Raw genomic sequence first — 144,179 nt, forward strand, 5'->3', positions numbered from 1 at the left:
ACTTAACTATTTGCATTTTCACTCTTAATCAAATTCACTTTGAGTTTCCCATGTATGTCTGTATCAAGTTCACTGTTTTAATTTCTCCACTGTAAGGTACTTCCCTCAGGAATTCAATTGCTGGAATACAGAGCATGTGCAACACGCTGTTTGCATTTCCCCAAGAGATTTCTAGACTCTTTTTCCCCCCACAGAAATAACACTTGAAAACAGTAAATTTATCCTGTCAGCTCAGAAACGAAAAACAACCTCTGTAGCAGGCAGCCAGGAACATAACCCTCTAACCAGTTCCACAAAAACAAACATACAGAACTTCTCAGAAACAAATTTATCTCAGGGAGTTTAAGCAGCTAAAACTTATTCCTCTCAGACTGCAATTTTACAGTGACTACAGCGATACTTCCAAGGGGCTGCCCAAATGCACATGTGGAAAAGTATCCCACAAGCTGTAGTGTTGGTTCTTGGGAGGAGAAAAACCTTCTGTCAGGCTTCCCTGGGCTGTGGGAAACCACCCCTGTGGTTCTTCAACATCAGCTGACTGGGAGAGGGAGCATTTAAACTCAACTCACTTTTCTAAGATACCAACCTAGACCCAAGTCTAAAACTTGCACAACTTGTGAGATAATCCTCCTCTGGAGGGAACTGTTTCTTTCTGTTGGATGTAATAGGAGGCTTTGCTGCGTAGCTCTAAATCACAGACATCCAGTTTGGGTGACATAAAAAAAGTTAGAATCAGTGTGAGAAACTCAATTTTGGGCTCCTTATACAGCTTTGTGAAAGGAATGAATGAATAATTTTGCAGAATTTAGTAAATAAGCCCACCAAATGTAAATGCTAGACATTTGCATGTATGCATGTAAAAGGAAGAGAATAAAAGATTTTGAAGAAATAAGGCTGTCTTGTAAATCTTTATTTCTTTTTGACACATTTTCACTGTTGCTATTTATATCCTAGCCCCTAGACTAAAGTGGGATGGAAACTTGCTGTGTTACTGCAAGGTTTTGTTGCATGTTTTGCCACCACTGCTAGAGCCACCACTGCTGTTTGATGTAGATTCCTTCACTGTTTTTAAAAAACAGAAGTTTCTTCAGGATACTTAATGATTTGGTTGCTTTATAGAAAAAAAGTAAAAGGAAGAGAAGATGCTGAATAATATAAAACAAATTACTTCTGTGATTACCTTTTGGGTCAATTTCTTGACTGGTCGCAGTATTTGCTTGCAACACTGAATACAACAAAATGTTCTTAGAAAGAAAGGATGGGAAAATCAGGGTCAGAAACTTTGCAAAGGGGTAATACAAGTGTATTTCTTTGGAAGGATGTCAGGTACTATCAGCAAGGCCAGCAAAGACTGCCACCAAAATGTCTAGTCTACAAAAGGCAGCAGTTTCCAGCCCTGTCTCCTGAGGGATTTGACCCTTTCATCAGTAGCACATTGTTGGTTGAGAATGGTGTCTCTGGCTCCCACCAACTTCCTACTAGGATTGCTTAACCTCTAACTTAGGCAGGAAAATACTGACTGGAAAAATACCCTTGAAAGGGCGCCAGTCCCTGATTTCAGTCTACCTTCTGCCAAGGTCAAATTCCTCTCAATTTCCAAACTCTTTTCATTTAGTATTATTCCCTGTGGTTGAGAAGAATTTCCCATGGACACCTTTGGAACCACTTCATCATTCTTTATACTAATCTAACTCTCATTAAATGTTAAGGTATAAGAAGCTAAAACTACAGTATTACAAGCTTTGGCCCTTGAACTTGCCCAGTAGTGTCATAGACATCTTCTATGAAAAATCCTTTCTTTAGGATTTTTCCTCCTGAGAAGCTGAGGGACCTCAGGAACAAAGATTAACAATGTAATGTTAACCTTTGTTAATGTAACAATGGTTATCTGCTGCTGTGGAATGCAACAGGTAGATTGGCGATTCGTCTCATAGTGTTGTTTCTAGTTAATGGCCAATCACAGTCAGCTGGCTTAGACTCTCTGTCCGAGACAGAAGCTTTTGTTATCATTCTTTCTTTTTCTATTCTTAGCTACCCTTCTGATTAAATCCCTTCTTCTATTCTTTTAGTATAGTTTTAATATAATATATATAATAATAAATCAAGCCTTCTGAAACATGGAGTCAGATCCTCATCTCTTCCCTCATCCTAAGACCCCTGTGAACACAGTCACACAGTAGGATGATGACAAATGACTCTCTTCAGTGACCCTGGTTGGAGTGCTGAAGGAATGCAAGTCAGTCTGTGCTCAGCCAGGTGGCAATGCTGCTGCCATCAAGGGAAGTGTCCTGCCAGCAGTCCTGCCTTGAGCAGATTTGCATAGCAGAAGTAAACTAACCCTGATATGCACTTCTCTATGCAGACAGTTTATTAAACACAGTAGAAATAGTTTTTTACACAGGCATTCTATGAAATAAAGTATGCATGTCTTTTCACATAAATGTTTTACACTTTCTTGATTTGGTGGTTTTTTTCTCCTTTCAGTTTTATTTGCATGATGGGCTTATGTGGTGGTTTGGTTTTGTTTTTAATTATACTGCAGCGTGTTTCCTTTTTTTTATTAAGTACAGCATCCTCTTGTACTCTGCTGGACAATTCTCCCCTTATACTTTAAGCTTTTGTCCTTGCCCCCACATGAATCTGCTTTGCCAAGTTTTCAGCTGACATAACATTGTTCATATCCAGGAAGTTACTGAGCTCCTACTGCTTTCCCACTTCTGTTTAGCTATGGATTAAACAGACAGCCTCCCTTCAGCTGCCTGCAAGGTCTCACTCTTTTGCTAGTTGGGACCACATTTTTCAGAAGTGACACTTTTGGGAGCGTTTTGGGAGAAAGGCTTCACTGGTACACATCAGGACTCTTGATTGCTGCCTGCTTGCCAGTCAGTATGGAACAAAATCTGTGTCTCATTATCACCATGCATAAAAGAAACAGAATAATTTAAAACAATACCCAAAATAAGTGCCAATAGCAAGTTGTGGAACTATCTGAAAACATGCTAGAGCAATTCAGATGTTAGAGAACCGCCAGTATAATCTGTAACCAGTGCTGGCTGCAGGCAGTACAGATTCAAAACACTGAAAAAGAGCCACAAGGAAAGCACTACTCCTCAGAGTAACTGTGGTCTAGTAAATCTGGTTATTTCCTTGTCTCTTGCCCATTCTCCTTTAACCTCACAAATTTCTCCAGAAACCTGACACAGAAGTGGTATCACATACCAGAATATTTTCATCCTGCATCTTGGGGAAGTGTCTACACCCCCAGATATTTCTGTTGAACTGAGTAATTTTCTGTTTCCAAAAAAATATGAGTTCACCTCTTTGATGCTCCACATGTGGACCCAAAGAACCAGGAAACGTGCCTGACTTGTCTCTCCCATCTGGTAAGTGGATCAATGCCTCAGCACTGCATGGAGGACATGTCAAGACGTTGTTCAGTGCTTGTTGCTGCTTTTCCCACATGTTGTTTCTCAGTTGTTGCAATGAGTTAGCTGTTGTTCTGACAGAAATTAGTCACAATATCCAGAGGTTATTTATGCAATACCACTGATCCCTGATGCCAGTCTGGGAAGGCATTAGCTTCTGGAATTTCATCATCTGCACATATTGTACAATAGCTCTGGAAATTGTATTGAGACCCCAGGGGTAAATAAGTGAGGAGAAACTTAGATCAAACTGTCCTCCAAGTAGCTCTCACTGCATGCAAAGGCTTGAACAACAGTGATGTTCACAAGTTTCAGGACTGCTGAGAGCATAACTTCTGTGGGTAATCAACCCAGTTAAAGATCTCTTTTACTCTTCACTAAGTCAAGAACTAAATGCAACGTGACATCTGAATATAAGTTGTTGGGGGTTTTTTGCCCTCCAAGATAGATATAGTTTTTCCTGCCAATAAAAAAAGCATTTCCCTTTCTCATTAAAAAAAAAAAGAGTATTCTGTTTAGTCAGTGGTAGGTTGTTTCTGGGTACCGTATACCTGGAACATTTAAGTCAGACTGATTTGGCATAAAGGAAATAAGATTCATTCAAAATATTTTGTACAAAAAAAAGAATAAAATTCAACACCTTGTTGTCTCTAATATTTATTCCAAAATCCTACTTTTGGAGATTGTGCTATATCTCAGATTTTATTTTTGGGGGGGAATTTTTATAAAACATTGGTTCTGGTGATCGTAGTGAATAAAAACTTGCAAACATGGATGTTTATCATGCAAAAGACAAAAAAGATGGACATAGATCATCCAGAACTTTCTTTTACTTTATGATTATTGCCTTTACACCTCCCATGATTTTCCAGAAGCTGCCTCATAAATGGGTCACTCACACATCACATGGGAACTATTTCTGCATTATGCAGAACAGAGGCTGAAGGAATCTGCTGCAGGGTCTCTCAGTCTGCATTTGGTCCTTCACAGGATGCACAGTATGCCTGCAGATGGGAGTGCAAAATAGACTTGCTGGTACAGATTTGCAGGTTTGCCAGAGCTGCCAAACCAGAAATGGCTTTCCAGGTGTAAGAATTCTATCTAAGTGTTAAAAATTGAATTTGGTCCTTTCTATATAAAAAACTATATGATACATGAGTCTTTAGCAATGCAGAGCAGAAGAGAAAAATGAATTTAGTACTTCAACTTTGAATGAGGAAGTAAAACACTTGTTAGGCTGGAAAGTCTAACTGATTTTTTATTGAGTTCCCTTTGTGTACCATCAAGGTATCTTTCAGGTTAAGGCATCACCATATCAAAGCAGGTACTGAGCATTTCTCAGATGAAACACATTCTTATATCTGATTAATAAGTCATAAATCAAATCTTTTTAGGGAAATTGATAACAGTAATAGTTGTAGAGCTGTTCCTGTTAAAAAGAGCATGCTTTTACTCCTAGAATTTACTAAAGTTTAACATGATCTGTTTCACTTAATCACTTACTACCTCTTCCTGCTTTTCCCTTTGAATATTTTTCGTCTCATCTCTCTTTAATAATTCAGTTTTCATTGGCAGCTTGCTACATATTCAAATTATTGACTACAAGATCTTTACCAGACAAAGAAAAATCCGTAGTAGCAAAGAGCACCTCTGATATTGCTTTGTCAAGAATAAATCAGGAGGCCAAGCTAAATCAAACATAATACAAGTATAGCCCATCTTGCCTGCATTATAATTAATTTTGAATTCCTCCTGTTGCCATGACACCATGCATGAAAAGAAATAAGGCAGGCATTGTGCAGTACTCAAGGCTTGTTGAAATTTTGGGGTTTGCTTCTTATGTTTAAAATAGGAAGAAAATAGTGAAACAGCCAGCAGTAACACAAGAGATGTTTTCCTCTCTGTAAGGTGGGAGAGGGGTACATGCCAGATATATTTTGAAATTTTGCTTGTTGAAGGAAATAATAATGAATTTGAGATATTTGCTTAAATTTCCTGATTCTGCTCCTGACAAATCAAGTGATTATCACATTTTCTAATCTTTGTGGACTACCTTCATTTACTATTCCTCTGTGGCCACCCCCTCCCAGCTGCTTCAGGGGCAGCAATTAGCCTGAGCACTGCACACAACCCACACACTCTTCACACAAACCTTATGTTGAGCCTTCAGTAGCTCTTCAGAGAAGCCCGGAGAGAATGAGTTCTTCAGGTGGAAAAACCTATTGAACACAAAGGACACAGAGGATACTCTAGAGAGGAATGAAGTTTTTTCTGAACCTCATGTTGTCACTGCTTTTATGGCTTTTAAAGAGATTATGATACTTTCTTGTTAACAGAAAAAGGTTTTCTTCTCCCTACCGACATGTTGAGTGCTCCTCGTATCCAGGAGCTTTGTTTGCAGTGCTTTACATGTGGTTGTTGAACACTCAGATACATAAAGCTCTACAAAACCCTTCCATTGGAGCATTGTTAGTTGTTTTATTGGAAAATCCCACCTGACACAGCCTCCTGAGCAGGACCTTGAAGAAGCACCACAATCATTTCTGTGGGGCTGCTGCCCATGCCTGTTTGGAGATCTCTGAGCAGAGACAATCATGCCCATTGCCAGGGAGTGCCCCATGGTGCTATGTGCTGCATGGAAAGGGCAGGCAGGTAGCTCTCAGCTGCTTTGCTGGCACTGCATGGCAGCTAGAGCTCCTCTGCAAGCTTCATATTTGAGTTGGAGTAAGGAAAGTCATAGTCTATCCAGCTGAGAGCAGTGTTACAACCTTACTGAGCCGTGCTGACAGGCTGCACATCTGAGGTTGCTGTCAAAAATTTTAAAGTCCTAAAGTACTGAGTGTCCTGAAGGGTCATTAAGGTATCCTGTGATTCAAAACAAACGTTGCTGCAACCTCAAGCATTTCTCAGTTTCCTTTCCCTCACAGCCACAGCTTTTCCCTGCAGCTTCTGGCCAGACGCTGGGGCTCAGAAGGCATTTTCTCAGGCTTAATGTTAAAAGCTATGAAAGAGAGATGGTTGTACCCAACAGAATTCTTTCAGTTTAAGGAGCCCTAGGTTTAAGGGATGTCTCTAGAAAGAAAAAGGATGTTGCTTGCAGGTGCTGTAGCTTTTCACATTCAGTTTATTTTCATAGCACAATGGCAGAGAAAATACCTGGGTAATTCTCTCAGTCTTAGGGCACAGGAGAAGCTGAGTCAGAGGGTCAGCTCTCACATAAGGCACTCGTATTTTAACTGAGTCACAACCTTCCTCTGCCTCCCTTACCAAGCCTTAGTTGTAAGGAAATGCGAGTACTTGACTGCAGAACCTGCAATGCAGCACTTCCTGAGATCACAAGTAAGGAAAGGATAAAAATTGCTGGTAAGGATGATTGCACTGAGCACCAATGTACATTTTAGTCACAGCATAGGTAGAGGTGACATAGGTAAAGGTGCAATTTCTCTTCTGCTGTTCCGGATGTCTCTGCTTTCTGATTCCAGTTGTGGGAAACAGCAAGATAGCGATAGCAAACACCCCCTTTCCCCCAGTTTGCATTTTTCAAGGGCTGTTCTTCAATACTCTGCACCTAGAAACACTACCCTGCTCCTGGGAAGGCAGGAAAAACTGCAAGGAACACTGAAGGGCTGGAGGCATCCTGCACTCTGAAGATTTTCTGTCTGTAGCCCCCTAATTGATGTTGAAGGCTGGGAAAATTTGCTGAACAAAATCCATGGATATGGTGGAAGGAAAGTGTCAGTGGTTTGGTAAGAGACACTGTGTTACCCCAATCCTCTAACTGCTCTGCTTCACCTGAGAAAACTTCAAGGATCTGAAAAGGAAAAACAGATTCAGCTCAAAAACCTGCTCCAAACACATCCCTAAGAGGGTGTAATTGGCATGAATTCCAGGAGTCCCTGGAATTCTGTCAGGGAGACGGTGGCAACCAGGACCGCACATTTTATCTTTTTTTTTTTAAAGTTAGAGTTTGTGTTAGTATTGGCAGGATCCTGAAACAAACCTCTAGTCCACAAAAAATATGAGAAACCAACTTCTCACTTTGCTCTACTCAGATGTACTTGGTGGCTGGGCAGGGGTAGGAAGGCGCATGAACTTTGGAATGTATATAAATAGAGACGTAAAGGCAGAAGGACTCACAACTTCCCTGTTGCATCTAGCCTCCCCTGCCAAACATATTGACTGCTGAATGGATGGCTGGAGTTATTGTTTGGGCACTTGCATTGTTTCTGCTGAACATCTGTATTAAAGGACACAGATACAACAGCAGGTGTGGGTAGGAAGAGAGAAAATAATTTGGCTGAGCTACAATATCCGTCCGTTATAAAATATAGAGAAGATGCAGTGTTATTAGCCAAATCTTACTCTGTTTGTAACCAACTGATTTTAGTGTTCCCCCCCCTCCTCCCAGTGAAATCAATGTTTTTGAATTTGGCATTTTGAAGGAGATCTCTGGTTTGCACTTCTCATTTTACATTTGTAGACTGCAACATCTCTATATCTGCTTTTGAAAGTTCAACACTCGGTGTTTTTCCCTGTCAGAAAAGGTTTATACACCCTCAGAGAACAGGAGCAATAATGTATGTTAATATCAGAGACTAGAACAGCCCCAGCAGTGTCAGCAGGCCCATCATAACATCGTTATTTTTAGCCCTATCTTTACAATTAGCTCTGCGGAGGCTTTGAGACACAGACTTTACAGGCTCGAGGTGGAAATCTGGCTGCCAGGGATTTCTCCTGGAGGCAGCCCACGCTGAGCTGCGCTGATCGGCGGCTGCTCCCTGCTGGCCGGCGCCAGCACCGCTCTCTGCCGGGAACGTCCCTTCAAGGGACTTTGCTTAATGCACTGGAGGAGTTTATCCCTGCTCCAGCTCAGGAATCCCTCAGTCGACCTGTGCCCCTCGTAGCAGTTTCAACAAAATAAGTCCAGGCGTGAAAACAAAGAAACGCCGCGCTCTGCCCACCTGCCGAGGCAATTTTCAATGCAATTTTGCACAAGCTCATGCATTTCTGCTGTGGCTAACCCCTAAAATGACAGTGGCATTCTCAAAATACAGTAAGACATCAGGATTTTGTGGCAGCCCAAGTATTTCTGCCACCCACCAAAACATCATTTTGAGGGAGCAAAGAGGAAAAATTAAGTGCGTGGTTGTTTGTAATTGTTCTCAAGAATAACATACTGCAGTGAGATCTCAGGAATGGCTGAGCCAACATCTTTAATTTAGACTGGTATAAGGAGGTCAGGCCTAGAGAACCTCCTAAATTATTGCATTTCCTACAAAATTATGCAATAGAATTTCTTCTTCCTGCAGTCATATATGAGTACACAGACTAGAAGACACATTCGACATTAAAGGAGACGCTGGGTATAAAAATAAAGCACCTATCAGCTAGACACACATATATAGATCTAGATTTTAGAATACTGCACTGAATTAGGACACCTACAATTTGCTTCCAGGGGCTCTCTTTATTTGGCTTACAGTGTTTTTTTTCATTTTTGGCTTAAAACTCAAACAAAAAAATCAAGGAACAGGGGGATAAATTCACAGATAGCACACAGAACTTGACATTGTTCTGTCACACACCACAAAAGAACAGGACTCTAATATTTTAAGTGAATTTCCATTGCTTGCATGTGTGAGTTGGTTTGTATGATTTACAGCTTCTAAATATTTTGTATGTGGCACACGTGTTGAGTTATGGTCATCACACACAGAGCCACCTGGAAATACAAAGTGACCTGGTTCTGATTCGCACCACCAAGTTCTGCTCCGGAGTCTGAAAGTAGTTATATGCCTGGACAGTTTAGACTTCTGTCATCAAAGCATATGGGGAAAAAAACCCCCCACACCTGAGAAGTAGCTTGAGAGGCTAAAAAAAGCTAATTTGTCTAGACAACAACCTTAGTAAAAACAGTATAGGATGGGAAAGGAGATGTCCCAAAAACTGAGGAGACGTGTCTTTGCATCAACTACCCTCAGCTGAGGCTAGACACATATATGTCAAAACACCTCATACTTAAGTGATATCAGATACTAGAGGCTGAATCTTGGTTCCCAGAGCACAGAATTTGGGTAGCAAAGGCTTCCTTGTACCAAACAGCCTTACCTGTCATTCTCAAAATCAATGAAAGTTTCATTGGTTTCAATATATCCCACATAAAATAACTCTTGATATAGATGCAGTGCTGACAGGTCAAGTACCCACGGCACAAAATCTCTTATGAGGAACTTTCCAGGTGATCTTCAATTAAAAAAAAAAAAAGAAGAAGAAAGGTGCTTTGTGGATGCTGTAGATGCACTGTGCTCACAATTTGGTAGTGGCAATTTCTAGCACTATCCCCCATGCATGTGTGCATACACAATACCAATTCCATTAGAACCACTATAACTAGCAGAATGCTAGAATTAGCACAAGAGTTTTGTCTCAATCTTTCAGTTCTTATAGGACAGTTAATGACATGATTTTGAGCAGAACTCTTCCATCCAATGCCCAAATACACTTCAGGAATTATTCTGGGGCTGTGGTCCCTCCTAACAGAACTTACTAGTATGGATGTGGTTCAGCTCTGGCAACTGAATGGTCCTGGACACTGTTTACTAGAACATGCATGTGCTATAATTTTGCCACTCAAATTTTCTAATTTTAGACAGATGACTGTTGCTCCACCTAATTTCTGCAGTGCTTGTCATTCTCTGATGACAGACTTGCTGTGCAGAAACCCAGTCACACAGCTGAAAGGCACAGGTTAGAAAATCCTTCTACAGCAAGGGAGGCTGAAACTGGTAGAGAAATAGAGGGACTGCCCAGAACCTAAAGGTCACTAATCTACACAGTTATTGCACATGACTGAGAAATAATCCTACTCTCCAGGAGAAAACTGCAACACCAAACATCCATTCATTGGAAGCAACACAATGTGGGAGCAGCAGAAGCAAGTAGAAAGATCATTATTAACAATACCTGCTCCTAGAAGTCAAAACACCTTGTGGCTTTTAGACACAATTTTCTGCCCAATTAATTGAACAAAATATCTAACTAGCTCTTACCTTTATGGAGAAAAATCATTATGCTCCATGAAAATGAAAGAAATTAGTTAGTAGCAGCCATTACATGGCTTTTTCTAAAGTAGTCAGGTAGAAAGCACATACATGCATATTCTTTATGTACACCATTTTCTTGAAGAAATTATGTCTGTTCATTCTTTACAGATATAGACAAATTGTATCCTAACAAATGAGAAATAAACTGTGGGAACTAAAGGAAAGTCTGCATCCTCAACTACCGTTTAGGCAAAATGCAAAGTGCTTGTTGATGGAGTCAAGAACATGAGAACTCATGTTCTTGACTCCACTTTAAGAGAGTTAAATATGCTCATTTATTCAGGAGATTGGGCTTTACTTTGTGGAAACCCAGGGCACTGGGAATATGTCCCTCTCTGCTCTGGGGTGCCCTGACCCCCAGGGAACAATGATTTTGACCTTCATTCATGGAGAAAGTTTCCTAAACTTCAGAATGGACTAGAATCCACTAGAGTATGAAGTAGACTATAGAGAGTAGTGTAGATGTATCACTTGGGAAATTTAGGTTTTAGGATTTTTAGTATGTACTGGATGGAAGCAAGATGCAGGGCACAGGGCGTGATCCTGGGCTTCTTCCTCATGCCTCTTCTTCCTCCTTCTTCAGGGGTTTGGGTGGCATTTTGTAATTGGGTAGGAAAGTCCACATTGTGGGCTATCGGGGATCAGTTATTGGGTTAAAAGGGAAAATAATCTAGGTGTTAGCTCTAAATTGGATAGTTTAGCTTTAAAAGACCTTGTAATGATAGATTGTTTGCCATTTTTGTGGTGCTTTTCCAGTGCGCTGAGCCTGGCGTGAACAGCGTGCAGAACTCTAGATAAGATAACAATAAACAAGAACCTGAAGATGAAAAGATCCAGTGCGTCTCTCTTTCCTGACACAAGACCACTCCAGGAGGGTCTCCCCAGACAGGGAAGCCCCCTGGAGAGCCCAGGCAGAGTCCCAGAAGTCAGGGAATTGGCAACAGGTACCCCAACATTACTTTTTCTCTTCCACACCAGCAGGTGGGAGTACAAGCTGCTCGCAGTCACCTGCACCAGACCTAAACCCATAGTGCAAGGACATACAAATGCCTCAGAGTGATCCTTGGGGCAGCACGTCCACCTGCCCAGAGCATCCATGGACTACAATGGGAGCTGGATCAAGGACTCACTTAAAAGATGGTCAAATTGAGATAAAAGGCAGTAAGTGACTTGGTCAATGTCATAAGGGAAAATCCAACACTATCACCATTGAAGATGAAGTGGGCTGTGCTCCTGATCTCACTCAGGACTGGCTTCAGCCCATCAAAGATCCAGCTGTGCATCAAATTAGTCCTAGAGATATATCTGAATAGAGATATTCAGATTCCCTCTTCCAGCTAAGCTGGGAGATGGTGAGTCAGAAACCACAATTATGTCCAGAATTGTGGCAGGAGGTCTCCAGGCCACAGGCTGTGCTTTCTCCAAAAGCCTGAGAGGCAGAGAAGCACAGGGAAAAGTCACTATGAAGAATCACAGGAAACACATTCATTTAAAATATCTATTGGAATTACAAATTAAACTCTCCAATATGATTCAAAGTACAAAACACCACATTAAAAGGCATTCAACAGCTCCTTTATACATCACAGTGTTAGTGGCACAAAATGCACTTACATTTCAAATACATCAACAGAACTATTTTTACACTGGTCAAATACATTATTTATACATATGCATGACTCCTTCATGCTTATCCCTATACAAGTTTTAAAATACATCATAATAAAATGATCAAGAAAGGTTCAGTTATGTACCATGTACCTGTACCTAATGTTCCTGGATTTCTTGTAAGATATACACAAATCAAAGCAATAATGAAGACCATGGGGCTCTAAACACAAACAGCATGCCTTACTTAGTACAAGTGCATTAGCAATTAAGGGCTGATGCAGGCTTTTTTGATGTCCTTAGTATCACTGTCATCAACAACTGTAATTTACTTGTTTTCCTCAGGCTTTTAGATTATGTACATGAAATGTACAAACTTTGGTCTTAAAAAAGCAAACCTGCACAAAGGTCTATGCATGCTGCACCTCACTGGAATGATAATGGCCTGCATTAAAAATATTTATTCCTATACAGTAAAAGGCCTACAGATGAAATGCACAGAACTTCATTCTAATCTTCCTGCCCATAACAATATTTTTTTAAAAAAACACTTAGTATTTTTCTCACCTATGGATATTTTATCCTGTCAGCTCCATAAATGAGAGCTATTCCCTAATTTTGATTGTTTTCTGCATGTCAGGAGCTCAGCTGTAAACTGAGAGTTGATTCAGTCTGCTGTTATTTGGGATTTTGCCTGATTTATGCACCAGAGTATCTGAGGAAAGATCATGCTTCTTAGTATGTTGGGGAAAGTATCCTAAATTCTTGACATGCTAAAGTCAGTAGTAGGAGGCCTTAGGATGAACGCCAACACGAATAAAACTAAAATATTAACATAAAACTACAGTAATCTTTTATATATAATTGTTCATCATTCACAAACTTTTGAAGAGTCTCAAAACCAATGAATTTGTCCTCACAGCACTCCTGAGGTAAACACTGGTCCATTCACTTTAAAGATGGTCAGGCTGAGATAAAAGGCAGTAAGTGACTTGGCCGATGTCACAGGGGAAAAGCCAACACTACCAGCATTGAAGATGAAGTGGGCTGTGCTCCTGATCTCTCTCAGGACTGGCTTCAGCCCAACTAATGGCAAGGCTCGGGAGATGCAGAGCCTCTGGAGTGGGACTCCACACTCCCTAGATGTGACACCACATGACACCCCAGATGAACATGCAGATGATGTACGAGTACAAACTCCATCAAACAGCATTTACGAACACACCATTTACTCAAGAGCTGGACTTGATCCTTGTGGGTCCTTTCAAATCAGAATATTCTATGATTCTGTGTGAATAAAAACACCCTAAATAATAGCATAACCATAAAAATGCAGCAGGAATCATGCTGTGATACTTATTTTTCTGGTGCAAATCCAAAAAGCCATAGTTGTTGCAACAGATTTTCATTTGAAAGACAAAGAAACAAACATTACCGTGGCAGGGGATTTAAATGTCAGAGTTTAAAATTATGTATTTACAATTGAATTTTGGGGTATTAAATGTCACAGTATCAACATAAGCTGTAACATAAAAGCACCCTGAACTTAATACATCACCACCAAAAGTTGCTACTTTGGAACCAAATCAGCATTAAAAAAATAATAATAATTATATTAACAACCATAAAAACAAGCAAAAAAGTCCCCGAGAATACAGATGGAATGACATTTAACAAACCTGAAAAGACTGGGTAGTTATTTGGTAAATATATGTAGGCATATAGTCTATTCCAACAGCTAGGATGTGAAACAAGAGCTGTGTCATAAAAATCACCAGTAGCAATTCAAGTATGTTGAGATCAGAGATACAATGACAGAGTTTTCTGATTGCATATAATGTTACCTGTGAGTATCAATTATAAACTATAATTTTAAAAGTTCTGTATTTGCAAATAGCTTATTTATCTTTCTTTTTTCTTTTAAATCTGGAAATGCATTAATTCTGACATTGGTTATTAATTGGTCGCACAGCACTTGGGAAAAGTCAAGTTCTGCTGTATTTTGACATAAATTCTCTAAGAAAGGCACAGAGAAAATAAACTTCCTCATACCAGGACACTCAATACTGTTCACAGGCCAGTGAATATTTCCTGTTTACTATGATCCCAGTAGGAGAATTGGTCACCAGTCACAGCCACAATACAGCAAAACCCCTCAGTGCCCCAGCTAGAAAATTCATAACCCATTAAGTCTTTACATCCTATTGTCCAGGGTTTTTTTCTCCAGTCAAACAGGAGTACAGGGCCAGGGAGGAAAGGCCATAGTTCAAGATAACTTTCAGGAAGCTGTCCTTTGCAGAAGGGTTTCCACTAATTCTGCCCAGTGAAGCCATGACTCAGGACAACTTAGGTGCATGGCTTGGGATCCCTCTGGGAAATGGACTGAGCTGATGCCAGAGGGAGAGAAGCAGCTCCCTGCCTGCTGAACTCAGCAGGGCTCCACACACCCCTTGAAGCTGACAAACAGGGATCAAACGCACTACCACACTTCCCTACAGGTATTTTTGAACAATTAAGCAATTTTTAATAACCAAGATAGCCAAAATACTAAAGATACTCAAATAACAAAAGATCTGAACTGCGCATTGCCATAAACAATCTGAAGATATCATGACTTCAGATTTGCTGGAAACAACCTATCCTTTTTATTCACATTACAGAGGCCAAATTCATTAAAATCAAACCAAGTAAGTGAATTGCAATCTCCAGCTCCTGGAGTTAAAATCTATGGTTAGATACAATTTGAACAGCACTAAACTTGGAGGATAAGGGAGGAGAATAGTTTTATAAAAAGAAATTGGCCTTTTCAAAACTGTGCCCTACAATATTTTTATTTAACAGATACACAGTGTAAACCAAAAGCCAATAAAGAGTAATTTTTTGATGGTTGAGCTATAAAAACAATTCCCAGCTTGTGACAACAGCCAGAAGCAGATGCAGTCAAAGATCCTAAAGACATTTTCAGTATAAAGTTATCCTGGCTTCAAGATATTCATCCATGTCAGTACATTGCTAATGGCAGAAATAAATGATGACCAAGAAATGCAGTAAAACTTCAGTCCACAAGCCATTCAAAAGAATGTTTTCCTTCGTATTACATACACATTGCTTCAGGTGCTTCACATTTCATGGCAAGAAGTTATTAGTCAAATTCTTGTTGGCTTTAAAATAGAGCAAAATGGTTTTCAAAAAATATTTCTAAAGAGAAACCTCTATGATGTAGTATGTTGAATAGCACACTTTACTACCCTGAAAACAGAGTACTGAATCTTGCAAAACTATCAAGTGATTAGTTTTCAAATAAAAACTTATTTTGTCACAGTATTGTTATTAGCACAATACACCACATATCATACAATACTATCTCTGAAAATGGGCTAAGTAGTTTAAATGCAAAGCACAACTTCCACAAATATCCCAGGCATTTTCATATTAACTACAGGGATAACCATGATGTATTTTTATATTTAAAAGGAAAGACTCATTAATAACCCAAAAGTCTGCTAAACAGTAAAGTTAGTCCTGTATTTTTTATTAATTGTCCTAAAGACAGAAGCAAGCTATTCTGAATTTCCAAAATAATTCAATAGCACAGCTATTTACACATTTGGTTTAAATAGGATTTAATATATATATATATCTATGTATCTATAAAAAGATTAAGATACCTGGATTAGAAGTTACATAGCCCTATAAGTGTAGCAGAACCCTAAACAAGAGCAAAAAATAACAATTCAGAAAAACACTAGTGGTCCAGGGGTAAGCAATACCATCAATGTATTTTTAAAAGAAACTTGATTAAATAGCAGGTTTGTGTCTCCACTCAACCTTACAGCTTCATCAATTAATTTTAAAATGTAGCTTTTAATCAAACAAATTTCTTATAAGACTTTATAAAATTATTGGAAGGCAGCAGGACTAACTTTGTCCCTCTGATCCTCCCCAAATTTCAAGAAAGGCATAAGATGGCCTATATGCACCTTACTAATTTTGTTACACTTGGAAAAAATAGGTACTAAAAAGGACATTGTGATGGCTTTAACAAAATCAGATGTGTAATAAAGTCACATGAAGTTGACTATCAGATTCAAATGATAGTCAACTCAAACATATGCAGGAATAAGACAGCAAATTTGGAAGCAAACAGATATGCAGAAGTTTGTAGGCTTTTTCAGCTTGGTTTGCTGATGTCATTCAGTACAGTCCCACCAGCAGGGCAGCACCAACCTTTTGCATTATTTTTAGCAGTATCACCTCTTAATTTCAGATAGCTGCCCAGGTCTGTGGTCTCCCTTTAGCACCAAACTTGCCTTCTCTTACCCTCCTTGTCTGTTATCAAGTGATCTGTACAACAGTAGTAACAACAGTTCCTGGAATCAAGACTGTGTCAACAAAAAGCAGAATGGGGCAAGTAAGGCTACAGCAATGTAAGTGCAAGAGGGAAACATAACAGCAACAGTAAAATCAAAACATGTTGTGATGAGTCCAATCTTCTCTCAGTCTAGGTAGGTAGAGGGTCATCATCTCCTTTATTACATTTGCACTTGCAGCAGAGAACAAATGGTGTAGCAAGTAGAAGGAAAGGGGAGGCCACCAAAAGTAGAAGACCAAATCCTGCAAAAATGCCTACCACCTGTAAGAGAAAGGGATAGCATTGTGTCAGGGACAGCATTGCCTAGATTCTGTGTCTGCTACACCACTGCATCCTCTGTGCCCATCAGAAAGACCTCAGCAAATGCCACTGACCTTATCAGAACCAGAACTCCCCATGTGTATACTACAGTCAGCTCCTGTGACCAGAAAATGTGAGTGAAAGTAGTGTGAATGTTCATGTCTTAATGGCTCCTGTCAGAACTGTGCCACAGAACTGCTTTATCACACAAGGTGATGCAGATGGCTATTTGACTTTTTGAGTTTTCTTATATCTCAAACAACAAATGAAGCAAATCACTACTAGTTTTCTTGACCAATCTTAAATGCTGAATATATAAATCAAGGCTACAAAAAGGACTTCCACTTTCAGGTGCTCCCTTTTTTTCTGGGGAAAGCTTCAAGAAGAATGAGTCAAGGTGTTGGTGGTATAATCTGGGAAGAATCCCACAATGTACCACCAGCATGCAGTCAAGCTTGGGAATTTCAATCACAGATTACTAACACCATGGATTATAGGAGGACTTTGCATATGCAGTGGCTTTTTGCAGTCAGACCTGAGCTCATGCTGCTGCTTCAGGGCACATGATCTAAGTGCATCTTTTTCACTTACATTTATTGACCGCCTCCTTCCCAGCATGAGCAGAGGACCATAGACTTACATAACCAGTCAGTGTGACAAAGCAGTCAATTTCTACAAAGCTTAAATTTGGAAAATTATTTAAGAAACATTCAAGTTGAGCTTCATCACCTGAGAAAGTTTCTCATTTGCCACAGGCAACCGTAAGAGTGATGCTGCAAGGATATGCTCATAAATTATTTAAGTGAATAATTTAGATTTATTCACATGACAGTGTCTGTGAATAATTTTGAATAATGATGGCAAGAGTGGAATGCTAATGCAATAGCAAAACCTCACAGCAGAAGGCAAAATAAAATTAGAGTGCAGCACTCATTACAGATTCTTCTAGTCAGGGCTAGATACACCACTTCAATTAGCTGGCAAATATTAAATTAGCCATGGTATAGATGGGACGATGCAGTAGCTCTTTGGCTGGGCATGGAGAATCGGGTGCGGATGATCTCGCACAGGGTTGTGGGGCTGTGCTGTCGCGGAGCGCCCGCACCCGCGGGAGATGGCGCTGTGCGACAGCGCTCCGGGCGCGCACCCACGCACCGAGCGGGACCGGACCGCGGCTGCTGCTGCCCAGCATGGGGAGCCCCGCACCCACGCACCGAGCGGGACCGGACCGCGGCTGCTGCTGCCCGCCATGGGGAGCCCCGCACCCACACACCGAGCGGGACCGGACCGCGGCTGCTGCTGCCCGCCATGGGGAGCCCCGCACCCACACACCGAGCGGGACCGGACCGCGGCTGCTGCTGCCCGGCATGGGGAGCCCCGCACCCACGCACCGAGCGGGACCGGCACCGCGGCTGCTGCTGCCCGGCATGGGGAGCCCCGCACCCACACACCGAGCGGGACCGGACCGCGGCTGCTGCTGCCCGGCATGGGGAGCCCCGCACTCACCGAGCGGGACCGGCACCGCAGCTGCTGCTGCCCGGCATGGGGAGCCCCGCACCCACACACCGAGCGGGACCGGACCGCGGCTGCTGCTGCCCCGGCCACCGGGAGCCCCCGCTGCCTCGCCCTACCATCTTATTTCCTCCCGGCAGCAATTCCTTTTTCAGCTTCAGAGGTGGGCACGTTTCATAACCCATTCTTTTTCTTCTGGTGGTGCTGACAATGCGATGCAACTTCTAATCTTTGCATTTATTTCCCAGAAACTAAAGTTAAATTCTTATCCTTAAAAAACATGAGCTGCAACTACTGCCATGCTGCTCTTTGCAACCCAGGGTGAGTGCACTGGTCAGACAGAGCCAAGCTAGAAGCTGGCAATTCAGTGGAACAGACTGACTACTGGTAATTAATATAAAACATCTATTTACACTATCCTTTCAACCTCAATATGCCATCAAAGAAATCATCAAGTTTCAGTTTTTTGGTTCTGCTGTTTTTGTTTTTTTGGTGTGGTTTTGCATGTGTGTGGTGGGGGGCGTTTATTTTTAAGTAAAACTGCCTGTTGAGTATTACTTACTTACTTTTCCTTGGTTCTTTCTCTTCTGAAGAAATTGCTGCCCTACTAGGCATCAAGCCATTTTCTCTGGCCAAAACAAATATTTTTTTAAACTCACAAACAACAAACCAAAGACTCACCTCAATTTGCTTTGGATAAATCTAAGAAGAACCTTAACAACTTACTCAAAGTTAACATAAGGAAACAATTGCAGTGTTGATTTGGCTTTAGCAGGTTTAGCAGAATTACATCCTGACTAGTAGTGAATTATCACCTTCTTTCTCAACAATAAACAGATCAAACATTCCATATATCAAACATATTTGCACAAGCTGCAGTGGCTTAGAAGAGATTCCAAATATCAGATTAATCACCTCATACTACAGATTTATCAAGTAAACTTCACATACCCACACACCTCCTAAGCTACCATTGGCTAATCCAAGCAAAAGCCAGTCCTCAGCTCAGATAGTCAGTGGTGTGAGTGAAAGAAGGGTGAGTGAGATCCTTCTCCTTTTATTTCAGTTTAGCTGTTTATCCAGACTTGATGATTATTCTGTAGACTTGGGGTTTATGCTCACATGGAAAAAAATCTTCTTACTTCAAGAAAAGTACCTCATCTCAAAGGTAGCTTTTTCCAGGCACACAGTTAATTTAGGAAGAGATGACTCAGATACGCAGATGTCCCCCTATCTCTGAAGTGAATGTAGAGAAAGTAGATTGGACCAAGTCACACATTAGCATTTATACTGCATGCATCACAGTGCTGCAGAGAGCTCTTTTATTACTAGCACTCTTGCTGAGTCTAGCAACACTGAATCTAGACTACAAGAGGTATTCCCACACTCTCTGCAACTGTCAGTTTGAATCTGTGTTTGAAACTACTGATGAACCTTCAGGGTTATTTCTATCCAACCAACAGGAAAGAGTCAGAGACCATAGCAAGATAATGTCTGTGTTCAGGTTAATTCCACTCCAGGTCTGGATCCAGAGCAAAAACTGCCTTGCAGAAAGAGCTTCCTTGTAAATAATACTGACAGCGGCAACCTAGTTCATCCTCCATGTTCAGTGAGAACAATCTGGACTGGCACTGAACTGGCTCTGCAAACATACCTTTTCTGGTTCTCAGGGGCATTTTGCCAAGGAGGGCCTTCTCTAGGAGAGATAATTGTTCCACTCCAAGCTATTGCCCTCTTTTTATCTGCTACAAAAATCAGTTACCATTTGGCACAGAATTTATCCTAAGGAGTTAAAATGAGGGACTATGACAGCAGTAGAATTGTAGAGAGCTTTAAATGATCTGAGCTTTACCTGTGTCCTGTGCCAAATAACAGATGCCCTGGAGTGCCCCAGCTTGTTTCGACAAGGTCCTTTGTCATAATGTATAAGGAGAAAATCATCCTGCAAATATTAAATGAGAAGGTAGGCAATAAACAGAAGTTCTTCAAGTTACAAAACACTATAACCAGACAACTTAAACACAAGAATCACACAGGAAGATAAAAGCAAGTGGATATGGCCATGTCTAACCTTTCCAAAGTGCTTTGTTTACAGTTAGGTGTCTTCACAAGCAGGTTTATTTGGCATGTGTTATAGATATATAATAAATTCTTCTCCCAAAGGCTCTTAAGCTGCATATTTAAATGCTAGCATGAAGTTTAGCAAGAGAATCCAAGAAGCTAAGCTGATCACTGCAGGCATTTTACAAACATATAGCAAGAGCAAAGGAAAAATCAGTACTTGTGCTGCAGACCTCCCAAAGCTGGCTCCTTTATCTAGCTGAAGAACAGAATGACAAAACAGATTTCTGAGATATTACATCCCTATCAATTCTGTCAGCTCCTCACAAACCAGAAAAGATAGTAGGCCTAGTTCTAAGGCAAAACTGCTTTTTTTATCTGTGAGAGCATGTGAGAAGCCTGTGATTTCAGGATTGTTAGTAAAGTATTCAAATGGAACAACCACAAGATTTGAATAGTTGGGAGTAGCTCTCAGGAACCTAATTTCCTTTGCTATTGTTAAAGTTATAAAGTAAAATGATGACATGGAAACAGATGTTGTGTATTGTATATATTCTGATCTGTGGGCATGATAACAGGCTGATTTAAAAAAAATATAAACATATGACAGTAGCAGCTTATAGAACAATAAATTCCTGCTGTTGAGGGAACACAGTATTCTTTCTCCTATGGCAGATCTATTTCTTGTCCCACAGAATACAATGAATGGTAAACAAATTAGACTGCTAATAACCTACCACATCTAGTTTGTTAAACATCCTCAGACTAAGAGCATTGCTAGTCTTATACTGTAATGCCTTCAAGAAAGGCAACATTGAAAAGTCAGCACTGAAAAAAAAAGCAACACCCTTCCCCATGTTAGGTGCCATGTAAAGATTGTAAACAAATTACTGTCATAAGACTTTTTACTTTTTAATAATTATTTACTGACTCAGGCCAAATGCTAAATTCACACAGGTCAGACAAGTGAAACAGAGGATACAAATCCTATCAAATTCCCAGCACCAGCTCTGATGAGTTGTGGCCAGAAGCTAGAGCGCTATTTATTTAATTGATTAAAGAGACAGCTGGATGGCAAAGCAATGAACTTCTAAGCTTCTGAGAGCCAAGAGTGCACAGCATGTACTCACATCAAGAGATTCCAGACAGTACCAGCAAAAGGCATGTTTGCAATTCTTACACATCATTTGGGCACAGCCTTCATCTCGTTCAATATAAACTTTACACTTTGGACAGCGTTTGATCGGAGCATCATCTCCCATTTTGAAAACTGAACTGTGGGAGAGAGTGAGAAATTAGTAAAATGCATGACCATGTCAGTTTAGAAAATAATGGCTAAGAACTGTGTATGAAGGCAAGCCTGCTTTTTTTGCTTAAAAAAAGAGAAATTACTAGATATTCAGGAATTCAAGTGGTTTTATTATTCAGATATTATGCTGTGCATTACTTTTCAACTATATCTTTAGGAATATGCTTAATGACTACAGTGTCTACATAAAGTTAGGATATTTTCTTTATCATGTAAAAAACAGCTTTTTTATGTACATATTAATAAATATTAAACAGTTTTATCCTGTAACATACCAGCTGAGCAGCAGGTAGCTCACATCTAAATATTTTGTACATCTAGATTATTTTCCTTTTCTCTCCTTTCTTTCCCAGATGAAGAAACAATCCCTTGATTGCACAATAACCCCAGACCACATTCCTTTGGACTGGGGCACCAGGGACAGAGAACTTGTCTGTGCCCTCCTTGAGGACCCTGTCTAAGAGTTTCCCTCCACATCAAGAACAATAAGGTTTTGGTGCATGTTGCTCTTTCAGTTAAACTTTGTCTCTGTTGACAGACTCCTAACAAGTCACTGTTCATGAGTTAGGGTCGCCACTGACTGTTCTTGCACAAGTGTGCAAAACCACAGATATCCCCTGATATAATGGGCACAACACAGAGGAATGTTGAAATAGTGGAACAATTTTTATTTCCCTTGTGTAGCTTTCTACTGTATGCAGGTTTTATGCTCACTAACAACTAAAATGTACCTTAAATGACAAATCCTGCAGCTACTGCCATTGTAAGATGCAAGAATTACTGATGGAGAATCAACAATTTGCTGCAAAACTGGACTGATGATTGATTTGCCCAATAGCAGGATAAAAGGACACACACTAATATTAACACTAGGGGTGACTGTACTAGAAAAAAATGCTTTGTATACATAAAATGTATGTGAAACTCCTAATGCTCCTAACAGGCACATTATGCTCCAAAACAATGAAAAAACAATTTTTACTTTTACTTGGTGGAGTAAAAAAATTAAGCATGGAATAAAAACTAAAAGCAACCAAAACACTAAGCAAAAATACATAAAGTTTGTTATCTTGCCATGAAATTTAGCAACCTTCAGTTCTTGTCATGCACACAAAAAAGCATGTGCCAAAGTTAGTGTATTTGATCAGGAACTCATCATGACAGCATCCTAGCTAGTCATCTGTTACAGCAAAGCTTGAAAGAAGACAAGGTATGAGTAACTAAGTCCAAAGCTGGACAGGGCTTTAATGATGCCTTGGAGTGCAACACAGTCTTTGAAAAAGCCCAGACACAATGGTCTTTCTTATTCAATGGCTGCAGTTTGCCACCAGAGACCACTTGAAACAGAGCTTAAGATCATATGGCAAATGTGCAGCAGAAAAGATGATTGACAGGGTATCCTAAAAATCACTGTCTGGCATGATGTTAGCGACTCCCACACTGTCCAGGAGAGCAGCAGTAACAAGATCATCCCTCAAGTGAAGCTGATGAGCTGCCTGGATGTCATATTTTTCCCACTGAGGCAAAAGGCCAAAGGCTTAAGCAGCTCTTTTGTGCTTTTCTGGGAATGCTGGCAAAGAGCGAGCCTGCCAAGAGCTGTTCAGTTTTAGAAAGAGCATTAAAAGAACAGGAACAACTAAGTGAAGGAAACAGCTTTAGAACAAAACATCAGGAAAATGCCTCTTAGAGTTTTTGGCTTCTAAATACTTAATCTTTCTCAATATCTTACCTTGTTTCTCCTGGAAGAAAAGAGATTGGCATGCTCTCTTGACAGCCTTGACCTGGATGCCAATTAGATTTGCAAGCAGAGCAGAACTCAATGTCACACACTTTGCACTGGACCAGCTGAGGGTCCTGTGGGCTTGATTCCTGGAGCTGGCAAACTGCCTGGCACGTAGAGGATGGACACCAAGTCCGGCAGGGATCCAAAAGCACTTCTGCAAAGGGACATAAAAGAACCAAATTCAAAGGCAGATACAAGATCAGCCTTCCATAACAATGCATTTCAGCTGAGGTTGACTGGCAGGGCATTTGAAGACACAAATTTTCAAAAGGAGCTTTTTAATTTATGTGACCCACATTGACACAAACCTGGCCTGCTTTGCAAACAGGCACCAAACCAAAGTGAGTTTCATGAATCTCAATTAATTGCACACTTTCATTCACTGAACTAAACTTGTTCTGAGAATGAGACGTATTTTTTTCAGTTGTACTTGAAGTTAAATACAGCGTATACTATGCAGTTAAAACCACCAGAAAGTGTTTTTACAATGCCTTGCCCAGTAGGAACCTATTTCAAGTTGACCTCTATCCTAATGCAACCACATGATTAACAAGAGCATAAGATACAGTTTCATCTCTTTCTTGGGTGCTCCTTACAGGTAACTCATTTCATGTTTCAAAGCCCAGTGAAGGCAGTAAAAATCTACCAATGATTGGAGTGGTTTCTAGGCTGGGTCCCAGCAAAACTTTACTGACAGTTCTCTATGGTCCTGCCATTCCACATCTCCATAAACATACAGTCAATTTATGTTCTTAATGTGTTTGTATTGTTACACACATGCTCATTAATTCTGTACTAAATGCTAACCCAGCAGATAATCTTGCCTCTGTGAAAGAGGTCAGTGTTCTTCTCCAGCCCCTACAATACCAGTAGTCAACTTAAACAGCAAAGCTCAAAATAGAAGTCACTCCCTCCCTTAGCTATTTAGGAATATTATACATAGCAATTTTCTTTCCTTAGTTTATTCCCAGAGTGCTGCAGTTCTGGGAATCATGCAGGCAAGAACAGAAGCAATTACTTTTTAGGTTTTGGGGTTTTTCTTTCTGATGACCAAGCAATTAACACACAATGATGCTGCAAGAACATATGCAGAGATTCTGATTTATAGGATTGCTCTGGAAAAAACTCATTCTCACAGTCTTCAATGGATAGTGTTATATGTGTTACCTCTTTCAAACTGTAGCTTCTTATACCTTTGCATGATTTCTGATGCAACCATGCACTCAATCTGTTGAAAAAAGGAAAAGAAGAAAAAAATCCAATTAGAAACAGTAATAATCTGTTAAATAAACAGAGTATTTGACCTTTGAAGAATTAATAAAAACATATGTTGTCAACAATGAAGCTGTAACATAAAAAGCAAGACAGATTTAAACATCCTGTGAGGAAAACACCCTCTTTGCAGGAAGAGCGTACCTCATTTTCTTGCAGATGACCTCGCTTTGGGCAGGCAGCATCAGGGCAGCTGATTGCTGTTTCTAGACCTTCTTTGATTAGAAGTTCCACATACTGTTTTAGGCACTGTAAGAGAGCCAAACACTGAGTTAACTATTCTGCCATGGTTAAATCCCTCAGTATTTTAACAGCTTTAGTCTGAAAATCTGAAGAACTCAAACTTTGAAAAAACAGGTACTACTGTGTCTGTTTTACAGCCATGAGCCACACTGTTAGCTTTTGCCACATTTATACCTTTAAGTAGAAAACAGAAAGTTTATTTCCCCATCAAAATTATAGAATCATTTAGGTTGAAAAAAACTTCTAAGACCACTTAAACCAAAATTAACCAAATAGCTCTTCATCAATTTAAAATATGCAGCAAATTACAAAATAATAATGGGGGAAAGAACAAATCAAAGAGGACACAGAGGCGGAAAAAACAATAAAACACCTCCATGATACAATTAGATTAACCACATTCCAAAGAAATTTGTGTGACTGGAAGCCACAACGTATCTTAGTAAGCAGTAATTCCCCATAGACAGGCATCTGTCAAGCATGCTAGAACACAAAGGAAGTTGAGTATCTTGACATTTATTCTTGGAAAACAACTATCTGAACTTCATGGTTAAAGAAGTAACTTTTCCACAGAGAGGAAAAATGTGAAAATTAGGACTCCCTGAAGAACTATAGTTTCCATGGGGACCAAATAATAAATATTGGTAATACTAATACTTTTCTCCCCTGGCAACCACAGCATTTTACCCAGCTCATAACTGTAAATGTAGCCTCTGGCACAGCAGTGCACAGCACGGCTGTCAACAAAGCAGAGAAGTGTATATTTTTGACCAAGGGCAAATTAAGATTAAACCTTGTCATTCTTGATGAGCAACAACTCCCCTCCACCTCCATTTTTCCTACATCAAGCTGAGAGCTAATGCTTAGGTGTCTACTGGGAAGACAGGGCAGTGATGAAGAGATGCCCTCTGCTGCTATTGTGCAGCTTCTACCAGCCCAGCACTACACAGAAAGAGCAGACAAGGCTCTGCTGCCCAGTGGATGGGGCACCCTGTGATGGTCTCACCCTGCCTGTGTGCTCAGCTGCCATAAGCAAACTGGAGACAATTAAAGAACTCTGTCCCTAACTCTGTTTGCAGATGTATGAATAAAGAGTGAGGCTAGACCAACAGCAGAGTGAAATGAAGATATAACACCAGCTCAGCATACAGCTGTGTGGGAGGCAAGAAGGATTACACACTCTGCAGCAAACTGGCAAAACAAGGATTTCAGTTACCATTTCCAGACATTTGCTAAAGGTATGCAGCTGCTGACTAACCACCAGCCTAGGAAGGTGAAGGGCTGCATTGACGGTGCCAAGGCTGGTGTGCCGAACTTCAGGTCAGAGCACAAAACTGCTTCTTCCTTCACCCTGTGCAATCAAATGGCCCATCTACAAGCACCTTTCAGCCTAACCCTCAGGCATTGGCTTGTAGCTGGTAAAGTTCACACTTCAAACCTCTTCTCTCCTGCCTCTCCATTTGTCTACTCAGCTCCTTTCAGATACCTCTATTAACAAATTATTCTAGATTTTACCTCTTGCAGCTTGATTGTGGCAAAGATTGTACTTCCTGCCACACAATCTCTGCTGCTCTGATCCACAGCATTTCTGGTGGCAAGTTGCCACCACCTTGATAACATGACAAATCATTTCTGTTAGAGCTCCCTTTCTGTGTCTCCCACACATTAGAAAAAGCAGGTCATTTTTTTTTTGAGAAGAAAAACAGAGATCAGATAATTGATATTTATAAAATTTTTAATTGTGCAAAGAAATCCATGTGTGACAGCCTACACATAGTCTTTGTCTTCCTCAGTAGGGGTTTAATGAGGACAACTGTTCATTTAGTAGATGTTGACTCACAGAAGGTTTTCAAGCCTTCACTCAGAGCTCTGCAGGGCAGGTAGTGGAACACTTTAGGAGAACCCGTATCACTAAGCACAACAGGCTGAGCTCTGCAACACCCAGACCCTAGGCTGTGTGCCTTGGCAAGCTGTGATTTCAGCTGTAGTGAGGTATTAGTGCTGCTATAATGACACTGCTGGCTCTTCTCTTTCCTCTCCATTTGCAGATGTCAAGTGTGGATTAAAACGAAAATGCATACATTTTTAATGCCAGCACTAAGCACTTATAGCAAGTACTTTTCAAGCTGAATAAGCTTTGCTATCATTAATCATTAATGTGGTTAATTCTCCTCCTCAACCTGTTTAGGACTATTGCCAAAGCCTACTCAAATTGCTTCCCTTTCCTCTCATTTTCCAAGAAACTACACAGTTCATTCCTGTCATGAGCAGTGTCCCTGGCCTTTCCCTTCCCCTTGATGGGGCATTGGCTGCTGCCTTCTCAAAAACAGCACAGCCAAGTGCACTTCTCATGCTTCACCTTCTGAGAAATGCCTCAAGGCTACAAAACATTGCTGGAAAATAGGTAGAGGATAAAACATGCTATCCACTCAAGACTCCCCTGAGACTTCTTGGGTAGAGAGAGAGGAACCCAAATCAGTTGCAAGAGAATTTGATGCACAGGGTAGCTGTGGCTTCTCTTGAGAGCAGACACAAGACATTCAACTTGTATAGAATTGGCTACAGTACCAGAAATGCAGCAGCATGCAAGCAACACAACAAAGCAGGATTAGGTATTCAATCATATACTATGAAAAATTCATTGTAAAACAATTACAAAAAAATGACAAATTTTTGCAAATTTTCTATGCAACTTGACTCAATGCTGGAAGAAATTATTTTCATAGTCTTCCATTAAGGCAATAAAGTACTCTATAGCATGAACAAAAAATGTAGGAGCGTAGGTCACCCCAAACAACATTCAAAATGAAGTCTATTACATAACTTTTCTCAGAGAAAACAGGAGCTAAAATTAGATACCTAAGGCATGAGATTGGAGTAAGGTTACAAGAGTACACTGACGTATATAAAAGCAATATGCTGAGGAACATCTTCATTATTCCTCTAATGGATGTGTGTCAGAAGAGACCAGTTAGCTCCCCTGAGCACTACTCTTGTATTGTTCCCTGTGCATGCATGCTCCTTGTTCAATACATCCCTGCCCTGTCCTCCTTCCATCCCTGCTGTCCTTTCTGACACATGCATAACTTTTTCTGTCATCTGGTAACGCATGAATCCTACAGGCATTTGCTGACCCCATGACAAAGGGCAGAAGCACATCCATTTTTAGGAGTTTTGGCCCAGATCCATTCCCTCACAAAGATCAACCGAAACTCCAATTCAGCAGCAGTTTTACTATAAGCTGCCTATATAAATTGGGAGCACTTTTTTTTTCTGTTGCCTCAGAGACAGATGACTAATAAAGGAATGACTTTCTGAAGCTGCCAAGCACAGTGCAGTATTTAAAGCTCAGTAAGATGTGTTGCACTTCTAACCTCTATACATCAAGGATTGTGCCACACAGGAAGGTATGTGCTCTGACCACTCAAGTGCCATGGCTTTAGAGCTTCATATCTTTTTGTTTAATGTTATAAAGATCAACAGACCCTATATAGGAATCAAAATGCTTATTTTTTGCCTAATTTCAAAACCACAACACAATCTTGCTCTCTTGCATTTAGCTCTAACAAACCTGCATGGGCCACAGCAAAATTTTTGGATTTTCCTTTTCTTTTAGAAGAACTCCAGGAATAATCATGCTTACTTCTAATGTTGGTGCTTTGATTTATTTCTCCTGACATCAAACCCCAAATAAACGCCACCATAATTCCAAAAAAGGAATCTTGACTTTCACTGTTTACATGGGGGGGCAACACTTATCTACCATCTACTTTGACAGAAAAAATGTGTTCATAGGCACATGAGGTAATTTTTCAATACAAAATGTACATAATTAAAAACATTTGGAGATGGTTTGGGAAAGTTATAATTTATTTTTAAGAACATTTTATTGCTACTATTGCAGCAAACAAGGAGCAGTTTTTCAAGATGCCACTTATTTGAGTTAGGCATACAAAAAGATTATCCTGCACTGTTTTCTTAACAGCTGATAGGTGGAATTTGTTAAAATGTAGACTTCTGACTACACTAATGCTGTGATGCACATGCCAAATCATATGGGAAATTTTTAAATCAGTTCATGGATTTGGAAAGGTGAAAAACACATGACAAGAGTGAAGTATATCATCACTACACAATTTGATTTATTTCTTAAACCTTCAAATGTATTTTAGTGCTGGCACTAGGCCATAGCCATCACCACATGAAGTGTGCACTACATGCAGAATCATCACATGCTGGTATTGGAAAACAATTTTTAAAAAACCAAAACACATGCACCAATAAAACTGAAAAGGGGGAAAATAAAAACAAGAAATCTAGCATTTAACAAGTTCTAAAAAAGAAAGGGAATTAATTTTTTACAATTTATTTAGTAGCAATTAATATTAAAGTTAGGCAAAGGCAGTGCACAAATATTAACCTTGGAGATAACCCTGCACTTTGGGCAGACAATAACTAGGAGTTTACACTGCACTTCAGAAACACAAGGAAGGGCTGACATGCTTTCTCAACAAGGGAGATTTTTTAAAGCTCAAGCTAAAAATCTTTTCAAAGAGGATAATTATTAACATGTAGACTAAATTGTTGGTCTCAAATTCTATATCATCTGCAATCCAGGATTAGATGAACATCTAAAAATATCATACATAAATATACACACACATATAATTACATAAACTTGCATTCAACCACATGAAGACTCGGGAAAAGCTGGTTGGTATTTTGTGATCCATGTTACAAGTGACATCAGGATATGTACATGCAAAGATCCCTTTGGGCATTGCATTCTAGGGTAAGAAGATTCTTCTGTATGAAGAATATGAAAGGATATTGAGTGAGAAGCACTTATTTCGTGTCTTGTAGCTAAAAATCTACAGTTTGGTCTATGGGCTGCTTTTATGCTAACAGGATATTAAGCCAAAGCTCAAAATTCATGTGATGGGGGCTACACAGATGACCAAAACTACTTCAGCATCAACTACATTTGGCAGTATTTTTATGCTCTACATACTGGGAAGTTTTCTTTACACTGCTTTGAAATGAATTCTAAGAAGGTAATATCTTTTCCTTCCATAAGACAGGGCAATACCAAAGTTATTCTGCTGCTCTGTGCAAACTTCCTAAGCTAATTCTGCAGTCAGTCTGGTGAATAGGTAGAATTTATACTCTTAGACAAACTGCCTGTAAATCTTTTGGGTAACATGATGTAATGTCCTATTTTAGCTTCATATTAGAACAGTGCAGTGATGTAGTGTGCAATACTCACTGGGGCAGGAGGAGACAGCATGTGTGAGAGGGAGTGAATTTCTTTCACTACAAAAGAATCTGAGTGTCTGTGTCTCGGGTAAAGCCTAACACTCCTGGAAAAATAGCTCCCTTCCTTTTGTCCAAATAACAAATTCATTCTGAATGCCACTTTCTAGAAATATTTTCCACTTAGACAAACCTGAACAATTTCAAGAAGAAAAACTCCCCTAAAACAAGCAGCCTGCATCTGGGGTGTTCTCTGATAAAGGAAGAATGATACAACAAGGCTAGAGCCTTCCCTATTCCTGAAAGAGATTTTTGTAGCCATATATAACTATCATATGCTACCTTTTTAAATATTTCAGTGCATACTTCTTAAAGTAACAGGAATGCTTATCTGGTAATAGGACAAATAGGACAGAATCATACCATAACTGAGGTTGGGACATACCTTACAGATCCTATAGTTCCAACCCTTTTGCCATAGGCAGGGACACTTTCTACTAGACCAGGTTGCTCAGAGCTCTATCCAAACTGGCCTTGAACACTTCCAGAGATGAAGTACTCACAACTTCTCTGGGTAACCTGTCCAGTGCCTCACCACCATCATAGTAAAGAATTCCATCCTAGTATCTAAACCAACTCTCTTTCAGTTTGAAGCCATTCCCACTTGTCCAATCACTACATGCCTTTATAAATAAAGCCCCTCCAATTTTCTTGTACAGCCTCCTAGGTGGACTCCCTGTAGGAAACCCCACCATAAAGTTACCTGTCCCTGCCCTCCCTTTAATCCTGACCCATAAGCTTTTGGTCGTCTCCTTAGTCCCCAAGTGTAGCTCCACAACCTCCAACTGACATATAGTGACACCTCCACTTCATTTCTTCTGCCTGCCCTTCCTAAAGAGCCTGTATCCTTCCATTCCAACACTCCAGTCATAAGAGCAATATTATTTAATCTTAGTGTTTTACAGAAAAAGAAAACTACTTACCGAGAAATTTCCATGGTATACTTACCGCACACAAGAAAACATGTGCAAGAAAAGAAAAAGAACAGTAGGTTCCTCAGAGAGGTTTTAAGCTTCTTTCAAATTTACTACATGGCCTTTTTGTGTAAAGCAGTTATAATCCTGCCTCAAATCTATTGTTGTTTAATAACAGGCTCAACTCAAAACCACTCTTGCACTGCAGCTCCAGAGTGAACAATTCTCTACAGCAGACCTACAGCCTGGCTTTTTAATATCACCCTAATCCTACTTAGCTGACAAGAGACTTACTGGAAAATATCTATGCACACTTAATCACAGAGATCTGTTGGAGGCATATAGCTGACTGTGGGAGCAATTTTTCTTGTTTACTAGATAAACTGTCAGCTATACTGACCAAATCTGCAAGCACAAGATACATTCAACTTCCCAAACCATGTAGATCTGAGACAGATGCACATTAGACATGTTTAATGTTTGTGGTAATACTTTGAACTTAAATAATTTCCACTTCTACAGACATCTTTTCAGAAATAATTATCTACTTGCAAAGAAATCTTCACCATTAGAACTCAAATTTTTATTAACGCTAATTTATCATCTTAAGAATAAATCACAGGAAGAACAAATTCACTTATCTTGACATGCAGTACTTCAAATCTAAAAGCAGTAACAGAGAACTGTCTTACATGTTTATCCTTTATATCCTTTGTTTTGTTACAGAGACAAAAATTCTGCTACACAAGCATACCAACCCTTGACTCCAAGAGAAGCACCTGCAAGGCACTCCAGAGCTCTGCAACAGGGAAATACCTAAAGTCTCATGCTGTGAACAAGAAGGTACACACTGAGAGAGACTTTGGCCAGGACCAGGGAGAGATAACATCACAGCTGATACATGTTTTTCCCAAAGTGGCAAGCAGTTTGGAAGACCCCTGTTTGACAGTTTTATCGCGTCTATCCTCCTGGTATTTGGCCTATTTTAAAGATACTTTTTGTTTGAAATTGCCATGGGTAAATGCCTCTTTTCCCCACCATGCTGTCAATGTTTCAAGACTCCCTCAGCTGTTCTGTAGCCCTGTTATAGACTATTTTGCCAGTCTAAACACAGTCACATAATCTTCCCCGTGGATGATGGCCAAACAGGATGAGGGCTGGGAAAGATAAACACAACCCATGTGCTTCCATGTCTGAGGACAAACCATCTAAGCATTCTTCCCTGAGCTGTAAAAATTATTGTTGTCCAAGAACCCTTGTGCTCTCAGCAGCTGGTGTAATCTTAGTATGGGGACTGGCCACATCCTGGCAGGAGCAGGAACTCACCCATTGCAAATTCTGCTGTAGTTAGATTCCTCCTGTGGACAGCAGAGTAGACTTTGCTGCATTGGTTCTACCTCTGTCCAAATGCCTTCTGACAGTACACCCAAACATCACAGCAGTCCCTGGTACCTGCTTCTTAACAAATGCAAACAACAACTCACAGACAAGATGTTTATATCACCCCTTTGAGACCAGCCTCCAAATCCTCCACAGGAGACTGCACCAGCTTGAGTACAGGAACAGCACCATTAGGCCATCAGTCAACAAATGATGAAGTACGGCAAGAAGAAATGTATTATCAAGAAATCAGAAAGAAGAGCCTTGATGACTACTTCAGCTTGAGAAATGTCAGGACATGGCAAACAGCCTCTGAGACACAGCAATCAATGGCTGCAGAAATCACAAGCAAAACCAAGCAAACAAAACTAAAAGCACTGCAAAAACCACTGCCTTTCTCCAGCTGAGTATCTTGAAAGAGAAAGCAACAAAGACTAACAGCTGCCCAGCCTTTGAAGTGGTGGGCTTGTTTATGCTTTTTTATATACACTTTTATGGCTGTGTACTGTAAAATTTAAAAAGTTGAACAATTTTTCTTCAGAGGAATCAATCACAGCAGCAGACAGCAAAAAATGGCCAAATGACACAAGGATAATACCTTGTGATACCTCTTCATCTTTAAATAGGTATTTCAAGTGGATGTACATGTAAACTTTTTCCATTATGAATTTTTATCTCCCCATTACTTTGCACAAACTTTTTGTTCTCACCTATTTAGGGCTGCAATTGCTAAAAATACACAGCAAACTTTACAAAAATTAATTTAGATTCAAATGCCAACATATGTGGGATGAAAACCAAATATTCTGAAGGAAAAAAGCACCACAAAAAATTCAGTCTTATATGCTTGAGAAAAGTTTATTCTATTTCAGAACCAAAATAGCAATTCTGAGTGGGAGGAAAATACACCTGCAGCAAACAAAGGCCCTTCCCTTTTCACATGCAAAACCCTATGCAAACCAAAATGAGCTAGTTTTCCCAACAGCCTGATGAAGAGAGATAATCTAATTTAGTGACATCACACAGGAGAGGAGAGCTGAAGGCTCTGGATCAATTTTAGTTTTCACCCAGGGTTCTGTGGTACCTATTTATTAAAGCACAGAGTTCTGCCATCCCACCACCTACAAGACAAGTGAGAATGCAGCCAGCCATGTCAACTACTATGCAAACACACAGTGACCTCTCACCATGAAGCCTCTATGACACATCACATGTCAAGATTAGTATCAGTTCTCTGCTAAGGTTGGGGTATATGAGCACAAGCAGCAAGCTCTAAGCTTTGGTGGTGGGAAACAGAAACATTATAGCTGCTAAGAAGGACCTTGAACTCCATAAAACCTCACAAGCCATTAGTTTTCCCCCTCCCTCCTGTCTCTAAGCAAGTGAGGCATTTCCTTTGGTTAGAGGTGAGGAACAGCCTGGTGTCAACACAGCGCTGCCCTGCTAAGGTAGGCTTCTTTTGGCAAGCAGAAACAAGCTACACAGGAACAGGAAGGCAGCCAAGCCCACCTGTTTCATCCACATTGCTCTTGGTGTCTGCCTTGCCTTGGGGGAAGGAGAGGCTGATGCTGCCTCTGCCTCATTTGGAGTGAGGGATAACACTGAGTAAAATCACTTTTTTCTGTCCTTCTACTCAGAGAAGCTCCATGCGCTTCTGGTCAAGCATGACAATGAGAAAAAAAAAAAGGGGTGCCTGATACCAGTTATAGATAGGATAATTGCCTTGCTGATCATCACCCTGAGAGGAAGCTCAAATAGCAGAATGATTAAAATTAAGAAGATCCATAAAAGCAGTCACAATTAGGCAAATTCAGTAATCCTGTTTAAAAAGGACTAGTGATAACAGAAGTCTGTCACTATGCTACTTGGGATAGAATACAACAAACTTAGAGGGACACCTAAAGGTCCAGGTAAGATTAACCAGCTGGCTCAAGTGCTTAAGGTAGAGCTTAGGGTAAGAATCAGAGTATGAGTATCTGCGAAGCAGTGTTAGTTTCAAACACCAAAGTTGATCCATATGTGCTATCTGACCAAAAAGAAAGTACAAACAGGAAGCAGAAAGCAGGTCTTAAACTTAGTTTTGTTGTTTTCTAACTGTTGGTGGCTCCCTCCTTCATGTACCTGACCACAGTTTCTCCTTCTATTGGAAACAAGGTAGACTACAGAGCAGTAATCAAATTTTTTTCATCAAAGACAAGTTTTCTGTCATGCTTCATATGTCTTCTAGACATTTGCTTGCTTGGACAGACTTTGGTTTTAAATTTGAGTAAAGTAAGCAATGAATCCACTGGTACCAGAATTATCAGTAGTGCATATCATCCTGAAGGGAACTGAATAATCTCATGTGAGGTCAAAAGGAGCTTAGCCTGTCTTGAGTAATAGTGGCATCACTGCACTTGAGTGCAGTGATAGTGGCATTATCACTGAGCCATAGTGGCATCACTGCACTTGGAACACATTGACACATCTATGTGTGTGTTTTACATATATGTATAAACTATACATATTTATGTACACAGATGTACATGCAAATCCTGAACCAGAAAACGTTCAAGCAACTAACTGCTTGACTTCCATGCAAGAATATCAACTTCAAAAAAACCTGTTGCAACTTCAGCACAGATACAATTGGTAACACATCAAAGAAACATCCTGCTCATGAAGATGCATGTTAATTTCATCACAGATTACAAAATAATCTGAGTTTCAGACAGGAATTGGATAAAATTGCTCCCTGTTTATCTCCTGAAATTCCCTTGAAAAAGCAAAGGCTAAGTAGTAAATGAAAAAATTTAGTACAGCAAATAATACAAAAAAAAAAAAAGAAGTGGTGTTCTCTGCTTTACTCTCTTTTTTCTTCTCTAAGTGTAAAGCTTTCTGAAGAAAACATGTAAAACTAATTACTTCTGAGGCAAGCAACTGCTAAGTGACTATCTATGTAAGATTATTAGCCATGTACTGTGTGCTATTTAAGTGGGGAAAAATTTTAATAAAAAGATATTTAGGTGTGTTGATCCAAACTTACACAAGCACACTTAAGATTGGTCCTATTGTTAACATTACTCTACTTGTTTGCCCCATGATAGTACTCAGAAAAACAAAGAAAAAGCTAACAGCAGGTTAGCTTGTTTTTCTCTCTGTTTTTTAGACTTATGTTTCTCTGGCACCTCAAGCAATCCAACAATGGATTTGCTTGATGTACCAGAGAAAATACATTTTCATAACATTCCTAATGGATGAGATATACAAAACTTGAGAGCTCACAGCATTGTCTAGGCATTAGTGATCGCAATGATAAAAACAATAATGGAATATTGTACTAACTGGCAAAATAATACTATGGGAAATTGTAATGCCTGGGCCTTATCAGCAGAGGAGTGGCAGTCTGCTCTATTTAATCCATGCACAGCTCTGCCAGAAAGCAAATGGAAACAGTGTCCCCATTCTATCTTTCTGAATGGAAATGCTGTGCTACTGTACAAGTGTCAGGAAGAGACAATCCTCCATGGTATCTTTACTACAGCACTTCTGTGATTATAAAGAGTCAAGACTTGCAGACAGAAATACAGGATTTAGAGACCTGTACATTGATCCAAATGTTGCCAACATAGCAGTAGTACTGCACTTGAAAGATCTCTTTGTAATACATACTCATGTTGTTGGCTGGCTGTGATTTAGACAGAAAGGCTAGACCTAGTGGTAAAAGCTGTAGTAAAAGTAGTTCTCACACTTCTACAGACATTCCTTTTTCTTTTTTGCTCATATTCCTGGAAAGACCACCGTTAATGTACAAAAAAAAAGAAGCCTGAAGAAAACTACATGTTGGTCAAACAATAACAAAGCAGATATGAACTGGATCTACTGTACGTAGACTCCATGCAAAATCTTGAGTCAAAAGGCTCCTCTTTTTGATTGTTTGGCCATTTACAAAGCACAGTTCATACACCGTGTCCCTGATGTTTCTGGGAATCATTGTTGAAGGAACACCAGTGGAGGATTCTGCATATATCTGTCACACTCCTCCTTAACGACTGTCAATAGGCCAAACAACCTTGCTAGACTCATGGGACTATTTTCTTTAGCAATTTATCAACCTTCAGGCTGGCCCAAAGGTAGAGATGAAGGCCTTGGGTTTCAGGTGAAGGCCTGGGCTGTAACAGGTTTATAGCTGTTGCCTCTTGCATTTATTGGGATTGATTCTTAATACTTCCCTCACCAAGGAAAGCAAGGGTAATACTATCCATTAATTCATGAGAAAGTTTTAGGACAAAAATTTTTTCAGGGCACTGAAAGGTCACTATATAAGCTTATTAGTGGCAAACAAGAGGCAGACAAACTTCAAAAATTTCTTTAAACAGGACAAAGCTGAACAAACTATTCAAGTCAATCAAATACTAGTAAAAACTGGTTTATGATTCCACCTGAACAGAGTTCAAAATGCAAACTCCATGTCATCAGTCAGATTACGATATCAGCTGCCTAGAACAGGTTATCGGTAAAGGTTACACATCTGATGTCTGTAACTGGTTATATCTGCAAAACAGCTGTAAGAGTCAGCAACCACATTCTAACCAAAAAATCGGAAGATTGGGGATGACAGTAAACATTGAAAGGAGCAAGGTGAAGATGAAAAAATGTATTTGGTAGCCCAAGCATTCTGCTGCCATGGAAATGTTACTGAAAACTGACATTTAAATATTATCTGCATTCAAGCACCAGGGAGAAACGCAACACTCATCTGTAAGCATTTGAAGAGAAGAGTTCTCATAAAGCCTTTTATTTTACATGCTTTTGCATGCTTGAGCAACATTTCTTTCACAGTAGATCGACCTGTTCCATTGGCTGCCTCCTATATCTTCAATAACCATCAGGAAAAATGAAATCTACTATTAAAAAAAAAGTAGTATTTCCATGAAGAAAAAATGAAAAACAAATCTTTGATCTTAAGTATTAAAAACATACACCAAAAAAAACTTCTCTGGGAAGGACTTTTTAAATTAATTTTTAAAAATAAGTCACCCAATCCCATGTCTGAGTCTATAATACCATATCATAAACCCTTGGGAAATTAAAGTCTGAGCATCATGTATGCCACAAATTCTATTCTTACTGATAATACTCAAATTTTTCCTCTACTGAACCATCATTAGAAGGTTTTTGGTGTAAAATTGCACCACCTATTGCAATATTTAATGAACTAAAATTTTAATTTAAATTCAGTATTAGGGATGGAAACTGACTAGGTAGTTTCCTCTGATCCTAAACCAGCAATATTCATTAACTGTGATGATGATGTTCTTCGTCAAACACTACACATGTTCCCCAGTGTTTTGTATTTAACTGACAAGATTCTTGTTATTCTGGGTAGGCATTTGTACAATATGGTAATGGAAGCCTGTTTTGTGACTGTAATTATGAGGCAGTGAGATTAGAATCTGTAATACATTAAATACTTCAAATACTTCTCTAGCTACAAGGGTGTGCATGGCTATGCTGGTACCATTGAAAGGCATTTAAAGAACAATGCAATCATCAGGCACCGTCAACATAGGATCAAAAAGAGAAAGACTGTGTAACTAATTTGATAACCTTCTATGACAAGGTCACCTCTCTGGAATTAAGAATTAGGCAGTGGATGCACTCTCTCTGGATTTTAGTAAAGCTTTTCAAAGTATTAAATACTGTCCCTCTCAGCACCCTTCTGCACAAGCTGTCCAGCTGTGAGATGAGCTGAGTGTAAAACTGGGCTACAAAGGTTGCAGTGAATGGAACTACATTTGCTTGGCACCAGCACTGTTCCTCAGAGCTCAGCTCTAGTGTCAGTTGTGTTCAGTGTTTTGGATCCAAGAATCAAATGTACCATTAGCACATTTGATGATGATACAAAACTGGAAACTGCTGCTGATACTGTTGAGGAGCAAGATGCCTTGCAGAAGGATCTAGATAAATAGGAGCAGGGCAATTATTAATGGCATGAAATTTAACAAGTTGAATTGTCAGTTTCTGCACCTGGTATGGAGTAACACCAGGCACAAGTATGAATCAGGAGGGGGATGGCTGGAGAGCAGCCCTGCAGAAAGGCATCTGGGGTGCTGGGTGACGGCAGCTCCATGTGAGTCAGCAGGCAGGAGGGCAAAGCCCATCCTGGGACCACCAAACCCAGCATTGCCAGCTGCTCAAAAGAGGTGACTGTCCCACTGTGTTCAGAGTTCAGCCCCACCTTCAGCAATGGGTGGAGTTCTGGGCCCACCACTTAAGGATGTGAAGATCCTTGGATGTATTTCCAGAGGACAACAAAGCTGGTGAGAGGGCTGGGAGGAGCGTCCTGTGAGGAGCAGCTGAGAACCTGAGGTTCATCTAGTTTGGAGAGAATGAGACTGAGGGGTGACCTCATTGCTCCCTAAAGCTTCTTGAGGAAGGAAAGTAGAAAGGGAGGTGCTGAGCTCTTCTCCCTAGTACCCATTGACAAGACACATGGGAGAGGTTCAAAGCTGCACCAGGCAAAGTTCAGACTGGACATAAGGAAGCACTTCTTTACAGAGAGGGTGACCAAACACTGCAACAGGCTTCCCAGCGTTTATAAGGTATATGGACAATGCCTTTTAACACCATGCTTTAGCTTTTGATGAGCCATGAAAGTGGCCAGGCAGTTGGACCACAGATCATGGTTGAAGTGATCCCTTTTAACTGAAAGACTATTCTCTTCCAAAGTTAAAAAAAAAAGAAATTAAAACAAAGACCTCAGCACCCAACAAAAACCCAATCAATCACAAAACTACCACCAGTAGTCTTTGATATTCAATTAAATGTGGGCATGACTCCACCAAGGTCTCTAATATTTCTGAAAAAAAAGTGAAGATTTCGTCAGCCCTCCCATTCAGTCCAACTAACTAGAAGATGCTTTTATAAGGTACATAAGGAGCACCAAAACCACCCCCAGATCCAAGCCATTGATAGATAAAAGGGAAAGTGTGAATAACCTTGTTAAGCAGATAACTACACAGTATACTAAAATGCTGAATAATTTATTTATTTTTTATTGCAGGCTAACAAAGATTTACTTCCTAGCTTTTGCGTCAAGTACACAGCAACAGTATTTATTTCCACCACATGATCAATACTTCAGGGTGAGTCCCTCCGAGCAGAAACACCCTATTTCTGCAGTTAAACTTATGTCATGTTTTTTTATGTCTAATAAAGAGCACAAACTCACCAGGGTACAGAAGATGCATTGGCATTGTGCTATTGTTGTCATCTGCTCCACGGGGTATTCACCAAGGCAGAGCTTACAGGACACTAATGGGTCAAGTACCAAGTCCCAGGTAGGCCTGTATCTTGCTGTAGTCATTGCAGAGCAGTCTGAAGAACAGCACAAAAAGTAAAGATACTCCATTATTTCCTTATATTGATAGTCAGTACATCTCTGCCATCAAAAATCACATTGTCAGACATTGCCTGTTGAGTTTGTTTTTTTCTAACAACCAAACTAACCAACATAGTTAACTTGACAGTGCCAGCATTTGCATTCTCTTGTATATCCCCTGCCTGATAGAATTGGCATATAGAAAGCAGAAGGAAAAATAACCCCACACACAATACACTAAACAGATGAAGCAAACAGGAATACCCTTAGGCCACAGGCTTTTGTCACACATTACAAACACAAAAATCCCATTTCCAATTCCTGTGATTTTCATCACTAGCTACAAGCTTTCTCTGACAAACGTTAAAATTTTCTCATGACGTTCCTTAACCTCAGCTACCCAGGCAAGACTCAAAAGGTCTTTCATAAGCCAGGCATTTATTATGCCCTTTTCCAGCACGATGATATTTCAACTCACAGAGCCAGATATTTTTGTTCCCAGGAGCATGACAGATCAATCAGTTTGCTGTTAATTTTAGCAAGAACAATAAATATTTTGAGTACACTGCAACTTTTAGCCTGCAATTTCCTCCAACCCTTTCAATATGCTGAGAGCACAACTTTGTTGTAGCAACAACCATCTGGGGCAAATAAGAGCACAAAGTAAGCCATAAGAAGAGGCTAAAATAACCTATATATCACCCTCAAGACAGTGATAGGATAAGATCATGCAGAGCATCTTTATCCTGGGCTTCAGGGCCCAGATGGTGTGCTGTCAACTGACTAAGCAGAAAGAAAATCTCACACGTAAGAAATGTATTCCCAAAGAGAAAAGTTAATTTATGAATTTTACATGAAGAAAAAACAAAACAAAAACCCACACACTCCCCCAAAACATCTAGGGTAACTTATGGAGTACATCAAATTTTAACAACATATTTACTAGCAATGTTTTATCACTGTGACATTGACCTCCTGAGTATAGAAAATTCACATCCCAAGCTGTTGAAAGGTTCACATTATCATGCCTTCCTCCTACCCAAAATTAGGTAGTTCCTTACCATCGTTACCACCAGCAGTTATGTTACTCAAATCACAGTCACAGTTTTTTCAGGGTTTGTTTTCTTTTCTTTCCTCCTTTTTTCCCCTCTGCCTCCACTACTCCTTGCAGGAACTGCTAAATTTTTAACTCATATATGTAAACTTTGCAAACCTCCAGAACTGTAACAAACTAATGCTTACTAGACTAGATTTAGGCAAATGTTCAAGAAAAATGTGCTTTTTGTCCCCCAAGATATCATGTGCAGACTTCACAAACATTTCCTTGAAGTCCAAGTCTTTGATATTCAATTAATTGTAGGCATGACTCCACCAAAGTCCCTAACATTTCTGAAAGAAAGTGAAGACTTTGTCAACCCTCCCATTCAGTCCAATTCAGTAGAAGATGCTTTTTATGATGTACGTAAGTACCACCAAAAGATTTTTTCCTAGTGCAGTCAACAGGGAGAAGAGGGGTGAGAGAATAAAGGTTAAGCAACCCCATTTCCAGGGCTGCTCTCGAGCACTTCCTCTGAAAGTCCACACACCAACTCAACACTGTTTCAAAGCAAAAACGTGGAACAGCCCCACAGACCAGCACAAGAATAATGGCTCCACCTCACAAAATACAACTGTGCTGTGCAGTCTTTTCTGAGACCTCAACTTGAAAGTCAGACATGGTGATATGAACGAAACCCCATGATTTGTAAAGCTACTAGACTGCTTCTATACTTCACCACTACTTTTCCATTTCACTCACAAATTACTAGCAAAACCAATTTCCTTCTTCCAAACTTTGGTTTATCTGACATACACAGATTCATGAAGTATTTGAGAAGTAGTGACCAAACACATCTGAACTGGCTGCTATTAGTTATTTGCTTGTCCTGCCTAGTCTATTGCATATCTGATGCTTATGGTTCCAAGTAGATGAAACCAGGAAATGAACAACAAAAGACAGATTACCTTAAGGATGCACTTGCATACAGCAGGCAGACCAAAATCACAGCAAATTTTAAGTTAAGATGTAGAATCTGACACAATTCAGACTAAAGCTCACTGAATGTATGGCATGGTTCAATTCAGAAAAAAAAAATCTATAAATTCAGTGTGGATCAATAAGTGACAACAAAGGGAAAATATCAAGCTTCCAGCATCAAGGCTCAGCCTCATTTTCTAGGATATTCAGTAGAGGTTTACTGGTATCACTGTGGTAATTCCACTTTTGCAGAACAACTATACTGCAACAACACCTCACTGGCAAATATTTCTCCTCTTTGTCTTTTGCAAAGCAAGAATCAATCCAATTAAAATGCCTTTCAAGTTCTTTCAAGTTGGCTTTTAATAGACCAGCAGAAACCAGCTGCCCATACAGCTGGCATGTATTCCATGCTGAATTCAGCCATGGTGATAACTGAGCAAAATCTGAATTCAGCCTCAAATGGTGGCCATTCCTGCTCTCCCCTCCTTGCCAAACACCTTCTTTTAATAAATAAATTTTACATTCACAATGGGGCAAGGAGAGAACACAATGTCACTGATGCCATTAAAGCAAGGACCAAGAAATTTGCCACCCAGCTCAAAAAGGCTTGTACAAAATCCTCCACACCCCACTGGATCATCTCTCCTGGGTACCCTGTAAAGGAACACAGAATGAAGCTTTTCAATGCATGGATTAGGTCTTGTTTCATGATCATCCAGCACACTGCTGCAACTAAATAATAAGCTTCTCTGTTTACATCACACATTTAAAAAAGCTTTAAAAAAAAGCCTAAAATCAAGCCACAAACTTTTAAGAGACAAGTAGAAAAACACCTTCTTCCAAAATCAGATTAAAACTCCTACTGTTCCACAGCTGTGGCCTCTTATGGCTTCAGATTGCATTCTCATGCTTTCTAGTGATGTGCAATATCTCAGGGAGAATGCTAAGTAATTGCAAGAAAGACAAGGTAACTGGATTTCTAGACGAACAAGATATTGAAAAACATCTTGGTGTGTCATTGTGTTGAATGATAGCACTAGTTACTCAAACAGCCAGTAGAAAATTCTGCCCCCATGGTTTGGCTATTTAGTAGGAGGTCCCAAGAAATAATGCTAGTGAAGGTACAGCTCAACAAACCCCAGCACACTAAAAATGTAGTTCACTGGAGATTGTGTTTCTTGCCAAACTCAGTGCAAACATAAATATTGACAGCAGATACACCAAAATAGACTTAGAGGCACAGAAAATCAGAAGAGAAGTTGGTCATCAGTTCAAACTCCCAATTCTACTGCAGTCAAGGTCAATCCCATTTATGTATTTTTGCTGACTGTGGTCAGCAAAACGGTAATACTGAATTTGTAAGATATATGGTAAGATAGCACACATGATTTTCTGGGAAAGCATCCCAAAGCAAACTGGAAGTCAGAAGCATAGGAAATAGCTTTAGTAAGAGTTTTTTCAGAGCAGTCTTGTCATAAATAATTAACAATCTGACTAATGACTGTTTAATTCTTCAATCATGCATGTCTACACTGAAAGGGAACCTCTGTGTAAAGAGAGAGAAGGGACTGAAGTCTTCTTACTGTAATAACAAAATATATATGAATGTGACTCTTAGGCATTCCTGGAGATGTGCATGGAAAAGGAAATTTACATTATTTCTGAAGAATTAAAGAATTAAGTGAACATGAACTATTTCTGAACAGTAATCCCTCGGCTTTTGGTCCACCTACACAGACTACATCTTCTAGTGAGAACAAGTGGCTGATAACATCTGAATAGAACAATTCTTTTTAGGCCTCAAAGAGTCACAGAAAACAGTGAAGCAGAAAAACTGTGAAAACCTCTATGGAAGCAGAAAATAATGCAACTTTCTTCATAAAAGTCATTCAAGAAATCATAAAACAATATGATTTTTTATTGTACACTAGTCAAGTATTTTGCAGCATTGTACATTTAAACTGCAATTGCATCATTAACACTTAGGATGCATGACTGCCTATGTGAGAAGAGTGACTAGAAAATAGGGATAAATAGAAGTCATATGCAGCACACTTGCTGGTGGGTCTTTTCCACCAAGCAAGACTCAAAATAGAGATTTCAGCAGAATCTCAATTTCAGCTTTAGGTCAAGGATGAGTTTAATTTCTAAATTAAGGGCCTCAGTTCCCACTCCTACCAGACAGATAGTTAATCAAGTACACTTAAGTCATCTGGCTTAAGGAGTTAACTTAATCTGAATTTATTGACATGATGAAAAGCATGAAAATAGTAATCAAAGGAAGGGACTAAAATGGGATTTAAAATTTGGTCTCAATCTTCTTGTCCTTCTTTATCAAAATAACTCCAATACAGGCTACTAGATGAAATCAGACATCTGCTATAGTACAGTTTCAGTATTGTGTACAAGTATTTATAGATTAAAGAAGGATATAATACTGACTGCATTTCCTGCTATATAAAGTCAAACACATCTGTTAGTACAATTGTATGGGTTTTTTAATATATAAAGTATGTTTCTATATTATGCATTTATACCACTAATATTTATAAAAAATATAAATCTGTACAAAAACCTACATATTTTTATTTACGTGGAAGAAGCCCACCAATGTCTCAAGCAGTCATCTGTAGAAAGGCTACTATAGTGCACTCTGGAACTGACACTGCCTACCACTTCTTTAACGTCAATATTTTTGACTTTGAGCCTTCCTCTGCAGCCACAGCTGTGGCTCATCACACACAATCCCACAGCCATGGGCCATACCCTCAGGGCAGCAGGGACTACCCCCCATGATCCAGGCTGGTGGCTGAGGGCATTCAGCAACAGTCCTGGGGCTTGCATTATTTGCTACCCCTCTGTCAGAGCTAGAACTCAATGCCATTTTTCTTTGCTCCTAGGCTTTTCCAAAGATCTTCAGAAGGATCATATGAAAGAAGCCTACATGACATAATTGACCACTTTGCAAATGTTTTGTGTCCATGGCACCAGTTTTTATTATGCAACTATATCACAGATAAGGTCATTTTAAAGTCACTTTATATAGCAAATTATTATTACATCCACCCACCAGGTAGATTTTACAATAACAATCTGGCAGGCAGACTCACTATCTCTCACTTATCAGTCACAGTTAGTTACTGGCATCTATCACTGCAGTAGCTGTGTCTCCAAGTCTTCACCTTCACTGAACTGCCTGGTAAAGCAGAATCGCTCTCCCTGATAGATGTCAGTCACACTAACACAAGACTGATTTACATGGATGTTTAGGGATTACTAACTTCAGAGTTTTGATGCCTGCCTTGCTTATATTCTTAAATCCTGTCAACCTTTCAAATGCCTACCTAAGTCTCCAAACTCATTCATAAATCTGATCCACAATCAGCTGCACAAGTCCAGCAGATAGATATCATCCTTTGAATTCTAGACAACCCCACTAAAGCCACATTCTTTATTCCAGCAGTATAACAGGCTGCTGTTTATAGGCATAACTTTTTTCTACATGTATGAAACTTCAACTTAGAGTAGTGCAGAAAGTCATGTCAGCTTTGTCTATTGTGAGCTCTTCAGAGCTAGCCTTTAAGTCCCTACACAGACTAACCACCAACTTCAACATCTCCAGGTTATCTTCAAGCTATTCCAAGGCCCAAGCCCAGAAGAGATAAAAGACCAGGTATAAAAAGCTTTAGAACGCTGTCAGCAACTGCAGTCTCCTGGACAATAAAGCACAGGGGAAAGAAAATCTTACTTTGAGTTGAAACAATTATTCCAGGGACTTTAGTCCACTCATGAGTAGCCACTATGTTTCTTTGCTTTACCTCCTTGACTGATAAAATCCTGTATTTTAAATATTTATATATGTATCATACACACACATATGTATATACGTGTACAGATATAGGTGTATAAATATACAAATATATAAAGATTACATTGAAACATTACAATGCCAATAAAAAAAGAAAGAATGTGTCTTTTCACTGATAAAAGGTATCTGAACAGTAACATTGAGTGCAAAACAGAATAAATCTAGTGGATTGCTTCAGGGACAAATCACTGTTAGGGCATGTTAAAAGAAGAAAAAAAAATTCACACCAATTTCTTTGCTAAATACCTGGGTAAATTTTTTCTTGTTTGTTTTCTTGAGAAATTAGAATATTATATACAGCAACCATCCCTGCCAAAACATTAGACAATGGGGTTTGATTACTGCACAGACCATGACAGATTTTAAAGATTAGAAAAAGCAATGGACAGTTTCCAGATCTATGGATATGAGAATACTGCCTATCAAATACATGGGTGGGTAGAGAGGAAAAGATTTTATCGCAACAAATACAGAAAATAAGAGATTGTTAAAACTCCTTCAAAAGAATACTACAAATAGACATGCCGTAAGCTGTCCATGCAGAAGTGCCCCAGAGAGCTAGATCCGTGCACATATTCCAAAAAATACTGTCAGTGAATGTGACAGAGCCAAAGACTTTCCTGACCTTGCATTTTCCTATGTTTGTCACCAGCACTGGTGCCACTGTGGCTTCTTGTAGCACTGCCAACCAGTAGCAACCTGAAATAAACTGGGTGAGGCTCTTATTCAGATCCTGTAGGCAAGGGTGAAAACATTCCAAAGAAAAAAAGAAAATCAGTTCATTTCATCTGAAAGAAACTGTCGATGGGAAAGGGAAACAGAAGGGGAAGAACTAGAAGAGTCAAAGGTAAGAAAAAATAAATATAATAAAAAGAAAAATGGTGTAAGGAAAGGAAAACAGTTGAAAACATAGGAAAGACAGGAGAAATCTCAAGAAAATAGCTGAAATAGATCAACTTCCCAGCTCATCTCAGAAGTAGCGTACTTCTATACAGAATAACATAACAATTGAAATGGAATCCCTCTGCAATGTAACCCAAACATTCAATATTCCCAAAAGATTACATGAACAAAAGGACAGGTGTGTAACTACTAAAGAACATTGCTCAGAATTCATGTGCCTAATCAATGTTTGCTATCTAAGAGATTTTAAAAGCACTGGAGCAGCAGAAGACGTCAGGCAAAAGCTGGGAAGCCCTTGCACTATGCCATTTCCCAGTACTGGAGTCCTAGATCCTCTGCACACCTCAGAGCCCTCTCAGCAGCCAGAGGCACAAGGCTTAAGATAATTTGAAACAGTGAGGTCAAGATGATATGCATTTTAAAAGCCTCCTCATCTCTGCTGGATGGGAAAACTCCATCCTACATAATATGGGGAGAAAAACCTAGACACTGTAGAACTGGTTTTGCAACTGGATCTAAAACTGGCACAAGTGCAACACATTTTGGTCTGGAGAGAACAAGCCTGCCTGTCTCATTTGCTTGCTTTAAGAGTCATCAACCCATTAGATCCTTAGAGACTTCCATAAACTTTACTGCAGTGAACCACTGGCTTTGAATACTGGGGCCAATACCAAGGCACCACACAAATTACTGTATAGCTATAGGTGTGTAAAATATAATATGCAAAATATATACAAAGGTGAGGGAGGTCACAGGTTAAATCACTAACAGACAAAATGTTTAAGCTCTGAGTATTTTAGAGAAGGGAACATTAGTTGCACACAGAACAGGTCTTAAAGTGAGCCAAGATGGAGCCAACCTAAAGCAGACTGATCTTAAAGTCAGTTGTAACCTAAGCACAGCTGCAAAAACCCCTCAGTGTAATCTGGCAGTCAGAAGTGACTTGAGACCAAATAGCGTCCTAGCTTGTAAAGGCCACAGTAATAAGAAGGGCACAGACAATTCCACTGCTTTCTAGGGAAGCATTTTATTATCTTCCAGAAATTCCTAGACCACCCACACAAAGTCATTTGCTTTGCTATGTCTTTCCTCCCACCCCTTATATTTCCCCATGTTTTTATTTTCTCCTCCCCAACTCTTTTCCCCTCCACCCCCTTTCTTGTTTCCTCCTATTCTTTCCCTCCTCTCTGCTTACAAGAATTGATGAATTAATGCACTCTGGGCTGTCTCCACACAAGCAATAAATCAGTACGGAGCAGTTTGAAGCTCTGACATACCACAAGCTTTTTCCTTCTCCACAGCTGACTCTCCCAGAAAAGTAAGACCCATGTTTACACAAAGTCCAAATAACACCAAGTTTGAGCTCTGTAAGAGCTTTCTTCCAGGGGGGAAAGAGAAAAGCCTCAGAGGCTTCAAGCTAGAAACCACATTTAAAGCTATGCAAAGTTATTGTGAAACTGAAAATATGAGCAAGGGGAATAGAGCCCTAGTTCTGCCTCAGACATTTGGACCACCTCTCAAAAGGAAATCAAAACTGTTCTTTTACTTGCAACTATGACAAAATGCACGCTTAAGGCATGCTGTATCTCCATTGTACTTCACAAGTCTCAGATGAGTACGTGGGATTGAAAAACCCACCACAAACCCTCTCAAGGTGTCACTTGCATACTAACAGTGGAGCTCAGGTTTGAACAACAGCTCCTGCACTAGCTGTAAGACAGCACATATCCAAGCACCATCCCTTCCTATGCTAGATCTGAAATGCAAAGCAGATATGCTGCTGGCTGAAAGCAACGTTCAGAGTGGGGTAAAGCATGGTTAACTTCCATTTAGCTCTCTGTTCTTTTGACTCAGTAACAACCACAAAATTCCAGGTAGGTAGGTATTGGTAAGAGACAACATTTTTCACAGCTCTCAGTATGGACAAGTTCCTGGTCTCATGTCCCACATCTACCCCTCAGACATTAGAGTAAAGGCTTCCCATGCTCTGAAGAGTTATCTTTCACAAAACAGTATTAAAGAGGGAGAAGAACCAAGAGAGCACATGTAATCAATAGGAATAGAAAGAATGCATGCCAAAACACAGGAAAAGATTCTTCATAGAGTAAATTTTTATAGATGTGTTTTGTGCACTCATTACAATCACATGGAAAGTTACTTTTACTTTCCAAAACTATTCTAAAACCAGTAACTCTAGTGAGAAGTCAGACAGCTTCTGTCTCAAACAACCAGCTTGTCATACTGTTTCACCCTATGAATTAGATGACATGGTATACACACTCATTCACCATGCTGGTGTGACACACAGGACTAAGTATAAGGAAAAACTCAGGATGGGATTTAGACTGCCCAAGATAATTATGCTGCTGCTTGTGCCTAAAGAAGCAGATGTTTAGATTACTGCCTACACTACTTATTCAGAGAGGGGAAGGAAAGTGATTCTGAAGACCTTCAGAGGAAGACAGTGTTTCTAATACCAGGCACCTCAGTCAAGGGGAAAAAAACCATCCAAACAGGAAAAAAAAAAAACACCACACACGTTTCTGTAAGAATTCTGTCCCCTAATAATAAACCAAATGGCTTGAGCTATGCAGTGGTCTGAATTATATATCAGTACATATACCCCTCCCCAACACTGAAAAAACTGATACAGCCTGCTCAGTACATCCTGCAGACAGGATTTAGTCTGATCAACACTAGCTGCTACTCACTGTTTTTTTTTTACTTAGTCCTAAATTTAAACATAAATAAGAACAAAATATTTTTATCATTATTCATATAATCTGATGCATTACATGACAAAAATTACAACTATCAGCTAGGACACTTTACAACAAATCTCTGGCCTGACACACTTGATGCCTCTGAATTCAAATCTCTCTTTTTGCACAGTTCAAATCCAATTGATTATTCCCCAGCATCCCCCTAGAAGTGTTGTCTTTTTATCCCCTGTCCTAATTTCCTCCTGCTTGCAGGAGCCTGACCTCTTCCCATCATATCATCTGTAGCACAATCCAGTTCTTCACCCTCACTGTCTTACTAGGCAACTCCTTTCCTCTCTGGCAAAGGGGCATTTTGCCTCTAAGCACAGTGCTACAAAATTTAATTATAATTTGGTCTATGTTAATATCTCAACCATGCTAGCTTGAAGGATAAAGTGGTGTTTTGTTCCAAGTTTCATCTCGCACATCCAGAATTCCATGTTCCAACTATGTGTCTCCATGTCTTTGTATGACAGCCAGCACATGCCTGTGCAGAGATATGTCACTCACACAGGCCAGGAAACTTAAAGACAGATGTTTAATATACAACAGTGCTTGGATTAGGGACAGATGCTTCGTTTCTCACCGCTGTAAGTGATGGTCTGGTCAAGTCATTTAGCATAGGCCTTGCAAGACCCTCAACAAACACATTCAACGGAAAGTTCAGTGTGAACCACTAGGTTTGCATACACAAAAAAAGAATCTGATGATTAGAACATAAGAGTTATAAGGAACAACTGATAACCTCTTCTGTCCCAAACTTACTGCATAACTGAACAGCTCATGCAGCTTAGTCACACAGACACCTCAGGTGGGACCTACCACACCACATGGGCTGAGCAGAGGATGGGGGGATGAGCAGTGCATTAGCTGCCTGAGTACATGTTTTCCTGCACTTGTCCCTCTGCAGAGAATCAGCATGTAACAGTAGTCTCAGGAGTATAATATATTAGACTCAACATCAGCCCCAGCTCTAATTATTCACAATAATATTACTGTTGCACAGTAATGCTTCCAGCTCCTCCCTCCCTATCTTAAAACATCATTTGCAGTACAATACACATATATAGCCCTCATTTACTGCAGAAAGCAGCAGCACATGGCAGAGACTGTGCTTAATGCCTCTGCAACCACACAGGCAGAGATACCAAAACCAAAGGCTGAAGTACTGAGGGCACATAGAGATAACTGAAAGCATAACAGGGAAGAAAAAAAGAGCACAGAAGCACCACAGTAATGGAAATGCTCCCTTCAGGGCTCCCCTTGTCTAGGTAACAGACACAGTAAGTTACAGACCTCTTGATTTTGGAAACACATGCAGAGAAATTCTATTGTGATTTCCTCTGTACCACTTTCTACACTTGAGGACAGCTCAAAAGTCAATAGGTGCTGGTGTCTGGTTTATTACTTATAGTTTACATTTAGTTTTCTCCTTTTACTAATGAATAATTGTAGCAAATTAAGATCAAAAATTAATTTTTGGCACTTGAACTATAGTTTCCTTCCTCATTTACAAGAAAATGTTAAGAACAAGCTTCCGAAGGTTCTACAGTGGCAAATCACTTTACTAAATAAATTAATCGGTAGGGAAAGATAAGAGGCAGTAGGCAGAAACTGATGCACAGAAGGTTCCACCTGAATATGAGGAAGAATTTCTTTGCTGTGGAGGTAACTGCACAGGAACAGGTTTCCCAGAGAAACCTGGAGAAATTCAATAACTAACTGAAAACAAACCTGTGCCGTGCAGGATGACCCTGCTTGAGCAGGGAGGTTGGACTGGATGACCTATCACGGTCCCCTCCAGCCTGACCCACTCTTATTTCCATCTTTGGGATTTTAAACCTTTACTATTATGGAAGAGGCTTGGCTTTTGAGTTACACAAACAGAAGAGATGTCAAAAGTTATTCTAGGAATATACCAATAGAATAAGCTATCAAAAAATCATTTAAATAAAGCTTTTCTAACATCGAGTTAGCAAAATCAATTTGAATTGCAATAAAAATATAAATAAAAAAGGATGCTACCTTAGCATGGCATGTGTGTATTAGTGTAGCCTAGCACTATATAGCACTGTATTGCTATAATGTGAAAGCTGAAGGTACTTAAGTCAATCCCTTACATCTTCAACATACTCCCATAATTCATCCTGTTAAAGAGGGAACACCTCAGGTGCCAACGGTGCAGGCATTAATACCTAGTACACCAGAGTACTTTGCTGTAGACTTGGCATGCAGTGAATGTGACAGCCTACTCAAGAGAGGAATTGCCTGCTACTGTTTTGCATCATCTCCTAGCACTCCTAGACCATATTACCCCTTACCCAAATTAACACAGATGTTGCAACTGATAGCCAGTCCTGGTGTTCAGGATGCACCCCATGCTGAACATCCACTGGAGCACTTTTGAGTTTTGTACCTGTACAAACCACCCGCATCCTGCTCAATCTCCAACGTTTATGTGCTCATGCATATGGGTGGGAAGGATGCTGAAACACAGTCCCCACTGCACATCTTGTGGGTCACAGTGCTGACCTGCTTACTAGCAGAAAGCACACTGGGCACACAGATGGGAAACACCTACTTAATCTTCAGTTTCCCAGCAGAGAGATCTGGTTTGCTGCATAAAGCAACTGAAATTTGCATAGACTTATTCTGGCAAGTACAAAAGCATTTTTAGGACAGCTTAAGCTTGTGGATATTATTCTAGGGGTTTATATAAAAAAAAAGCTTTAAAAACAAAAAGCCAAACAAAGAGTTTTTTCAGTGAGGCCTAATGGTTTTTAGAAGAAGTGAAATTATCAGAATTAAGTAATCTTATTTCCTAAAGAAGTAAACAGAATAAAGCAGTGATACTTATATTTAAAACATTTACATGCACATTATTTTCCCTAAGCCACTTCATAAAATGAGCTCCTTCCACAGGTAAAAATGATCAGTCTACGTACATTACCAAAAAGGTAACTAAAGCTTATCCCACAAAAACAAAATATAGGAAAAGGCTAAGAGTTCTTTGAAAACATGCTTCTCCTTATGTAAAATAACAATGTCAAGCCTTTTACCTTGGACATTGGTTATGCCTGCAAAAGCCCTTTTCAGGACCTTGACATATATTCATATGGAGGCAGAACAGTCCCAAACAGTTTATTAACAGAAATCAACTGCAAATTCCTCTGTGGGGAAAAGATTCTCTTATGTTTGCATGGTGCACACTGCAGTGGGCCAGAGGTTACGGAAGTTTACATCAATACAAACAAGCTGGAAGACAATTCAACTAATAGCAATAGCCTTGGTACTAAATATTCTCTGCCTCAGAAAACAAATAGCTGAATTTAGTGAGCAACCATTTTCTGCAGAGCTGTTTGGGCATCAGGAAGTATTCTGATACAGTATTTGTCTGAGCAGTTCTGATTCCTGTAGCTTCCATCCCTTTGTATGCAGCCCAAAAAACTAGACCAATCAAGTCAAGTTCACACTGAAATAAGGAAGAAAAAAAAAAAAAAAGCTTTTTTTCTTAAAAAAGTTATGATTAAAAGACTGAATTTTAAAGTGGTAGGCAAAGATACTCTACACTTCCCAGAGGTCAAGTGCACATTTCAGATAGTAGGAAACTTTCCAAGTTCAACTCATGCTTCATGCTTTCCCAAACCAAACAAGACACAAACCACAGAAGCCTGCCCTCTTTCCAGCTACTGGGAAGATCACAGATGAAGTTGTTCATTATGGTCCCAACCAAGTAACATGGCACACACACCACCACCCACCTCTTCAAACATACCTCTCTATTTAAAGGGAATCCACAGTACTAAAAAAAAAAATATATATTTTTTAAGTTCTTTAGTTGTTACTTTTTCCTATTTACTTTAATGGTCAAAGTGTTTTATGTTTGGGACATTGTGAAAAAACAGCCAGAGGTCAGACATACTGGTTTAAAATAGACATTTAGAGAGGAATTGCTGAAGGGGTTCTAAACCAAATAGCATGGATTACAATCCACCATTTAAAATTAGGTTTTGTGGTTGGTTTTTAGATATTCCTAGTAACAAACTCAATCTGACTGCTCTTTCTTGGCTTAAGTTATTGCATCTAGCAATCTAGGAGGCCAATAATAGAAATTTCATTTTAAATATGGCTATTAATGTTCCTAAATATAGTCTACCACATGACTGACCTGTGTACCAGGTCTTAAGTCATTCTCTAGGTTTTGCTGGGGTTTGGTTTTTTTTGACCAAAGACAGTAAATGCTTGACTAGGACTTTAAAATTTGTCATGTTATTGGGATTAAATAGTTTGTTAATATTAAAACTATGCATTAAAAAAAAAAAAGCTTTCAGGAAGGAGCTAAACCTGGAACATGTTGCATGTTTAATGACAAGAGTCCACCACCAAAGAACAACTGTTCTTTGAACAGAACAACTATTAAATCATCGAAGGTATCCCACATTTCTTTTCTGAAATCCTTGGGTAAATCCTACATTGTCTACAACAGAGTATTTTGTCCTAGTTAATTGGCAAAGGCAGCCCTTGAGTTTCTTTCCAGCAGGAAACCAATTAAATAGATGCAAGGGCAAAGCAGTGCTTCTTTAAAAAAACAAATGAGAGAAGAGCACAGGAGCTGGCTGCAGCTTCTCCAAGACTTGGAACAAGCCATTCTTTCAAGAAGGAGACACAAAGCAGTGCATCTCCTTTATGCTGGTGAGCACAGGTGGGAGCAAGAGCATCTCCACTTGAACCAAGGTGCTTGGGGGCCTTCAGAACTCACTGCACTGGGAAAGGCCAGAGCAGAGCAGTGAAGGAAGAGCCTATAATGCAACAGAATAAATTCAGGCATTTTTTCACCCACACCAAACTATATTCTACATGGAGAATAGGGAGGACTCAACATCAGACATAGGGGATCAGCTGTAAGCCAAGGCAGTGCAACATAAACTCTAAACCCGTGAAGTCTAATAGCTGAAGTCATGCAGTTGAGTTAATGGGGAGTTTGGGAATATGAATGACAAAACAACTAGGTCAGTAACTACCACCACATTCAAAATCTATCTGTACTTGAAAAGAACAAAAAACCCCAAAGCCCACTAAAGGAGGCTCATGGGAGACAGTGAAAATGAGAAGGATATGTAGACCAGGAGTCATCCAAATATTAGATTTAAAACATATTAAGCAAAAGCTGAACACATGGGGCTTCTAACCATGTGGTTGTTAGAAATTAATAAAAATAACCAACCATTTGTAAAAATAGCTAATAAAGAAGTAAAAAAAATGTTGAAGGACTATAAAAGGACTGAATATGGGCACATATAAATGGCACTAGAGCAGGAATTCATTGTGCTGGGCAGAGATCCCTTCACCCTCATACAGGCTCTCATACTTGGGCACAACACTCTAATACTGGGCAACAAACTGAGCTTAACTTCTAACCACAGATCTTAATCACCTGAGCTGGCTTGAAGAGGATGCTACAATACCTGCTAGTGACCTGAAATAACCACGAGATCTGGGTTCTTGCAAAGACAGCAGTGGTTAGAGAGTTAGCAGATGGAAAAAGCAAAGTGGTATGTAGTGCATAAGACAATATAATTATCCTGTGACACAGACACTTTGTGCTCTCTCCTGCCTTCCCTACTAACACTCAAAATGAAATGTTTTCTTCTGTGGAGACTGGCTTTGCTGTTTGGTTAAAGAAAGCGGTGTTGAAAAGTAGCTGTTGGGCTTGGAACAGAAAGTGCTGAGGTTTGAGAGGGCTCCCAAGTGCTTGGAGAAGTTCTTTCCATACCCCCTAAGAAAACCAGCTTGCTTATGCAGCTCAGCTTATGCCTGACAGACCAGCCACCAACCTGCTTCCTCCCCAGCCCTGAGCTCAAGGCTTGACAGAAATGGCAACCAGCATCTCAGTTTATAACAGAAACATTAAAAGGACTGCTGAATAACATGGAAAGCTGTAAATCAGCCTTTCATCATGACAGAAAAGGAAAGGGATGAAGTGGGAAGTTTCCCTCTCTGAGATCCAGATCTCTCTAGCTGTTTCATTCCCATTGGCAGTCTTTATTCTGCAGTGTTACTTCAAGCCAACCAGCAAATTTTATAGAAAATTGAGACTGGATTGAGACATGCAAAATGCAAGCCAGAAGAAAGGAGAAAGAGCCAAATTCATAACTGCTAGGGATAGGAGGAAGATTTAGTAATACTGACATGACACAAACAGTAGAAAGAGCTATCGATTCTTGTTAGGATCAATACCTTACCAGGAGAATGGAAAACTGTTCAGAGAAAATTAGAGGCTCCACTGCAATGTCTGAATCTAGTGACAAGAAAATTTCTCAAGTACTGCTGTAATGGAGTTGTGTACACTGCATTAAAAAAAAAATACAAAAGGTGGAAGAAAGCTTGTGAAAGCTTAGGAACTCACTGTTATGCAGCAACGAGATTCTTTTGCATAAGACAAAAAATTGCTCCAAGGTGTGTAGTGGTTACTTAACTTTATAAAGGTCAAAATACACAACAGCAGATGAGTGTCTTGACTTGTGCCTCTTTCCCTGCTTCATGCGTTGATAGTACATTCCAGCACATTTAATACTCTGTATTTAATACTCTGTACATCTGCAGTGGTCAGTGTCCTTTGTTTCCTTTCTCACACACTGAGCTGGAGAAAATCAATAATCCCCAACACACTAACTCTTGCAATTCCCTCTTAACAGAAAGGTGATAAATTTTACAGAACCTGGAACAAACTACAAAAAACCAATGCCACATATACATAGCATGCATATAAAAAGTAAACATTCACAGCCAGACTAATTTCTGCAAACATCAAAAGAGGTGAGAAATAACTCCTAATCAGGTTTTGGTATATAGTAAGACCCCAGAACATTCCTATATTAGAAGCTAATACTGGTTTTTTTAAAAAATTGCCTGCAACAACAAATAGAAAAAAATATATGGAAAAAACCCTCCAACATTTGAAACAAAGCCTCAGAAATGCAATCTACAGCTATTTATTTCAATAGGATGCCAAGTTGTTCTGCAGCACTAGAGGGGCATTCAAAACTAAGAATTAAAAGCAATGAAGGCTGAGCAGGCCATGCCTGGTCAGAACCACTTCCATGATGATCTGAGCTAGCCACAGACCTAAACACGTAAACAACCGAGCAAACAAAGAAATGCAGATGGATTAAGAATGAGCAGAGATAATTTACTTTTTAAAATGTTGCATACTGATAAATATTTCCCACCCTCGAACCCTTCTTTATTAGTGGGGAAGATTTTTTGTGACTAAGGCAAATAAATACATTTGGTTTTTCATCCTTTCATTAACTATAATTAAAAATAAATTTTATTTTGTGGCTGACATCACAGAATGAGTTTGTCACTTCCACAATATAATTCTTTCTTTATGTCATAGGCTGAAAAAACACTTTGACTTTTGTAGACAGATATTTACATCTTTATCAAATTTTATTTTAGTTACCTGTTTCCTATGTTGGACTGAGCCAAGTTGTCTCTGGCTACTGCTATAAGACAAATTTATAATGATGATTATGATAATTCAAATTATTACTGTATCACTGCATCTTGATCACACACTTGTCACTAAATTTTGGTACAATGATAAAGTTTATATAGGTCTCAACTGCCATTAAGGTTACAGACAGCTACTTAGAAAACATCTTTTTCTGAAGCAAAGCCAAAATATTTTGATTGTTTCCTTCCACAGTGAAATGAAACATTAGAACTCTTTTAAGGTTATAAACAATGGAACAGAAATTATCAACTCTAATAGAAAATCTGAATTTCAAGCCAACACTAGATCATTAGAGAAGAATTTCGCATTTTACTGGCAAACTCCGACTCCCCATCTGTTCCCTTCTCTCCCTATTAGTGAGCAGGAGCAAGCTACAAAAGCATGTCTAAAAAAGATGACAAGAGCACAAGCCTCTTTAGATGCTTAGGAAAGATCATGAGCTGTCCCCCTATGTTCACTGTCACACAGACAGGAGTGGCAGGGTCTTGCCTGCCAGACAAGGAAAATCAGAGGGCAAAGCTTCTCTGCTTTGTATTAATCATCTGAGCTATGTATGGTATGTTCTTGTGCTTTACACAAATACCTCATGATCATCTGTATGCCACAGATATTTTCCAATACAGATCTCTGCCAGGACATGCTCCATTTCAGTAATCCCTTAGAGCCATTTCAGTGAAATAGGGTTGGAAGGCAGCAGAAAGATCCAAGAACTCAAGGCACATTTTAACCGTGTATGCTCACAAGATGTCAGAGCTGCTCTCACACTGATCAAAGGCCAGGAAAGATCATACAGGTTTCACAGTTTGACTTTTGCTGGAACAGAACACACTCAACTTAGGCTTACACTTGTTTGAGAAAATGAAAAAAAGACTGACGTTATGCATGCTTTTCCAAGACAATGGACACAGCTCCTGAGAGTACACTAGACCTGGTTTTCCCCTCATGTTTCAGAAAATGGGATATGGTGCCTGGAGAAGTTTGAGGATCTTTAGAGGCACCTCAGCAGAAAACTAAACAAACAGCAAGGTGAGAACAGAACAAGCTGCACTGCTGAAAGAGCACAGTGGTGAATGCAGAGGCAGATGACTATGATGGGACTCTTCAGGAGAGGCATGGAGAGCTGAAAGAAGGGAGAGAGGCTGAGGGACCTTGGCTCATTCAGCTTCCCATAAGGAGATCAAGAAGAGCTGCTGTCACTCCCTGAATACCCATGAGGCAGGGTAAAGTACATTACTAAATGGGAGGGGAACTGTTTCAAGAAATCACTGACCCCAAGCATAGACATGTATAAACTTGCCATTTCCCATGTCTTATAAGGATTTTCTTCAAGTTTCTAAGTATCAGGAATTAATGATATGTTTCTAGCATAGTTTTCTAAAAATAGGAAAAATGCTGATTACTTGCAAGCTGAAAGTTTATAAAAGTAACTACAGCACTGTGAGGGACAAAAAAAAAATCTTTCTGCTTCTTTGTATTTAAATTTTAAATCAGCTGGTTAAATTAAAGAACAATAAAACTGTAGATTTACCTTTTTTTAACCTCAACTTTTTTTTTAAGCAAGGGATATGAAAGACAGTATCAGACATTTTGGCTTCAAAATAAATGTTATCTCTCCTCTTCTCCCCTCTCATTTAGATCTTCTGCTTGTAAAAAAGACGTGAAAATATAGACCTTTCCAATTAGTACTAAACAATGGAGCAGAAAAAAAAATTAAAATATTTAAACTAGCTATATAATTAAGAAATACTGCTTTATATTAAGATATGTTACTCAAGCAGAGCATACAGACTGTTACATTAAATCTTCAATACTTAAAATATAAGCCAATGAGGGTATGATTATGTTTTCACAAGGGGTTTTCCCAGTAGTCAAAACAAGTCAAGTAAGAACACTGTTACACTTTGATAAGCCAAGAATATGAGTTTCAAAGAAAAGGAGGGAAAAATATTATACAATCTGCTAGTCCATAAGCATGACGTTTTAGTACTATTTCCAGAACATCAATGTGTGCAAAAGCAGCATTGCTTGAAAAATGGAAAGCTACTAACAGCAGGTCACGAGCTCAAGCAAATAAAAAATCTAAAAATGCCATTCCTTCTGCATATAGCCATATATTAGAGCAACCATAATGCAGAACTTGCAGCTGTAGTGATATTAGCAGGATGACCTTCTCCAAACCACAGAGAAACAGATAGGTTTTCATTATTTAAACACAAGTTCTGCTGCCTTTTAAAAGATCTGAAACTGAATATGTGCTATGTTTTTTGTTTGACTGGAGGTGCATTTACCAACTATATCAATTTGCTATCGAGTACTGTATAGAACTGTAGCTATCTCAAAAAGGAAATCACTATACTATCTCTCTCCCTTATTTGGAGTATGAAGTATGTGGGACATATGGAGTACACAGGAAATGGAACTATTAAATCAAAAACCACGTATGAAAGCACAACAGGCTCTGTTATAGAGATGGAGATATATTTTTATGTGTTTTATACATGTGTGTGTGTACACACACACACACACACATATGCTATGTAGAGATTTAAAAATTAAAACCTAGTGAGCCCATTTTAGGTGGTACCATTAAACTGTGCTTTGAGGATTGCTATCAAACAAGTCTCTGTGACTTGGATTTTGCTAGGAAGCCAATTAGAATGCAGATTTGGTTGCTTTCCTACATTTCTTTGGTAAATGAACCAACCCTTTTCATGGTAGAGCTCCATAATTACAAGCAAACTTTGACAAATTCCCTCCTCTTACACTACCCCAGGCTATGTGGCTTCCACTTTTATGGGCAACCACAAGGGCAATTCCCAAGACTGTAAAACCCATCTCTCAGGCATATTTTTCCCCTCCCACAGCTTCTGTTGGCATAAGAGTCCTATGAAAGTGTGGCTGCATTGAAAATTGCATGTCTGTGCCCCAGCCAAGTGTTATCAAGACAGTCAAGGCAAACACCTACCGCAACAACCTCTCCTTTGTCAGTCACAGGGATCCCATGAGAAAGCACCAACCAGTCCACGATTCTGGCAGTGTTAGACAAGCCTGGAATACAAAAGATAAGGGTCACACTTTATTTCAACTGACCATATAAAACCAGAACTGAGAGTTCCATTTTGCCAAGCAGCTTTTAAAATTTTGTGATAGTACAGTCCTAGCAGACAAAGTTTTGTGGTGGACTTGGCAGTGCTGGGTTAAGAGTTGGACTTGATGATCTTAGAGGTCTTTTTCAACTAAACAATTGTATGATTCTATGAATTCAGAAAACAGCAACTGGCAGGAGTCCTACTTTCACTGCAAGCTATTTCCCACTTCTCAGATTTATCCAATAGTGTTTTTTCTCAGAAATAAACTATCAGCTGAGTTCCTTTCCAACAAATACTCATAAAACTTATTTACACAAACTGAGTATGTAGATTTTAAACATAAAATCTGTCTTTTGTTATCAAATATTAAAAAGAATGCAGCTTGGAATAAGTTTACAGCCAAATACAAAATTCCCATTTTCCTTATTCATCTTAAGTTTTAGACAACCTGCTATTTAAAAATATTTGTAATTATTGAAGTCTGCCTTAACATTTAAAACTCCTAAAAATAAGTATTGCTACATTCTCATTCTGCAACATTCTCATCCTCCACTGGTTTCCACTTAGAGGGAGATGTGATATGGGAAAAATAGCTACCCTACTTCTAGAAAAAAAACAAACAGTAATTACTGTTACTCGGGCAACCAATGTTCAAAAAAGCTCAGATCCATGTACTCCAAAATTCTAGGCTACTGATCAGTTACTCAGCCAACAGCTCTGTCACCAAAACAAGGTTCTCCCCTCACTTCTTCCACGTCCTCCGCACTTCAACATTCCCCTCCTACTTCTTTAAAACAAATCTTGCTTGAAAATTAGGAAAACTGACAAAAATTATTATTGCCTATCTTCCTAAATTATCTTGACATTTCAGGAGGAAAATAAAAATTTATTTTCATTATGCTCTACCTACTTGTAAAATAAGAAAACTGTTTCCTCTACCTTGGGGTCAGAAGGTCCATGGGATGTATTAGATTGTTAACCTGAACACCACAGATTATTACACATTTTCCAAGTGCCCTGACAGCAAGATAAGTAGCTTTTACATGGATAACAAATACTGCCTAGGCATACAACCTGCCTTGGGCTGGAAACCTGGAGAGATTTGCCACTTTCTCTAATGGCAGGAAGGGCAATTTACTGGTTTGAAGAGCTACAGCTGTTTACCTTTCCATGTAGCTCTTCAGACAGTGTTTCTAGTTATATTTATCACTCTCTAAATGGGAGGAGGAAAATTAATTTAAAAAGGAAAGAATTGAGTACAACACACTTTCTTGTCAATGCAGTCTCTTGTACAGTTAAGGTATGGTATGGTTAGTGCTTAAGTTGCTTTCAAACTCATTTCCTAAAGCTCTACCATAGATGTTTTTCTTCTCTTCTGCCAGCTCTCTTTCTTTTTAGCACACAACTTGTCCTGGGCCAACACTCTCAGTCATTGCATCAGCTTCATCTGACTTATGCATCTCCTAATCTCTTTCTTCCTCTGAAAACTTTGCCCTTGCCAGCCCCTCACTAACCTCTCCAGCAGCACTGCCTTCCTGGGCCCTCTCTCCCTCTTGTAGCTCACAAAGGCAGGAGGCATCCCGAGGAAACAAATAGTTCTTATCAGCAGGGTTTGTCACTCCTCCTGCTTGCTCCTGGGCAACCTCTTCCAACCACAAAAACTCAGTTTACCCTCTCTACAGAAGGACCTCACAGATTTACCTCCTACTCCAAATCTCTCTCCCCCCTTATCCAAAGTGGAAGTTACAACCCTTCTCTCTGAATTTCCTAGGAGTTATCCAGCTATTAGGTTAAGCTCTACACAGATGGACAAACCAATTATCTCCTCTCCTTCCCAAGAGTCTCTTCTTAAAAAGTCAGCATCCTGCCAGTCCCCCAGCCTGCAGGCTGATCATTATATTCAACATGAAGCTGGATGTCTAAATCCTGTAGAAAGAACATGCACATAATGTACATAAAATGCAGTCTTTTTTCTGATCTCTTACACAAATAAAATGTTTATCCTGGTTTATAAAATGGGATCCTTTTATCCTGAAAGATCTTCCTCCTTTTCTCAGGCTTCAACCAAATGAATCCAACCTCAAGAATTTCTGAAAGGACAATGGTCATCTCCTGCACATGCTGCTGGGCTATTTTAACTCTTTTATTGTTATTTAATTCATGTAAAGTGTCCCCCCAAATGCTTTTCCCATAGTTTTAATAACCTTCTCTGTCTTCTCAGCCTTTTCTTTTGATAATTTTTTACTGATGTTTTATCCTGCATTAGCAACTAAACAATTTATCTCACAAAAATGACCTGACTATCAACATTCAACATTTTTTTGACATTTATCTTTGGATGATATGAAGTCTGTATTAAAATTACCTGGACAGGAATCCAGTATCTACTAATAAAAATGCAGGTGGAAAAAAAATCACTTGCTCACACTCCACCCTTTCCATATTACACAATTTCCAGGAATTTTTTCACCACTAATAATTATTGTGGCTCTTTCTATCCAACTGAGGGTTTTCAAAAGACCTTTTAAAGATGTAAAAACTAGGATCAGATACAGAATTTGAGTGTTATTGTCATTTGTAACACCTCTATCATGCCAGGAGAAAAATGCTTGTTGTATAAATCCCATCAACCAAGAATTAAATTAGTTCTATCTTCCCTTCCTACAACAGTGCACTGATATCCAGCTTGATCCCAACACTTTTGCAGAGTTGCTGTTCTCCTCGATGCAGCCCCTCATGCTTCATGTCTGGAAAACTTTTCTCCAAGAAACACGAACAGCTACATCCTGTATACATACCTTTGGTTTTACTCATCAAAAAGAAATAAATCATTCTTTCTGACTGCTTAGTTATTATTGCAATCTGGTAAACAGCATAACTGCTGTTTATGAATGCCTTTTTTTTTTTCAAGCTTCTGTCTTAGAAATGAAAATGTTAAATGGCATCTTGCCTAGGCCCAGTCCTGGAACATTGTAATTCACAGTTTATTTCCCACAGATACCTATCTACTTGTTTACATTTTACAGCTGGCTGCTGCTCCATTCACCTGGCAGGCTTTTGCTGATGTGCTGTAATGGTTTCCAACAAGAACACTGAATTGTACAGAGGCACAAACTGACGGGCAGAAGAATTAAAAAACCTGTGTCAGCCTCAGCAGAGGACCAGTGGCAGATGTGGAAAGAAAGGCTGTGGGATCTACTCTATATTTGTGTGACAGCCCATGGGTCATCTGTTTCTTTGTGTCAGCCAAGAGTAGCCAGGAGGCACAAATGGCCGTGAACTCATCTCTCTGCACTTCATCCTGTCAGAGCTCATGATGCAGCTCACAGCCTGGCAGCCACAGGGTCCAAGGACAAATGCTAAAGGGCACACAGGAAAGAGGATGAGGTTTGACAGGTTATATGCACAAGAAGGAATTTTAGCTTTGGATTCTCACTTTACTTGCAGTGGTGACAACTTGTGATTATGCAAAACATATCCTCAGCAGCCTCCTTAGCTTTGTCAGGAGACAGCATTTCATACAGTCCTACACTGTCAGCCCTAGTCACAGGGGGAAGGGAGAGAAAGATGAGACCCCTCAGCAGCACCAGCTCCCACAGCAGCCAGGGACACAACACAGCTTTCAGAGGGAAACTCTGCCGTGCAAGAATAGGCCACAAACAAATTGAAGCCCTGTGCCAAGGAGACACAGAGCTACATCCTGGAAACTTAAGCAAAATTTAAGCGTACAGCTTAGAGTAGAGAGAAGCCCTCATGAACTCTGGGTAAAGCTCTTTGCTGCACAGTGCCAGCTGAAGTATGCTGTTGCTCAAGTCAGGAGATGAAATCCCCATGGATTCCCTGAAGCAGAGTAGGAAGCTACCCACCTGCCACAGTCCCGCCCCTCCTTCCCTCTGGTTCACATATCCCACACCATTTTCTCTTGGCAAGAAATATTCAGGTTACCACAGCTGAACAGCTATTTGACTGGCTGGTTCCCAGCAGTGAGGTGCTTTTCATCAGATCACACGTGGGAAGCTCTTTAAAGGCTTTTTAGAGAAAGCAGCTACATGATTTCATGAAGACAGAAAAGCTCAAAGCACAGTGATAAAAGGCATTTTAATAGATCCATTCATACTAATACAGGAGATAGTGTGTGCTGAAAACAGCAAAATTTAAGACATTTCTAGCATGATAGGCCAGAAGATTTAATTGCTAGCTTTGCTTTGAACTTGACAGCTATTACTACTCTACTAACTCTTGGATGCACTTCTAAAGAAGCTTTGTCATTTTAGATTTTTTTTTTAAGAAGAGATGGTTGGATTTAACTATCAGGTTTATTATAATATATATAATAGAAAAGCACACAGAACTGAGCCTTTGTGAGAAGACAATTCCCCACCACATACACACTTGCTTATTAAAAAGCTGGAATGGAAAATGTCTTCCCTGTATTTATTTCTCCCTCCAATGAAGAACAAACAATCAAAACCTATGGTTAAAAATAATGAAATCACAATTACCTATTCATTTTACCAGATAAGCTTTTCTAAGCTTTCCAGAAGATCCCCAAATGCAGTAATGTTGACTAAATACTGTATTTTTTCCTATAAAAAGGTAGAGCAGGCATATCACACCACTTAAAAAAATAATATAATTTTTTGGGAAAAAGAAATGCTTTTTCCACATGTCTAGTCTAATTTCCTAGGGAAAAAATATTAAAATAATTTGACCATAATTGGGATCTGAATGAGGTGTAATAACAGTTTAAATTCTGCAACTTTCTCACAGTTGTGTGAGAAAATAAACCCATTTTTAATTCCCTCTTTAGCAAATATTTTTAAAGTTATTGTTCACTTACAAGTACTAGAGAGAAATTAAACTAAAAAAGGGTCTAAGGCTCAGTCTGACCTAGAAATCAACACAGACTTAACCTGACCTCATTTTGTCAGTCAATCACAAATGGACCAAAGAAGTTGCCTGTAATCTCAGATACATTGAAACACACAAGGTATTTGACTGAACATAGATTCACATTCCTTCCCTCTTGAAACCTGACCACACAGGAGATGTACTGGGCGAAGAGAAACACACCGGGCAACTCCTTTCAGGCTACAAAGTGGCCCCACAGCACAGGAAGAGGCACAGATGTGGGCTGAGGTACAGCTGCATTTTGCACAGGCTAAGCCAGATGGACTGACTTGGCAATGGCTCCATCACTGCGACTGGCAGCGAGCTGCACAGCCAAAATAGAGGCAAAACAGGAGGCAAAACGAAATTGATATGATGGCATTACCCCAAAGCATGTACTCCCTGGAACCCTGGAACTTTGGGGACAGTCTCCCCATGCCTGTTGGATGAGAGCTGTTTCAACTCTTCTATATCTTGTTCTATATCAGACATTTCCCAAAGGCACTCTATCAGTTAAGAGAGGACTGTGGTTCTTGGATGGAAAAGGGAATTATACATGCAAATTAGCTTCAGTTTTCTGCCTCAAGATTCCCATAGAATCTCAAAACTAAGTCAACTAACCAACACCCCTCTCCTAACACAGGAGAACACAGGGACAGAGTGAAAAGAGGGAAAAGATGCAAACAGGAATGATCTTAAAAGAAAATACAGCTCCACATACAGATTAACCAGCCCCTTCTCTGTGTGCTCATTTACAACAGGGCACGCAATGCTGCAATTCACAACACCACAGTAGCCAAAGGCCCACTCAACCTGGCTGTCTTCATGGCTAGCACCAGACAACCCTCAGAGATTCTGGAATAACTCACATCTTTCCCATCATACAGCACTGCTCATTCACTGGCAGGCATATCAAGCCTTCACACATTAGGAGTTCATACGATTTAAGCTGTACTGTCAGATGCCAAACATTTGGTCATTTTGGGACACACTGCCCCAAAGTCACTCTTTGCATCTGCATGCTTTGCATTTGTGGTACTTTCCTGGAATAGATGATATCTACAAAAGTATACTGCATTGAGAGGAAAACCACTGTATTTACATTATTGTTTTCTAAGGAATTCATATCTTTTCTAATTTGACAGTTTCATTATACTCCTTAACTGTTAACATCCAAAGAAAATGTCAACATTCAAATCCTCCAAATATTTTTGGAAATAATTTATGCAAAGTACCCTTATTTCAAAATATTCTCATTTCCTTATTTCCATGTACTGAATGGCTGCTGAGTAGGAAGAAGAATATGGAGGAGAAGAAACTGGAGAGGGCTTTTTGCATTATTATGAAAAGTAACTTGTTTTAAAGAAATATGGACACAGTATATTCAGGAAAAGACTCTCTCTGCTAAATGAGGAATCTTTTCTGATCCCTGCAGCCTTTCCAACACTGTAGATATGTAATAGTTTTAAATGTCAGGAGCTACCTCAATTAAAGAGAAAGTCAATTTGGCACTTAGACTCCTGAAGAACATAATGATGCAAATCACAGAAGATTCTCTTACAAAGCCTTTTTGAGCATTCAATAAATGCATGAAAACATGATGTGCTTTACCTGATGCACATATTAAAAAATTAAGTGTCTGTATAAAATAGGAACACAAGTCTTTAAAATTATTCTTTATTTCCTTTTTACAGCATTTACTGTTTTCAGGTAGTGGAGTTCTACATATTTTCACTGAATAAGAAAAATCAAGCCTGACAAATGCCTGGCAACAATCTTGTTGAGTAACCTCTGATATTCTCTCACTCAAGCACTGAAACAGCTGGACAGCAAACACAAAGACTTTAGCTAATATGAAATATCTAAACTCAGGTCTATAGCTCCCACAAAGCATTTCCTACACATTTCTAGGAAGATCTAATTGCTAAGGGACAGATACTAACCTTCTGCAGCCTTTCAGCAATTTCCAAGAGCTTGGATACTGTCTTTCATTTAAGCCTGCTTGTTTTAAGTCTCTTCGGCTGTAAAGATTTTTTTTCTTTTAAGAGAATGATTTTCTCTCTTTCCTATAAAGCTCCAGATACTGAAAATTCTTCATAACCAATAGGGCTAAGTCCCACATTAAGGCAATCACATGGAAACTCCCTTGGTATTGAGAAAACAAATGGATTTTCACATTAGTTTAGGTGATTTTGATAGCACATCCTTATGTGCATATATTGTTTTACCCTGGAACTCTCCAGGTTATAGTTTTAGTAACATCCTGTCCAGCACAGCACAAAAAATGTTTTGTTTTGCAGGGGTTTTTTGTGTTTTTTTTTTTTTCCTCCAAAAATAGCACCATCTTTGCCCTTCCACAAGTTCAAGATCAGAAGCAGTTGATAGCAGAGTGAAAATACACTGTCATTTCAATGAAAAGGATGGGCTCAGTGTCATGGAGTGAGAAATGAAGCTGCATGAGAAAAGATCCTAAGGCAAAAGGGAAAAAGCAGAGATCCTCACTGCCCTTGCAGCAATCCCCTCTGAAGCTGCCACAAACAGCAGTGTTGCCAGCCAGCAAAAAGGTACACCACTATTATTAGCACAATGAAGGGGCACAATGTTTTGACTCTTCCTTATACTGGCAGCTGTGGTGAATCATCTCATCCAAAAGCAACCATTCCTATTAATAAAAGTTACAAGGACATGCCTGTGTTGGTCTGAAGACCAATACAGCAGAACCATGGAGGACAGGAGACAAAATCAAACCAAAGAAACCCTCAAAAAATCCCATGCAGACCTTTCAGAGAAGACAGAGCAAAACAGTAAACTTTCCAAAAAGAGCAGCCCCTGAAAACACATTCATCTGTAACTATAAGAAAGCTTCACAGCAGTAGTCTAAATTGAAAAGCAGGGAACACAGTTAAACATTGTATTTCATTCTAATCTGTGAAGTTCACCTTTCTAAGGAGCTAGTGGAAACGTCAAGTGACTGATTCAAATATTTAGCACTGACAGTTTGCCAAAAAGATATCACATTCTTTGGACTTATGAGTTGTCTACGAATTTGTCATACCTTGATTTTTAACTAAATATGTAACATGAACTGAAATTAGAACTACCCTGTTGCTCCCACTGAAGTGAGATTTTAAAACAATGACAAGCTAGAACAAAAGAGAACAGAAGATAGAGAAATGGCTTATCACACTCTAGTGACTCTACAGATGCAAAGGGGTTAAGACAGTAAAGCTACTAAGAATTATTGTTTCACCCTCAACAAAAGCCCTTGGTAAAACCTTTAAGAATGGATTTTCAGACATAAATCCATGCAAACTAAATGGCCAATGCTGCTGCCCCAGTGAGACATCATGCAAGAAAGGAGATAGGTGACTTGACATTGCATATTCTGAACACCACCACAGCTGATGCCCAGTGACAGCAGCAGTTTGATGGAGCCAAGCTGTTTGCTGCAACAGGCAGGAGAGGTGAAAAGCCACAGTGGAGAGAAGGATGAACTCCCTCTGCAGAGAATGGCTCCCTCAGAGCCACAAGGATCCAAAGTACAGAGCACAACCAAACACAGAGTGGAGCCACCTACAGCGTGGAGAGGTGCCGGGGTCAGCAGCACTGCTCTGAGCAAGCTGCACACAGCACCAATTCTTCCAGCACAACCTTCCCCAAGGCCAGGGGCTGTCACATCACATGGCAAAGAGAAAAAACAAGGCTGTAGCCTTGAGATAAGCTTACATCCTGCAGGTGAGTATGAATGGATGAGCACCCACAAACTCTGAAGGTCTTTAAGTGCTTACCACCAGAACTAGGGACAGTACATACTGCACCCTTAGGAAGCAGCTGGCTTCAGCTCCTGTAGCAACTACGAGGTTCACAACCATGTTGTGCTTAACCTGTATCAGTTTCACTTCTCAGTGATTAACAGGAAGAGAGAACTGCTCTGTTTTACCTGAGGCACAAAGCTTATGAGGTCAGCTCAGTGTTTGGAGCAAGCCAGAGCCCAGCAGGCTCCAAGTGTGGCCCAGAGGATCAATGAGACCAAACAAAAAGATGGAATACACATCAACAGCCCATTTGAGCTGGCACATGCATCCTACAGCTTTCCAGCAACAGTGAAACCTAATGAATATTGTCATATCTTTGCTAGAAAGCTAGACACACACACACACAAAACTCAGAAACAGTAACTGACACCAGCAAAACCTGGTGATTTAAAGTAGAGAGAATTCATCAGCAAACCTTTCAAAATACAAGTTGCCAATTAATATCAGAAGTACAAGAAAAAAAAAAACCAGGAAGCTCTAATAAAAGTTGGGGCTTAGTTTGGTTGGTTTTATTTGAATATGGTCTGCCTTTCCACAAATCTAACATACCTTCTACACCTTCAACATGTATCTTTTGGTCAGCATTTTTTCCATTAAAGTAAGAATAGACAGTACACATCAAAAGTAAAAGTAATGCATAATTAATCTAAGAAAGTAGGTGTAGGTGTCTTCTCTAGGCTCCAACTGCATGACAGGAAATGCATTATTCATGAAGGAAGATGATGGTACAACATTAATCAAGTCAGCGTGACAAGACAAACAAAGACCACAAGATGTATTCAACAGATAGCAGTGTGCAAAAGTGATCAGCTAACTGAAAGGTTCACACAGAGTCTGTTTACAGAAAACAAACACAGAGGAGAAATACAGAAATAAGACTGAACTGTTTCAGTTTGCATCCTATTAAGTCTTGTTACATTTGGAGAACGATCTTTATATGATACAGCTACAAAGAAAGTTTCTGGGTGTCTAAAGGGCTGCTATTACAAAGTAAAACTAAAAAAAGATAAGAGTTAAAATAATTATTTTAACAAACAGGAATTCACATAAGCAGGGGATGTATGAAGAACAATAATAAAATATTTTTAAAAAGCAGTGACTCCTTCCTTTCTCATCATGAATTTTTTGTCATATTGTAAAGCTACTTATAAAGACTAAACACTTGCTCTTCTTCATACTCAAAACTGTTGCAAAAATACTCAGTAATGAAAGAAAAGTATAATTTGAAACAGTGTCAAAAAATAGGAACACAATGTAAGCTGATTTGTAAGCAAAGGGGGCAGTAAAACCCAGTTTCCTAGGAATATGTGTCAAAGTTGCAGGAAGAGTTCAGATTTCAATCTGTCCTTCAGCAGGCATCTTTCCATCTGCCAAGGCTACCTACTGCCAGAAAAGGTGTAGGTTTATCGGCCATAAGCTACCACCCTCTCACAAATGCAACTGGAATTGCTCAAAAGGTTTAGAAATTAAGAGCAACAATGAAAGTCAGACATTCACAGAGCTGCACACAATATCTATTTTCTCAGAAAACCAGGCTAGAAATATATATATATACTGACTGCACATAGCTTGGTGTTGAACTTGAAGTTGCTGTTACCAGACTGCACTGGAGACAAGAGCCTGACCACACAAGTCGCAGAGCATTGCTCTCATTCTGTCGGGATGGATGTATTTCTTACTAGGGAATAGAGAGATGAAGGGAAAACCATAGTAATAGAAAGAAACCCAGACTTAAAAAACATTCATTTTCCTCCTAAGAGGACAAACACTGTCTGAAGCATCAGCCCCAGAAAAATACAGCTGCTTTACAGAATGCAGCAATGTCAGCCCAGGGAGGGGACATTTCAGCAAGGAACAGACCCTGCTCACCCATACCACCACAACCATCCTGTGTGGTCACTGCAGGGAGGCAGCCCTGACTGAAAATATTGTGTAGGAAGACAGCAGGCAACCACTTCTGATGCTTCTGTCAGACCTGCCCCCATCAGAGAAATGAAAAGTAAGAGAGATTTATTTATATACATACATTGCATAAACGTTCTACATAGCATGTATTTTATATACATACACACAAAAAAGTATATCTAGAAGGAAATTAATAGCTGTGAGATTATAAAACTCACACATAGATCCTCATCAGTGATCAAACATGAAGCAAATCAACCACTGAACAACAACAGAAATAATAAGCATAGGAAGTAGCTGATCACATGCCTGATTATCAAGGGCTAATAACAGATTTTTGCCTCAATATATTTCCCTAATTCATTTTCATATTCCTTGTATTTAATTTTCCTGGCTAAATATAAGAGTTGTCCGCAAGGACTGGATGTGTAGAACAGTATACAATTGTTATGTTCTATATGATCTATTTAGTAGAGAGTAGAGTTGAGACAAAGGCTGGTCAGCTGAAACTGTCTCCAAGAACCATAGTGGAATTTTCATAGCCTGTAGTTCATACTGGAGTTTTATGGTTACAGGAAATAACCCAAATACTCTAAATAGAACAGTCAGTAAAATTTCCAAGTGAAATTCAAGAATAAAGACTCCAAAACTATGGAATCTGCTTGCTCACAAGCAAAGCAGTGATCAGTGCAAATAAAGCTGAACATTGGTAAGTAATGGAAAAATTACACCTGAACCTGGTAAGTTAGAACTTTATTTTCCAGACAAGCTGCAAGACCTGCCCACATTCTGAAGTATTTCAGATGATCCATTGGACATCATGAAGAAGAAGTTTCTATTTAATAAGCTTCAGTGCATGTTTTCAATCACAAGCCATTTCCATTCAATACAAACAGGATGAAGCTGTATTAAACTGTCATAGTGGTACCTGGAGGATAACAACAAGGTGTTTCAATGCAACAAGCTACCACTGACTTGATATTCTATGAAAGAAAAGGTGAAAATGTTGCTGTAGTAAGGAAGCAATAGTCATGCTAAGACTAGAACAGTCTGACAAGATAGTCTGTCTTCAGAGTAAATAAAAAGTTACCAGACATACTGATTCACTTTCTCTGTTCCTCTTTTTCTTCAACCTTTTAGAAAAGACACTTAATGGTATTACCACTATAAGCAGCACCATCAACAACTAACCTATTTGAAAACCCATTTTATACTATTTTTGCCAGCTCCAGAATTTGCTGACTGCATATGCAGAAAAACTGTAAGCATTTCTGATCCCAGTTGATTAGGAAATACAAAAAACATATCACTTTGCAGCAAGCAGCCAGAAGAGCAAGTCCATTTTCAACAGCTTCTTCCTCCCAGCCACCAGAAGTGAAAAACAGACATTATAATTATGATCTTTTTGTCTGATCTCCTTCAAAATGAATTTTATGAGCTTGTTTCCACAAAGCAATACAGAAAAGGAGCATGCCTTATAAAAAGAACAGCTGACCACAGCCTAAGTTAGACACAGCAGACTCACTACACCACTCAAAATGAGTGGTGGGTTAGTTTGTAATTGTTTTCTATTTCCTATTTGTAACCCAAGATGTAAAAAGGAGCACAATGAAAAGCAAGTCTTCTAATCAATCCACAGACTACTAACTCAATTGCATACCTATTGATACTAACCCATAGGAAATATGGTGGTAAGTATAACAGGCTCCAGTTCCCCTGCTACATCAGGTCTCTGAGAGAGAGAAAGGGTCTGTGCTCGCTGACCAGGCTGCAGGATGATCAGAGCCATTATTTTTCCCTGAATCAGCACTGGGAGGGCAATATGAGTTTTCTGCCAGCCTATGAGAGCATTCTTGTAAATACAGCAGATACACTGAAGCCATTCATACCCACTGTATGACACTGCAGCCAAAACTCATGTTTAAGACAGCAGCTTTGTCCCTTGGCTTAACTGAAAGAAAAGTTGTCAGAAGTTATAAAAAACCCCACATGAAATCTGACAAATACTTGGAGTATAGTATTGGGGAAAAAAAAAAACATAAAAAAACAACCCACACTTAAAACCAAAGGACTTAAGCAACTTTATAGTCTTTTTTCCCCCTACAAATTATTGCCTTAAAATCCTGAATGAGGCAGAAAAACCCTCAATTTGTGTTACTTCTAATAGCATAAAAGTGTAACTTTCAAAACTGTGCTTCAAGTGCAAAAATCTACAATAACTGCAGACAACAAACACATGATTTAATCTAGCAGCTCCTAGGATATGAATCATGGTGATTTAGATATGAGGAAAATCAACCCTCTGTTTTATATAAAGGATGGCTTATTCAAAGTAGCTATATCAAATTGAAACACCTAGTATTACTTCAATCACAAATGGTTTTCCCCCTCAAAATACACAGATTGCACAAGAGGATATTGAGACATGATGGTCAGGAAAAGGGGGGAGTAAAAACTAAAACCTCATCCCAGGGGCGAAGATGGCTGTGGGGAAAATCCTGTCTTTTTCAAGACACCCCTAGACAAAAGGAACTATTTTTCCCTCCTGCCACTACTCCTCTCACTTGATCTTCTTCTCTTGGGTATTTAACAAGCTTCATATTGGGACACCTTGATACCTCACAGGAAAAAATAATCTAAGTTTTCCCACACTGTAAAGTCCCAATAAAGTATAAACTAACCATTTTCATTAAAATGCACAAATCTCCCCCTTACTGTACTACAACCCTACACACTCTTTCACCCCCCAATCATCCCCTCAGTAGCCTCTGATGCCTGTGAGAGAAGCACACACCAGCAGACAGCCCAGCCACCAGAAGTTTACACTACTGATGTAATCTCTCAGTAGCACTCTGCCCAAGAACGTGTAACTTCAGTTTAGCCACTCCTGGGCCAGCACTGATAAGCTGATGTGAAATGAAGCAATCCATTTCCCAATGTAAACAGTTGTTTGGCGACACAGGGGACAATATAAACAAATGGATCTATTTATAAATCATCATTTATACTTGTTATAGAACAGGAATATTATGTTCCAGGGCAGAAGTGGCAGTATTTGTAAGAACACAGTAAAAATTCAAAGAGCTGGTATCTTCTTCCATCAGCCTGCCCTGCTGACACACCCTGTTCCAGTACTACAGAAGCAATAAACACATGATGCAGGGCCTGATCTGTTCAGGAACAAGGTACCCTTGATCCAGCGGGTGGGAAGACACCTCCTTATCGTACCTATGGGTTCTTCCAACAGCTCAAAAAAAGTCAACGGCGACATCACTCCAGCTCCGGGAAGGAAAACCCGAGCCTCACTCCCGCTTCTTCCAGCCCTGCAACCCAAACGATCCGGGCTCTCCCCAGGCTGCACACTCCGCTTGTGCTGAGAGCACGACTGGGGGCGGCACTCCGCAGACCCCTGCGCTCATTATTTCCCGCTCCCCGAAGAATGGCTACCGCACTCCAGAGCACTGGGCTCTTTCCAGACGTTTTCGCTCGTTTATGGAAACCCCAAGACAGAGCACACGCGGGGCTGAGCCGCCGCTGTCATTACGCCCCCGACGCGGCGCTCCGCCGGCGGCCGCGCTTCCCGCCGGCAGCCTGGCCCCGCCGTGCCCGCCCCGCAGCCGGCACCGCTCCGGGCACAGCGCCCTGCCGCCGGGGGCTCCCGGCGGGCGGCAGCGGCAGGGATACGAAACGCCACGGGGAACGCCGCTACAGCCCTTCACGTAGAGGGGTCGAGGGTGCCCGTGCGCTCCTGCACCGCCTCCCGCTACCCCAGCGCCCCAGGAGGCGCCCCCGCTCCCGCCGCCTTACCGTGCCGCTGCAGCCCCTGCCGGCGCGGGGCGGCCCGCGGGCGGTGCGCGGCGCTGTCCCGCGCTATCCCGCGGAGCCGCGGCAGGACGACGCCGCCGCCCCAACCATGGTCTCCACCCCCCGCGGAGCCGGAGTGTGCGCAGGGGGCGCCGCTCCCGGTCTTTTCTCCGGCGGGGGAGGAGGAGGGTGGAGTGAGGGTGGGGTGAGGGCGGGCGGGGGCGGGCGCGCCCGCGGCGGGCGGGCGCCATTAACCGCCGCGCTCGCGCCGCCGCCCACTTTGAAGAGGCCGCGCCGCGCCAGGCACAGCGGCGCCCCCTGGCGGCGGCGGGAGGCGCTTCCCGGGCGCGGGGATCCCGGGATTTCCCGCTTGGCAGCGCCGCCGGCCCGGGCGTGCCGAGCCGAGCCGCCGGTTGTACCATGAGGCTTTTTATCTGCTTGAAGCTATAGCACTTAGGGGTGTCTGAGCGTGATGGGCCGGGCCCAGCAGGTCCGTCAGCGGCAGAGAGAACAACGGGGCTGGTTGTGCCGAGGAGGCGGGGGGCTTGTCCTGCCTGCCGGGAAAGGAAGGAGAGGAACGGGAACCATGACGGGCACGGCTGTTTTGCGGGAGCTGTCCGAGCCTCCCTGCTACCGGTGTGTGTGCGGAGCAAGGCCCGGTGCTCCTGCGGCAGGCACGGCAGGAGCCGCACGGAGCTGTGAGGCGGATTCATGGGGCGCAGCTCAGCAGCCGCCCCGGCTCGGCACGCACAGCGCGGCAGCCCCGGGCCCGGGCACACAGCAGCTCACTGCGGCACGGCTGCCGGGCCCCTCACAGCGCCGCAGTGCGCGGGGCAATGGCAACGCGGGGTAAAAAGCCGAGCATCCTCTCACACAGCCAAATACTGTGGAAAGCTCGATTTGAGGTTGTCTAGTACAATAGTTTACACCGAGCCTGAAGATGGAAGATGAGCTTGAGAAGCTGCTTGTCTTCAGTCTTCTAAATAGACTGGCTTTTCTCTCCTATTTACCATAACAGAAGATAATTTTTTTTTTGTCCTCAGATATTTATGGATAGCTGTGCCTTTCGCGCATCTGAGCAGCACAAGGTATTTGAACTGTCCTCTCCCAGCACAGACCAGTCCACTCAGCCTTGTAACAAGTGCCTTTCATCGCGAGGAGAATCACCACCATTGTTCTCCGTTTCGGCCTCCATGCTGCCCTTGGCACCGTGCAAGCAGCCCCCCTGCTAAATACAGACTAAATGCACCCAGAATTACAGATCTCTTGTGAATGCAGCCACACATTCTGCTACTATGGCTTGTATTACAGGAAAAAAAATTACAGAGAAACTTAGGAAAATAGAAACATTTATTGAAAGGTGCAACACACTCATGAAATACTTAGCATTAATTATTTGATACTATCAGTTCAAAATTGATCATTTGTAACATTCAAATATACGAGCATCCTTCAAACTGAAAAAGGGCATCCTAAAATATGCGAGCATCCTTCATACTGAAAAAGGGCATCCTAAGGTGCATCTTAAGTGACAATTTTACTTGCTACCCAAGGTATAGTCACAAGTTTATCAGAAGTCATCCTTCCAAACACTCATTCTTTACATTTTTTTACAAATAGAAACAATTGTATAATGTTAGTGGAATGCAGTGCCAGTTCCTTCCCAATTCAGCATCTTTAGCAAGTGCTTAGCTGCAATACTGTGATATTATACACAAAGCTACAGTTAAGCATATCTCTGCTTATAAGACTTAAATTTAATCCTGACTTTTCAGGATCACAACATAGCTGTAATCACTAAGCCTGGGAGTAACCGTGTTGAATTCTGTTTTATTTTTCTAGTCCCATACTGAAAGGTAGCCCCTACGACATAATGAAAGCTCAAAGTCCACTTTTGCTCCAATATTAACTGTGTTTATAATTTTTTAAAATAAACTAGACTCATCAACTGTAGCCAAATTTTTGTTGTTTTACACAGCAATAAATTTTGCATATAAAAATGCCAATAGCTATTCATTAACTTAAATTACTCTCCAACTGTAATGTGAGATTCTTAATTTCCAATGTACAGAACTCATATTTCCTTTGAAAAGGAGCATCACACAGAGGAGAAACCTTTTACTAATTATGCAGGTGAAATCCCTATCATTTTAAGAAGGTAAGCACATAGAACCTTCTAACAAAAGCCATCTTAAATGTCTGTACATTATTTACTGGATTTTGACATTTTCATCTCCTTCTTGTTTCTCCTGCAGTTTCCTCTGTAGGCACAGAGGAAGCAAAAGAACAGCCATTTACAGGGTCAAATGCAAAGCAAAGAATGGCAGGATTTCTGGATGTGAACAGGAGTTTGTGTGCCTCATATCTGTGTGCTGTGCTACAGCTGGCATTTTTTGCGGAAGCTGCAGGGTGGTAGATTTTTTGCTACATTGATCCACTAAATCTTTCCCCATCCTGGGACTGAGACAGCAACAAAGCAAAATGCTTCTTTTCTATCAGTGGGGTGTAGGTACTGAGGAAGAGACTAGATTTAATATTTGGGCAGGGGAAGTCAAACTCCAGTTACATAAATTTGCACTGCCCATAGAGCCAGGGAGAGCTCCAGCCAAGGTCAGTGAAATAGCTGCCAAAAGACTGTGGGGTTACTGTGTGTGGGCCACATTTTAAATGTCACTTAGTGTTAATACGAGGAAAAAAAAGTACTGAAATGTCAGTGTCTAGGAAATGTTGTGACTGCAAAATGCAAAATACAAAGGGACAAAAGAGCACCACTGAGTATAGTTACACTTAAGATAGTAAAAATAGAAACTGAAGGAATTATAAATGGAAACATTTTCACTGAGTATTCAGAGCACTTTCCTTTACACAGAAGTACCAGCTCCTACTTAAGCATTTTCCCCCTTCAACTTTGAAGATGCATTAGGTGAATGCAAAACATTTCTTTTGTGCAAAAATGCAAAAAGCTTCTTTAAAAAAATCAATTAGCATTTCCAAAAAAATTGAATAAGGTGTCATTTTCTCTATGTGGTATATTTAATGCATGCTGGCTCCCAGCTGCTGCAAATATTTAAATGTGTGAGACAGTCCAGGCATTGAGTTCAGGGACAGGATTAATGAGTAGTGCCATCTCACTTCTGCTCTGTGCAGTGCCTATCACCATGCCCTTCAGATAGAGGGAGGATGGGACTAGTTAAATTTGAAAAACTGCAATTATAAAGCCATAACAATTGCCAGAAAACCAAGAATGAGGGCAGTATATTAGATTGTTTTTCATGTTTTGAGGATTTTTCTTTTAATTTTTTGTATTTTATACTGATGCTACTTGCTTTTAAAATCAAAGGCAGCTCTCACAAAAACAAGCTGGTTTCATTTAAAATCTGCAGGTTTATGAACAGCAAGCTAATTAGTTGCTGAGATAAGCAACCTTGAAAACAAGGTTGCTTGATACATGAACTTTGTTGTTTGTAGTTCCATAGCTTAGCAAAATAAAAACCTAGTATGCAACAGAAGATATATGTTAGGTTGTTCTACATGGTATTAATTAGTTTAAGAGAGAGTATTCATCAGAACTATATGCCCACACTTCAAAAATAGTTTAAAATAATAAATCAATATTTGCAGATGAAAGGAAAATTGAGATACTAGTAAAATAAAAACAATGTTTCCCTGTAAATATTTGTTAGAACAAATATTTGAAGGACATTTCCAATATGAAATATGTTTATCATTAGGTAAAATGCACCTCTAGGTTTTAGGATGAATGAATATAATATTTTTTCATGACTAAAAATATGTTTTCACAGAAAATTACATGCCCCAACATTTTTGCAAATATCATGTGTTTATACAGAGGAGAGGGAGAAGATTCTGTTACAATTAAGTCTTAAAGAATAAAAACTGCCAATTTTTCCTCCTTGATTTTGTTTTAAATACATCATTACTTAATGATTCCCGGATTCTGACCCTCTATTACTCTGGAAAAAAGCAGAAGTTGCTTCCAGAGACCTGCCAGCTGGCCCTCCAGTGATCTACCCAGGAACTGCAATCCATCTTGCCCTTAGAAACAGGCAGAATGTGTGTCCAGATAAGAATTTTGACTTCTCCATCATTGCAGCTATTTAGAATGAATTAGAATTTGGGATGTTTTTTTTGCTTCTTATCTGGCATGCACACTCCTGTAGTATTTTATAAAAACAGTTTGCCTTTTAGTCCTAGGTGCAATGGACTAGAAAGTTTATTTCAGAGATCTGTTCATGTAAAAGCTCTGAAAGTATTTGGTCATGCTCAAGAAAGTAATAGACAATGTAATCTGCATTTAAAAAGCATGTAACATATTCACATGTACAGTTATACTGAACATCAGTCTGTGTAAAATATCAGGTGTAATTAAAAGCATTAGATACAAGTATACACTCACCTATAAGATACACCTATTTTCACAGAATGCACTGCCCTAACTCAGTATACTGAGTCACCAGTCCAGTTTCATATCTGCTTTACTCCACACATACTTTCCTCCTCTTTTTAGGAACATCTTCTCATCAAATCCACTGAATTTTATAGCTTCTTCTACGCCAACATCCAGGATGGACTTGGAAGGTTCTTTCCGCCCATTTCTACAGTTTAGAAAACGCATCTGGAATGTAAGATAGATAAGATGATAAGATGTTAGAAAGTCAATTTGCAAAAGCTTAAGTTTTCTACAGACTTAAGCAAGTTGCACTGCAATTCCACCAAAGCCTATGTAAGTGCATGAAGAGGTTCACTGTAGTCCTCAGAAGGCTCAGAAACTCATGGTTAGACATGTGACAAATCTTAGCAGGAACAAAGCAATATCGTAATTCTTGAAGATTAAATGCTGTCACTTCAGTTACATGTAAACTAAGTTGGCACTCCGAAACTTAACTTTCAAGGGCAAGTTCTGCACTTTTATATTAAAGAAAAAAAGCAAAGATGGCCTGCAAAACTAGACATCTACACCTTGAGATTTGTGATGCAAGGATTATGTGTGCAGGCTGATGGCAACGCCTCCTTAGGTCATGCTGTATTGTAGTTCACAACATGTCTGATGGGCATAAATCACATCTGTTCCTTGTACTACATGGCAGAATTTTTTTATAGAATGCAGAGTAAATTAACTGGTTCTCACTGTTGTATACATACATATATTAACATACAAATACCATGTATCAAAAAAATACTTACATATTCATCCAGAATGAGGTATGAATCCCTCATCTGTAATAGACCAAAAGAAAAAAACTAAATTAATGTACAAATCAAAATTCCATTCCACTGAAAAAGGAGGGACAAAACAAGCAACTATTCATTCAAGGTCTGATACAAATCTTTGAAACAGTTGCTGTATCACCACTGTTTCAGTGAGCTTGGATGAAATTTATAGAAATAAATGACAGAATTGCTAGAAAAACTTTATGTATGAATAAATTAGTAATTCCTGGAATATTACCTCTCTGGTGTCTAAGTGAAATGTGGGTGCCCAACTGGGCAAAGGTATTTTAAATAATATCCAAGTTTTCTATTAACTTCTACACCAGAAGAACTTAAAGTTTTGCATGCTGGAATGATTATGCCATTTTCCAAACAAATGACATGACCATTTTAACTGGAATGTTTAATTACAACCTCACCAAACAAAGGTACTCTGCTGGCTCAAAGGTAAAAAAGCTCTCAGGTCTCCACAAAGAAATATGCCAACAGCTGAAATAAGGCATGTTTGCTTAGCTAAGTGGGCATCTCCTAAATCCTCCTTAAAATTCTCTGGGTAGCTGGGGATTGCTGCTGTGTAGAACAGGAAATCTGGTCAATTTGGTGTTCATCTTTCACACAGGTTTACCACAAATCAGAAACAGTTTTCTGGAACCAAACCTACAATGGGAAGCCTTTTTTGTATGACTTCTATCATGAAGAAAAAAAAAAAAAGAGAAAGTAGAAACAGTTCTGGGTTCTCATGTTAACCCTTTCTCTGATGAGTGCTCCCTCTCACCAAATGCCTCAAATGCTAGCTGCACAGCCCCACTTTTAGGTCTTACATAGCAAAAGCAACCCAGTCTGCTCACTTAACCCCTACATACACTAAGAAATAAACTGTAAATAGAGTCCTTATCTGTGGAAAGGAAAAGGAACACAAGATGAGAGATTTAATGCATTCCTGAACTTGGTTCAACTTGCTATTTCTTCACCTAGTTCATAAACTTTCCTAACAGAGTGTCTTCTAACTCCCCTCATCCCATCTTTAGGCTCTGTAGGCATTTAAAAAATGGCCTGAGCCATAGGCACCAAAGTCCTTTAGAGTGTGGTTAATGTAAGCTGGATGGCAGCTGATCAAGTTAACTGGCAGGCTCTGCAGGAGCACAAGGAGTCTTCTCCTGATTAAAGAGCCTGAGTGTGCAATCCAAAGGAGTTCAGACAGAAAATGTTAAAAATGCAACTTTATTGTGAGAGGGATTACCCAAAAGCACTATTAGTTGGGTACTGTTCCTCAGTATCCCAACCAGCATCCCAACCAGCACTGTACCCAATACAATGCTCGTTGGGATGCTGTCTTGTTCATGTAGGTTGGTGACACTGGCACAATGTGACATCACAGTCAATCTCCATTAGGAAACTATACTTAGACTATAAAGTGTGTTTACATTAACTCTGAAATTTTCAGGATCTTGTGCCCAAGTCAGGAAGAGTATCCACAGGACTGGGAACAATAGGTTTTTCCATTAGTATCCACAGGACTGGGAACAATGGGGTTTTCCTCTTCCTAATAACTTTGTTGTCAATGAAAAGCCTTAAAGAAAATTTTAAAAGTTTAAAATCTTGGCTTCCACCATAACAAAAGCAGTTGCTGATAAAGTTGTACTGCACCTCTTCTAAGCCACTATTAACAGGGAGAGTATTAATTGCAATGAAAGTTTTTGTTCCTTTCAAATATTCTAGCAATATTTAAAAATAGAGTTACAAAGGGAGAGTTTCATTTTTACCTTCTGATTAGATTCAGGTACCAAGCAGGAGACATTTTTGTGGCGATCCAGGAAACGATCAAACTCTTCATCACTGATAACAAATTTTTCTGCTTCTCTTAGAGCATCCTCACCACTGTTCTCCCCTTCGATAAGCAGGCACTGGAATACCTGGACGAAGAAAGCACCTGGGTAAGACGTTATGTTTTCACTTGCCTTGAGGATAAGAGATTTCAATCTCAGCAGCAATGCCTAATTTTTCTGTCAGTGGAAACAAAATGACACAACTTGTGATAACTGAATACTCCACAAAGGGCATGGTGCAGATTTACTTTTTGTAAATTAACATTACAGAGCTCTAAATGTTATAAATGGTGATTTTCCTTACTATCTGAGATTTCACTTACAGTGTTTTTTGGTTTTTTTTTTTTTCTGAGTCATTCTGTGTCTATAACAATATCCATGAGACATAAAATGAGAAATTAATCCACAAGTTCTCCCATATTTATGTCACATTATACCTACCCATTTTCAAACATATTTCTAGTAAAAAAATAATACGTGTACACTACCCTCTAATACTCTGTAAGAGAAAATTATTATACACCTATACCTTGGTAAAAATCTATTTACTTTAATGTGTCATTGTTCAGTAATTTTTCCTAATTTTCTCTACATCATAACATATTTTCACATGTTAAAGGCTTTCTGTGCTAATTTTAATATATTAAAACAACCTAGATCTAGACACACTGAAATAGTAATTTTCTGTACATAACACAACCAAAAAAAACCATTCTTGATCTACGGGGCTCCATTTAAGTGCTGAATGAGTTAGAACCTATCTCAGCACCAGGCAACATTGACAAGAAGGCTCCTGACACCAGCCCAGGCTGGAGCTGGAGGTAAGACTCAGGTCAACAGAGGTTCAGACAACTCCAGGACTTGATTATTACTTTTCTTTGAACAGGAAACATGTGGTATATACTACTTTCTTACCTTCCAGCGCACAGGGTTCAGTGCCTTGATCTGCTCATTCATATCTTCCTCAACATTAAATCTGTTGATGACTGAATTTATTTTAAAAGCAACAGCATACTCTCGGCACCACTGCCTCAGTTTATGGAGATTTTCCACATGGTTCTTCTTTCCTTGACGACGGCCAATTAAAACATTGACATCCTCATCAAAACTATCGCATGAAATTGCCAGAATATCTAAATATTCACCTGAAAACAAGTTTTAAAAATTGATTAATATCCAGTCCATCAGCTAAAAGCTGTCAGGACTCTAGTCATTTTCACTTCCTTGTCATCTGACGCAAAATGCCATGTAAATGCAGTTCTGTGGAGTCATCCCATCAACCACAAAAGCCACAGCAACAGCAGCATAGAAACACATAGTTTGTGTGTGTGTGTGTCCCCAGCAATATGGAAACAGGTGGAACATATGGAAACATTTGGTATAATGGTGTAATTATTGTTTTATTACACCATTATACCAGAAGGTTTTTGTGGTATAATGCCTACCTTTACAGGAGATAATCAACACTGTTTCACTGGCATTTACATTTGATTTGCATTTACTAAAAATTAAGCACTAAGAAACCATCTCCCACTTGCCCCCCAGCCCATCCATGGGTGAGGCTGCCCCATGGAGGCTCTCCAGCCCTGCCAGTGCAGCTGTGCCCGTGCTCCCTCCTTACCGTACTTCTCGAACCACTGCTTTCTGATCAGGCTGCCATTGCTGACAATGCTGACACTTGGGAGCTCCAACTCCTGCTTGCAAAACTGGACCAGTTTGCCTACAAATTCGCCTCTGTCCTGAAGAAATGGTTCTCCTCCCGAGAAATTGATTTTCTCCATTCCTAGAGAAGGACCGAAGAAAGATGCTATGAACAACCTCTGCTGCCCATCGCCTGCTCCTGTTCAATGTTATCAACGCCCCACGGCAGCGGGACAAGGGACATCCCCGGGATAACTTTTTCCACGGCACTTGGTCCTGCGGGGTCCCTCTTCCCCGGTTCCCTCCGGACCCACCTCTCCTGCACTCACCTCCTTCCTTGAGCATCGCCAGCCCCCGCTTGGCCTCCTCCAGGGGCAGCACGAAGGAGGTCTTGGCCGTGTGGAAGCAGAAGCCGCACTTGTAGTTGCACTGCCGGGTGAAGTGGTAATTGACGCTGGTGGGCGTCGGGGCCGCGTCGCCCCCTTCCTGCTCCCGCTGCGGCCGGGGGGACGAGTCCCGCCAGCCGGGCAGGGACAGGGACAGCGGCAGGGACAGGGGCAGGGGAGCCAGGCTCCAGCACAGCGCGCCCAGGCGCCCTCGCAGCGCCGCCAGCACCGCCCGCCCGACGGACAGCAGCCGGGCCAGCAGGACCAGCTGCATGGCTCGGCTCGGACCCGGCGAGATGCGCTGCTGCTTCGGACCCTCCTGGGCACGGTTCGACAGGACTTGATTCGGCTGGGGTCGGTTTGGCTGGTCTCGATTCAGTTCAATCCGACCCGGCTCGGCTCGGACCCAGCGGGATGCGCTGCTGCTTCGGACCTTCCTGGGCACGGTTCGACTGGACTTGATTAGCCTGGAGTCGGTTCGGCTGATCTCGGTTCAGTTCAATCTGACCCGGCTCGGCTCGGCTCGGCTCGCAGGCTGCAGAGAGGTGTCGGCGCTCTGCACTTAAATGTGCGGGGACCGCCTCCCCTCCCCGCCCGTCCCGCCCCGCCGTCCTGCACGGCGGGGAACAGCTCGGTTTCGTTTTCCCTTCTCCCAGAAGCGAAACTTGGCACCGAGACGCGGTGTTTTCCTTCTCCCGCCTGCCCCACCCGTGACTGCAGAGTCCCCACGCTCCAGAGCCGCTTCTCGGCGCCGGCCACCGCAGGGGCTGGGAGCAGGGGCTGGGAGCAGGTTGGAGCACCTCTGGGTTTGAGCAGGTCTAGCATCTAGGATCCCTTTTGGTGCGTGAGGTCTCAGTGACTTTGGCTCCTGTCGTTAAACTCGTGTAGCAGGGGGAAAACTGAGCTTGTATAACTGCACTGCACCTTTGTCAGGCATTCAAGAGCTCCTGTAAGTTTAAACAGTTTTGCATGGAAAAGCAACCCAAGTGAGGAAGCCTGATGACTTCAGATACATGAAAGTAATTGCGGGTTCTTTGATTCTTGGTCTCAATGATGCTCCTCAAGCAAAGCTGCTGCACCAAGTTGAGCACATGGTTAGCCTTAACAGCAGGAACAGTTGGCAGCCTGAGGTGAGACATTGGTGGCTGCCCACTCGTGGTAACACCAGGAGAGACCAGGACAAAGCTGCCAGTTTCCATATTCTTCAGTTCCTTGGTGGTACAACAGGTACTGCTGGAGAAGGATCTCCTCCATGGTAATACCAGTGCTATCTTCAGTCTTCCAGTGTGTTCAGACACACCAACAGGATTGTCACAAATTTTCAGCCTCACTTTGTCTTCACTCAGCCTGTCCTCACTCTTGCGTGGGCTGTTTAACATTGCCACTATTGCCAAGGTACAGAGTCATACTCAAATCTTAACACCTTCCACCTGCATGTTGTCAATGGCATAAAATGGAGCTTCCCTCACTTCCATTGACCAGCCCAGCCAGAACTGCTGGTGTAGCCAAGAAGTCTTGCCCTCATCTTCCCTTCTTTTTATTTCCCTTTTTTCCCCCTTTGAAAAAAGGGGTAGAATTATCTTCATCCTGTGCAATTTTCATGGGAAACAAAACCTGCTTGTGAATAAGAAGTGTTAATTTGGTTTGTCATTGCCTATTGTGGAATTCCCATCATCTTTCCTTCATTTTCCTGGAGGTGATCTACTGGCTGAATAATGTCTGGATCAGCAAAAACCATTCTGCGCAGTTTTTAGTGTTTGAACAGTTTTTATTATTGTTTCTATCAGCTGTTTCTTGCTGGCACAGGTTCATACTACTAGGGCAGGATGAGAAACTTCTTGCTGTGTCTGGCTCCAGTAATGCCCCCTCACATGCTGCAGCATGATGTGAAACATCTCACTTCTGAGGCTTTCCAAAATGGTCTGAGAGGCTATCAGCAGAGATTATTCCAGCAGGAGTTAACGATATGCTCTTCCAGTTCCTTGAGCTTTATGTAAGATACAAGATCAAGGATAAAAGCAGTATTTTCTAATAAATAAAGAGTTTGTTGATCACAAACTTGAAAATATTATTGGAAAGGGAGGTGGACAAGACAATGCAAATTTAAACTGAAATCTGACATTGGAGTTGCTAATTGGTAGCTTCAATGTTTCAATTAACTTGGAGAATTCTGATATGCCCTCTTTATTCCTCACTCCATACATCCCTTCTGTTGCACGGTAGGAATCCTACTTCATGTGTTACCTTCTCTAGCCCCAATTCAAATTCCTTGTGTCCTCATTCATATCCCTTGTTCATGTCAAGTTTAGCCAATGCAGGTGTAAGAACTACATTCTTTCTCTCTTCTTTGAGATGGAAGGCTCATGACTAGCCCTAAGCTTGTTGCCTAGTACCTCAGCTGGCCAGAAAAATTAGGTTCAAAATACTTAATTTCCTAAGTCAGTAAAGAACACTTGAGGATTACCAATTTCTCTCGACAAAAGAATTACATCTGATACCCAAACATTCCAAAAACATGTCAGAAAAATATTGCTCTATAAATCAGAAAATGAAAATATTAGCAGTTTTGGACTGTTTTTCTTTGAAAACACAGATCTCCATTTCAAGGAAAAAAACATGCAGAAAACTTTGCACCCAAGCATACTCAAGGCTTCTTGTTCTTTGCAATCCTATCAGTGCTTTCTTAGAAAAATGGAAATTATAGTTCTTTTTACTTTTTGCCTCAAATAAGTATGTTTTCAGATTACACTCTCTGCTTTACTGTAAAGCCTCTCAAAGCAAACCCAGACCAGGATGTGGCCCCTTCCTATATACAAGATCCAGTAGCTTTCAGAAGGACACTCACATATTACATCCCAAACTGTCTTAGCTCACAGGCTCTATAGTAAGGCCTTTAAGAAAACACACATGTGCATTTTTATGCACAGCTTTGAATCTATAAGAAATATTGCAAGCTAGAACTGTAATGAAATTTTCTGTCCTGATGCCTTCAGGAAGAACCTCAGAAAAGCAAACATAAATATTCGTTGAAATTTGTAGGAAGTACGATTCTTTCCTCTAGCTTCCTTTAGAGGCCCTCTTACACAATGGAGTCACAGTAATAAAAACGTTTCTGTATTCCAAATCTGTATCTAAAAACCCTTTAAAGATTAATATAATTTTTCAAAAATTATTGAATAATGTTATTAATGGTGCACTAGATAATAAATAAGTACACAACTAGCATGGAAGAATCCAAAGGGATAAACATAGATAATGCTCTTGTGCCTAGTTGCTAGGAAAGCAAAACCTGTATAATATTTATCGAATTAATGTAATTTTATATTTGAAATAAATTTATTGCTTCTCCAGAGGGGCCATTTGGCAGTTCCAGTCAAACAGTATTTTGCTAGGCAAACCAAACTACTGATACAAACCAGTAACATAAAAAAGGTTAAAAGAGGAGTCATATCACATCACCTGGGAGGACCAGAAACCATCCAAGGACAACTAGACAACTCATGCAAATCAAGCAATGGCAGATGCAATATTAGCATTTGGTAAATATATTACTTTTTGCTCTAGTCTCATCTGGAAAGTATTGCTTTCTCATTGCATCTGCAGCACTATAAATGCAAATCTGTCAAGAACCTTGTACTTAGAGTGACTCAGCTCTCCTTTGGATGAAAAAATCCAAGGGGAAGTTACCAAACAGAAAGCTCAAACCCACATGCAATTAAATTATGAAAGACATATGAAACACACAATATGAATATAGATACAGATTAGGCACATTTGAAAGAAGTCCACCATGGACCCTTAATAGTGTAGATGTGAATTCCCATTCAAGAAGTATTAAAAAGATGATTTCTATGGTCTAGGAAAAGATCATAGACTTTTAGAATGATAGAATACCAGGTTGGGAGGGACCTCAAGGATCATCAGATCCTTTCTTGACAAAAGTATGTTGAGAGAAGGATTTTTCTGTGTCCTTTCTGTAACCTCCCCCAAACATCTGGCAGTGGCCACTGTCATGGGCAGAAGAGGAATCTCTCTTGGCCTGACACTATACTGCCTTCTGTGTTCTTATTGTCTTATCCCCAGATCTTTTTCTTTACTGGAGGGCCATTTATTGATATTCTTTAAAGTTTATTTTGCATTAAAAGAGCAGTTTTATTTATGTGTATTCCATGTACCTACCCATTTTATGTGCCTTTGACTTAAGTTTTTCCTGCTTGTGTATCAGACAGCTGTTTACAGGACTGTACACTTAGATATATTCTTAAGTTACAGGCTAATCAATTTCCATGGTTCGGTTTTGTATTTTTTTTCTCTTTTTCCATTTTGTGTGGATCAAAAATTTTTGTATATTCATATGGCCTCTTCTTGTCTCTGTATCTCATCCCTATAGCTCTATGTAAGCACAGTAGACACTCAAAGATGTAAAAATGCTCCTGAGCAGTGTTTTGTACATAATTAGCACATTTGTTCTTCAACATTGCTTCATAGTATACAGAGGAAAAAATTATAAAGGTCTTTGTAGAGAGGCTGAAAAAGTCATACTGTCTCCACTGATTTTAAATACAACAAAGCATCTTGGGCATAAAAAGACAACTCTCTTTTCCTATATTTTTACTTGAATCCTGAAAGAGGGTACTTTAAAGTAATTAGGCAGGAGAACAGGCATCACATGCCTATTATGAATGATCTCATAAGCCTACTATAAATGAAGGAATCACCACCAGCTTGCTTCAGGAATAGTTGTAACTAGGTTATGAGATGGGAAAAGGGAAAAGAGAAAATGAAAGTAAGTTCTTTCAGTTTGTTCAGCAGAGAGGGGAAAGGCAACACTAGCATTGGAAAAAAAAACAAACAAAATAAGCCAACAACAATAAAAAAAAAAAAAAAGCTGAGAGGTCAGTGAGGGAAATGGCCAGGTTTACAAGCACTTTTGAAATGAAACTTGGCTGCAAGTCAATTGAACCTCAAGCAAACAAATAAACAGAAAAGTGGCAGGTAAGTTTCAGTACAGATAAAGGTGAGGCAGTGCAGATCCAAAAGAGTAATCGAAACCTGATGCTGAGCTCAGCAGTGGCACTTGTGCTCAGGAAGGACATCTTAGTCACTGTGGCTTCCCCTCTGAAATCAATGGCTCTGCAGGAGGAAGCAGAGAAAAAAAGTCAGCTTAAAGCTTAGTGTCACCCAGAAACAAGGTAGATTGCATTACTCTTCTAGTCTGTGAAACTTTGATAAGTGTAACCAAACCCTGACTAGATGTCCAGTTCAGGTCTCCACATCTTAGCAGGACCTCACAGTTAAAGAAGTTATCCTTGTTTCTAACTGATCAAGGGGATGAAGCAGCTGCCTTACCAAGGGATAGAGGCTGTAATTTCTGACATGAAAAAGCTGAAGGCAAAATCTGAGTGATCTTTAAAAAAATCCTGTATGTAATAAATAAACGGAATGTTGAACTGTTATTCACCAAAACCAGTAACATTATTAGAAGGGGCACTTGTTGAAATAAAGATGTGTGTTTAAAACTTACAAAATTTTTATGCAACAGTAGGATTGCTGGGATTGGAGAGCACAGGGGTTTGTGGAGGTAGATTGTATCGCATTTAGCCAACTCCATGAGCAAGGAACCACAACAGGTGCTGAAAGATGAGGATGTACTGTTCAGCATTCCTGATTCAGTGACTGTGGAGGCTGGAGGAGCACAAGGACTAGAAGGGACCATGGGTAGGCCAGGCATGTACAGCATGTCATTCTGCCAGACAAAATATTGGCTGACAAGAGCCCCTACTCTTAATCAGTGTGTATTATTATGGTCTTAAAACTATCTATTAGCTTCCTGTACAATGAACCATGTTTTACCTTGTGTCTTCTGGTATCCATACCCAGATGCCCTAGCCATGTGTTTGAGTGACGTGGAATAGTGCTGGAGTTCTCAGGTATGAAACAGCCTTAAAAAGAACCAAATTAATTTTGGCACATGATGCTGGGACTGTACTGAAGAGCTTCCAAGGCTATGTTCTCAGCTGTGGCTCTGGCCCAGACTTCCATCAGCTTCTTTGGGATGGGCAGTTTCCAACCAGTACAGATGATCTGCAACTGGTACTGCCTCCCAGCTGCTCCCCTCTCCCTGCAGTTACACTAAGTAAAAGGTATTTGTGCAGGCATTTGAGATTACCCGAGGAAGACAGGTTTCCAAGGATTTTCTTGCAGAGTCTATTAGTTCAAAAAACATGTCAGAAGTTTAACTTTAGATATCTCTAAGTGGCAGTTCTCCAACTATTGTAAATGAGAAGTTTCCTAAAGAGACGCAGGTTCTCCAACATTTTAAGTTACATCTTCTGAAAACTCAAAAACTACATTTTAGGCAATGTTACTCATAGAAGCTGTCACAAGACTAAGACTGTGCTATTGCTATTTGCAGTGTTCATGCTTCATACATCTGAACTGATGAAAGCTGAAATTGGCCTTGGCAAAATTGCTTGGAAAATGACAACAGCCTTCTAAAAGTCCAGTTTACCCCCAAAATTATTTGTGCCTGTTGGTCTTGATATCAAGGCACTGAATTACCAAATAATGGGGTCAAGTTACTGATATGCCTGACAGCCCAGCGTTGCTTGGGCACTGCAACTCAACAAAGTAGTTCAGTTTGGGTTAGGACTTGTTTGTTATTTTGGCCCAGTGGAGCATATTTTGCACATCTAATTTTTTTAATTTTTTTTTTTTAGAAGATCGCCAGGATTCAGCCACGGGAACCCGCGGGAATGCGACCCTTTGCTGCTGGCGGGCCGGATCCCGAGGCTGGTGAGACAGAGTAGAGATCCATTCTGAATTAGGTGAAGTGTCTAGGAGAGGTGAAAAGTCTGTGAGGCCAAAGCTGAAGGAAAAGCCGCATTCCAGAGACAACAAGGAGACAGAGAAAGAAAAACAGAAATGACCACAAGGTCAATTTGCCCCCGACCTAGGAATTCCTTTGATAAAGAGGAACTGGTGATAAATGTCACGCGGAATGAATATGTATGAACCTATTGTGAAACTGTATGCATATGCATTTGGAAGGGGGATAAAAGGAGACCTGAGGTCTTCAGGGGTACGCATGCCTTTTGGGGAGGCTTGCGTCCGGCGCGCGTCGTAATAAAGGCATACCGGGCTTTACAACTCTTATAAAGTTGTGAGGTTTCTTCTTTTCTCTGCAAAACACTGGGACCTTACATCCCGTGATTGCTGCCGCCCGTTCCCCGCGGGCCCGAGCCCGTTCAACCCGGTGCCAGTGACGCAGGGCGGGGAAGGCAGAAGGGCGTTCCGAGGAGCTGCCCCTTGCTCCGAGGAGCTGCTCCCCGCGGACCGGCGCTTTCCCGGCCGGCCGGGCCAGTTTCGTTTCCCGCTGGCTCCTCCTCCGCCTCCGTCCGCCCCCTTCGTTGTGCCGCTGGTTGGGATCGCCGCTCCCGGCTCGCCGCTCCCGGCTCCCGGCTCGCTGCTCCCGGCTCGCTGCTCCCGGCTCCCGGCTCTCTGCTCGCCGCTCCCGGCTCGCTGCTCCCGGCTCGCCGCTCCCGGCTCGCCGCTCCCGGCTCCCGGCTCGCTGCTCCCGGCTCTCTGCTCGCCGCTCCCGGCTCGCTGCTCCCGGCTCGCCGCTCCCGGCTCGCTGCTCGCTGCTCCCGACGATGCTGGGGCGCTGCGCCCCGGGCTCCCCGGGCCCCCGGTCCGCGGTGCGCGCCCTGCCGCCCTCCGCCAGCGCCCTCCGCCAGCGCCTGCGCCAGGTCAGCGCCGCGGGCGCGCAGCCCGAGTTTGGCTCTCCAGAGCCGTGGGGCGGGAGGGTGCCGCGGGAACAGGGGATAATCGTTTTAAAGGAAGGGAGGGCAGGTTCTGACCAGGCGTAAGGAAGAAGTTTTTTACGGTGAGCGTGGTGAAACACTGGCATAGGTTGCCCGGAGAGGTGATGGATGTTCCACCACTTGAAACATTCCAGGCGAGGCTGGACAGGGCTCTGAGAGACCTGATCTAGTTCAGGATGATCCAGTGCACTGCATGGGGGTTGGACTAGATGGTCTTTACAGGTCCCTTCCGAGCCAACACATGCTGTGATCGCTCCTTGCAGTGTGCAGAACGGATCCCAGAGGCTGAGGCAGTACTCGACCTGCTGGAGAAATGCCCAGCGCACCAAAAAAAGGGATCTTTTCCCGTCATAGTTTTTGAGGGCCTGGATGCCACAGGTAAGAGCAACGTGTGGTTGAAGAATCACAGATGAGAAATTGTTGAAAGGAGCAACTGCTATGTTTTTTATTAGACATCAGGCTTTAAAATAAAATTTAAAAGATCTCGGAAACCTGTGACAGATATGGAGTTAATAATTACAAATGCCAATCTGTCTTCTCTTACTTGTAAAAGATTAGTGTATGCTAATTTACATTCAGTAGTTTAATTCCTTACCTATGCAAATGAAAGAATACAGAGTGGAATATTGAAAATTAAATTTCTTGTGCAGATGATGAAACATACTTTTACTGGAGAGTTTTCAAATAAATGAATTAAACGAGTGGTAGTCTGGGGAGCTGCCAGCAATTTGTCTAAAAGAGAACTATTACTTACTTCTGGCTAACTTTGTTTTCTGACTTGTCAGTTAAAGATAACTGAAAATCCTCCTATAAAGAAGGAACTGGACGATCAGCATGGCAACATTCACATAAATCGCAGCCGGGAAAAATGTTATAAATTAATAGATAGGGAAATTGCCATGAATATATAGAGAAATTGCCGTGCACCTAATGCATTTAAGGAAATGAAAACTGAAAGCTGGCTAAAGGAAAGACTGGAAGGCCCAGAGATCAGGAAGAGGAGTAATAATTCCTGCAACCAGACTCAGAATCATTTTCCACTGGAAACCTTATGACAAGATGCTCGGGTTACATATTCAGATGTCAGAACCTGTATTCCACATGAACAGACAGGAGCGTTTTCCAGTTTTTAAACTCAGGTGTATCTGGTAAATAATATAATTAATGTTTCCTTCTGTAAATGAAATGCAGGCAAAACCACAGTGACCCAGGCTGTTAAGGACACCCTGAATGGCATCCTGCTGCGGTCCCCACCACCCTGCATCAGCCAGTGGAGGACTGTATTTGATGACGAGCGAACACCCATTAAAAGAGCATTTTATGCTGCAGGCAACTACATTCTGGCTTCAGAGATAGCAAAAGCATCCACTCAGGCACCTGTGATCATAGACAGGTTTGTGTATTTAAGAAGCCCTCTTATATCAGTGCCATCATACAGTTGTTCTTGCAGTGTTGCAAGCAGTCAGTGATTGTCTCTGTGTTTCTTCAGGGGTTTTGTTTTGGGTTTTTTTGTAGTTTGTTCAGGGTTTTTTTGGAAGCACTCTGCAGAGAGTCAGATATATATTATATCTTTTAAAGAGTAACATTTATGATAACAGTAAAATAGGGAACTTCAATCAGTGTAATACTCATAACTAGCTTTAGGAAACATGAAAATTGTTACATCTTCAGTTAGGAATAGTGAAGGCACAGGCTGTGCATCCTGAGCTAAACCAGGGTTTTGTGACAAACCAGAGGAGACTGTGGGCTGCTGGTCATGGCTGTCTCCAAGATGTGTCTCACATATGGGTGGATTGGAATGACTGAGTGTTAGGTAAACTTACTCTTTGTGAATTTAAACACAGAGATATACTTCCTACTTTTTTGAGTTTGTGTTATTTCTGGTTTTCACTATATGTGTAGGCAGCTTACAATATTACTGTTCATAAAAAAGTATAGATGTACATTGAACCCTCTAGCTTATTTCAGTAGGTGTTACTGTAACCTCCTGCTACAAAACACACACAGACACACATGCACACATCCCTTATTTGCATGTGAGTGCTGTTTTCAACCAGCCTCAAATCCACTGAAATCTATCAAACACAGCGCCTTGTAGTAGGGACAATATTAAACGCAAGGGAAATTAGTAACATTAGTAATGCCTGTGTTCGTTCACATGTTTGTGAAGACTGCATGTTCACTACCAAATCTATTGCATTAAGTAGGATGGGAATCACAAAAAAGGGGACTCAGAGTAAAGGATTTTGAGATATATTGTAACTCTTCTTTGACCTGTCTCAATATATCAGGAGACTTTCTTTTGATAGGAGTATCTGAAACAGTCTCTACGTAATGTTTTAATTAATAGTTCACATTAACTCTGAATAGTGCACTGACTATTATCATTGTTAAGAAATAATGGATAGCACAGAACTGTTATTTCCCTTCAAAGCCATGGTGTCACCTATCTCATCATTATTGACTTCTTGTTATAATGCCAACTGTCTCCTATATTACTGAAGAATTAATGTTCTCTTTAAAATTTCTCTCCCTCCATTTTGTGTTTTCCTGACAGATACTGGCACAGCACAGCTGCCTATGCAATTGCCACTGAAACAAGTGGGGAAGTCCAGGATCTTCCACCAGCTCAAGATGAGGTGTATCAGTGGCCTGAAGATCTGCTTAAACCTGATCTTGTGCTTCTCCTGACTGTTGACCCTGAAGAACGAGTCCGGAGACTTCAGCATCGGGGGCTGGAGAAAACAAAGGAGGAAGCTGAGTTGGAAGCTAACAGCTTGTTTCGCCAAAGGTAATTCCTTTAATGGGGAAAAAGAGGCTGGAGGCAATCTTGGTCCCTCTGGGATCAATAACAAATGTGCCTCCCATGTTATTGGGACAAGAATTTCCACAAGAATTTCCTTTGTATAAGCTTTTGTTAGGTTTTTGATGGGGTTTTTTTTTGAAAGAATGCATGGCTGTCAGGGAGGGTAAATTCTCTCACTGCTAACTGAAAGTGTTTGAAAGATGCAGATGTATAATTTAATTGTAAAGGATCTTTGAGTTAAAATACTTCTATTTTGCTTTGCTGCTTTTATTTTCACATCTTTCTTATTGAGGTCATGAAGGAAATGGACTTAAGGGTTCCAGGACTAGGAGGCAAGAAGATGAAACACACATTTCCCCAGGAAATTCTGGAATTGAGCTCCAGATTAAGAGAATAAAATTTAAACATCCTGTTGTAGATGTCTTTAGTTGTACAAAGTGTTTCAGGTACCAGTATTGTCACTACCTTTAATGGAGCCTTCAAAGTGATTTATCTCACCACTTCTTTGGAGCTCAGTGATCTAAACTTAAGTATCTAAAACCTTTTGATATGAGATGTGATGTAGAACCTGTGGACACTTCCTGGGCTAGAAACTGGAAGATAAATTAGATAGTCCAGAGCATCTCAAGCAGTACTAGGTACATTAATTTAAGCAACTGAATGGCTCCCTAGGTATCCTGCTTCAGGGTGTGCTGAATTGCTGTCTAGGCTCTGCCAAATGTATTGATTAGATTATCTTTGTCTAAGGTGGAAACTCAAATACTCAGTGTTCATGTAGATACCTCAACAGAGACACCTGAACATTGGTTTCCATATCTACAAGCCAGGCTGAAATCTACCTTTAGGATTATAAATTTCTAGTGATGGTATACCTTAAAAATGTTGTAAAGTCAAAAGTGGTTATAATTTGTAAAGCCAAAGTGGCTTTACAAAGGGGACACTTTGCCTGACAAATTCAACATTGGTGAATGGAGCCGATGATGATATCTGCCTGGACTTCTGCAAAGTGTTTGACAGTGACATGACATGTGACAGTAACATGCAAAGTGTTTGACATGACATCCTCATCTTCAGATTTGAGAGACATGGATTTGATCAATGGACCATTCAGTGAATGAAGAATTGGCTGGATGGCAGCACACAATGGCTTACTATCCACATGGGAACCAATGACAAGTGGTGTCCCCTGGGGTCGCTGTTGGGGCTGATACTATTCAGCATCTTTTTGGTGACATGGGCAGTGGAAGTGAGTGCACCCTCAGCAGCTTTGCTGACAAGACCAAGCTGTGTGGTGCAGTGGACATACTGGAGGGAAGGGATGCCATTCAGAGGAACCTGGACAGGCCTGAGGGGTGGGCCTGTGTTAACCTCATGAAATTCCACAAAGGGAAGGAAGTACAATGTCCTGCACCTGTGTTGTGGTAATCCCGAGCACCTCTACAGGTTGGATGGAGAAGTGATTGAGAGTGCCCTACAAAGAAAGACTTGAGGGTGATGGTTGATGAAAAACTCATTATGAGCTAGCAACGTGCACTCACAGCCCAGAATGCTAACCGTGCCCTGGGCTGCATCTGTGCACCATGGTCAGCAGGTTGAAGGAGGGGATTCTCCTCCTATACATTGGTCTTGTGAAACCTCACCTGGAGTGCTGAGTCCAGTTTTGGTGTCCCCAACATAAGGAGGTCATGGAACTTTTGGGGCAAGCTCAGAGGAGGGTCACAGAATTGATAAGAGAACTGGAGCACCTCCTCTACAAAGACAGCCTGAGAAAGGGGAGGCTGTTCAGCCTGGAAAAGAGAAGGTTGAGTAGACACCTCATAGCAACCTTCCAGTATCTGAAGGGGCCTACAGGGAAACCAGAGAGGGACTTTTCATCAGGAACTGTAGTGACAGCACAAGGAGTAATGGATACAGATGGAAAGAGGGGAAATTTAGGTTAGCTATTAGTAAGAAATTTTTAACTTTGAGGATGGTGAGCTACTGAAACAGGTTGCCCAGAGATGCTGTTGATGCCCCAACTCTGTCAGTGTTCATAGTCAGGTTGGGTAAGGCCTTAAGCGACCTGGTCTGGTGGGAAGTATCCCTGCCCATGGTAGGGGGACAGGGACTAGATGAATTTTAAGGCCCATTCCAGCCCCTTAACATTCTATGATTCTGTGATTGCCTAATTTTGACAGAAACTCTGTGTGGACACCCAGCTCATATAGTGGGACCTGCAGAGGGATGAGTTAGCTAGGGAATATACTGCCATTTAAGCATCTTTTACATTTTAATCCTGTTACTGCATATTCATGTCAGAAAGTCTTAGTTATTTCTACCTGTTCATTTTGTCAATTTGAATATGAGAACATCCAGAATCTTCCTTGATTTGTCTTGTGACTTTTGTCCTGAATGGCATTATGGGAACATAGACAATAATATTCACATCCCCGTTCACACCCTCAAAGACACAATGTGGGAGGGTTCTGCATTATGCTTATGGCCTAAGTGAGGAGGTTTTCATCCTGTACTTTTTCCTGTTATTCATCTGGTTAGTTGATCAGAGGAAGGGATTGAATGATATGTCAACTCAGTAATCTAGTGAGTAAAAGCTGAGATCAATCAATGAGCACAACTACACAATGCAATGCCATATAGTTCAGAGATACCTTAGCAGAAAATGAAAAAAATTAATTCAGGTGCTAGAAGAAAACTATCTACTCTACTGCTGTACCAAACTGTATCCAGTGACAAACTGTAAAGAAAGAAATACTTTATGCCATGTCTTGTTAATAGGGCTGGAGCTCTGGAGATCAATGTCGAGGAAACTGCATGGTTTGAGATTTACATTGTAATAGTTCCTAATGGTTTATTGCTCTTTGCTGGAGATTTCATTCTTAGCTTCATATTAGATTTTCTATCCTTTGTCTCTGCAGTGTAACTGCTGTCTTCTGAGACTGATGACTAATTTCATTTCATATCCCTGCATTTTGAAGTTTAATTTCTCTATTTTTCTCTGTTTTGTTTTTAGAGTTGAAGAGTCATACAGAAGGATGGTGAATCCTGCATGCCAAGAGGTTGATGCCAGTCCCTCCAAAGAAGAGGTTCTCAAGACTGTTCTACAACTAATTAAGAAGCACTGTGTTTTTTGAAAGCAACTTTTGTGTAGTAGCACTTAAAAGATACTTTTTATTGCCCCACTGTTTTGGTACCTGAAAATGTACAGTGATTTGTTTTGTCTCACAGAAATACTGAACACGGTTTTATTCTGTCAACAGTAATCTGTGCAGGTTATCTGTTTTGTGGTTGCTACTCTACTTTTCTGTATAAGGCAAAATACAGAAAAGTAGTACTCACATCATTCAGCATTCTTTGTAAAGAAACAGACATACTACAGTCATGCATGAAGTGCCTCAGAGTGCTTTCTGACACCAGGACATTTTGAGATCCTATCATGTTGCATCTTCTTCACCAGGAGAACCTATTGCCCAATCCATTGTGTGCCAAAATTTGCTGCACTGCATCAGGAGCATTAGATGCCCAAGGAGAGGCTAAAATATCATAAGCACTAAAACCATAAAATGATTGTAACATTTAGGAACAGAAAATCCAGTGCCCAGTGTTGAGGGGTTTTTTTGGTATAGAGGACATGCAGCTGTTGCTATGATGAGCATCGTGGAAAAAATGTGTTGTAAAAAAGTGCCAGTAAACACCAAGGGCTCTAAGTGATAAAGTCCAAGCCTGTTTATATATTCAAATGAAATATCTATATATATGAATATTTTCAGAGGGAACCCAGACAATGCCAGCAAATGAGAAACAGAGACCTGAGGAGAACTGGAAACTAAAAACTTAAAAATAATCACTATAATATTTTTTACAAAACTTTATCCTATTAATATTTGTTAATGAGAACTAATCTTCTTTTGAGAGAATGTGAAATGAAAAACCTCAGAGATTCTGAGCAGTGGGAATGATTGCACCTTTTGAGTTCATCTTTTCTTTCTTATGTGGGTGTTCAAACAGGTTGAATGTGAATGCAGAGACTTCAGGTCTGCATCAAGACTTCAGGTCTGCAAAAGCTTATTTTTATGCACATTAGTTGAACTCCTAAGTGTAAAACTAAACATATGGATAAGCCTTTGTGAGGTCAGAAATAAAGCTGCAGTTCCAGAAAAAAAAAATCTTAAAATGTAAATTTGATTTAAAACACTTTTACTTACTTTCCTGTTTTAAGCGAGTGCAATTATCAATGAATCTGTCTTCTAAATAATAATATACTCAGTACTGTAGTTCCTATGTCCAGTCTGTATATACAAGGTGATAGAAGGAAAAACTTCTAAAAAATACATTTTATTCATGCACTGTTTAATGGTTTTGAGTATGCTCTTAATATATTATATAAGTTATACATTCTATAAATTTATAAATTCTAGAAATGGATGCTGTTTTGTTTTGTATGTTATTTGTATTTCAGCAGCCTTTGGATTTGCCATACATGCAGACTGAAAATGCATACTTGTAGATGCTCCAATTATTTTAGAAATTATAAGGTATTCAGGTACTCAGTCCTGGATAGAGGAAATTCTTATATTAAAGACACTACTGCATATGAATGATCAGGGTGCAAATATGTGCCTGTCCTAAATATTGTGTAGCCTTAGCTTGTGCAGGTAAAAGATCACTCATCCGGAGAAACTCCACTTGCCCTTTGTCCTTACGCACACTTGCACATGAAGCCAGACTTTCTGGGTTTTGATGCTGGGTTCTTAGAAGTTTAGGTTCATATTTGAAGTGGTGCAATAATGATATATATCTGCAAAAATTCACATCAGATATTATCAATTGCACACATGCAGAATATATTCATAGTCTAAATTTTTCTATAACCCAAATCTACTGATGCAGACTAGGAGAATAGCAAAGCAAGGTAGACAAAAACATTCCCTTTCTCTTTGTTAGAATTAAAGGTCTGCAAGTAGCTCTGTGCCACATGCAGGATGTTAATGTGTAGACCCACTCCCATGCTTCCCATTTCTGTGGCATTTCTGGAGATTTTTGTCCACAGTGTCTAAAAAGACTTTATTTACATTTAGGACAAATCACAGAACAAAAAAAAAAAAAATTGCTTAGGTTAGAAAGGACCTTAAGGATCATCTATTTCTAAACCCCCTGCTGCAGGCTGGGATATCACCTACTAGATCAGGTTTCTCAGGGGCCCATTAAATCTGGACTTGAACACATCCAGGGATGAGGCATCCTCAGCTTCTCTGGGCAACCTGTTTCAGTGCTTCAACAGTCTCACAGTAAAGAATTTATTCCAATTATCTAACCTAAATTTCCCCTCTTAGGTACTGGAGGGCTGTTTTAAGGTCTCCCCAAAGCATTCCCTTCTCCAAGCTGAACAGCCCCAGCTCTCTCAGCCTGCCTTTGTAGGAGAAGTGCTCCAGCCCTCTGATCTCATTTGTGGCCTCCTCTGGGCCCACAGAGATGTTCAAATGTGAGGTTTGTCAATGGCTCCTGGCACACAGGCAGGTCTGGGAGCAGGAATATACAAATTACCATCCTGCACCCAGCAAGAGCATCACCTGGATTAGAACCTGACAGAAGTTTTGCTGGAAAGTTTGATGGCCACAAGAGGTCAGGATTTTAATGTTTAAGTGTCTGAAAGACCTGTTATCTCCCAGGTATTTCCACGCAGATTCAGACGTCAGTTCCTTGGAATGTAACTGTTTTCCTGCGGCTTTGGAGGGTGCTTGCTGTGTAAGACATCCTGTGGGAAGGAGGTTCAGCCATGACACAGCACTGGCCCATGGCCACCAGCCCCTGCCAGGCAGTCCTGGGTCAGCCCAGAGAGCATCCCTGCTTACCTGCAGCCAGCCCATGCTGGACACCAGGAGTTTGCTAGTAACAGAGAAGGGCTGCTCTCTGTTAGTCACCCTCAGGACAGGAAACATGCCAAAGCCTGTTTCATTTATTACTATTATTACATTTATTACTATTACTATTAGTCATTTAATAATTTATTGATTTGCTAGCTTTAGAATATGGTCCTGCAAAGACTGATGCTACAGTCTTCAAATCTGGGGAATTAGGCCAGTAAATAACACAAACAGAAACTGAATCTCAAGCTTTGCAATTATTCTGTTCAATTCAGTGAGTTCATCCCTTACTGAACAATAAATGCAATTTGTAAAATTCAGCTGTTTCCTGAAGAACAAAAAAATACTTTTGTTGTTGTCAGATTAAGCTTTGTATACTTTTTAGATTATTAAAAATTGAGTTTTAATGAAATTTTCAAGAAATTCTATTTTTATTATTTTATTTATTCTATATTATGCATTTTATTTCATAAAACACACCATAGTATTTAAAGCATCTGCATTCTCATTTTCAATTTCATTTACTTCATTTTTTTTGGTCTAGAGGGGAATAGATGCTAAAATAAAATGATATTCAGTTGTCTAAACATAGACATCCACAGCAGTTAGTCTCCCTGAGGTATCTGAGATGTCTGTGTGGGGCTGCCAGATATGACAGGAGACATTTGGTTGAGCTGTTGATCTGCAGAGTGGCAGCTGGAGGCCTGCAGGGATACCATATGGTGCCTAAAATGGCACTATTCACCCATTTAAACAGTGAGAGGGTCAGAAAGCAGCAGTGCAGCCTCTTTGGGTTGAGTCTACATTAGCAGGTGGCCTGGAACAAGTAGGGATGATCTGTAGCAGAGAGGAGCTGGCACAGGGGAGCAGTGTGTGCCCTCTGTGTATTTCAGAGGTTTATTTTAGACCAGCTCTAATCTGGCCACATTGACTGGCCTCATATTAGCAGCTGTAGTGCGATAAGCGCACTCATACACCAGATTTTTCTGCGTAGCTTTGTCTGGATGGAGTCCAGTTGAAGATGCCAGGACTGTTTCAGCAGGTGAAGCAAAGCATGGTAAGGAGGGGTGGTCAGGAGGAAAGCTGCCACAGCACTCTCCTGATCCAAGCTGATGTGCTAATGTGGATGTATTGTGTACAAGAGATGTAGAAGCAACATAGATCTCTGGGAAAGGTTTCCTTGGAGCCACAACAGACTTTGGGGCCAGTTTCATCAGTGTCCTAACTGAGAGCTAAGTTGGAACATGCTACAGTTCCTTTTGGTCCATGTTCCTGGGCTACCTGCCAGATATAACCTATGGACAGGCACAAAGAGTGAATTTTGGTGCATGTTTGACCCCATCCTGCTATAGCATGAGGTGTAGCCATGGGCTCACACAGTGCACCAGTAGTGAGTGCTGCTGTCGGTCTGGGAGGTGAGAAAACTACTTGCAAGCAAATACCAAACTTCAGGACTGAAATGTAAGGCAGGTGTTTAGCCATTCCCCTCCCAAAAATAAGTTTGCAAGACAATTTCCCCAAAGTCAGATGCTAGGAGGTCACAGGCAGGCTCTCTCAGAAGGCATGAAATATCTATCTCCACTACAGCTACAGTTTCAAACTCATGATTTTACAATTATTTTCTGTAGAGTTACCAAGCAATTTTATAAACAAACTGATATTTTATCAAGTAGGACCTCACTAGCACCTGGAACTAGCACATGGAATCTAGAGATGCCAGCTCTTAGCTACATTTTCTTCACTTTACTGTGCCTTTAGCATTAGCAGCATTAGCACAGCTTCTAAAAATTTGTCTAAAACTGTGCATGCTGCTTCTGCTATCAATTCCTGCCTTCTCAGAGGCAGGAGAGTCAGGACACTCAATGGGACTTTGATGAAAGGAAAAATGTCTCTCAAAGTTCATGATAAACAAAGCCCCAAGGAGTTTTTATTTTTATTTTCCTTTTTTCTTTTTCCTACTTGTTCAGTCCCAGTTACTGTATTTCATTAATTCGAATAGTTGAAGAAACTTTTAAATTGTTGCTGCAGGGGGCTGCACTGACTTTGATCTTTTAAATAGAAAGCTTTGTTCAATAAAATTAAATCAGCTCTTTTGTAAAGACAAAGATCATCACCCTCTGGCTTAATTTAACTAAACAGATGTAGGGTTTATGTAAATATGCAGTCAGTGCAATTTTGTGAAATAAAAGCTAGAATACCTTGCCATTAGTGTAAAAATGCATTTTGTGTTACCAGCTGGCCAGTCATGACCTTTTTTTCAGCCATAAAGACAGTGCATGTTGTGTACTCCAAAGCAGGGGAGATATGATGAAAAATGCTATGTCTGCAACCTCATTGCTTATGAAAATACCCAGACAGAAAAGCTGCACTTTAAGCATGTGGCAAGTACAGAATGAATTCCAGCAGGGTAATTTACTTTCCCTGCTGCTCTCCCGCTCACTGGAGCCAGCTACACTGGTGAAAGCTTAGTGCAGGCTGCAGAATTGCTGGGGCTTTCAGTTTTATTTCATGAAAGATGTTGTTAGCAAGTAGGCACTGCTTTGCCTGAGAAGGCAGAAGACACAATTTTGCAGATGTTTCAGACCACATCCCACAACTGTAAATCTTCTGAGCCAGTGCTTAGGCTTTTGTTGGTGATACAAGTGCTACACCTTGAGTACTGTGCTCGAGAGACCCTCACTACAAGAAAGGCATTGAGGTGCCAGAGGGTGTCCAAAGAAGAGCAACAAAGCTGGTGAAGGGTTCAGACCACAAATCCTGTGGGGAGTGGTTGAGGGAGCTGGGGACATTAATCCTGGAGAAAAGGAGGGAGGCTTGGTGGATATCTTGTCACTATCTACAACTACCAGAGAGGAGGTTGTAGTGAGGTGGGGATTGGTCTTTTCTCCCAGATAATAAACCAACAGGACAAGAGAAAATGCCTTAAAGTTGTGCAAGGAAAGGTTTAGATTTGATATCAGAAAAAAATTCTTAATGCAAAGGTTTGTCCGGCATTGTAACAGGTTGCTCAGGGAAGTGGTGGCCATCCCTGGGCGTACTTAAAAATTGTGTACATGGGGTATTTGGTGGTGGTCTTGGCAGTGCTGGGTTAACAGTTGGACTCAACAATCTTAGAGAGCTTTTCCAACCTAAACAATCATATGATTCTATGATTCTTTGACCATTTCCGAGTAAGTCCTCCTTGACTCTGGTGTTGGTCAGACTTGGAGGAGATTGCAGTGATGTACCAGGTTAAGGAGGGAGCCTCATCTGCTGATGGATGCAGATTTCATACTATTGATACACAGACAATATTGTGCTGCTTCTGTCTCTGAAGTTTGGTCTGTATCCGACTGCACGTATTCCTTGTTCCCAGTCAGCAGACTTTTGGGGTGAATACTCCAGTTGAGGATTGCAGCTACCAGAAACTGTGTTAGGTTGGCAAAAGTATCTCTGCACTGATATTTTAATTTGAAAAATTCATTCACTCTACAACAATATTTTACTAAAGTTGATTACCTAAGTGTCAAACAAGCTATACAGACATTTCTTTGTAATGTAGTTTGTGTATCATGTTTATGTACTATGTATGTGTATTGCCCAAACAATATGGGTTTTGCTCTGCTTTTCCAATTTCCACATGAGATTTATTTGGTAAATGGAACATAGGTTATTTTAGTAAAGGAAGAGTACTTACAGTTAGCTTTTATTTAGCAGTTCACAGCCTCTGAACTGCTGTCAGGTTGAACTGTGATATTTAAGATCAGAAGCCTTGAAGCGGGTGTGACTCTGCTTCCCCCTGGCAGTGCAGCTCAGCTCCAAGCAGCATTCCCATATGACTCTGGTAACACAGCAGAGTTCAGCTCTAGAGTTCATCTACTTTAGAATTACAGCTGCCTCCTCAGAGGATGCATCATCTGTGCAACAACTGCTCTCAAAGTACCATGAAAAGCCTCTCCTTTTTTCTGAGTGGGAGCTTCACTGAGAAGACAGCTCTGAAATGATCTAAATGTGGGCTCTTCACAGGAAATCAGGACTTAGTTATCTGCAGCTGCAATTCAAAAGAAGCACCTATATGTAGCTTTGCCAGCCATCCCCCCAAATAGATTCACTTTCTCAAAGTTACTGACCTTAGGAAGAAATCTCTTGTTATTTTACAAACGTTTTCCTATAAATCTAATTCTGTTGGGAGAAAATATGTTATTTTTGTAAATCTCTAGAACCACTGGATCTAGAGTGTGGATTTTCAGGACAATTTCACAATTATGAGAAGAGACAGATGTTGTTACCCTTCTTTTTTCAGGGCAAAACAAAAGAGCAGTTGTAGAATTGTCCCAGAGAATGAAGCAGAATGGTCTGCAGCCAGTTGTACCCACAAATTCACCAGCCTGCCCACAGGCACTGCCTTAGAAACCAAAAGAAACAAGATTGCAGGGGGCTTCAGAAAGCCCCTTGAGGAGGACAAAAGCAAACAGGAAAAGGATCCCAACAGAAACAAAACAACCTGGGACCTGCTCCAAGTTTGCAGCCCACCAGGCAGAGGGGAAATCTGAGTTACAGGGGAACCTGTAACTCAGTTAGCAAGTGCTGCACTCAGCCCATGCCATTACAAAGAATTTATTACTACTATTACATTTATTACTATTAGTAATTTAATAATGTAATGATTTGCTAGCTTTAGGATATGGTCCTGCAAAGACTCTGATGCTACAGTCCTCAAAGCATCTGGGGAATTAGGCAAGTAAATTACACAAACAGAAACTGAACCTCAAGCTTTGCAAGAATTCTGTTAAATTCTGTGAATTCAGCCCTTACTGAACAATAAATGCAATTTATTGTTCCCGCAATTTGTAAAATTCAGCTCTTTCTTGAAGGATAAAACAAGATGCAAGGCTGAACTGGATGCACCCCATCCTGAACTGTGCACATGTGTACCGTGTGTGGGTGTGTGTGCGCACACATGTACTGTGGGAAGGCATAGGGAATTACATCTGTCTCTAACACATGGCTTTGTTATATTATGGGCATTTTGTTTCAGGTGTCTCCTGCCTGGAAGTTTAATTTACATCCCTAAGAAATGACAACTGTAGGTCAGTGGATCCCAGCCATTTCCCTGCGCTGCGTTCCCCTGTAGAGCTCACCAGTGAGGAGAGATGGTCCAAGCATAACCTGATTCGTGCAAGGGATGCACCAGTGGGTGCAATGATCTGCATAGATAGTTTTGGCTCTCTAGCCCTCAATGCCATGTAGCACACTTCTAAAACCACTGCATGTCATCCTCAGAAAGCACTGTGATCCCTCAGTAAAGCACGACTTCTTTCTCATACCAAAGACAACGTTTGTGATTTCCTAATCTTCTCTCCACAGAGTTGCAAGAGCCAAAACTCTCTTATTCCCAAAGCAATTTCAGCCTGACTTTTACCAGGGAAAAGAGACAAGGAATTGCACCTTTGAAGGCAGGGTAAGGAACTGACCTGTGGTTTATGTCTTATTGGAGTATATTGCGTCAATCTGTTGTAAACAGAAAAAGCATTTCTGTCCCTATTCCTTCAAGATAGGTGGGTGAGCCCCAGACAGGCTTTTCACTTGGAGGGTAACACCAAAGTAAGGTTGTGCTCCTGGGAAGATGTGAGTGGTGCATCTGATGACAAGATGGATCTAATAAGGGCTTTCTTCTCAGTCTTTCCACTTTGATATTTTTGGAGACCTTTAAGCTGTGCATAATTTCTGTAATGAGTTCCTTGATCAAAACCTACTCTTTGCAAGTAAAATGTAGATACCTATTCAGATTTCTGACATCATCTTTGGAAGACAACAGAAAAAATGATGTGTTGATTAGATTTTAGAGATTAATATTAATTAGTATTGATTAGTATTTAGTAATCGGCATGGGAGATGTATTCTGGAAAAAACCAAAACTCTACAACCAAAATTGTAGCCCAAGAAACTGATCAAGAAGCTTCTGAAGCTAAACTTCTCTCATATCTCTCCTTGCCTTCACCCAAGACTACAAATGCTGAAGCAGTAAGATATCCTGCTCACAGAGGGGTGTGTATCAATAAAACCACAGCAGGCTTGAAAGCTTTGCAGGAGGCTTGTTCTCACCATTGTTTCACCTCTCTGTTTGAGGGTTTGTTTTTGTTTTGTTTTTTTCCTCACAGCTGTACTTACTGAGAAAGACATGAATATATTGTAGATGGTGTTGATTCATATCCCGCTGGAAAAATTGAAGAGGTGAGTGATTTTAGCAATTCTTACTGCCAGGTTAAGGAGCAGAAAATAGCTGTAGAATTGGAGGTATTGACATAAGAAGGGGTGAGGAGATGACCAGTGAGAATGAGGAGTTGAAAGATTTCTGTAATCAACGTCTTTGTTCTCATTCCAACTCTGCAGAGGAACAGCTTTTGCCTAAATATCAAACCTTGCTTCTCTTTTGTTTACAGTATCGGAAATAAGCAGGAACATACTAGCACGCTGCAGGAGAAAACAATCATGTCCTTTGCTTCCAGCCATGCCAGTGGTACAGCCAGTTGTGATAGGGAAAGCCTGTAATCCAGTTTCAGTAAATCAAGCACAGCTGGGGCATCAGCAAGTCTGTGGTTTGCTTTTGTCCCCTGGGACTGCAGTTGTGTTAATGTTGCATGCACAGCCTGTGGAGCTGGGCTAAGTCACAGAAGTCTGGATCTCGGTCTGAGCTCCTTCAGAGGTCACAGCTGCTTTGGCTGGGGATTTTGGGTTAGGCTCATTACAGATTATCACTCTGAGCTCTGGTATTCTTTCTCAGCGTGGAGTTAACAGGATCCACATGGTGGATTTGGAATCTAATATTCAGATGTGGAGAGCCCTGGGCACTAAGCCCCGATCTTTAACAGGAGCTGTGCACATGCTGAGACTTGGGCTAGCAGGTCCTGCATGTTGGTTAGCAGTGAAAAAAGGTCTCACTCTGATTCAGACAGTGGAAGGGGTTTAGAGCCTCAAAATATACTTGCTCTCAAGCACTTCAATAAGAAGAATCAAATACATGAAGCAGCAGAGCATACGGGAAATACTTAAATGAATTTCAAAGGACTTCCCCTCATCATAACCTGTTCTATAGAATAAAAGGGCATGGAAGGAACAGTATTTTGTTCAGACAAATAACTTATTTGTTTTGTCAAACCTTGTCCTTTGTAAGGGCTGTCTGCCCATCACTGACAGGAGCAGAGATCTCAGATTGCATACTTCTTCCATCTGGCTCTCCGCCTGCATGCCTGACCTATTGATGTCCATGGTGATCTGTGCAGAGACTTGCACAGAAAGGAACAGTGTCTCTTGACATTGAGATCCTCCATTTGGACCTCTGGGGCAAAGGTATTTTAGAGTGAATTTTGCCTGAGGCAGGCTCGGGACAATGAAATCCTCTCCTTACAGGACCATGGGGGCCCAAAGGGAGATGCAGGGAACTGGATTCTGCTCCACAAAGTCAGTGAGGAGGTGGGGAGGGAGGGCAGAGCCCAGCGACACACAGGAGGTGACCGGGTTTTGGCAGGTGCCCTCAGAGATCTGCAGAGCCTGAGGCTTTATCTGCAGGGTGGCCAACATCTGGCAAAACAATCTGCTGGGAGGCTCGTGGAGGGAACCTTGCAGACTTTCCTGATGCTTGCCCAGATTTACCCACACAGGGAGCAGATCTGGCACGAGCCGTGTGAGCAGTTTGATTTCCAAATGCACCGTGCCATAAATTCCCCCAAACAGGGAAACACTGCAGAGGAGCTGGTGGGCTGCAACCCACCCATCTCGCTCCATTTGCGTGCCTAAACCAGCTGGGATGCCAGCTCCTTCTCTTTGAGACTCTTTTCTTTATCTCCTTCTTTAATCCAGTGTGCCAAGCAGGCTTGTGCATCAGGGAAATCTGCAGCGCGTCAGATGAATCTGTCTCTGCAGTGCTTGTGCGAAGCCACCTCTCGGAGCCGGTGTGCGGGGAGCGCAGAGCCACCAGAGGGAGCGAGAGCACCGAGCAAGGCAGCTCGGGATCGCAGCCTTAGGCGATGCTAACACAGAAATCATCCAGAGCCAGGAGGAGAGGAGGGCTGGCTCAGAATCTATGTGGTTGCATTTAGGTGGAGAAACCCCAAAGACATTTTAAAGCCCATTTTGATGCATTTGGTAGGTGTTGGGGTTTAGGTTGTTTTGGTTTTGGTTTTGTATATTTTTTTCCCTAATTCTAGATTTCTTTTTGTAATCAACACTGGGATTTTTGTTTTGTGGGTTTTTGTTGTTCTGTTTTTATTTTGTTTTTGTGTTTTTTTCCTACTTCTTGATTTCTTTATGTAATCAACACTGGCTAAACTGTATAAGCTGCCAAATGTAATAAAGATGTAGCTATTACAAGTATTTCATACCATTCCTCTAAGAGAAAGGCAAAAGTGGACTATTAAACAAAGTGACTAAAAGACTCTCAGTCGCACAGAATTTAAACACAATACTGTATCTTAACAAACAGCACTGCTGAAGGTTTGCTCTTCTGTCACTTCTTCCTTTTGTGGCTGTGTGCAAATCACCTGAACCCAGATCCATTGATAATAAGGAAACTTAACACTCTGAAAAACAGCAGAACCTAAACAATACTGTAGCCCTATTTCCCCTGTGCCCCATTTGCTCTATGTGTCTGAATCGCAGCTTCTTTCCCTCACAGAAAAAACAGACCATGTTGTAAAGAGTGCACTAAAGAGTGAAAGATTTTATGTTTCAGGGACCTGGGGCTCAGGGCTTTGATTGTTACAACTGGCATAAGATAACTGGGACTTTTAACAATGTTATTTTTTGTTCAAGGATGTCCTGGGCTGGTTTTCCATGCAGCCATGCAGAAGGCATGCTGCTGAGGCTACAAGCCAGGCATTCTGATTAAAAAATCAAGACCTCCAGAACTCTGATGCACAGCACACACAGCATTGGTCTGTCTTGCTGTTACAGATGTGACTTTTATGTCTCCTGAGTTTTATCTGTTTCCTTTATTGTACTGGGTTCATTCAGAATGCAATAATTAAGGGTGTGTCAGATTTTTCCATTGCAGATCTTACTTTTCAACAAGTTACAAAATTTCATTATTGGCTGCAACCTGACATATGTAGTTGAGAAGCTGCTGTTTTTAAAGCATGCCTTGAAGAATTCTTTGAACCAAATTGGGCTATTGAGAAAAAGGGGACAGCACTCCATAGAAAATTGGTTCTAAAATTGGAATTCATTCCCATCCTTCTCCTGATATCTATCAGGCCACACATAATGGTAGTAGTAATATGCATTACTGGTGTTAAATATCATAGGATCATTTAGGCTAGAAAAGAACTCTAAGTCCAACCTTTACTGTAAAACATACAAGTTCACCACTAGACCATGTTCCCAAGTGTCACAGCTACACATCTTTTAAATACCTCCAGAGGTGGTGACATAACCACTTCCATGGCATGTTCCAATGCTGGAAAAACCTCTTTCTGTGAAGCAATTTTTCCTAATATCTGATCTAAAGCTTTCCTGGCATAACTTGAAGCCATTTCCTCTTGTCTATCACTTGTTAACTGTTAGAAAAAGCCAACCCTCACCTGACTACAATCTCCTTTCAGGTAGTTGTAGACAGCAATAAGGTCACCCCTGAACCTCCTTTTATTCCAGGCTAAACACCCTCTGCTTCCTCAGCTGTGCGTCATATGACTCATTCTCCAGGCCCTTCACCAGCTCTGTTGCCCTTCTCTGGACTCACTCCCACCCCTCAATGCCTTTCTTGTGGTTAGGGCCCCAGAGATGAGCACAGCACTCGAGGTGCAGTCTCATCAGTGCTGAGTATAGTGGGACAATCACTGCCCTGGTCCAGCTGGCCATACTGTTTCTGATACAATCTAGGATGCCATTGGCCTTCTTGGCCATCTGTACACATGCTGGCTTGTGTTCAGCTGGCTCTCCTCAACCCCCCCAGATTCTTTTCCACCATCCAGCTTTCCAGCCACTCTGCCCTCAGCCTGCAGTTGTTATGATCCAAGGGCAGGACCTTTAACTTGGCCTTGATTGGCCTTGGCCCATCACCACTGGGCAGCTTTCCAACTCTCCAGCAGATCAAGTTTCCAGCACTCCTGCACAACATGGTGTCATCTACTAACTGACTGAATGTGCCCTGGATCCCCTTGTCAGATCATTGACAAAGATATTGAACAGGACTATCCCCAAAAGTGAGCCCTGGGGAATATCACTAGTGACTGGATACCAGATGGATGTAACTTAATGCACCACCACTCTGAGCCTGGATGTCCATCCAGTTCTTTTTCATTGTCAACATAACCTGTAAGCTCCATAGGTAAGGCTTTATTGAATTTTGATTTCAAAGCAAGGGAAAGATTTACTGTTGAAAAATTAGTTGTAGTGCCTCAAAAATTACAGGTACTATGTAAGCCCATGCCTTTTCTAAAACATATAAATAGTGGTATTTATGGTGAATGTTGTTGGAAATGTGTTCTTTTAAGACACCCTTTTTAGTTTCTCATAACTTTGCCAGTTTTTCTGAGTTGAAATATTGCCTGCCTCATGCTTGCTCCAGAGTTAATACTTTTTGGAAAAGTGTTATCAAAACATTCAGGAGAAACATTGCAAAACCAGCGCACTGACTTCCCAGCATGGCACATAGGAAAAGACAAGCTGCTTCACCCATTTTAGAAAGTTTCGGCCACCATTTGGTTGAAGGATGCTCATCTCCATGGTTTGCACTGCAGCAGAAACCTGGGTTATGAGCCACTCCTGACTGTGGATCAGAAACATGGGGGCAGCACTCACAAAAAAACCCAACCCAAAGCCTACCAGCATCTGGGCAGGTCATAAGCCTCTGCACTGCAGTGACAGCAGGGCTGTTAAAGAAACCTGACCCTCCTGTTGGTGACCACAGGTCTGGCAGAGCTGAGCAGAGCTCTCCCTGCAGCCTCCTTGCCCACATCCAGCACTGGGCATCAGCACCATGGCACAGGGCTGCTTCCACCAGCTTTCCCAGCTCACTGGGAAGAAGATCTCCATGATATCAGCCTAAGGAACAAGAAGTTTTGGGATGACCCAAAATCAAGGAGCTAGGCACTTGAATGTGCACCACAGAGGACTCCTCTCTGTGCAACCAAATGACAGATCACTCTGTTTGAGACTTGTGGGCTGGTGAACGAGACAGGATCTGCCAGATTCAGCCTGACAAAATGTCTTCGTCTCTATCTCCTCTTCACACACTACAGGAGGTGGATGGGATTCAGGAAATGGCCCAAGATGGGGTTTTGGCAATGCCTTGTTAGAAAGGCCCTTCATCTCACCATAGAAATGGAAAGCAGTGAAGGTATTGCAGCCACAGAATGGTTGGATGGGTCACTGTGTCCTCTGACTATGAAACCCTTTGCCATCCTTGGTGTGGACATAACAATTTCCTTACCAGCCCCTCTAAGGAAACAAGCTAACAGCAGATCCAGTGTGGGACTGATTTTTTCAAGTATTTTCAAATTCAAAGCAATCTGCCTAGATAACCCACAGTTCCCAGAGCTGTCCCCTGAGGAGCCACCTCCTTCCTGCAGCACATGCCCCTTGTCCCCTGCCAGTCACCTCCATCCTTCTCTTTGTACAGGCAGAGAGGCCAAGGCTGGGGCAGGCCCAGCCGAGCACCAGTGGCACAGGACACTGTTTTACACAGGTGATAACTCTGTGTGTGTGTGTGTGTGGGGTGTGTGTGTGTGTGTGTGTGTGTGTGTGTGTGTGCTCCCCACTGCAGTGCCCTCCGGGGGACACCTGGTGCCTGGCTGGCAGCAAGGCTGAGCTTCCCGGGAGAGTCTGAGTCAGTGGGAATTTTATACTGGGGTAAATGAAACACTCGAGCATAAATACAGCACCTTGGAACAACACTGATTGAAAAATCTTGGCATTTAAAATCAGGATTTAACAAATGAGGAGGAGGTTCTGATGTGCATTTTGCAGCATCCGTAGCAGAGAAGGGGAAGGAAAGGACTATTAATGTCATAAGGATGCTATGAGGACAAATCCATTTGGAAAGCCTTTATATACTGCTGTGATGGACCCATAGACAAATTTGTCATGAAATGACTGATTTGTCTCCCATGACTTAGGCTTTCTTCAGAATTATTCTGCTGAATTTTTTTTCAGGACAAAGCATACACAGTTTTTGCCACAACTAAAAAAAGAAAAAAAGAAAAAAAAGGGTTTTATTTGTTTGAATAGGAAAATTTGCTCTATACAGTTTTTTTTTTTCTCAGAATTAATAATTTTTTTTCCTGCAATTCAGTAGAAAGAATTTGAAACGTCAAAAGCTTTGTTTAATTGGGAAAAAAACCCACCAAAACAACAAGCCAAATAATTCTCTAAGACATCTATTATTTTGAGAAAAAAATCTAGGAGCTCTTTTTGTCAATGGCTACCTTCAGATGACTACAGTGGGACTAGAATTTTGTTCTTTGATCTTGTAAATGCATCCCTGTCATCAAAGTATGTGAAGTCCTTAGTAGCAGCATTTCTGCTTTCAGATTTGCATAAATCCAGGAAAGAGCATAACATTACAGCTCAGTATGACAGATTAACAAGGTACCATGTTTAAGCAAAGTGTGATTACTGCTGACCAAAGTGGATAAAGGAATACCTGTGAATAAATCAAAGGGGTATATATAATAGTGATAAAAGTAAAAATACAGCATAATTCTGAATTACTGAGGAATGAGGATCTACAATTCTGCTCTAGATGAAAATAAGGATTAAGTCAAGTAAATTAAAATGGTATGGATGACAAGAGAATCAGACACAGTTTTTTTTCAGACAAGCTAGAAACAGCTTGTAGTAGGTTTAATTTCAGTCAGTACTTCAAATGGTGCAACAAATTTCAGTTAATTTTTATATAAAAAACAAGTCAATCTAAGTAGCAGGAATAAAAACAGTTTTAAATGGACAGTAATTTGGATCGGGTAATTTTCTTCAGTTATGTTTCTCTGGCATATATTGTTGTTTTATTGAAAAGAATACACATGGTTTGAAATCATTCTGTTTCCCATTGAAGACAGATCTGACAGAATTCCTTATAAAAATATTTCATATATTTTCTGAGCGCTTTACGGCTGCCAGAATCGGCTAGGGTGCATTATCTAGAGTGCAATCAAATGTCACGCTAGAAAAGCACTAAAGCCTTTTTAATTAAAAACGTCATAAAGGATTAAGTAAAATTATAACCGCTGGTTACTGTAACCTTCTCAGAGGGGCACGAGTGCGTGTGTGTGTGTGTGTGTCTGTGTGTGTCTGTCTGAGTGTGTCTCTGTGTGTGTGTGTGTTTGTGTGTGTGTCTGTGTCTGTGTGTCTGTTTGTGTGTGTGTCTGTGTCTGTGTGTGTGTCTGTGTCTCTGTGTGTGTGTTTGTGTGTGTGTCTATGTGTCTGTGTGTCTGTGTGTCTGTGTGTGTGTGTTTGTGTGTGTCTCTGTGCGTGTCTGTGTGTTTGTGTGTGTGTGTGTCTGTGTCTGTGTGTTTGTGTGTGCATCTCTGTGTGTGTGTATCTGTGTGTCCGTGTGGGTGTGCGTGTGTCTGTGTGTGTGTCTGTGTGTTTGTGTGTGTGTGTCTGTCTGTGTCTGTGTGTTTGTGTGTGCATCTCTGTGTGTGTGTATCTGTGTGTCTGTGTGGGTGTGCGTGTGTCTGTGTGTCTGTCTGTGTGTTTGTGTGTGTGTGTCTGTCTGTGTCTGTGTGTGTCTGTGTCTGTGTGGCTGTGTGTTTGTGCATGTGTCTGTGTGTGTGGCTGTGTGTGTATGTGTGGCTGTGTGTGCATGTGTCTGTCTGTCTGTGTGGGTGTGCATGTGTCTGTGTGTCTGCGTGTGTCTGTGTGTCTGTCTGTGTGTCTGGGCCTGTGTAGCCAGGCGCAGCCGTGCTGGGAGCATGGGGAGGGAATTGAGCGCTGCCAGGCCCCGGGGCTGCAGCCGAGCTCAGGCTCCGGCCAGGCCCAGCCCTGTCCCCCTGCCCTGCCTGCCCACCCTGCCAGGCCGCGTGGGGAGCACAGGATGTGAGTTTAGCGAGGAATGTGCGGCTGAAAAGCTCCCGAGGGCCGCTGGCCGGTTCATGCGCTTGCAGGGAGCCGCTCCGGCGCCGGCCGCCAGGGCTGCCCTAAGGAAGGCGAGGGCGCTGCCAGGTCCGCGCAGCTCCGGCTGTCTGAGAGACGGGATGCAGGCAGGGCATCGAAAATTGCTCAAGGCGGGCTCAGAGCAGGCAGCTGCCCTGGGACAGAATATCCCACCTCGCACACTCCCAGCTCCAGCCTCCACAGGAGGGCACCGGACAGTCACTGCTTGGCATGCGCTGCTCCCACCCACATGAAGCTGCTGCTTCTGTTCCCACCTCTGAAACATCAGGAAAGGAGGGCATCTCCACTTGCAGCCTTCTGCTGCTTTTCCTTTCTGCCACAGTTTTTTCCTTCGATACCCGCTTTTTTCAGCTCCTTTCTTTGAAACTTTTCCCCCCTTAAACCTTCCTTTCCCGTTTTGCATTTTCTCCCCACAGCCCCAAGACAGACTGTGCCACCACTCTGAAAACAATAGTAATACTGAATTTTGCCTTGAAAAACTTAACTATTCTGCTGCAATATTCAGAATTCCCACTTTACATATGCTTGGCCATTGTATTATTCAGCACCACCATGAAACTTCCAAAAGTAACCATTGGTATGTTAATGCTGAAAATTCAGGCATCATATAAGTATGAAGATTTATTCTTTCAAATCCAAGCTGTGGGTTTTTGTGAAACCCATGCAAAGGGCTGGATAATGTTCCAATGCCCCAGCAGCAGGCTACAAGGCAAGTTGAGTCACTCGTGGTATAATTTCGTTTATGGAGTGTCTGAATCCTATTGTTCCCTTGAATGGCTCTGGAAACTGCACCACAAAGTAGCCCCAAGGAAGTTTACATATTTTGAGAAACAAATTATTGGAGTAACCTGTTGTAAATTTGTTACAAATTCATTGAAACACGTGTTAGATGTGTCAGTACACAACTAATCACAGAGACTGGTACTCTCTGCGGAGTGTGTATTCTGCATAGAAAAAGTGCACCTTGTCATCTTTCTACTATTGCATTTATTTATATAACCTTTTACTTTTCTCAGTTTAATAAAATCTTGGCCAGGTTGACTTCATCCAGGTGCCTCACCAGCATTCTCTCTCAATGCATTTTCATCTGCATTCTATCAGATGTTCAGTGCAGATTTAAATTAAAAAAAAAAAAAAAGTATTTTCCCCACTCTACATTTTCCATTGCTCCATTACAAAAATCCCCTGATGGCTGAAATGTGTGAATCGGACAAATTTTATCTATTACTATGAGACAAATACTGTTTTTAAGCAGTATTATCTTCCCTTCTGCAGTAAACAAGTTCTTTTTTTGCCACCAAAATAATTTTAAATCATTTTGATTTGCTGAGGTGAGTATACAATGGACATAAAAATGGCTTGGTACTTATGTTCGAGTTCATCACCTATTAGAGGCCTGTTTACTTGCAATTAATGAATTTAAAATTATGAACTCCTCGTACCAAATGCTTCCAACGAAGCTTTTGCTTCCTTTCTTCTTTTCTATTGAAGGTAAGCATGAGATGCCACAATGCTTGACTTCAATGCATAAAAAATTAGCAACATTTTAATAGCCCTTATAGGGTAAGACAAGACTAAGATTTTTATTCAAACTAGGAAAATTTTTTTGTGCTTTGATAAGCAGGACAAACTTTTCTCTGGGACAAACTCTGCAAAGGAAGATTTGTGATTTCTGAGCTGATCCAGCCTGGCTTGGAGAGAATGGACAACAGATGTTGGAGAAAATGAGGCAGAGACTTCATCTGGGCATTGCAGTGGTTTAAAGATCTGTCTATGGCTTGTACAATTCAAACAGTTACAGTTTAGGAGCCTTTGCAAAGCACCAGAGCTAAAGGTTGAAAATATCAAATACTGTTTTTTGGAGTGGCAAACGGTGTCTGGTAACAGCCTGAGGAGGGGTCTCTATGGCTTCTTGAGTCATCTGCTCTCCTCCTGGAAAGAAAATTATTTTCTATTAGTCCATTTAACATTCTCAGAACAGTGCTAAGAATTTAACAGCAGCTCAGCATGGAGACGTAGCTCAGATCCTATTCTGGGGTAGCAGTCTCTGCTTTCCCAAGAGGTACATGAAAAATATCAGCATTGTAGGAATTCAGCATTGTGGGACACAAAGCATCTGTTGGTCAAACTAAGAATGTGCTTTGAATTATCCCAAGTGATATAAATTACCTGATTTAAAATCCAGGTTTATAAATCTTACATCACCATCAAGTCTTTCAATTAGTGAAAGGACCTTTGAATTTTATAGGATATGGAGGGAAAATAGAATTTAAAGCTGCAAAGTTTCTCTATATGTGATTAGTTGAAACATCTACACTGTCTTTGTCATCAGAGATATCTGAGAACTTCTTAGTTCACTGCAGCGCTGAGAGCCAACCCCATCCCACAGAGTGGAAGCAAATGTCTTGTGTAGATTCACTCTTATAATTTGAGAATTATTTTAAGAAATTAACAATATTTGAAGTCTTAACCATCTTAACAAATTAAGATAATTTCTGTTTCCGGCTCCAGTGAGATTATTGCTGATATTGCACTCTTTCATTACAGTAAACTGTTATGAAATCATAAATAAAACAACATATCTTTGGCATATGGAAAACACTTTTCAGTTTGACATAACTGAAACAAGTTCAGTGTTACAGGTAGTTGCCCTTCCAAATACAAAGACCATCCCCAGGCTGCTGTGGCTGAAGCATGAAAAAAGTCAGCATCACATCTGAGCCTCCACAGGCTGACAGACTTCCTCACTTGTCAGCTGTCTCCTTGGAAATCTCCGGAAAGCAGGTGAAATTCATGTGCTGCTTGTAGTCTAGACTTCACCTGGGCATCTGAACCACTTCCAAAACAGTTTACCTAGACCTTGGATCTCTGCCAACAGCAGCCAATCCAATGTAGGCACCTACCTTGACACAGTCTGTGAATTTTTTTCATGTCTTCTCTGGTGAATGACTGGATTTTGTAGTACAAAGGCTTTTGAGGAGCTGCGTCAGCAGAAGGCATAAGTAGTAAAGACAAGTGTGACATTTTGTACCTGCTGTTGAAGTGGAGGCACAAATATATGATGAAGGGACTGTCTGATATATGGGAACATGTTGGGTGCACTATAGTGATAAATTGCTTCCCTATTACACCTAGGAGAGAGAAGTGATGCGCATGCAGCATCCTGGCAAATTGTCACTTCTGTTCTCAATGCAGTAGGAATCTGTGAAGGTAACAACTCTTCTTATTTGGTTGTGCCAGTGCTGGTCAATATTAAAAATCCCCAAAAAGAAATAATGGCTTTGCTCTTCATTATCCATGTTTTATTTAGGCAGGGCCTTATTGCATTTTATGACATTTCTCTTTGAACCAGCTATAAACTTTCTAACCATAGGTAATTCAGAATGAAATTCTAGATGCTATACAGAGTGAATATACATAATCTGATTAGAAACTGGTACTGCAGGAAGTCTGCAGGCAAATGCAATGACCATTTTGTAAGTATGTGTAAATTTGAGGTTTGCTTATGCTGAAAGAATAAAATGTCCCTTCCATCTTACATCAAGAGGGTAGAAACACTGAAGGTTATCAGGTGGGTAAGACTGTGTTTGACTGCTCTAACTTCATGCCCTCAGTCATAGTGTAGGATTGGATTAGTCTTTAATATGAGACTTGGAATATACTGTACCATCATTATCTTCCCCAGTGTGCCAGTGCAGAATATTAATAATATTCTTTTTTGTATGATAACTCAGCACAGAGTATAGACTAATTTTTTTATAAGTAATTATATGTTTAGAAGCTGCCTTCCAGTTACATGATTAGACTATAACTAGTATTGCTATCTATACTTAATCAATACCATAGATATCGCCTAATTGTGGAACAAATATCAGCAGTGCTCAGGGTAAAAAACAATGTCACTGCCTCCTAGCTCAGTGATGACTCATCAACCAAGATGTGCTATCAGTCTTGTACCATAACTTTTGAGCTTCACAACACTGATCAAAAAAAGCTTTGGTTCTTCATACATTTTCTGAATGAAATAATAATGCTTTTTTTTTCTATCTTCCCTCTCCCACATTCCAGCGCAGTATCAACCAGGCAGAAATATTTAGCATATTTCCAGCACTAGGCTGTAATTTTAATTTTTCTGCATGCACATCTCTAGACAGGTGTTTTGAAATGTAAATAAAAAGCAGTGTAGTGTGGCACTTAGTACACGAGCTGCTGCAGAACACTCTAGCAGGTTGAGAAGCACAACATCTATCTGCTTAATAGAGCAGCAAGCTTGTGTAATGAGCAGAAACCGCTCATTTAAAATCTTTACTACAGCTCCCCAGCTAAAATATAAAACACATTCTGAGGAAGCAGGAGGTGGAATAGCAGAGCTCCAGCATAATGTGGAGGGCAGAGCAGCTCAGTAAAACCCCCTGGGTGATGTGCAGGGGAAGGGTGTGCCAGGCTCTCTGGCAGGGCAGGAGCCAGCAAAGAGCAGCGGGCAGTGTCTGCTCTGAGCCGCGATGCCGAGCAGCCGAAGGCTGTGGATGTGTCTCAAACGTGCGCACTCTGAGCAGGTCTCTAAGCAAGTTATCCATTTCCAGCATTATGTGCCTGTGGTTAAAGGGATTAGCCAGTGGTAATCCAGTTCTGGGGGAGATTAATTTTCAAAAATAAGAGAAAGCTTCTGCGGTGGACACATTTTTGGCTCTGCTAACTTGGGTGGAGAGTTAGGCTGGGTGGGGGAGGGACAAGGATGAATAACCTCCACTCTCTGTTTATCTCCCCTCTAGAGGCCTCTACACAGATGTCAAAAAAAGCTTTTATTGTCAGCATATTTTTAGGCCACTTAGATGACAAAGTGCAGAAACCAGTTAGGCAGCCTTCTATAGAAGGTGAAGCCCTGTGCAAACAGAGCTCCAGGCACAAAAGTACCCCTTAGGTAATGAGGATTTGCACCATTGTCTGGTTGCAGTCCTAGAATTAGTAATATATTTGTACTTAAGGCTTGATCATGACTTCACATCAGATGGGCATGTGCAATGTGATCCCACTGCCCTTAATTATGCTATTTTAGCTCATATTAGTGCAAGCAAGGTGAAAAACAAGGATACCTCCATGCTAAAACATATAAACAGCAAATTAGATTTCTCTGTATATTGTTATATCTTTTAGCTATTGTTATCTTGAAAACTACATTGAACTACATGAGCTCTTTGTCTTCCCATTAAAGCAATATTTCAAATGGCTCTTACTTCCAGAAGCTGCTTTTCAGTGCTTCAGCTTTTCAAGCAGAACCAGTGCTGATGCTAATGACATGATGTCTATCCCACAGACCGTAGAAGGTCTCTAATTCCATCAAGAGAAAGACTCGAGGAGTTGGCTAATGTCACCAGAAAACCTCAATGGAATTACAGCTGCAGTTGTGGGGGTCTGGAGTATTTCACTTGTTGCAGGATGGGAATGAAGTGCTATCACTCAGCCGCCTCTCCGCTGTTCTCCGAAGCATGGTCTTATTGAACTGTCTGGAGCAGTGTGGACAGATGAGGAGGGGACACATCTGTTACCCCTCAAAGTCAGTGGAGGTGTCTCCTCAGGTTTTGTAGGCCCAAGAGAATTAGGGGACCTCCAGCCACCAACCTTCAGCCTGGGCAAGCCATAGTTTGGTTATGAATGACTGGCTTCTAGTCAACTGCAGTCTTGTGGTTACCGGAGCTTTCCACTGGGAGCAGAAGGTTAAATTCATTACATTGCCTCAGACATTGGGTTTAGCTTTCTATGTGCCCCTATTTGTTATGTATATATACTGACAATATTTTTTCAAGATTTTTTGCAGCTGAAGTTGGTCTTTGTCTGTTTCAGCCTCTCACTTGCTGTGAATGAACTTATTTTTCCTCTCTCCATCCCACAGTAGGAATTTTCTGTGCACTACTGTTCAGATTGCTAAAGACTTTACTGTCCTTCTTCTGCTTCTTTCTCCTTGGAAAGAAAAAACTTATTTCAGAGGGAACCTGGACATATGTATATTTATGTACTCTGCCATGTGACAGCAGCAACTATACACACCTATGTAAGCCCTGCCAAAAACGTAAAGGAACAAAAAACATCAAGACCAGTAACAACAACAACAACAAAAAACCACAAACAAAGCAGTCTGTTAAATAAAAAAAGGCATCAGTGAACTATGTAACACTGATGGAACTATAGTTCCATTAAAATCAGAAAAAAAATACATATGGGCTGCATCTGCATCTGTAGATGTGACCTCTTTCTCCCCCCAGGAACTTACAGCTTTCTCTTCCTGCTGTAGGCAGAGGTCAGTGATCATATTCTGCTACGATTTCTGAAGGTCACTTCCATATAAAACCTGCCCTCTTCCTCCAGATTCTCAACACATGTTGCCCAAAACTTTCTCAGCAATGCTACCTTTTGAGGAACATTATAATACCTCCTCTGGCCTCCCCATCACCCTGTTCCGTTCAGACTGGCAGAGATGTGATCATGCTTGCTTTCCTCTCCTTTAATTGAGGGTCTTTCAGAAACTATCCTTGAAGCTGAGTTATGCTCCCAGGCTCCTTAAAATATCACAGATTTTCAGCACAAACTGAAGCCTAATAACCCTAATGAACAGAGAGCTTTTATCTTGCTTTTTTGCCAAGTTCAAGTATTATTCCTTAAACCTTCATAATTGCCCCATCATTTTATCTGTGATTGCTTAGCATGATGATTTCTTGAGCTTTCCTGGGGAATAGGTAATCTAGCCAAGGAACATTTTCAGGCTATCTGGCAGCCTTTCTTTTCAAAAATGTATTGTTCCTATTGGGGTTTACTATTTCATCCAATTCATCTTGACATTTTGCTGCCTGCATGGTGAACTCTTCAGGAAGAAGATGGCTTAGTCTTTTGTCCTCTTTATCTCTACCCTCATCTTGTTTGTTGTAAGCCTTGAAAGCAGAGCAATGGCTATCTAAATGCCAAAAGAAAAGACAACTGACTTCCTTCTGGGTTTATCTGGCCTGCTTCAAGCTAATTTAAAGAAGTAGCCCTGGCAGGCCACATAAATGAGGATATAAATGGTCATAACCTGTCTAGGGAGACTTTTAAATGCACCTAGCAGGTTTAAGAGCACATATCTAATTGTGCCTAAATCACTTACGTTCTTTTATAAAATTCCTTATCTCCAGTGCTCTCCTGCTGTAAAATAATGAGTCTGCATGGACAAAAGGAGGCAGAAGGGTCTTGGGCTCTGAGACTGTTCAATTTCTTTTAAATATATTGTTCAAGAGAAGGAAAATTAAACTTTGAAAAATACTAGAATCTCACAAAAAAAAAAATCTTTAGTCGTAAATATAGCCTCTTCTAAGATGTACTTTAGGTTTTATTTTTCCTTGGTATAATCTTTTTCTTGCAAACAAAGCAAAAATCTTATGTTTAATATATCTTTTCCAAAGTGATCATGTGCACTTCTTTAACAAAATATACAGAAAGCATTATATCCCCATGAGAAACTGCATCATTTCCCATCTGGAAAACTCTTGCAGCTAAACTTGAGAAGATAGAACTCTTTTCCCATGATATTTTCTTTTAAACATCTCATGCCAACCTAAATTGGAAATTTTGAATTTCATGACAGACTGAACCTTTTATTTTTAATTATTTCCCTCAGTTTGGAAACATCAGAGCACTTATTGCATTTTATTTTGAGAATGTCAGAAAGTTTCAGTTCAGTAATATTAGAGGATTTCATTTAGACCATGGGAAATCACAGTATAAAATATTAAATACTCTAGATATGTTATATAGAGGATGATATTAATATTTAATCCTTAGGTCAGAGGAAAATGCATGAAAACAATAAAGCCAAATCAATTTATTTTATACCAGTGAAGACCTTTATGTTATTTAATTGAAAGAAAAATCTATTAGTGATTCTGACTTTCTTTTATTGAGAGTGAAAGTTTTAGCTTTGCCAAAAATGCCATCTTTACTCTTGAATATTCAGACATGTCTCTGTCTTAAAAATGAAATTTTAGTGCTTGTAGAAGCACAGAGAAGGTCAAAGAAGCTCAAGGATGTGGAGTGGCTGTTGTGATCAAATACATGTCTGGCATCTGGAAAGGGGGATGAAGGAAGATCTGGCTTTGTGGTGGCCTGGAAAAAGTGTATCAGAATAGATTTTTCATTTCCTCTGCCAGTGAAAGAATGAAAAAGACTGTTGGTGGAATCAAAGTAGGAAAGAGATTGTTTTCCCTGAAAAGTACGCATAACCTCCCACGTGGAAGGATCAAACATTTGCTGAGCAACTGGACAAACTACATGTCAGGCAATGAGACATGGAGGTGCTGCCTCTGGTTCGGGAAGCTCCTGGACTGTGAATGCCAGAAGCCAAGGGAGAGTATCCAAGTGTCTCCTTATCTAGCCCTCCTTTGGCTATCTGGTCTTCTTAAAGGGATCTCAGAGTCAGATTCTACAAAAATACATGGAAATGCCCTTGGCCATAGCAGCTGCTTGCAGCACTGTCCCCACAAGGCAGGCTCCCCATGAAACCCAATCCTCACCCATTGGTGAGGGTGCAGAGGGTAGTTGTGTTACAATAAATATTCCCTAAAGGTATGATGCAGAGGGCTGGCCATGCCAGCTCATTTTCAGGCTGTTATCTCAGGCAATGAGGCAAGCTTGGGAGGCCGACTTTGGACAGCCTGGAGGGAAGGGCAGCGTGTGGTTAGCCAAGTAACCACTGGATGCCACTGTTGTTCTACACAGCTACAGCCAAAAAACTTCATCTGGCAGTGGAAATGTGCCTTGTAGAAGAGAAGCGCAGATGTGGGGTTTTAAGTGTTTAGTGTATTCTCTCTCTTAGTGCAAGGGGCAAATTCATTGCATTTGCTTTTGTGTATGTCCTCACAATTAGATGCTGGCTTTCATTCCTTGGCGTTTAGGTTAAACAGCCTGATTCAATCTGCATTTAGCCACTACTGCCTGCGTTCTCCAGATTCATAGCAATGAAGAAAATAGTAACTTCATATGTCACACAGGGCAGCTTTACTTACAACATCACTAAGAAGATTAAAAATAAATTGAAGCATATGTCACTTCAAAGGGGGCAAGAAAAGGACATCTGCATTATTTGATGCATTAATGAGAAAGTTCTGCCGAGTCTTGATTTGAACTGTATGGGAAATGATGCGATTGGTAAGCTTGCAAGTTAAATGTATTTCAAATTAAATTGTTTCTGAAATTTGTATTTAAGCTAGGTTAAGGGACACTTGCATTTTAAACTTTGCCTTCTGATATCTTGTTCATAAATTGAGCCTTACCCTTTTAACTTGAGGAGTTTACAATAAAAAAAATCAAAGCAATTTAGCTACAAATATCTAAGGCTGTATTTCAGTGGAGTAAGCAAGAACAGCTCTCCTGCCTGAGGCAAACCTTATCATCCATGACCATCTGTACAGCTACAAACTAACTACTTCTGGCACTGCATGATTCTGTAGACATTGGGCTATGGACTAGCAAGCTAACATCCATCCAACCTGGTTCCCATCTCCAGCTCCAAATACTCCCTGATACTCTAATTTTGTATCAAATATTTCCAAAAATGTGGGGGTCCAGGTCATTTTTACCTTTCCCATCTTTTCTATGTGGATGAGGATAAGTAAAGGTCAGTGATGGATGTTAGAGATGCATGGGCAGAAATCCTCATAAAAAATTCACGAGGAACAATATGAGTTTCTCCACGCCATCTTGGTGCTTCTGGTTTGTACAGCTCAGCTGAGGAAGGTTTCTTTGCTTCTGAAGGAAATACGACTTCCAGGAGGCTAATGTTCTGTTTAATGCATTAGCCTTTCCCCTTGGGACTCAGTTACAAATGCAGCTCAGGCCAAATTGATGAAATATCAGTTAATATGCGAATCTGACAGCTTGGAAAGGACACAGCTGCAGTGAGATAGGAGAGTTTTAAGGTGATAGAGAAAAATCTAAATATAAGAACACCATTATTTGCGTATGTGGGTCTTTTAGAGGGAGACACTGACAGCTTGTTAATGAAACCAGGAATAATCAGTCTGCTTTTCCAGAGACCATTTCTCTGCAGTTTGTCCTACGGGGGAATTTGACACTGTATAAAAAAAACCCCTGGCCTAAACCATAGTCCATTTGCTTTATTGTTACTATGACATTTTGCTGCACAGAGGTTTCATATATGTCAACCTTTTCAGCATAAGCATATCACGACTTTGTGAAAAATTGGTGTGGACACTTGCCAGATCCTAAATAAAATGCTTTTCATTTGGTTTACCCTGAAGCCATAGGGATTGCTCCAGCAGAATGGAAGAAAGCCCACTTTCAAATAGTTTCCCATGTTGCTGTGTTCACAAACGTATTTTAAACTCATGTCAAGGAGCCAACAGAAATTTGTCTTTATGTATGGAATAGCCAATGCAGGTGGCTAAATAACATATGCAATCGGATGTAAAAATGTTTCCAACCATTGCTCTTAAAATAAATGAGTAAAATAATGTGCCTACACTTGACTGACACTGTGGATCCCCGTGAGGTTCTAGGTCAAGTCCTCCATCAGTCCCTGCAATGGTGGCAGGAGCAGAGACCTGTCCTGTGGGTTATAGTGGTCCCCTCCTGCTGTGGTTTATCAGTGTGGTCATGTTCTGTGGTGTCCACATGGCTCCTTAGCATGACTTGGAATGAGAATTCCATTAGGTGTGCTTGGGTTCAGAGTCCCTGGGGAGGCAGGGACATTCCACACTGACTGTGGGGACATTCCACCCATGGGAGGAACCTGGCGCTGGTGAGGAAAGGAGCCCTGCTGAGGCCACCATGCCAGGGACTGCTGTGCCTGTGTTTGCCATGGGAGCAAAGTATAGATGTGTACTCTTCACTGACAACCTGGTGTGCTGTACATGTCTCTATCAAGTTACGTGTTGGCCCAGAAAACAGCTGAGAGATCTGTATTTTGAGGTTACACCCTGCAGATGGAAACATTTAGCCAGAATACTACAGGGATTAAGAGAAGCCAGAAAGAGAAAATCCCTCAAACCTGGAAACTGCCTGTGTGTCTTTGGGAAGGTGGGAAAATCAGAAATGTGATCTCTTCTGTCAGTGTTTCACAGATATTCTAAAATGATATATGAATTAATTAGTAAAGTATTGGAGAGAATTTAATTGCATTCAGGTTTCAGAGTAGATATTCCAAAAGTTAGCTTTTTTATGGAAGTTTAGATGAAAAGAAACAAGAATTGTTCAGAAAAGAGAGGAGAGTATGAGTCTTAAGTAGAGATTTAAAGAAATTCCTTCTTTCAGGTAAAAGGACAAAACCAAGAAAAAGTCCACTTAAAAAATAAATATTGTGCTTACGAAATCCGGGGCAATTTATTTACTGAATTATGTCTGATATAACAGTTTTAGCAATTTTCAATTCAAACCACTGGCTTATAATTTTTCCTTGATCCCTCCAAGTTTACAGACGCTTAAAAATGACTGCAAAAATTACCAGATTACTAAGGAACTCTTATAAACCATCCCAAACATCTTACCAAAATTTGCAAGCGAGATTGCACTGGTGAGATGATAGAAAAAAAAGTAGTTATAAAACAAGTCATTTGATGAGAAGAAAATTAAAACATTAACTCAGACAACAGGATTTAGAAAGTCAAGCTAATTGTATTATGGCCTGAAGTTGTGTCAGGGGAGGTTTAGGTTGGATATTAGAAAAATGTTCCTCACCCAGAGGGTGTTTGCGCACTGGAACAGGGAAGTGGTCACAGCACCAGCCTGGCAGAGCTCAAGATGCATTTGGACAATGCTCTCAGGCACATGGTGTGACTCTTGGGGATGGATGGTGCTGTGCTGAGCTTGATCCTTGTGGAACCCTTCTAACACAGTTTATTCTAAGAGTCTGTGTTTCTAAATGCCACTTAGAGAAGTTAGCAATTATTTGTCATTTAATGAAAAAAAACTTCTTTGAGTGCCTCTGTTTTTCAAAAAATAAATGTTTTGAAGGCTAGCTTTCCATAAAACTTCTTCAAGCAAAGGGATTTCCAAGGTCAGAGCTGCTAGAGAACACAGGCCAGGCTTTCAGTCAGTGTGAAAGGCCATCATTTGAAGGAAGCTGGAAGTAGTTAATTTATACCATCTGAGGGGCTCACTTCCTTACCCAAGGTAAAGCAAAAACAGCAGAGCTGTTCTCATTAATACAATAACGTGTTTTCTTTTATTTTCTTTTCTTATCTCCAGGCTTTGGTTCTTCATTTCTCTTTAAAATGTAACCTTCTGTTTGAAAACTACGTTATTATAGTATTAATAGGAAGGAAAATAGTTGCTTCAGCTTTGGTCATGCTTTCAGAACAGCCAATACATGTGCAATAATTTATTTTCTCTGCAATCCTGCAAAATATTTCTTTTTCCATTGTACATATGGAGACACTGAATACTGGGATGTTTCTCTATGGCCATTAAATAAGTTACTGTTAAAAACAACCTTGTTCTCAGGATACACTAGGTTTTTGCCTCCGTTGGTGATTTCAAGTAAGGTTAAAGCAGAAGCCTACACTTAAGAAATTACTTTGCTTTTTAATCCACTTCTGCAGAGGCATCAATCATCACTATACATTATATCTTCTATTCCATTTGCCTCGAAATATAAGAAATAAGATTCTGCTATGACAGCACAAATAGCCATTTGACAAAAGGGTATGTATTTACAAATCATCCTTAAAGCTCTTTTTCACCTGTGTAAAAAAAGAGACATGGTGCCAATATTTTGAATTCTCTTGCAGTTTAGTTATTTCATGTCCCCATTTTAGTCTGTACTGAGAAGAAGACTGAGTTGCACTGTGTTTTTGCTAGATGGTGCCAGAGTACATTCTCACTCTGCCCAGTTCATAGAATTGGCTGGAGCAAAAATCTAGCTGTTTATTGGAAAAATCCTACAGCAAAGAATGAGCTGTAGGGTCCTGCTGATCTGCACTGGTGCCTGGGCATAGCAAAATGCTTAGCTCTGTATAGAAGAGACACTTCTCTCTGTTAGTAAATTGAGCAAGAAAGCAGAACTATTTCTCTATGTTTGAAATAGGAACAAAAAAAGATTTTGATCCATTAGCTCATGTTTTGAAACTAGGAATCGAACTGAGCAAATGTTTGTAAAAACAATGCAAACAGCACCTATGTATCTATAAATTAACAACATATAACATACAACTAATGTTGATAAGTCATTTCCATCAGGGATCATAATTTGTTGGGGTTGTTTTGCCTTCTCCCCTCTCTTTTTCTTTTTTTTTTTTCATTCCATTGCCTTTACCACAAGTCTGCAAGCAATTAGCATGGGTGAAGAAAGGGCAGAATACAGTTTTTTCTTGATGTGCCTATGTCATTGCCATAATATTACTGGAAGTGTAATAATTTAAATGGTGAAACTAATTACCTACAAAGTGACAGTGCTGAATGTGCTCTTTCATGGACGGTTCATTGTTGACAGTGGCCCATTAAGTATGATATTATGTCAGTCTTAGCATCTCTACAAGAGAAACTGTCTTGCTATTACTGCACCATATTGTGAAAAATCATCCTTTGCAGGTCTAAATGCTGAACCTGTTTTTGAAAGGTAAGTGCAGGACACAAAATACAGTTATGGGGGGAAGTACATTGCTGTACTGAGACCCATTTGCATTGATGGAGCAGAATGAAACATTAACTGTTCAAATTAAAATAACCAAAGAAGAAAGCCTATTCTGAAAATATGGTTCTTCTGGACCAGCACCTTTTTTTTGAAGAGTGCTTGGCACAATTTGGGAACAGAGTATAAAAACTGCTTTAACAGGATTCCTTTTTTTTATGCTTTGTTTTTTTATGGTCAGTTTCAAAGCAATTGGAGAAAGTGCCCTCTTTCTCTTGGCCTTGTCAACCTCAGAGGGAGAGAGCAGAGTTGGAAAGATTAAGTTCTCCTGAACACGATAACAAAATACACAAGCCAGAAGATGACTCCTACATTTTCAGATATTCTGTGCATGCACAGATAGATGAAGAGTGAGCACACCTTAGAACTGATGCCTGTATTTAACCAGCTCATGTACTAGTATTAAACAGCTAATGTATTAGTATTAAAACAGCTAATGAACTGCACAAAAGGAAACAAATCACAGCAGATACTGTGTACAGGGCTAATGCATTCTTACTGCGTTATAAATATTTGTATTTTTGAAGATTAATGGACTGAAATATTTTACAGTGAGGTCCATTGTTTATCTATGAGCTGCAAACACGAGAGATAGCTGCAGTGTGAGTTTCTCCACACCATCCTGTTAATGACCTCAACTCTGACCCTGGAAGTCCTCTTGAGGGAAAAAGGGAAATTTGGTCCAGATCATTTATGGCCATTTCCTGTGTAAAGCTGTGCAAGACACTCACTGCTGACATTGTAGTGTGAGCTACAAGCAACTGCATGATTGCCAATTTCTTAGTGATTGAAACAAACCTTAGATGTACCAGAAACTGTAAAGCTAAAAACCCAGAAGTTATCAGACTAAATGCTAATCCTTGCACTAGTACAAACACTGGATCATCCTCAATAGCCTGAGAAATACAATGTGTAGCTTAACCTGAACTGAATTAACACTTGACTGTACCACTATTCATACAGTGATTCAGTTCCTTGTCCTAAACATTCTGCCAAGAATTCCTACTAAGGTGTAGTCCAAAGCAAGATGTATAGCTTGAGGATGGGAAGAGCAATGGGAGAAGATTAGGTCTTGTCTGCTGCAATTTCTTATCAATTGTAGTTTGTGACTTGTTGTTTGACCACAGGAGAAGACTCAATACAAGCAAAAAGAATCAATATTTTTAATTGCTATCTGAATATGTGATTCACTCAGATATGGAATGCAACTACTTTATGCCCTTTATGGCCTATTTTTTTCAATTGTGGTAAGAGTCAGGTACCCTGACTGGCCAACAAGCAATAGTTCATTAAGTGGTGGTAATTTAATTGATTTTCTTCACTAATGCATATCTTAAGATAGACTGCCATTACAGGAAGGGTTCAGGAGGTGGTTGATCCACATTAAAACCATGTGATTATGCTCTAAGTTTCGTAGCTTTACAGCGTGACCCTAACCACTGCTGGATTCTATGGTGGTGGACCAGCATATGCTATAAAAAACAAAGGGGCAAGATGAGATGAAGGAATATTGGTAGGAATTCCCAGAGGGTGGGGACTAAGGAACATTAAAAAAAAGTTGGAAGAAAATATAGTTACAAAGGTTTCTTGCTATGGTCTTCAGCACTTCTTACACAACCATTCATGGATTTGTACTTCCTCTACTTTTGGAGAGAACATAATTTTTCACGTTTTTGAGATAAGGAACTATGGAACAGGCTGGATGAACTCATCTTTCCAATGTCTCCTTTGATTGGCCCAGGAATTCAGCCTGCATGTATGCAACCTGAATATCACACTCTAATAATGATGACATAGATCCATCTTTTGTCCTGGATAGATGTTATCCCAGGACCAGAAATCTATTGCTCTGCTCTGAATTGAATTTTATGATTTAGAGAGTGTAAAGCACTAATGAAAGAAGATTGTCCATTTGTTTGGATCATTTTAATTTAAATGATGTCTGAAATACAAAAATAATTCTACAGCACCAACTATGCATAAACAAATAATTGCGAATTATTTAGTAACTTTTGAGACAATTGGACGTTTCAACAGGTGCAAATTTTCAAGCAGAGGTTCATGTATAATTAGGTTTTTCTCTCCAAGTTGCTGTAACTACAGAGAGAGTACGCACGGATGTGCCTGGTAATGGTGACGGATGTGATCTGGGAATGGGGGATGGTGGTAGAGACATTGCAGCATTTCTGTGTACCTTCCCATAACAGTTATTTTTTCCTGTTACTGCTACAAAGACTGCTCCTGGTACATCTTGATTTACCTCATCTTATTTGAGAGGATGGGGTTAAACCACCTGCAGACATATATCATCTGCATTTGACTCTTGAAATGTCAAGGCAGGAAACACATTCTGTAAAGAAGCAGTGCTTTGGTTTCCTCCTTCTCACTTTTCAAGATGTGTAGTGGTCACAAAGATCATTGCATCAATAAGGGATGGGATTTGTGTCAGGACCAATAAATAAACACAAAGAAATTATTATTCTTACAGTGATTTTAGGACATGGTCAAGTAGCAAAACAAATATTTCTTCATCAATCTTTTAGCCATTAGCTTGACTGAAATGTTGAATGCTTGGGTTGTGCTGCAATGAGGGTTGATCAAGTCAGGTCAAAAAGATGGAAATTTTCTCATTCTTTTGAATTTCAATATTTAGAGGTTATTTTAAAACTATTTCCATCTGAATATATGAATGAAACAAACAGAAGCAAAAAAAAAAATTTAAAAGGTGGCTTTCCTCCTCTTGCCACAACACATCCTTCTTGACTCTGAAAAATGTATTTTAATATTAAGTTAGAACAGATTTTCAATTCTTTAATATTTACATATGTAGTAAATAACATACCCTCCTATTTCAGTGACACAAAATTATCTCCACTGTGGATTTTACAACACCAGATTTCCTAACCTCTTCAATAAAGCATGGCCTTTTGTATAAAAAGAGGAAGAATCCCATGGTATTTAAAATTTCTTGCTTTTGACCTTACTTAAGGGTACATGCGATTTGCAGCACTGTATAATGTGTTAGCAGCAGGCAAGACTACATCTTGAAAATCATTCAGAATTGATAACATGTCCCTGTGCACATGATCCTCATACACAATTTCCCTTTTCAAAGGAACCTGCTAGGAATCTGAGTTTGCCATTTAAAAACTGACAATAGTGATGCTGTTTGGTTTTTTTTTTCCTTTTTTATTTTGTTCTGGGGCTTTTTAAAGGTTTCAGTACTCAAAATATTTATAAAATAACAAATTAAGGTGGTAATACTGCTGTGGGCTACACAGAAAAAAGCAGGGGCCAATGCTGCCAAAGCATAAAAGATTCTTTAATCTGTATATCTGAGTCAACTGTCTCTGTGACTATATCTGATAGGCACTAGGCAGTGCTTTTCCTTTTACATTTTTTTTTAAAGAATTTCAGCACTCTCTTAAGTTTTCATATGAAAAATGCAGAAGCAGGGTATATATCAAGGATAAAAGGATATGGTAGAAGAAAGACACCTTTCCATTTTTATTGCTAGCATTTCTTTTTTTCTTTTGTAAACTTTCTGTGTCACAGGCAGTTACATGAATATATTCGCAATCCAGTTCTTTTCAACAGCTTTCATTTGAACTGATGCACGATAGATTTATATGGTCATAGATTCTTCATGCTGAATTTATTCTTTATATTTCTATAAATTAATGCCATTGCTTTAAGAGACACCTCCTGACAATAGACTTCCCTGTTCAGGACCAGCATTTAATGTTTTGTGTGTACATATGAGCTCCCCATAAAAGTACTCTGTACAGCATAAGAGAAAACCAGGACTGAGTTTTCATCCTCTTAAAAAAAATCACTAGAAAGAACAATTCATGATAGAAAAATGACTAGCTCGACAGCACATAAGATTGTTTTATGAAAACATTTTAGCACTGATAACCACATCTTCGATGCAATCCACAGCTGATGGCAAGCCATCCTTGTATCTGTTCCCACTGCATGTAATTAGCTTCTAACACATATCCACATCACGCCTTTTAAATCTTCCTTTCATCTTTCTACTGCAGTACTGATGTCTCCAGCAACAGATTCTTAAGCAAGCATTTTATGACAGATGCTCTACATAGTCATTTTATATCTGTGGGATCAATAAAGGAATAAAACTTAATTGGTTACTTCAGCAGGAAGAAGCATATTTCTGACACCTTGAAGCTGGAGATTGACAGACAGGTTCACTGATGGGGAGAGGAGGCAGGAGAGGGCGGGTCAAAGCTGGTACTGCTTTGTGAATTACTTCTTAGGGTGCTGGCTTGGCAATCACTCTGCTGATAGATGAACCTTACCTCACTTATTTTGGTAACGTTGGCACAGCCGTGGTGTGCCCGGCTGGACCAGCGCAGCTGAGTGCAGCTGGGTCAGAGCTCCTGAGGCTTAGGTTCTCCCTGGCCACAGACCCCCCAGCAAAGCTTTCAAGTGCTTGAGTTTATTAAGAAATTTGTTAATATTGATGACCAGTGGGATCTCTGTCCTAAAGTGCAGTATGCTCCAGCTGATAATTGTAATGGTTGAACACAAAACCCCCAGTCACGCTGATTCCGGTTTTTTGATGAAGATATGTATATACATACATATATCTTTATCAAAAATGAGGTTGTCTATAAAGAGTCTGTGCTCCTCCATGGGGTGGACATGTTGATACAGAAGAGAAGTCCTGGCTGTTCAACAAATAAGATAAAGATGGTTACATGCAAAAATAGCTTTCAAGGCATGATCTGACCTACTCCAGATCATGAAGCAGCATTGTGCTTATACCTCTACAATATTTTAAAAAAACAATTGTTTTATAATTTTTTACAGGGCAGCACAGGTGTCTTCTATTTGATATTAAAGTAAAAGTCCTGCTAGAATTTTGCAAATATTCCTAGCATGCTCTCTGATTGAAACCAAACCAAAGCAAACCAAACCCAGGAAATTTATTTTCTGAATGATGGAAGGAAATGAGACTTTCAATGAATGTATATCATCCCATCCTCAGATTTTTTTCTTATGTTAATAAATTACCAGGATTTTATTATTTCCTGTTAATTTCTAGAGAAAGAAGATGAAAAAGAAAATGTGGGTAGAACCAAGGTGATTTAGAGATAGTGATTGGAAAGTTTAATGCACACTGAATTATGACTGCAGTTTATGGCTATTTCTTGTCTCCAGTAATCTGCTAATTTAAGTCATGTATTATTCAGCAATGTTACTTGGGTTTTGATGGGGCTTCTGTAAAGGTTGAGAATGAAGGTAAGATTTTCACTGTAAGTTAGCACATATCACATTGCTGCTGAATATAGATTCTTTTTTTTTTGGCAAACTGCATCTGGGAAAATTTCTCACATAGTCCTGAACTTCTATGGTACTTAACTCCATCTCTGACCTCAGGCATCACCTGTTTTCACAACCTTTTGCTGCTGTTGTTAACTGAAGGGTGCACTCAGAGCACTTGAGCAATGTCAGAGAGATTGAACTCCAGGCAAGAAAACCTGAAAAGAAACAACTGACCTGTCCTGCTTGGCAGAGAGGACAGCATGAGCTGGAAGGGCAAAGACTCATTTCCCTGCTGCTTGCATGGGCCACAGGGACTATGGGGGAAAACTAAAGAGAAGCCCAAAGACTGCTGTGGTCTACCTGATTGCCTCAATTTTTTCCCTCATGTCTCTCCCTATCCCTGGCTCCCACCAGTGTAGGCTAGCACTGGCTTTGAAATGGAGAGCTGGATGATAAAGCAGACCCTCTGTGCTGCTGGAGCCTCTGAAAATCCATGGCTCTCCTGAAGGGCTCAGGAGATAAGCAGATGTTGCCAGCACCATGGGCTTTCTGCAGCCCCTGAATGGGAATGAACTGCAGCTCTTGATTTCAAGCCCATTTTTAGTGGCAATGGCTTAAGGATTTTTACACCAGCTAATTTTCTTTTCTGTGCCCATGTGATGTTCAGTGGGATGGCACTGATGGAATGGTGTCTTTTGCTCTAAAAACTCCTGAAAAAAAAATTTTGTGAGGCTTGCACATAAATGAGGAAGTATTAAAAAGCATGTAGATCTCTATGTAGATATGTCAGTGAGATGTACAGAAAAAATTTGGTCAACGCCTTGTGACAGCCTGTACACTTATGCAGTGCCACAACACTCCCAAGGAGGTGTTCCCTTCAGCTGTGTAGTTCTTCCACAGCAAAACCTTTAAAATAAGAAAGCACAGGTCAGGACTTGATTCCATTAAAATGAGCAGGACCAGAGGCTGTGGTGTTATTCACCAACCAGCTGAATAACTAGATAAAATTGATGGTTTCCTTATGGTTTGATTAGATTTTGTGTCAGTTCTTACAGTGACAGATTCAGAGAAAAGAAATGAAAAGAAAATGTAATTTAAAAATCAATAATGTGGTGGGGAGCGAATGCAGACCAGGAAGTTTTGCATAGGCGGTAACATTGTATTGAAATGTTTAATTTCTTCTTTTATCCTTTTATATTTATTAACATTTAAACAGACTTCTAGGGATTTTTATCTTTTATAATGACTACAGCCCTTTTGCTGAGCTCATTTCCATTACACAATGTTATTTCAGCTGCTAGGCAAGAAGATAATGTGCCCTTCATTAAAAATAGCTAGGAAGAGTAGCATACCCCCCTTTAACAAGCATTTCTTGTCCCTTATCTTTTTTTTTTTTTTCGCTCTCTCTCTTTCCTTTTCTTTTTTTCCCCCTTAACATGCTGCTCAGATCTTTTGTCTGTGGAGAAGTTTGATTATGCCTTAATCCAAATGGCCAGTTCAATCTATTTTAATCCAATTAACCAATTCAAATTATGCTGGGTGTCACAATCCATTTCTTAATCCAATTAGCTGTTGTCGTTCTGACTGCGGGTGAGGACTTTGCAGAGCAGAGGCTGTTGTTTGTTTTCAGTTTCAGAATGCAACATGATGTTGCAAGCTAGTTCAGACTGCTTCCCTGGTAGCCCAAACAAGGAATGAGAAATGTCAGCAGCATTTGCATCCTTCCTGGGTTTGATCTATTTTATCAATAATTGAAGTTAGTAGGACTTGATTCTCATGATCAAATTGGATTTGTCTCTTTGATTTTTTCCTTTCATGAAACTGAATTTAAATATACCACTTGCTGGAGACAGGCAAAAAGGACTTGTAAATTTAGCTGGTTTAGCTTGGGGTGCTAAACCAGCTTTAGATGGTTCAAGGCTTCTCTGTATTTTATGAAAATCAGGCCCCTTTTAAGGAAATGCAAAGTGACTCTTTCAGTTCCCTAATCAGTCGTGAAAATCTTGCCCTTTGTATTTTGCCTTTTCAAGCTAATAGGCTGAGCAGTTTAGCCGGGGAAGTGCAAGCTTGGATCTCATTGAAACATTCCAAATACTTTCCTGTCTGACTAAGCCTAGAATATTTATGAACATATATTATGATTCCAGCATTATAATCAATTCTCATTGTATATTAACATTACAAGTAATATCTAATTTTTGCTTTTACCCAACATGGAAAAAATACTGAGATTTTCAGAATTCATGTTCTAGGGAGCTACTGACTGCATGATCGATCATCAAAAGTATCGTAGTGGACACTGTCATTCCAGGGCTTGCTTTGTTAAAATCCTATTCAGCTTTAAGGCAATTACACTTTCTGGTTTGATTTTCCTTTAGACAGGTCATATGGTCTGAAAGTCATCTGATCTGAAAAGGACTTGAAGTTCTTTTCCATGGAAAATCAGAGGAAGGGTTAAGTTGTTCTTAATCTGTTAAAAACTCTCCTCCACATACTAAATATATGGTGTAAATATGTACTTGAAATATGAACCAAAAAAATGCTGAAGTGTACCCCTCAACAACATATGCTTCTTTTACAAATATTTCCCTGATCGTGGTATCAAAGGATATATGCCTTAACTTTACTACAATGATATTTTAAAAATAAATTTGGATCTTTTTTTTCTCCCCAGCTTAAAAATCACCGTATTTTCTGTATAAATTATGTACACTCCACAGTAAAAAAACTAACAAAAAAAAAAAAAAAAAAAAAACAAAAACCAAACCCAAAAACATCTAAAACCACAAAACAACAAAAACACTGTAGCAAAGAAGAAAAGAGATTAATGTAACAGGCAAATAAAAAATTACCTCTCAGAATTTCAACAGACAGGTTGATTTTCTGTTTTATTGTCATGCTTTTTATACTTATGACATTGATATTTTCTCATCATGAATCTAAGTCACATAAAATGGCTGGAGAAATGGAACATTTAATCACACAAAGCTGATCATGAAATTGGTGAAATTTATCAACACAGAGGAAAACATTACTTGAAATCATCAATTTACAAACAAAAAATAGACTGTTTTCATCAAAATTGTTATGATTTTAATGGAGAATTGATTAGGTGCTAGATTTATTTGGCATCTGCATCAGGGATTCTCCAGGGAGCTGAAGGCAATAACATTCTGGATGCCTCCATGGTTTGGGAACAGTGCTCCTGTTTCTGCAGGATCACACCATTGGTCTGTGCGGATAATGGAGCCTGGCTGAAGTGGCAGTGGGTGGAGCTCAGCTCCAGATTCAGTCACAGATTAGATGTCTGCATAGATATCTCTGGGCTGTGGACCTGCATCAGCCTGTTGATGGCCTCAACACACATGGCAGAGATAGATGCAAAGACTATTGGACAGAATCATAACATGCAAGTAAGAATTTGAATCCCATGAAAGGAATGCGTCTTCTGGCCATTGCTTTGTGGCCATGTTTACACGAAGCTCCTCCATTTCCTGCAGATCATACAATGTCCTTCTGCATTGCTGAAGCTTCATAAACAAGTTATTTTCAAGAAGAATGTGCAAGGACACAGTAATGGAGGTTAGCTGCAGCTATGAATTTTATGAACAGCTTGATGGAAACCACATTAAACGGCAACATCAACCCACAAATCAGCTTTGCAATGCTCTTACTCCAATCTGGTGTTGAGGCTGATTCACTGTGAATTTGCTTTTCATGGCCACCATTTCATGCAGTGTCATTTATCAGTATACCAGCCTCTTGAGCTGCAGGAAACTCTGGCATTACACTTTAGCAGTGTTAACAACAAACATTTTTACAATGCCGCTCCTGTTAGCAAAGTAAGTACTGTAAATAACATCACAAAGACTATAGTGATTGCCCTTTTTGTAATGTGCCTGTTCACTGAGCTATCACCCAAGTGATAAAGCTGTCACATCCTCTTCATGCATTGTCTTACAACAGTAGCACAGTTCCTCTCACACCCAAATGGGTCAAAACACAGCTAAAGGTGATCCACAAGCAGAGGAAGAGATGGATGGTACAAGGAAGACACAGTTCCACTATTATCAGGAAAAAAAATCTGCTCTTGAGAATTATTCCTGAAAGAGGTACATTAGGAAAAATAAAGATGAGGACAGTTAGAATGTAAAATATTAGGTAAAACATAACACAGAGCTTTGGGATTTTCCCTTATTTTTGCAAAGCAGTAGTATCCTAGAATCCCATGGCTCCTCTAGCCTGAATTAATGTCGTCCTTTTTGGATCATTCACTGTAGCCTGGCTTGCAGTTCTCCCAGGCAGAGGTTGGACCCCAAATAGGATTGGAGCCTGATGTCCCTTTTTCCCTGCAGCATGTCAAGGTAATATATCATAGAATCACTGAATGGCCTGGTTTGAAAGGAACCTTAAAGATCATCTCATTCCAATCCCTCTTTCACTAGACCAGGTTGCTTAGAGCCCCATCCAACATGGCCTTGAACACCTTCAGACATGGACCATCCACAGCTTCTCAGGGAAACCTGTGCCAGTGCCTCATGACACTCAAAGTAAATAATTTTCCCTTATGTTTGATCTAAACCTACTCTCTTTCAGTTTGAACCTACTCCCCTTTGTCCTGTCACTATGTGCCCTTGTAAAATGTCCCTCTCTGTTTTTCTCATAGGTTCTCTCCAGGTATTGGGAGGCTGCAATTAGGTCGCCCCAAAGTCTTCTCTCTGGGCTCAGCAATCCCAATTCTCTCAACCTTTCCTCATAGGAGAGGTGCTACATCCCTCTAATTAACTTGATGAACCTCGTCTGGACCCATTCCCACATGTCAAGGTCCTTTCTGCACTAGGAACTCCAGAGCTACACTCAGAATTCCAGGTAGGATCTCCCTAGAGCAGAATAGAGGGGCAGAATCAGCTTACTCAAAGTGCTGTCCACACAAAAAGCTGACTGAAAACCTTCTAGTAAGAGCATTGCAAAGCCTTTTAGAAGTAAAGCATCAAAGAAAGCCTTAAACATTTAAATCTGCAAATGTAACACATAGTCATATGAAGCCTTTCTCTCCAGCTTGCTATGCACTTGTTCTTGGAAAGGCACCGACATCCTAGACTTTTTCTATAGAATCTGTTTCTTTCTTCCTCTGCTTAACCTTTCAGTTTGTTTCTTTAACCCTGTTCTGAGGAGAATCCTATCTTTTCTTCTCAGGAGTCCTTTAACTACTCATTAGCCTTTATGTTTTCAAGTTCTGAACTTGGAAAAATAAACATACATCTTAGTAGATGGGGTACCATGCACTTGAGGTTAATAATTTTGCCCATTATTTTTGAAGAGCTGGCATAAGTATTTGTTCTGGGAAGCCAAATGTTGCTTCCTAATTAGTTTTCTATGTATCCCACTGTAACTTAAATCAATATAGTTACAAAGGAAATTCCTGAACTCAGTAGAATATGTAAAGCTTTCGTTGCAATGGTACTAAAAGTAGTCAAGTTTTTTGATTCTAAGAAATGAGATCAAAATAAGTGCACTTCAGCAGTGAACAAGGAAACTTTTTTTAAAATCATTTGAAGGCAGCATTGTATCCCTTTTTTGTGCAAAGAGAAATTGATGACCTTGCCACAGCCTGTTGCTGTGGAATAGACCCCCTCTGCACTGTCAGTAGAAATATGTGTGTTTGGATCCAGAGGTCCCACATTTCATTCTTACTGTTGATAATTTACCTTTGCTTACAGTGCTGTATCTTACTCCTTCCATGCCTCAAGATGCATGTAGGGAGAATCTTTTACATTTCAGAGCAAACAAAACTGAACAACATTGTTTTTAAAAGATTTATTTCTTATGAAAATAATATTTAAAAGCCCGCATGGGATTTTTTTTTAAAGAAGAACAGCACTGGAAAGAACCATATGCTTCACCAGTTTACATATAGCAACATGCTGGCAACATAACCTAGCAAAATATCTAGGTTAGAAAAATCTCCAAGACACATACTAGACATCACTACAGGATATCTGAGAGGTGTTCAGACCACAGAACTCCTCTGAAAATCTGCACTTTACCTGAATACAAAACCACACCCTTTAATGATAAAATATCTGACAAAGAGCACGAAAAATAGGAAGAAAATCTCTAATATCAAGGAATTATTCAGTTCCTACAATTTGCATTCTTTATATAATTTTTAGAGAGCCTGAGTTTGGTGGAAAGAAGTAGCCTGAAAAATGCTGTTGCTTAATGAGAATTTTTAGCCAAAGATTCTTCAAAAGAGTTATATGCCTATATTACAATACTTTGAGCTTGATTAAGGTGTCTACACATAAATGTCTAGGTTTCTTCAGAAGCCTTGGGATATGGAAAATATATATGGGCTCTGGACATATGGCAGAAACACAGATGAAACCAGGAAACACTTCTCAACCAGCAGCAGGTAGGACACTTCAAATGATATATAATAAGTTACATTTAGGGTAATTATATCCTATCTATCTATCTATCTATCTATCTATCTATCTATCTATCTATCTATCTATCCACATCATACTAGGTATAACTGAAAAATGTAATTGAGTCCTTTGTGTCCTGCCATATCTGTTGGGAAAATGAGGAAAACAAAAAATATACAGATATGAAAGAAATATATATCTTTTTAGGCCTGTGTCTGGAACAAGTGGAATGACTTCTTCAGATTTCAAAAGAAACTTAGCCTCTAACATGGTTGAACAAACAATAAGTAGTTCTGTAGCCTTCTTTAACCTTGCAGAATGTCCACATCAGAACTGGTTTTTCACACTTCTCTCTGTTTAAAATTTAAAAAAAAAAAAAATTACCATGATTTTATTTAGCTAATGAAATGTGCTTTTAGCAATGTAATTTTGTTGCATGACACTGATGCTGGATATTCAATATTTAAGCTCCCCTGTGATGCTGGCGAGATAGAAGTGTTGGATGACCAAGCATGCATAGAAAATTCAAATAAGCTATTAATCTTTTGAGCAAAAATTGAAGGGAGTAAATGCAGCAGAGAAGACTGGGGAATTTGAGCAGCTATTTTTTGTTTTCAGCTGTAAAGTGTATTCAGAGACATGGTATTATGAATAGCTATGAATAGAAGGCTGCTTCAGAAAATAGTACGGAGGTGTTTCCCAAGCAATTCTAATCACCATTAAGTCTGAAAGAACTTTCCAGGTAGTCTAATTTAACTTTCTGAGGTCTCTTGAGGGGCTTGAGACAGTGGTTATTGGTGACAACTAAAACCTGAGCTGGGTCTTTTTCCCCTTTAGTGAAAGGACTACACGCATAAATACAGTACATGATACACACTGAACAAAGGGCTGTGGTCAGGAGGGGAAAAATAAAAATAAATATCTGCATATTCCTGTCCAGGTGGATGCACTCTGGGCCTGGTGGAAGGCTCTGAAAGAGGGATGAGGAGGCAATTGCTTCAGGAAAAAAGACCAAAGAAAGATTTGACAAAATCTTCTGAATCTCAAGTCTGGATACAGGCTGAAGATTATGTGCAAAATATCAGCCTTGGGAATTGGATTGTTTTGAATGCAATATGAAGAGCTTAGCCCAGTGCCTGGCATGGTTTGATAGTTAGTCTGAGCCAGACGCTGTTCCAAACAAGCAGTTTGTGTGTGGAAAGTTTGCAATTTACAGCCTAGTGGAAATGAGCAAGGCTGGGGTAGATCATAAGAAATGCTGAGTTCAGGCAGGCTGGGGATCCATCTTACAGCATTTGTGGAACGGCCTCTTTTATGTGGATTCAACAAAGACAAGTTGACAAGGGATAAAAACTGATAAAAAGAAAGTAGCTATCATACCTTTCACAGAATGTGTGAGAGCTTGGGGTACGGAGAGAAGAGTATATATGGTTATGTCTCTGCTTGTTTAGTGAAAAATCCACAGAGTATAATAAACCTCATTTCCATGAAATTAGCATATGGGTAAGGCTTTGTAGGATCTAAGAAAGGCACTTTGTTTGAACACATAGGGTATCAAAATTCTCATTTTAAATCTTTAATTAACTTTTCCCCCTCTTCATTATCAATCACTTATTTCAACTATTCATAGCCTCAATAAGCTTCCTCTGGTGGCTAAGAGATAAGACATTTAAGAAATAAAAAGTCAAAGTCTGTGTTGCTTTTATTTGTATTGCATTTGAATTTGACCAGAATGCTTTGGGGTTTTTTATCAAAGATTTGAGTGAAGGGAGTACTAAAGCTGATTTGGTTATAAATTTCCTGGGGATGAAGAATATGAGTGTTCACATGTAGTCTCCAAATGAAAGCTAGATAAACAGGCGTAGACTGAGATTTTAATGTCTTGTAATGCACGCAAAATTTCTCCGGGTATTGTTTTAATAGATTCACATGAAATCTCTCAGGGTGTTCTATTAACAGATGCAACCTTGGAATGAGATTGAGGAAATGGGGGAATATATTGTCATATGACTATCAATGATTGTTCCTGAAAAAAATCCCAGTGTTTGTGTTTATTTTAGTAACTTGTGCACTCTCTTAACAAGTAAATACTGTTATCTTTCATATGCAAAAAAACCCTTTTTCACTGTATAACATTGTTAATTTCCTTGCTCCATGTCTATTATAATTTGTAAGTCTGATTTACTAGTCTACAATGTAGACACGTAATATTTTTGGTCTTGAAAATCTTGAAGACCCCTTGCAGTATGGAACAAAACTGTAAATGTCAGAACAAAAAACAACCCAAATGTTTTGCCTTGGTAAAATCCTGGAAGATTACTGTAGTCAGATGGAGAAAAATGCAAGTACAGCAGCTGACTTCAGGGAGCATGTGATTTATGAGGGTCAACATGCAAAGTGAGATCTAGGATATCCTGAGAAAAGTAATTCCAGGAAAAACTGAGCAGCATTTTCACCAGTGTCATATTCCTCATATACTGCAATTATGCAAATAAATTAAACAGGACCTAGACATGGACCAGTGATGTGACCTGGGAAGGATTCTCAGGACAAAGCTGAAAGCCAGGGCAGTGCTTGCCTGTGCAGAAGGGAGCCATGCCACATCAACTAATGTCCCTCACAAACAGCTGATTTACCAATACAGACATGGCCATATCAGGCAAATTAATTCATTGTTTTAAATTAAATGCTTCTGATTGTTACAGTCAGGAAAGTTTCATTCAGAGACCCTGCAGATAAGAGATACTAAGGGATGACCAAGGAATTTCAGAATTTAGTTTAAAAAAAGATTAAAGGAGCTTGGGTGGTTTAACTTCACAAGAGGTTTGCCTAAAAAATAATGAAATAATGCATAACAGAGAGGTAAAAGATGTATTTTCAGTAAAGAATGGTATTGGTAAAAAAAACAGGTAAGTTCAGATAGTGTCCACAAACACAATTTTCACAAAAGATGAAAATTATAAGTTTTTCCTACTCTCTGCCAGACTGAATGCTCATTTGAAGCAGATTTCTATTTGGAATAGTGGACAGAAGGTAAACATTGGGTTCAAAATGGTAAAATCATGGCTAGGATTACACAGTTAAGATTGGTACTTGCAAAAAAGATGTCTGCATTAAGTTGACTGAACGAGTTATTTTTGTTTTCAGCTCCATGGTATTGGATATTAAAACAATTGGTCAGCATATGTATTTATTCATAGGCTAATTTGTGAGGGAATATGTTGAATAATCTTCCACATTTAGACTCAAACCACCAGTTTAAATTTTGACTACAGTAAAATTTATAGTTCCATGTAATCATTTTGGAAATGCAGTTGCAACTTCTGCAAACATGATTTTTTAATTCTGTTTAAAAATAAATTCTTTCCTTGTTTTACTAACTGCTGAGAATTCAGTGTTCACAAAGTAAAACACACCAATAAATTAATGACTGGCAATTTCTCTACACAATATAAAAGTATCTTTCTAAAAATCTCTCCCTTTTCAGCTCTGATTTCTGATTAAACCATTAATTTTGATCTACAATGTAGACAAATATTATAGGGATTATGCATTAATGAAATAGGATGAAAAGTAATTTTTAAAATAAAAGTCTTTCTCTACCCTCAGATTTGAAGCACTGTCCATGACCAGGAAGTAGAATAATTTATATTTGTATTTATTTAAAGGAGATTTTTAGATAGTTACTTTACTCTAGGAGCTTGGACCTGGGATACACACTGGAGCACTATTAGATATGCAACAAAATTGTTCTAGACTGCAGCCCAGTTGTCTTGCAGTAACTTGATTTAAGTATTGGTAGATCACATTTAGCCCCAACAAATTAATTAGAACATGATTTTTCAGCTCAAATTCAGATATTCAGGAGAACATCTTTGCCTTGGAGGAAACCTCAGCTGAATCTGTTTCTTACAGACCTGTTATTGGAATGGAAGGAAAATTTTGGCGAAGAGATAAATGAGCACAGCTTTAAATTCAGATGAATAATGTATAGTTCTAGTCACAATTACCAAATGTGCTTATTGTTAGAAAACAGAGGGTGCAATAATCCCTTGTTTATGGAAAATTGGCACATGCAGTGTATAGCTCATGACATAATTTATGGAGTTTTCTGTGGAGTCCTGGTAATTATTACTGAACTATTCATTATCGATCTCATTTGGAATGTTAATGAATTTAAATCCAGCTTGTTGAAATGCAGAAACAACCACAAAAAATCTATTGTTTTTTGGCAATTCTGTACTCACTGAAGCCAATGGAAATGTTCCCACTAATGTCAAGGAATACTAGATCTATCTGAATGTGGCTCCATGGTTGTTTTTATGCCTGCTCTGTTACTGTTTAACTCCATGATGTCTTTAGTAGCTTGTACCTGGCATGGTCAGCATCCCTAGGCCTGCCTCCTCCATAGGTAGTACCAGAAAGAAGGCTGCAACTGATGGAGAGACACAATTTACAAGGTAAAATAATCCTGTATTGCCAGGACCATAAATAGTCCTGTAGTGCCAGGACAAGAGGGAATGGCTTCAAACTGAAAGAGGGTACGTTTAGGTTAGAGACTAGAAAGAATTTAAATTGAGAGTGGTGA

At 40.3% G+C, this 144,179-nt stretch overlaps 3 protein-coding genes across 5 annotated transcripts; 1 reads left to right on the forward strand and 2 right to left on the reverse strand.

Moving 5' to 3' along the window:
• Positions 1–12,012: 12,012 nt before the first annotated feature.
• On the reverse strand, positions 12,013–74,681 carry RNF144A (ring finger protein 144A). 2 transcript variants are annotated; one of them, XM_058801278.1, is made up of 9 exons: positions 74,537–74,681; positions 59,996–60,078; positions 39,809–39,954; positions 24,890–24,994; positions 24,641–24,701; positions 23,420–23,627; positions 21,512–21,656; positions 20,173–20,262; positions 12,013–16,769 (listed from the first exon to the last, which is right to left on the reverse strand). In XM_058801278.1, exons 3-9 carry the CDS (start codon positions 39,941–39,943, stop codon positions 16,638–16,640), a joined length of 876 nt encoding a protein of 291 aa, XP_058657261.1. In that variant the 5' UTR covers positions 39,944–39,954; positions 59,996–60,078; positions 74,537–74,681; the 3' UTR covers positions 12,013–16,637. The 2 variants fall into 2 exon arrangements, with proteins under 2 accessions (XP_058657261.1, XP_058657262.1); XM_058801279.1 differs by lacking the exons at positions 39,809–39,954; positions 59,996–60,078; positions 74,537–74,681 and adding an exon at positions 32,542–32,605.
• An 890-nt stretch (positions 74,682–75,571) lies between these two features.
• On the reverse strand, positions 75,572–84,135 carry RSAD2 (radical S-adenosyl methionine domain containing 2). 2 transcript variants are annotated; one of them, XR_009274537.1, is made up of 7 exons: positions 83,562–84,135; positions 83,213–83,374; positions 82,507–82,736; positions 81,529–81,678; positions 79,739–79,771; positions 78,951–79,169; positions 75,572–75,772 (listed from the first exon to the last, which is right to left on the reverse strand). XR_009274537.1 is itself a non-coding variant. In XM_058801327.1 (6 exons), exons 1-6 carry the CDS (start codon positions 83,890–83,892, stop codon positions 79,005–79,007), a joined length of 1,071 nt encoding a protein of 356 aa, XP_058657310.1. In that variant the 5' UTR covers positions 83,893–84,135; the 3' UTR covers positions 75,902–79,004. The 2 variants fall into 2 exon arrangements, 1 of the variants encoding a protein (XP_058657310.1); XM_058801327.1 differs by lacking the exon at positions 75,572–75,772 and having other exon boundaries at positions 75,902–79,169.
• A 5,092-nt stretch (positions 84,136–89,227) lies between these two features.
• Positions 89,228–98,953, forward strand: CMPK2 (cytidine/uridine monophosphate kinase 2). Its single transcript, XM_058801504.1, has 7 exons — positions 89,228–89,349; positions 90,338–90,413; positions 90,899–91,366; positions 91,705–91,819; positions 92,633–92,834; positions 93,999–94,232; positions 97,258–98,953. The coding sequence occupies exons 1-7, from the start codon at positions 89,228–89,230 to the stop codon at positions 97,376–97,378; spliced, it is 1,338 nt and encodes a 445-aa protein (XP_058657487.1). The 3' UTR covers positions 97,379–98,953.
• Positions 98,954–144,179: the final 45,226 nt, after the last annotated feature.

Source organism: Ammospiza caudacuta, chromosome 3 (genome assembly GCF_027887145.1).
Source record: "Ammospiza caudacuta isolate bAmmCau1 chromosome 3, bAmmCau1.pri, whole genome shotgun sequence".
Classification (NCBI taxonomy): domain Eukaryota; kingdom Metazoa; phylum Chordata; class Aves; order Passeriformes; family Passerellidae; genus Ammospiza; species Ammospiza caudacuta.

Excerpts from the sequence above, each read along its gene's own strand:
- RNF144A (XM_058801278.1), bottom strand. The coding sequence starts at position 39,943 with ATGACTACAGCAAGATACAGGCCTACCTGGGACTTGGTACTTGACCCA. Across the intron at positions 21,657-23,419 it reads TTTCTTCCAGGAGAAACAAG|TTCAGTTTTCAAAATGGGAG; the intron begins GTAAGATATTGA and ends TCTCTCCCACAG. Across the intron at positions 16,770-20,172 it reads TTATTTGGCACAGGACACAG|GTGGTAGGCATTTTTGCAGG; the intron begins GTAAAGCTCAGA and ends TTTCTCTTACAG.
- RSAD2 (XM_058801327.1), bottom strand. The coding sequence starts at position 83,892 with ATGCAGCTGGTCCTGCTGGCCCGGCTGCTGTCCGTCGGGCGGGCGGTG. Across the intron at positions 79,772-81,528 it reads TACCTGAATCTAATCAGAAG|ATGAGGGATTCATACCTCAT; the intron begins GTAAAAATGAAA and ends GGTCTATTACAG. Across the intron at positions 79,170-79,738 it reads ACCTCATTCTGGATGAATAT|ATGCGTTTTCTAAACTGTAG; the intron begins GTAAGTATTTTT and ends CTTACATTCCAG.
- CMPK2 (XM_058801504.1), top strand. The coding sequence starts at position 89,228 with ATGAGCAAGGAACCACAACAGGTGCTGAAAGATGAGGATGTACTGTTC. Across the intron at positions 89,350-90,337 it reads ACCATGGGTAGGCCAGGCAT|AAGATCGCCAGGATTCAGCC; the intron begins GTACAGCATGTC and ends TTTTTTTTTTAG. Across the intron at positions 92,835-93,998 it reads GCACCTGTGATCATAGACAG|ATACTGGCACAGCACAGCTG; the intron begins GTTTGTGTATTT and ends TTTTCCTGACAG.